General features: G+C 37.3%; 8 protein-coding genes across 11 annotated transcripts; 4 read left to right on the top strand and 4 right to left on the bottom strand.

The window, feature by feature from the left end:
• Positions 1–31,136: 31,136 nt before the first annotated feature.
• LOC145777696 (uncharacterized) lies at positions 31,137–39,671 on the top strand. The gene is made up of 6 exons (XM_082589130.1): positions 31,137–31,189; positions 31,447–31,587; positions 32,104–32,375; positions 32,799–32,861; positions 34,166–34,369; positions 36,339–39,671. Exons 2-6 carry the CDS (start codon positions 31,554–31,556, stop codon positions 36,474–36,476), a joined length of 711 nt encoding a protein of 236 aa, XP_082445256.1. The 5' UTR covers positions 31,137–31,189; positions 31,447–31,553; the 3' UTR covers positions 36,477–39,671.
• An 875-nt stretch (positions 39,672–40,546) lies between these two features.
• Positions 40,547–49,989, bottom strand: LOC145777507 (uncharacterized). Of its 2 annotated transcripts, none has more exons than XM_082588891.1 (5): positions 49,823–49,989; positions 48,393–48,641; positions 43,432–43,647; positions 42,713–42,893; positions 40,547–42,582 (listed from the first exon to the last, which is right to left on the bottom strand). In XM_082588891.1, the coding sequence occupies exons 1-5, from the start codon at positions 49,881–49,883 to the stop codon at positions 42,054–42,056; spliced, it is 1,236 nt and encodes a 411-aa protein (XP_082445017.1). In that variant the 5' UTR covers positions 49,884–49,989; the 3' UTR covers positions 40,547–42,053. The 2 variants fall into 2 exon arrangements, with proteins under 2 accessions (XP_082445017.1, XP_082445018.1); XM_082588892.1 differs by having other exon boundaries at positions 40,547–42,570; positions 49,823–49,986.
• Positions 49,990–63,874: 13,885 nt separating this feature from the next.
• LOC145776735 (proline-rich protein 11-like) lies at positions 63,875–69,853 on the top strand. The gene is made up of 5 exons (XM_082587962.1): positions 63,875–64,144; positions 64,890–64,979; positions 65,478–65,609; positions 65,939–66,064; positions 66,461–69,853. The coding sequence occupies exons 1-5, from the start codon at positions 63,875–63,877 to the stop codon at positions 66,515–66,517; spliced, it is 675 nt and encodes a 224-aa protein (XP_082444088.1). The 3' UTR covers positions 66,518–69,853.
• Positions 69,854–70,946: 1,093 nt separating this feature from the next.
• On the top strand, positions 70,947–76,476 carry LOC145777322 (very-long-chain (3R)-3-hydroxyacyl-CoA dehydratase 2-like). Of its 2 annotated transcripts, none has more exons than XM_082588675.1 (8): positions 70,947–71,085; positions 71,781–71,877; positions 72,308–72,425; positions 73,300–73,407; positions 74,247–74,368; positions 74,585–74,624; positions 74,991–75,129; positions 75,596–76,476. In XM_082588675.1, the coding sequence occupies exons 2-8, from the start codon at positions 71,801–71,803 to the stop codon at positions 75,685–75,687; spliced, it is 696 nt and encodes a 231-aa protein (XP_082444801.1). In that variant the 5' UTR covers positions 70,947–71,085; positions 71,781–71,800; the 3' UTR covers positions 75,688–76,476. The 2 variants fall into 2 exon arrangements, with proteins under 2 accessions (XP_082444801.1, XP_082444803.1); XM_082588677.1 differs by lacking the exon at positions 70,947–71,085 and adding an exon at positions 71,143–71,217.
• A 477-nt stretch (positions 76,477–76,953) lies between these two features.
• LOC145777321 (FAD-dependent oxidoreductase domain-containing protein 2-like) lies at positions 76,954–85,032 on the bottom strand. The gene is made up of 8 exons (XM_082588674.1): positions 84,834–85,032; positions 83,271–83,434; positions 82,668–82,881; positions 81,258–81,518; positions 80,250–80,354; positions 79,806–79,988; positions 78,625–78,806; positions 76,954–78,113 (listed from the first exon to the last, which is right to left on the bottom strand). The coding sequence occupies exons 1-8, from the start codon at positions 85,021–85,023 to the stop codon at positions 77,472–77,474; spliced, it is 1,941 nt and encodes a 646-aa protein (XP_082444800.1). The 5' UTR covers positions 85,024–85,032; the 3' UTR covers positions 76,954–77,471.
• A 2,160-nt stretch (positions 85,033–87,192) lies between these two features.
• Positions 87,193–88,017, bottom strand: LOC145776734 (uncharacterized). The gene has a single exon (XM_082587961.1). It carries the CDS (start codon positions 88,015–88,017, stop codon positions 87,193–87,195), a length of 825 nt encoding a protein of 274 aa, XP_082444087.1.
• A 16,342-nt stretch (positions 88,018–104,359) lies between these two features.
• On the bottom strand, positions 104,360–115,493 carry LOC145777191 (kelch-like protein 5). Its single transcript, XM_082588512.1, has 11 exons — positions 115,382–115,493; positions 114,396–114,560; positions 112,756–112,952; positions 112,377–112,433; positions 111,867–112,022; positions 111,337–111,514; positions 107,941–108,165; positions 107,503–107,665; positions 105,818–106,030; positions 105,342–105,454; positions 104,360–105,072 (listed from the first exon to the last, which is right to left on the bottom strand). The coding sequence occupies exons 1-11, from the start codon at positions 115,476–115,478 to the stop codon at positions 104,951–104,953; spliced, it is 1,686 nt and encodes a 561-aa protein (XP_082444638.1). The 5' UTR covers positions 115,479–115,493; the 3' UTR covers positions 104,360–104,950.
• A 21,107-nt stretch (positions 115,494–136,600) lies between these two features.
• Positions 136,601–142,382, top strand: LOC145777045 (charged multivesicular body protein 5-like). Of its 2 annotated transcripts, XM_082588317.1 has the most exons (7): positions 136,601–136,740; positions 137,254–137,405; positions 138,109–138,274; positions 138,424–138,532; positions 138,606–138,718; positions 139,902–140,025; positions 140,387–142,382. In XM_082588317.1, the coding sequence occupies exons 1-6, from the start codon at positions 136,672–136,674 to the stop codon at positions 140,022–140,024; spliced, it is 732 nt and encodes a 243-aa protein (XP_082444443.1). In that variant the 5' UTR covers positions 136,601–136,671; the 3' UTR covers position 140,025; positions 140,387–142,382. The 2 variants fall into 2 exon arrangements, with proteins under 2 accessions (XP_082444443.1, XP_082444444.1); XM_082588318.1 differs by lacking the exon at positions 139,902–140,025 and having other exon boundaries at positions 140,387–142,378.
• Positions 142,383–144,179: the final 1,797 nt, after the last annotated feature.

Here is a 144,179-nt window from a genome sequence, read left to right as displayed (position 1 = left end):
TTTCAATGATATTTCAACATAAGAAAATGTTCGGTATTGCGTTGTGGCTAAAAATCGCACTTCCGCCTTTTTCCTGTTTCAATGAATTCTCTTTAAACTTTCGAAATTTACTCCAATAACTCTAGAATTAAAACAGTCAAAGTATTTAATGACCTCACAATTGCTTCTAAACAATATCTTTCAATGATATTTCAACATAAGAAAATGTTCGGTATTGCGTTGTGGCTAAAAATCGCACTTCCGCCTTTTTCCTGTTTCAATGAATTCTCTTTAAACTTTCGAAATTTACTCCAATAACTCTAGAATTAAAACAGTCAAAGTATTTAATGACCTCACAATTGCTTCTAAATAATATCTTTCAATGATATTTCAACATAAAAAAATGTTCAGTATTGAGTTGTGGCTAAAAATCGCACTTCCGCCTTTTCCTGTTTAAATAAATTCCTTTCAATTTTCGAAATTTACTCCAATAACTGTGGAATTAAAACAATTAAAATATTTAATAACCTCACAATTGCTTCTAAACAATATCTTTCAATGATATTTCAACATAAGAAAATGTTCGGTATTGCGTTGTGGCTAAAAATCGCACTTCCGCCTTTTTCCTGTTTCAATGAATTCTCTTTAAACTTTCGAAATTTACTCCAATAACTGTAGAATTAAAACAGTCAAAGTAATTGCTTCTAAACAATATCTTTCAATGATATTTCAACATAAGAAAATGTTCGGTATTGCGTTGTAGCCTAGCTAAAAATCGCACTTCCGCCTTTTTCCTGTTTCAATAAATTCTTTTTAAACTTTCGAAATTTACTCCAATAACTCTAGAATTAAAACAGTCAAACTATTTAATGACCTCACAATTGCTTCTAAACAATATCTTTCAATGATATTTCAACATAAGAAAATGTTCGGTATTGCGTTGTGGCTAAAAATCGCACTTCCGCCTTTTTCCTGTTTCAATGAATTCTCTTTAAACTTTCGAAATTTACTCCAATAACTCTAGAATTAAAACAGTCAAAGTATTTAATGACTTCACAATTGCTTCTAAATAATATCTTTCAATGATATTTCAACATAAGAGAATGTTCGGTGTTGAGTTGTGGCTAAAAATCGCACTTCCGCCTTTTCCTGTTTCAATAAATTCCTTTCAATTTTCGAAATTTACTCCAATAACTCTAGAATTAAAAAAACTAAAATATTTAATAACCTCACAATTGCTTCTAAACAATGTCTTTCAATGATATTTCAACAAAAGAAAATGTTCAGTATTGAGTTGTGGCTAAAAATCGCACTTCCGCCTTTTTCCTGTTTAAATAAATTCTCTTTAAACTTTCGAAATTTACTCCAATAACTGTAAAATTAAAACAGTCAAAGTATTTAATGACCTCACAATTGCTTCTAAACAATATCTTTCAATGATATTTCAACATAAGAAAATGTTCGGTATTGCGTTGTGGCTAAAAATCGCACTTCCGCCTTTTTCCTGTTTCAATGAATTCTCTTTAAACTTTCGAAATTACTCCAATAACTCTAGAATTAAAAGAGTCAAAGTATTTAATGACCTCACAATTGCTTCTAAACAATATCTTTCAATGATATTTCAACATAAAAAAATGTTCAGTATTGAGTTGTGGCTAAAAATCGCACTTCCGCCTTTTCCTGTTTCAATAAATTCTCTTTAAACTTTCGAAATTTACTCCAATAACTGTGGAATTAAAACAGTCAAAGTATTTAATGACCTCACAATTGCTTCTAAACAATATCTTTCAATGATATTTCAACATAAAAAAATGTTCAGTATTGAGTTGTGGCTAAAAATCGCACTTCCGCCTTTTCCTGTTTAAATAAATTCCTTTCAATTTTCGAAATTTACTTCCAATAACTGTGGAATTAAAACAATTAAAATATTTAATAACCTCACAATTGCTTCTAAACAATATCTTTCAATGATATTTCAACGTAAGAAAATGTTCGGTATTGAGTTGTGGCTAAAAGTCGCACTTCCGCCTTTTCCTGTTTAAATAAATTCCTTTCAATTTTCGAAATTTACTCCAATAACTCTAGAATTAAAACAGTCAAAGTATTTAATGACCTCACAATTGCTTCTAAACAATATCTTTCAATGATATTTCAACATAAGAAAACGTTCGGTATTGCGTTGTGGCTAAAAATCGCACTTCCGCCTTTTCCTGTTTAAATAAATTCCTTTCAATTTTCGAAATTTACTCCAATAACTCTAGAATTAAAACAATCAAAGTATTTAATGACCTCACAATTGCTTCTAAACAATATCTTTCAATGATATTTCAACATAAGAAAATGTTCGGTATTGCGTTGTGGCTAAAAATCGCACTTCCGCCTTTTTCCTGTTTCAATGAATTCTCTTTAAACTTTCGAAATTTACTCCAATAACTCTAGAATTAAAACAGTCAAAGTATTTAATGGCCTCACAATTGCTTCTAAACAATATCTTTCAATGATATTTCAACATAAGAAAATGTTCGGTATTGCGTTGTGGCTAAAAATCGCACTTCCGCCTTTTTCCTGTTTCAATGAATTCTCTTTAAACTTTCGAAATTTACTCCAATAACTCTAGAATTAAAACAGTCAAAGTATTTAATGACCTCACAATTGCTTCTAAATAATATCTTTCAATGATATTTCAACATAAAAAAATGTTCAGTATTGAGTTGTGGCTAAAAATCGCACTTCCGCCTTTTCCTGTTTAAATAAATTCCTTTCAATTTTCGAAATTTACTCCAATAACTGTGGAATTAAAACAATTAAAATATTTAATAACCTCACAATTGCTTCTAAACAATATCTTTCAATGATATTTCAACATAAGAAAATGTTCGGTATTGCGTTGTGGCTAAAAATCGCACTTCCGCCTTTTTCCTGTTTCAATGAATTCTCTTTAAACTTTCGAAATTTACTCCAATAACTGTAGAATTAAAACAGTCAAAGTAATTGCTTCTAAACAATATCTTTCAATGATATTTCAACATAAGAAAATGTTCGGTATTGCGTTGTAGCCTAGTTAAAAATCGCACTTCCGCCTTTTTCCTGTTTCAATAAATTCTTTTTCAACTTTCGAAATTTACTCCAATAACTCTAGAATTAAAACAGTCAAACTATTTAATGACCTCACAATTGCTTCTAAACAATATCTTTCAATGATATTTCAACATAAGAAAATGTTCGGTATTGCGTTGTGGCTAAAAATCGCACTTCCGCCTTTTTCCTGTTTCAATGAATTCTCTTTAAACTTTCGAAATTTACTCCAATAACTCTAGAATTAAAACAGTCAAAGTATTTAATGACTTCACAATTGCTTCTAAATAATATCTTTCAATGATATTTCAACATAAGAGAATGTTCGGTGTTGAGTTGTGGCTAAAAATCGCACTTCCGCCTTTTCCTGTTCCAATAAATTCCTTTCAATTTTCGAAATTTACTCCAATAACTCTAGAATTAAAAAAACTAAAATATTTAATAACCTCACAATTGCTTCTAAACAATGTCTTTCAATGATATTTCAACAAAAGAAAATGTTCAGTATTGAGTTGTGGCTAAAAATCGCACTTCCGCCTTTTTCCTGTTTAAATAAATTCTCTTTAAACTTTCGAAATTTACTCCAATAACTGTAAAATTAAAACAGTCAAACTATTTAATGACCTCACAATTGCTTCTAAACAATATCTTTCAATGATATTTCAACATAAGAAAATGTTCGGTATTGCGTTGTGGCTAAAAATCGCACTTCCGCCTTTTTCCTGTTTCAATGAATTCTCTTTAAACTTTCGAAATTACTCCAATAACTCTAGAATTAAAACAGTCAAAGTATTTAATGACCTCACAATTGCTTCTAAACAATATCTTTCAATGATATTTCAACATAAAAAAATGTTCAGTATTGAGTTGTGGCTAAAAATCGCACTTCCGCCTTTTTCCTGTTTCAATGAATTCTTTTTAAACTTTCGAAATTTACTCCAATAACTCTAGAATTAAAACAGTCAAAGTATTTATTGACCTCACAATTGCTTCTAAACAATATCTTTCAATGATATTTCAACATAAGAAAATGTTCGGTATTGCGTTGTAGCCTAGCTAAAAATCGCACTTCCGCCTTTTTCCTGTTTCAATAAATTCTCTTTAAACTTTCGAAATTTACTCCAATAACTCTAGAATTAAAACAGTCAAAGTATTTAATGACCTCACAATTGCTTCTAAACAATATCTTTCAATGATATTTCAACATAAGAAAATGTTCGGTATTGCGTTGTGGCTAAAAATCGCACTTCCGCCTTTTTCCTGTTTCAATGAATTCTCTTTAAACTTTCGAAATTTACTCCAATAACTCTAGAATTAAAACAGTCAAAGTATTTAATGACTTCACAATTGCTTCTAAATAATATCTTTTAATGATATTTCAACATAAGAGAATGTTCGGTATTGAGTTGTGGCTAAAAATCGCACTTCCGCCTTTTCCTGTTTCAATAAATTCCTTTCAATTTTCGAAATTTACTCCAATAACTCTAGAATTAAAAAAACTAAATTATTTAATAACCTCACAATTGCTTCTAAACAATGTCTTTCAATGATATTTCAACAAAAGAAAATGTTCAGTATTGAGTTGTGGCTAAAAATCGCACTTCCGCCTTTTACCTGTTTAAATAAATTCTCTTTAAACTTTCGAAATTTACTCCAATAACTGTAAAATTAAAACAGTCAAAGTATTTAATGACCTCACAATTGCTTCTAAACAATATCTTTCAATGATATTTCAACATAAGAAAATGTTCGGTATTGCGTTGTGGCTAAAAATCGCACTTCCGCCTTTTTCCTGTTTCAATGAATTCTCTTTAAACTTTCGAAATTACTCCAATAACTCTAGAATTAAAACAGTCAAAGTATTTAATGACCTCACAATTGCTTCTAAACAATATCTTTCAATGATATTTCAACATAAAAAAATGTTCAGTATTGAGTTGTGGCTAAAAATCGCACTTCCGCCTTTTCCTGTTTAAATAAATTCCTTTCAATTTTCGAAATTTACTCCAATAACTGTGGAATTAAAACAATTAAAATATTTAATAACCTCACAATTGCTTCTAAACAATATCTTTCAATGATATTTCAACAAAAGAAAATGTTCGGTATTGAGTTGTGGCTAAAAATCGCACTTCCGCCTTTTTCCTGTTTAAATAAATTCTCTTTAAACTTTCGAAATTTACTCCAATAACTGTAAAATTAAAACAGTCAAACTATTTAATGACCTCACAATTGCTTCTAAACAATATCTTTCAATGATATTTCAACATAAGAAAATGTTCGGTATTGCGTTGTGGCTAAAAATCGCACTTCCGCCTTTTTCCTGTTTCAATGAATTCTCTTTAAACTTTCGAAATTACTCCAATAACTCTAGAATTAAAACAGTCAAAGTATTTAATGACCTCACAATTGCTTCTAAACAATATCTTTCAATGATATTTCAACATAAAAAAATGTTCAGTATTGAGTTGTGGCTAAAAATCGCACTTCCGCCTTTTTCCTGTTTCAATGAATTCTTTTTAAACTTTCGAAATTTACTCCAATAACTCTAGAATTAAAACAGTCAAAGTATTTATTGACCTCACAATTGCTTCTAAACAATATCTTTCAATGATATTTCAACATAAGAAAATGTTCGGTATTGCGTTGTAGCCTAGCTAAAAATCGCACTTCCGCCTTTTTCCTGTTTCAATAAATTCTCTTTAAACTTTCGAAATTTACTCCAATAACTCTAGAATTAAAACAGTCAAAGTATTTAATGACCTCACAATTGCTTCTAAACAATATCTTTCAATGATATTTCAACATAAGAAAATGTTCGGTATTGCGTTGTGGCTAAAAATCGCACTTCCGCCTTTTTCCTGTTTCAATGAATTCTCTTTAAACTTTCGAAATTTACTCCAATAACTCTAGAATTAAAACAGTCAAAGTATTTAATGACTTCACAATTGCTTCTAAATAATATCTTTTAATGATATTTCAACATAAGAGAATGTTCGGTATTGAGTTGTGGCTAAAAATCGCACTTCCGCCTTTTCCTGTTTCAATAAATTCCTTTCAATTTTCGAAATTTACTCCAATAACTCTAGAATTAAAAAAACTAAATTATTTAATAACCTCACAATTGCTTCTAAACAATGTCTTTCAATGATATTTCAACAAAAGAAAATGTTCAGTATTGAGTTGTGGCTAAAAATCGCACTTCCGCCTTTTACCTGTTTAAATAAATTCTCTTTAAACTTTCGAAATTTACTCCAATAACTGTAAAATTAAAACAGTCAAAGTATTTAATGACCTCACAATTGCTTCTAAACAATATCTTTCAATGATATTTCAACATAAGAAAATGTTCGGTATTGCGTTGTGGCTAAAAATCGCACTTCCGCCTTTTTCCTGTTTCAATGAATTCTCTTTAAACTTTCGAAATTACTCCAATAACTCTAGAATTAAAACAGTCAAAGTATTTAATGACCTCACAATTGCTTCTAAACAATATCTTTCAATGATATTTCAACATAAAAAAATGTTCAGTATTGAGTTGTGGCTAAAAATCGCACTTCCGCCTTTTCCTGTTTAAATAAATTCCTTTCAATTTTCGAAATTTACTCCAATAACTGTGGAATTAAAACAATTAAAATATTTAATAACCTCACAATTGCTTCTAAACAATATCTTTCAATGATATTTCAACAAAAGAAAATGTTCGGTATTGAGTTGTGGCTAAAAATCGCACTTCCGCCTTTTTCCTGTTTCAATGAATTCTCTTTAAACTTTCGAAATTTACTCCAATAACTCTAGAATTAAAACAGTCAAAGTATTTAATGACCTCACAATTGCTTCTAAATAATATCTTTCAATGATATTTCAACATAAAAAAATGTTCAGTATTGAGTTGTGGCTAAAAATCGCACTTCCGCCTTTTTCCTGTTTAAATAAATTCCTTTCAATTTTCGAAATTTACTCCAATAACTCTAGAATTAAAACAATTAAAATATTTAATAACCTCACAATTGCTTCTAAACAATGTCTTTCAATGATATTTCAACAAAAGAAAATGTTCGGTATTGAGTTGTGGCTAAAAATCGCACTTCCGCCTTTTTCCTGTTTCAATAAATTCCTTTAAACTTTCGAAATTTACTCCAATAACTGTAGAATTAAAACAGTCAAAGTATTTAATGACCTCACAATTGCTGGCTGGCGCCGCCCCTGCTTTTTCTACAACTAAAGGAATCATTGTGTCGTCTACTAACGTAATTTCTACGCTTCAATTAATTATCGTAAGCTCACTCACATGTCTCTGTCTAAATCCAAACGCATTGATCAGAACAGTTTGAGTGGTGGTAGCAGTTTACAATTTGTGTGTGAAGTTGAGATGCAATGAAATAAGCTGGCAGTGAAATATTTTATGGTCGGATAAAAATACTTAATATCAAACGAAGTTGGATATGGAAGATAAAGAAAAACACCTCCTCCATCTTGGAAACGCCCCTCTTGCATATGAGCACGCCTTGCAGCTTCTACAAAACCCCACGAACATCTGTCACCTACCTGCTGTTCAACCACCGGGAGGATATGGATATTTTTTTAAAGGTATTTCATTAGCATTAAAAAATGATTTTAAATGTGATCAGTACCGTTTTATTTACGATGGATGTTACAAACACCCAAGCATCAATATCGAAAAAAGATATTATAAAATCAAAAACCCATTAGGAAAAGGCAAGGAAAAGCTGGCACAGTTTCAACGCCATGTTTTCACATTTCGTTCGACCACAGATGAATGTCCACTGTGCTTAATACATTATTTGGGCGATTCAAAATGTCATCAAGATACCAAACACGGAAACTCCAACAAAAAGACGGGGATATATCTTCCAACGCTGAAAGCAGTAGTGGACACCGTCGTTGAACAAACACAGAAAAAAAGTGCCACCCGAGTGTATAATGACATACAGGCCACCATGAGCCAAGCAAAAAATCAAAGTAGAATGGCTGTTGATCGACCACGCAACCTGAAACAATGCGAAAACGTGAAGTATGCTGAATCAATAAAAAGAAAACTGACCAATGACGAAATCTTTAGTGCAATTGAACTTTGTATTCAAACAGACAACTTTGTTAAAAATTTTACGGTTTATCCGAACGTGGTGATTCATATGGCTACAGATGAAATTATTGCAGAAACCAAATCATTGATTTCAATTTCGAACAAGAACAGCGACCTCCGTCAAATGGTATGCTATGACACGACATTTTGTTTGGGAGATTTTTATTTATCAGTGTTAGTTGCAAGAAATGTTTTGTTTGAAGGTGATCCTATTTTTCCAATTGCTTTTTTACTGCACACAAAAAAGTACTTCAAAGATCACAAATTCTTTTTAACGGAAAGCTTCGATCTCGTTGGCTTAAACATGTCTTCCAACGTACCGATTGTAACTGACCGAAGAAAGGGCATAACCAAATGCCTTAAAAAATGTTTTCCAATGCTAACAAACATCTTTTGCACAAATCACATTATTCGAGATGTGGAGAGATGGGTGAAGCAACATGGTGGCAAAAAAGATGACTTAAAGGTTTTGTCCGACGATGTTAGGCAGTTAATAGGTGCGGACTCTCCGGAAATTTTTTTGAAAATTTATACAGTTATTTCCAGCACATGGACAAATGACTTTAAACAATATTTTGCTGCTAATGTGAAAGGTGATATCTTACATCACTCATGCGCTTTCATTACCAAAAAAATTGCTGCTTTCAATGACCATGTGGTGACAAACAATGTAAGTGAATCGATGAATAACATGTTAAAGGCACTTACTGACCATAAAGAACTGCCAATTGATGTTATGATACTAATCATAAAGCAAGTTCAAGATACATGCTGTTACGAGTTCTTGCGTGGTAAAACAGGATTTGGAAACTATCAGCTAAAAAAACAATTTGATCATTTATCTGTATCGAGACAAAACGTTGTTTTGCCAGAGATCACCACTATAGATAACATTATTCACGAAATTTTATCTAATGATTGTCCACAGCCAAAAGGAATCGAAAAAGGAAAGCATTATCGAATGACACAAACAGCTATGGCTCATCTATGCATCAAGCGAGGCCTTGTAGGTTTCTGTGCATCCACATCGTCGTTTTCCGTGGTAAATCCTTACCACGGAAAAGTGCATAGTGTGAAATTGTATCCTCTACCATCAAAATGCAGCTGTCCAAGTACTGGAAAATGTTTTCACGTGATAGCTGTTGAAATGTCGCTGGAGATTCCAAGTGCGGATACTCCTCAGGATTGCGCTCGCTATTCTTTGTCGACAATGTTAAAACAAAATCGAGGCAAAGGTGTGAAATCTGGACGCAAACGTCCAAGACGTTCCGATTTTGACTATACCGTTTCTGCTGCCCCTGACGCTAAATGCCCGGCTAATCGTAAGTCATTGAAAGTTATCAGAAAATCGTCCACTCCAAAAAAGTCAGAAAGTGTCTCAACCAATGATATTTTGAATCTATCCTCCATCGTAGAACACGATGTTGCATCATTTTCCGAAACAAGTGACGAGGAACATGCGGACACAGTCAAACATGCGCCACAAGTCTCAGGATATCCGTGGGACAAAGAACGTGTCACCAAAGTCCCTAAAGAAAGGAGTTCTTTGCCTTTGTTCCAATGTTTAAATAATGAGAAGTGGCTAGTAGACGAAACTATTGATCGAGCCCTAAAAGTCATCCTACAACAGTATACGCAGCAGCCATCTAGTAAGTGTGAAACATTTCTATTGTGTGACAGCTTTTTATTGTCATGCGCTTCGAGAAATATGCATGAACAAATTGCCAGCTTCATTTGCAACAACAAAGCGTTGAATTATGATAATCTTCTTTTAGTTGCCAATCCCGGCTTCCACTGGTTCATCATTGTCGTTAAATATAAAGAAAAGTTAATTGCTTCAATAGACTCTCTGTCAACAGACATTTCTGCATTAAAAGTCATTATGAAACAAACTTTCGACATAGTTCGAGCGAGCTTTGCGGTAGCGGGGAAAAGTACATGTGCAAATGATTGGAAATTGTGTTCTTGCTCTGACGTTTCAAGACAAAACAACTCTTTTGATTGTGGAATTCATCTGATCATAAATGTTTATTGCATTTTAAATAAACTTCCACTGCCAACAAACATTCCATCTACTGCAAGTAGAGACTGGGTAAAAAGTCTTCTTATAGAGCAAGTTAGTGACGTCATTCCTAAATCTAAAGCTTTACGTTGGAAAGCAAAACGAGACGTTGAAAAAATTTGGTACGAGAATTATCAGTTAACAGAAATTGCACAAGAAATGCGCAAAAGTATTTTTGACACACCTAGCAACATTCTGGCTTGGTCATGCTGCGCAGCGGTTCACTGCTGTGGAAATTTGCCAGAAGAAAAACAAGCGTTTTGCGTCACTTGCCGACAGTGGTTCCACGAATCATGTTTGCCAGGAGAAGTATCTTTTACCGGAACCTATTTTGCATGCGCTAATCTACAAAACTGATGTAATACTTTATCTTCTTCATTAGCTATATCAGGGTGGTCCAACCCCTAGCACTCGGGCCGCATGCGGCCCGCGTGAAGCTTTTGTGCGGCCCGCTTACACTTTGTGCATGTCGGAATTATCAGTGCTAATTAAATCCAAGGTTAAAAAGTACACCTACGTTTTATAAATACATTACATTCGCCACAACCCTAAATAAATCGAGCATAATCGGGTCAATAGGTAACTATGAGGGATCAATGTCGGTTTGTGACGACACAAACGTGCGTTGATATTTTGCTTTTGTTGCTAGCACTTTCTCCGTTATGAAGCGATTAAAAAGCGACACACAGAACAGAATGGCTGATGAAACCCTGCAAGCCTGCTTACGTCTGTCGACCACTGAATTTAAACCAGAGATCGACACTACATGCAAAAGCAAAAAACAATAAATTGTTTTGGTTTGCTAATTTGTTGATGTGTTATGTAGGCTATCGTATCTTTTTTACTGGCTGAAAATCACTTTTTGAGTCGCAAGCAGAGATTAAAAAGTGATTTAGGCGTGCAGCAAAACATTAGGTCGATTAGAACAGCAAACTCAGCCCTTTCATTGCAACTGTATTTTGTCAGCGACAAGATTTGTTAATGTGCATAGCCTGCGAACAGTAAGAATGTCGATAAAACAGATCGAAATCTATGGAAAAGAAGTTCAAAATCGCAGCCTAGTTAAGTTTTTATTTAACAACGTTTCTACTTTCAGCAACGCGTTATTTCTCACTATGCGGCCCGTAAAGTTTTTCTCAGACCCTAATGTGGCCCTTCATGTTCGCAGTCTTGGACCACCCTGAGCTATATTGTTCGTTTATAAGAAGTTATTTTTCTTATGATAAACGTAAGCTATGACTTCAAACGTATGACTTCAAAAATTTTTGATTGATGTTGGATATGAAAAAGATTTCGGCCCATGGATATAAATTTAAACGAATCCCTCGAAACGTTATTGTGACACGCTGCCAGGGCCTCTGAGAGGAATTTTCACTAGGGGTACGAAGAGTCATTCCGGGCCCCCTCTCACTCCGGGCCCCTTTGTCTTGGGCAAAAAGTGTGATGTTTGCTTAAGCGTATTGCACAGTGCACACCACACAACATTTTACTGCAGAATTGGACATCTGTGCGCAATAAAACTATTATTTAGTGTTTTGCGCATATCATGTGATCTGTCCCTCGCCAATTTGTGTATCCTGCATTAAATTCGTGTGTCAGTTGTTGATGGTGCTGTTGAGAGATGTTGCTTGTGCATCTTCAATGTAAAATTTTTCAATTCATTTTTTTATTTCTCTCAGATGTAGCTTATAATTATTTTTGAAGACGACACTATGTGGTGTCGAAAACGTTGGATTTAATAGTTTTTTCATGCTTTTTTGTGTGTTTAATGTTAAATCCGTTAACGTTACTGAGTGTGATATATAGGCTATCTGGCACAAGCCAAGCTCTCGATCTAGGCTACCAAAGCTCAAACATAACATCTTGTTAAAACATAATCAAGTTAATCATCTGACCAATCCTTCCTTTCTTCATTAACTTTTGCATTCACCAAATGCCCTTATGTTGAAATATCATTGAAAGATATTGTTTAGAAGCAATTGTGAGGTCAATAAATACTTTGACTGTTTTAATTCTAGAGTTATTGGAGTAAATTTCGAAAGTTTAAAGAGAATTCATTGAAACAGGAAAAAGGCGGAAGTGCGATTTTTAGCCACAACTCAATACCGAACATTTTCTTTTGTTGAAATATCATTGAAAGATATTGTTTAGAAGCAATTGTGAGGTTATTAAATATTTTAATTGTTTTAATTCCACAGTTATTGGAGTAAATTTCGAAAATTGAAAGGAATTTATTTAAACAGGAAAAGGCGGAAGTGCGATTTTTAGCCACAACTCAATACTGAACATTTTTTTATGTTGAAATATCATTGAAAGATATTGTTTAGAAGCAATTGTGAGGTCATTAAATACTTTGACTGTTTTAATTCTAGAGTTATTGGAGTAATTTCGAAAGTTTAAAGAGAATTCATTGAAACAGGAAAAAGGCGGAAGTGCGATTTTTAGCCACAACGCAATACCGAACATTTTCTTATGTTGAAATATCATTGAAAGATATTGTTTAGAAGCAATTGTGAGGTCATTAAATACTTTGACTGTTTTAATTCTACAGTTATTGGAGTAAATTTCGAAAGTTTAAAGAGAATTTATTTAAACAGGAAAAAGGCGGAAGTGCGATTTTTAGCCACAACTCAATACCGAACATTTTCTTTTGTTGAAATATCATTGAAAGACATTGTTTAGAAGCAATTGTGAGGTTATTAAATACTTTGACTGTTTTAATTCTAGAGTTATTGGAGTAAATTTCGAAAGTTTAAAGAGAATTCATTGAAACAGGAAAAAGGCGGAAGTGCGATTTTTAGCCACAACGCAATACCGAACATTTTCTTATGTTGAAATATCATGGAAAGATATTATTTAGAAGCAATTGTGAGGTTATTAAATATTTTAATTGTTTTAATTCCACAGTTATTGGAAAGTATTTCTTATGTTGAAATATCATTGAAAGATATTGTTTGAAAGCAATTTTGAGGTGATTAAATTGTTTGATTCTGGTAATACCATAATTATTATTAAAAGTATGATTTAGAAGCAATTGTGACGTCAATGATAGTTTTGGTTGTTTTAATTGCATTTTGTTTGAAGTTCGGTATTGTTTTCAAATTTGAGCGGAGAGAAAATGCAGAATTACATTTCTTTTCTTTGTGGCAGTTCGATTCAGTTTTTTTTTATACTGTTGACGCAAGCATGCACTAAATGCAATGGGGAAAACACAAATTTGGCATGTGCAGTGTTACAGTGTACAGTACAAAAGAATGGTCGTCATAGCCAGAGAGAAGATATTTTATAAAGTTGAAACGATAGTAAAGTACAAGTAGAGTTAAACAACGATTTTAATTTATTATGACAAAACAACACTTCCAAATGCGTCACATTAGGCAGGCTTTTGAGTAAGCAATAAACTCAACCAAATAAAAATATGTATACAATTATGAAATCTCATATATTTGCTTTTTGTCATAAAGTATATTCACAAAATTGTCATTGAGGACTGCATTTGAAATATTGCACCATCCTTTTTATTTTTTAGAAGCAAAATGCAATTGTTGCAACATTTCATTCTTTCATGATAAAGTTATCGCTATGTTAAACAATATGGACGCCAAGATCGTACTTCCGCCTTTTCTACATCGGCATTAAGTCGATACTTCTGCGGACAATACGCCATTCCACGCCCGGCTTATTTCCGCCTTCCGCATTTCCGCCTTTTAGTGTTGTCCGATTCTTGCATGTCGAGAGCAAGAGTGTTTGAATGGCACAAGCGATTTGTGGAGGGCAGGGAGGATGTGGATGATGATCCCAAATCAGGAAGGCCTTCCACTTCCAAGACAGATGCAAACATCGAAAAGGTTCGTCAGTTGGTTTGCAGTGACCGCCGGCTCACTATTCAAATTATGGCTGGCGAACTTGGACTTGACAAAGAAACAGTCCGAAGCATTTTGGTAGAAAAGTTGGGCATTGACAATGCACCATGACACTGCACTTGCTCACACATCCCTCATGGTGAAGCAATTTTTGGTCTCCAAGCAAATCACCACATTGTACCATCTACCTTACTCTCCATACCTTGCTCCTTGTGATTTTTTTCCGTTTCCTAAATTGAAGGGGATAATAAAGGGAACACGCTTTGAAGGGGTTGATGATATCAAAACTAACGTGATGGCACACATCAAATCCATAGAAAAAAGGGAATTTGAAGAATGCTTCAGGGCATGGTCAAGAAGAATGACAAAGTGCGTGGAAGCCGATGGCAAATATTTTGAAGGTGACTGATTAGATGTCACATTAGAGTTGTACTTCGTATTCAAAGTGAACTTCACTTGCTATGGGTTTTAATAAACTTTAAAATTCACCAGTCTCGTTTCTTTTTAGCCGGACCTCGTAGGTTGCATTGCGTACTAAACCAAGTTTGGTGGCTTGTGACATTTCAAGTTTCTGTTTGCTTAATGCTTAGTCATTACTTTCTCAGTTTCATCATTTGCTGACTTCAGGCACTTGCTCAAATGTTGCTAGCCAAGTTGTTATTTGCTCAGTAGTCACTTGCTCAGTTCACAACTGCTGACTTGTACAAAAATCCATCACGAGTCAAAAATCAGAAATCTTGTTTAATATATTGTTTGTTACAGACAGAGTTACCAGTTTTGTGGGTTTTTTTGCGGAATTGGGCTAGTTTTGTTGTGGAGTTGGGAAAACATTTTAGCAGTCGCAAAAAATGCAGTCAAGGTTTTTTCGTTTGGTTTTGTTATATTTTTTTTCACCATAATTTTGACAATTTTTCGCACAAATTTATCATTATTATCACTTGTGACGATTAGGCTACGTTTCAGTTAGCGTTTCGGCTCAAAAATTTCAAAAACATCTGACAATCTTGTATATGAACTAAACGTTGTATAAAAGTGATTAAGCTACAATGCATGATGTATAATTGTATAATATTATGTTGGATCTATTGGCTACACGTCTGGTTTACTCTAGGCCAGCGGTTCTCAACCAGTGGGCCATGGCTCACTGGTGGGCCATAGAAGCATTTTGAGGTGGGCCACAGACTTATTTAAAAAGTTGAGAGATTTATTGAAACATTTTGTTTTATTTTTGACAGTTTAGTTAATTTTACACTTGTGTGTTTGTTTAGTAGCAATGAATGATGTTGCTGTTTTCAGCTACAAAATGGCAATCATCATTCTTTTTATTGCAACACAAAGTTTTACATCAACTCAGTTTTTACAACACTTTTTGATGTAATAAACTAGTTTGTGGTTACAATTAAGCCATCTTTAAAAGCGGTGGCCTACTTGAGTCCGATTCGGTGAGTTCCCTATTCGGTGAGAGCCTTTTTCGGTGAGAGCCCTATTCGGTGAGTTTTTTTTTTAAATTATTGCGCGCCGTAGCCTAATTATCATTGCCGTTATAGGGTTAGGGGATAGGTTTTGGGGTTGGGGTTTGGTTTTTTTTGGGGGTTTGGGTTTTTGGGGTTTGAGTTAGGGGGTTTGGGATTTTTGGGGTTTTAATTAGGCTACGGTACCCAATAATTTTCAAAAAAAAATTCAAAAAAATCACCGAATAGGGCTCTCACCGAAAAAGGCTTTCACCGAATCGGACTCACCGAATAGTAGCAGACCCCCTTTTAAGTAGTTCAACTTAATAGGTTATGCAGAAGAATTGAGAAATGGGTAGTTCTTTCAGCAAGATACATTCACATAGTGCTGATTTAGTTTGCAATCATGCCTATGAGATGTTATGCAAAATGTCTTTACAAGATTTTGTGCAAATGCATCACACGTCTGAAAATTTTCCTGACGCTCCACAACATTATTCCAGTATGTTTGCCAAATTAAATGGCATGAGGATTACAGGCAAGTTATGACTTATTGTACTTTTGAGAAAACTTGGCAGTTTTGAGAAGCTAGCATATATCTGCTTTTTGCAAGTCTAATTTTACTACAAATGTTTGACTCTTGTTTTTTGAGGCGCTAGTCTATTGCTCTATTATTTGCATTCATGTTCAAATTTATGAAATAATCTACTACTGGTATGTTTTAAAGTTCATATTTTGAATTAGCATACTTTTGCTCTTTCTTACTGTGCAGTATGAATACCAAAAGGTGGAACTTTTAAAATTAATCGGACAATTTACGAAATGTTGTTTGTAAATAGTAGCCTACATGATTGATCGTAAAGCTTTTTTTAATTTAAGCACTTGAGGACAGTAGTCTAACAACTCAGCATTCGACAACTCAGCAATTACATTTCAGCAAATGAGATTTACGTGCTACTGCTCATGTCGGATGTGCTTGGTCATCGCTTGTCAAACTCATTTTGCTGATTTGTGTCATTCCAAGTTATGGCTTGCTTAGTTGCTACTTGCTCAGTTTCATCATTTACCAACTTTAGCAACTTGCTGAAATGTTGCTAGCTCAGTTGTCGTTTGCTCAGTCCACAACTGCTGACTTGTAGGAGACTCCTTGAGGACAGTGGCTATTTTTATTTCGCTTAAAAGCCTACTGGACGTGATTAATTTCAGAGAAAATTTTTATTGTAATTTTTATGAATGGTTTTTCAATTTGATGGTACTGTTGCCAATTTAAAATAATGAATTACTGAAAATTTTGCATATACAGGGTCATCAATATCTAAAGATATAGCTTCAAACAACTGTATTTAACAAATGGTAGACAAATTTTCACTAATAAATATATTATATATATTATTGTATTATATTTGTTATTATTATATATATTTGTTATTTGTATTATATAAATTATATTATATTAAAAAAAATTTTGAAATACTATTGTGAGTGTTAACCTGGTCAAATGGTTTAAGGTTTAGACTTGAAAAAAAAGTATTGATTTATTTTCTTTATTATTGTCAAATAAATAAATATTTAGGAAAAACAAGTTTTACTCAATTTGTCCGCCATTTGCATCGATAACAAGTTTGAGACGCTTTGAAAAGGACTTATAATGAAGTATGTCCGCCCTGTTAGCTCAGTGGTTACATGCTTGACTCAAGATAAAGCAGCGCTGGTTCGACTTTCAGGGTGTGCACTTAACTAGCGCATTTCAAGACTGCTCTCCGTTCAGCTGCACCTGGTGGGTGGAATACTTCTCAACAACATTTCAACAATTGGAAAACTTCAATCTCGGTGATCGGCCCTGCGTTGAAAGCCTTTACAAGTATGCAAAACTACCAAGTATAACCTATCAAGGCTTAGTCAGTTCGAGGATAAAGATTCAAAACCAAAGGTTAACCTAAAATTAATACGAGAAACATACTCATTTTTATCATGTTAATCTTTGAAATGTTTTACAGCTGAACTAACTGATACTGAAATACATTATGGAAACACTGTATATCCTTGCCATTCTATTGTATTGTTATGTCGCTCACATTTTTTTGAAAAAATTATTTCACAATTCAAACCTTTAAAAGTTGCTGGTGAGTAGTAACGAATAATGTATTGATACATTGTACAATGCTGAGATGAAGTGACTAAAGTTAAAGGATTTTTCATTGTTAGACATCATGTTTGTAAGGATGTGCCTACTGTCTATAGGTGTCAATTACGCGCCGGCGGGCTCCTGCGGGTCTGAAGATATGTAGATACTACATTTCTAGATAACACGTTTGTTCGATAGGCTACTACATTTCTAGATATGGTGACGGTGTCTTTTGTTTCAATCTGCAAAGATACATACTTATTCACTCATCATAAGTCAAAGTTTTCTTACTTTATCTCGCTTTTCAATGATCAACTAGGCTACATGTGTAATCTTATGAAGAAATAAGATTTCTACAGTACCATTTCATCATGATGCAACAGCAGAGTATCCATGTTGTCAACGCTTACAAGTATATAGCTGCTTTAGAAATTGTACTGGAGATTTCCTTTAGCAACTTTTTAATTTTTAGATGTCAACTCCTGTAAGTTATATGAAATTGTTATTCCTAAAGAGCAGATGAAGCAAGATGTTTTTGAAGACCTCATGACTTTCATTTACCTTGGTCAAATATCAATAGCAAAAGAGAGGCTGGATGAGTACGTCTGAGTTTAGATTTATCAGTAGTTTTCACAGCTGAGTTTAATTTTCCTTTTCACTGTACATTTTGTTTTTCCTTTCCCTGTTTTTTAGAAATTTGCATTTTGGCTGAATCTGTTGTTTTACCTTGAGCATATCCTACCCCCTCAAGCTTATGAACTTATTTCTGCAATTGCTGTGATTTTTTTTCATTGTATGTACACTAGTACACAAATATTTCCACCACAAATATGTTCAGCTTTTTTATTATATTATTTCACCCTTTCAGTTGGTACTTTAAATAGTATTATGTTTATTTTATGGTACAGGATTATTTTCAAGATTTACTGAAATTTATAGTTAATTCAATATGATATTGATTAAATACTGAAAAGCTTGGGTATTCATCACAACAATTATCGTTTCTAGCACTAGTTGCAACGTTCATCTGATGAAAGTAAAAGCAACAACAAACAGGTTGGTTTATTGTTTCACTGACGTTTCGCGCATCATGACAATGCGCATCCTCAGAGCGAATAACAGTTAACAGTTCATATTAAGTTATTCGCTTTGAGCAGGGGTGTGCAACCTTTATTACAGGAGGGCCATATATAAATATCTGGGTGAAACCGCGGGCCACGCGTTTATTTAACATATGTTTTCTAGTAGTTGCAGGCACAAAAAAGTAGTTTTTTTGTTATTCATGTTAATCTTATGGCATTATTAGAGGTTATCTCCTTGCAGAAATAATAAGTTAAGACACATAAATTTCTAAAGAAAACTGCTATTCAAATTTATTGTCACACCGACTACGAGTTCAGTGAGAAATTTGCAGCTGGTTTCTTTTCCGGACGACTTTTTCCAAATATACTTTAATGGAAGTGCTCGCAATTCGAAGTCCATTTTCCAGGTGTTCACCTGTCAGAACGGATCGATGGGGATATTTTATGACGCCCATTTTAGAAAAAATCTGTTCGCACAAATACGTTTAGCCAAAAAGAGCCATTTTTGAAGTCATGTTTTTTTCAAATCTGGAAAGTCATCTTGGTTGAGATGTTTTCGGTAAAATCAAAAAATTTACGACTTCTTTCCGCAGTTCGTAAAATCGTTGCAACATGCAGCCCTTGCTTAACCAACGCACCTCGGAAAAGTAAAGTGGATCTTTATGTGTCGTGTTGAGATTATCCAGAAACTTTTGAAACTGACGATGGTTGAGCCCTCATGCTCGAATGAAATTACTGCCTTAACAACCGGACTTAAGACGTGTTTGAACTTCAAGGATTTTGCGCACAGGTTTTGCTGGTGAATGATACAATGAAAAATTGCTATGTCATCATCGATTTTTCTCTTCCTCAAGGTAGACTTCAAGAGACCTATGAATCCAATGCCAGTTCCGGACATGGATCGAGCACCATCAGTTGCGATTCCGCATAAGCTGGACAAGTCCAGTTCGAAGTTGTCAAAAGCATCAATTCAGTAAAAATGTCAGCACCAATAAGTTGTCGTGCCTTTCATTGACTGTAGTGACAGAAGCTGTTCCGTTTCGTTCAAGTCTTTGTCCACTCCTTTCACAAATATGGCCAACTGTGCTGTCCTTCTGGTCCGTACTTTCATCGATTGCAAAACTCCATGAAACAAAGTTCTTCACCTTATCCCTGAGAGTGTCACTAATATCACAAGCAAAATCATCGAAAGCCTACGCCTCGCTATCGTCCACCGTGACAGACTTATTTTCTCAAACTCACTCTTCATTTTAGGGCACAGTTCTTCTGCGACATAGATAAGACACTGCTTCACGAAATTACCGTCAGAATACGGTTTCATATTTTGAGCTATTGTCTGTGCCTCTGATCTACTGACGTTCAAAATAATTCAATACAATCGGATGAGCGGTGGCCAGTGGGAGACTTCTAAAATAGTTAACAGAAGGTGCGAAATGTACAATAATCCACTCTTTAATGAATTGTTCGCACGTACCAGACTAAACTAAACTATAAACACGTTTCGCGGGCCGCACAATTTTTCTTCGCGGGCCACATTGGCCCGCGGGCCGTACGTTGCACACCCCTGGTTTTGAGGATGCACATTGTCATGGTGTGCGAAACGTCAGTGAAGCAATTCACCAAACTGTTTGCTGTTACTTTCACTTTCATCAGATGAACGTTGCAACTAGTGCTAGAAACGATGATATTGATTGTTAGTGGTAGAGTAAACTTTCTTCGTTTTAGGTACTTGGCTGCTGCTAAGGAATGGGACCTTCAGTACATACAATCAAGTGAAAAAGTTACTCTTGGCCAATATGCTCACCATTCTCCCACATCCTTTGTTTTTAGACAAATTTTTTCAGATGAGGAATTACTTTCTCCATATATAACTGTCAAAGAAAATTGTTTTGAAGCAAATGTTATGAAAAAGTTAGTTGGAAGTGTTATAGTAATCCTTTAACCTTTTATTTGCTGTTTCTGCTGTATATATATATATATATAAAAAGCAAACATAAGGACTTTCTGATGATCCGTGTAGGCGAAACAGGCTGTTAAGGATTCAGATAGTATAATAATAACTATATATTATAATATTTGATTTAAAGCAAATGTATGTGTTTTACGGTAAATATCAGACATTTTTAATCTAAATTGTATTTTTTGCAGATTGTCAATGTTTTGTCCCCTTCCGAGAACTTCGCATGAAATGAAGGAAGTTATTCCTCCATTCGATATTTTTATTTGTGTTGAAAATGGACTTGGACTTTATAGCCATCGGTAAGATTGATAAAAGAGCTTAAAACGTTAATGCTTTTCTGGCTGCATTGTGATAGCACCTGCTTTGAGAACAGAAGAAAAAACTTTACACATGCATTCTTGAGAGTGCTGCAGTTTTTCAGGATTTCACCTTAAATATCGCTTCACTTCTGTATAGGTAAGGGAAACAAAGTGTTTGTTGCAGAAATTTTGCATCGGCAAGACATGTGTCTTTGCACAATTCAGACTGTATACCAGTATTTATTTACTGATTACTCACAGATTTTTCTATGCAATTTCAGAGCACTACTTGCCAGTTATAGCCACTATTTTTATGCAATGCTTGGCACGTCGAACTTCATCGAGCATTTGAGAGATAAAGTCATGTTAAAAGATACAGAAGTATCTGTGATAATGTAAGTATTAATATAAACAATGAATATATACTATTAATACAACAAAAAGTGCTCAATGCCAAGCAGAGCGAATTACATAAAATATGGTATATATATAAGTTAAAATATAGTTTTAGAGAGTAATAACTATATTTTTTATGTACCGGTAAGTATTAATATATATATATTGAAAACTTTTATGTTTAAGTTTGAATGTCTTTAGTTTTGCACATTTTAGTTTCATATTTGTTTTATCGACGCTGCTGTTGCTCAGGAAATTGGAAGGTGCCATTTTTCTTCAAAAAAAATGTTTTTTATTCCCATTATATAACTTCATTTCTAGGTGTAAGTTCAGTATTCCTGGGTTCCTCAAAAACCACAAGCTTTAACACCTTGTTAGAGTTTTCATAGCTGTAATCATTTAGAACTTACGACTTGCATGTGGAAGAAAAGCTTTTACTTCCCTGGGCTATGGTTCTGTAGCGAGTACCAAAGTATTTGAGTGAGAATCAAGTTAAAATTGCCAATTATATTTATACAGGCAGCACTGTTCGACAACTCAAGTTAACCTGGCGTAGTATTGAGATTAATACAGTAGATTGAATTACATGATTTGTACTTATCCCACGTTCTTGCTGATTATCAGGATATCAAAATCAATTTTGGCTTAAAACGTTCTTGTAAAGTGTAAACTCTTTTTGCTATGTCAAATCGAGCTACGGTAGTGTATTAAAATACAACAATTACACCATTAAATCTTACGCGTGACCATTTATTATTCTCAGATCAGTGATAGAGTTTATATACAGCACGAAAGTTTGTTTTACCGAAGAAACTGCTTACAGCTTAACTGCTACCGTGAACTGGTTGTGCCCAGGATCAGGTCTCTCAATAAAAGCCCAGAAATATTTGGTTTGTAATTTGTACGAAATAGTAGACTTGTCCAAGAGAACATCTTCGCTTTCTAAGTCTTGTAATTCTTTGAGGTCGTACAATTTAACAATGTCCATATATTTGAAAGTTTTTTCTTGTCAAGCATGTTCGAGTTGTTTAGAATTTGACTCAATGTGAGTTATGTTTGGTCACCAATATCTCTCAAAGTTACAGTGATCCAGTTGTACATTTTTTGACTACAAAACATTGTTTTTTCGTCAAACATTTACTTGAAATACCCTTTTGTACGGTATTTGTAAAAATAGTGCAGAAATGTAAAAAAAACAAAGCATATGTAATGTATTATGTATACTGACGTTTGCATGCGCAATCCACTTACAATCAGTGGATCTCTGCAAGCGTCTAGTAGTCTGTCCAAAAGCAACTTAACTTCAAGGGTTTGGAGCATGATCAATGATCATCTTGATATTTTGATTTTATGGCAGCTACAATCTCTGTCGTATAAAAATTGTGTTCGAAATATGATCTTTGCTGAGACTCATTCTTTGGACTGCTTGCACGACGAAGCAGCCAAACTTGCGTATCGGAATCTGTCAGTTGTTGCAAGATCTGACTCTTTTGCTAAGCTAACCTTTGATGAATCGTGCTACTATCTTTCAAATTCCAATCTTTCTGTATTAAATGAAATGGAGGTGAGTTTGGAAATTGCATTTGTGCATAGATTACTGCATGCGAACATTGGTGATTTTATGAGCATGCGCAGATATGGGGCTACCTTTACTATTTTTGTTTTATCACAAATGGTCACCAAACTATCAATCTCCATTCTCCATAAATATTTCATTTTTACTTTTTCTATTGAGTCAGTAACATGCCTAAGTTACAAAAATAGTCCAAGCACAAAGTTGTAAATGGAGTTATCTTTGCGTGTTATTTTGGTTTGGCAAAGTATGAGCTGAGGGGGTGGTAGGTGAAGTCCGTTGACCTCTATTTCGTTTTGGTTGAATCTGACCTCAGGAATAGTCACCATTTTTCAATAACACAGGTTGACTTTAAAAGTGAGAGGAAAGTGATGTACTTTAATTCAGTAATTGATACTTTTTAGTGTCAAAGCTTGCATGACGCCGTTTAGTTGATATTTTGACATAAAAAATAATTTACAGGACTCAATATGTCATAAAATTTTTTGATGCAAAATTTCTGATGGTAAAATTCAGCATCGTTTTGAAAACTAAAAGTCACTTGCATCGCAAAAGTAACAAACCGAACCTGATATTCTGATACACGGTAAATTTACTGTTTTATGAATTATTATGCCGTCTTCTGTTGCAGATATTTTTTGCATACGATTTGTGGGCAAGAGACAGGCATGACGAAGATGTGACGTACAATGCTTTTAAGAAAGTGGTTCGCTTATCTCTCCTCACTACCGCCCAGTTGCGCACAATGGCAGCCTTGTTGTCTGGTAGTCCGAGACACATAAAAAAGCTTTTAAGAGTACCTTGTTCTACTCGCGCACTGAGAGATTGTATGACGGCCCTGAAGTTGTCTATGGAAGCTCCTGTCGAAGTCCGCGCGTCTCTTTGTCAACAATCCTTTAGGAACTCTTTAAAACAGGTTGAAAAGGCATTCGATTTTGTAGGCTATTCTGGTGCGGAATAGCCCGTTTCGGCTAGTCCGATTCGGCTAGTTCCATATTTGGCTACAGTCCAATTCGGCTAGTCCGATTCGGCTAGTTCCCTATTCGGCTACAGTTTTGAATTGTATTTTGTATTTTATTCCACAAAATCGTTTCTTTTGCATTCCGACAAAGAAAAATAAATTGAAATGAAATTTAGCGCAAAATGTTTGAACTATTAAATTGAAATGTTTGCTCACATAAAATCGACATGTATCCTACGTAGAGATGTACCGATATCAATATTTTGACCGATACCGATATCACTTTTTTAGGCCGATACCGGTATTTTGGCCGATACTTTAGTGTTACAAAAAGAAGCAATTTTGGTATTTGCAAGTAATTATATCAAATGCTAAGTTTTACCTTAATAAATAAGGTAAAACTTAAAGCACAAGATCAAAAGTAAAACCACAAGATTTTGTGCTAAAACACAAGCCGTGGCACCACCGCGACTGACACAGTGACAAATTAGTCTAAAACCAAAAAATCCCCTAAATTCAAAATTAGTTGTGTTCAAGTTTGGCGCTTACAATAAATAAATTCCAAAATACGCCACAAAACCAACCAAATTTGGAAATTTATAGAGCAGCAAGGAGAACTTCAAATGGACAACATTAGGTGCCAAAGGGGGCATTATTACGTCATTATGAGTGACAATGGACGGATTTGGAAGTCCTTGGCACTTGAAGATTCAAGAATCCAATCCCAACTCAATGTTGTGTCATAATAGTAGGTTTTAGTAATGAAAGGCCACCGTGATTGAGAACTGGGGTATAAGGGAAGAAACATGATATCATAATTGAGGTTTCTGAAAAATTAATAAAGGGTTTGCGCAAACTCTCCAAATAGGCAATCATAAAATTTTGATAATAAGATGTAAAATGTAAACCAAGTCATTTGTGTAGTCGTACAAAAACTATTCGACAAGTAATATGCAACCTAAGGGCGTTAGGCACTTTAACATACTGATATTCCATTGAACCACGAACCATCAACCAATCAGAAGCTACGCTGTTCATGACGTCATCAAGGTTGCGTTTCTCGGAACAAAGGAAAAATGCAACTTCCCACCACTGCTATTGCTCTTGTTTGTTGTGTAATTACCAAAAAAAGTTTAAAGTAATAATCAACTCTCTGGCTAAATGCTGAAATGGCCACAATTGGACGGACAACCTAACATCTGATGGTTCGGGTTCGTTCAATTGGATATCAGTATGTCAAAGGTTCTACTCCTAAGGGCGCTTGTCGTTTGGTTGAGAAGCTTTTGCCAGGCCAAGACTACTAAGGTAGCAAAAATGTATAATTTTGCATCGTTTTTACGTTGCTAAACGTTTAAAAAAAACATGTAACTTGGTTGTTTTTAGTAAATTGGTTCTATCAGTTTGTGATTTAATTTCCACCTTTTGTTGTAATAAACTCATCAAGCTTAAACAATGTCAGAGTAGGCTAAGTAGGCTGCGCAACAAACTCCCACAGCCACAGTTATCACCACTTGCTGCTGACAAGTCAAACAACATCTATGTCTTTTGATGTTGCCTATTTGCGTTGCATTTTTTTTATTTTTTTATAGTGATACTTGCTCTTCGCTATTTCTGTTACGTTTAGATGATGTCACGTTATTATGCCGATTTGAGATATAATAATTTAATTCATGGCGTTGTATGGATGAAAAACTTTTACAAGTTTTATACTCTGCTGAGAGTAAAAAAGAAACACAAATGATAAATATTGGAGAAATTGAGTCTCCTTACACAACTTAAGAATCGAACAACGCAAAACCGCTGAAACAAAATGATTTGTTTAAGTGAAAGAATCACTCTAAGCAACCAATGTTAAAACTTGCCTGCAAGAAGTCATGGGAGTGTGACGTATCAAAAATTTGAACAGGTTGTTATTTTTCTACATCAATGTGACGTTAGTAACAACTTTAAAAAAATTATATCTTTGCTTCTGTAGAAAATCCGCAGCAAACGCCTTTTTTACGTGTTTAGTATCGGCCAAATTTTGCCGATACCGATACTCAAAAAATGGCCGATATCACCGATACCGATATATCGGTACATCTCTAATCCTACGTCACCGTCTGCATGCAAACTTAGAATATATTAGAATCCTCAACTATTACAAAATTCTAAATCCAACAACGCCTTCTGTTTATTTAGAGAATTTTGTATTTTATTCCACAATATCGTTTCTTTTATAGTTGAAATTATCGAAACTTTAGATGAGTGGGGTTTAGACCTAACCACTGAGATCTTAAATCATATTTATGACACCGGAAACATCCCTAAGTAGTGATATGGTACGTTACATATTCATAACTTTACCAAAGAAAACTGGAGCAACAGAATGCTCACTCCACAGAACAATTAGCCTTGTGAATCATCTAACAAAGATCTTACTCCGAATCATGATGATGAGATTGAGACCAAAACTAAAATTCCAGGTCACGTAACGCCGAAACCCAGGTTTATTCTAAACTGCCACTTAGGTTTTAACTTCATCTTTTTCAGCGTGGTCCAACTGCAGGCCCGCGGGCCACACTTGGCCGCGAGTTCCGTTTTAATGGCCCGCGAACTGATAGTCAGCTTTGCTTTAATCTAGCAATGTCACTTCAATTTTTGTTTCTTTGTTATTGTAATTGACAAAAAAACTTTGCGAATGATCTTTTGTGAAGCATAACAATACCATTTTGTTCAAAAAATTTTCCCATGGGCATGATAGTTAGTACACAGCACCCAAAAGGCGTCGTTGAATTTGGAATTTTGTAATAGTTGAGGATTCTAATATATTCTAAGTTTGCATGCAGACGGTGACGTAGGATACATGTCGATTTTATGTGAGGAGTGAGCAAACATTTCAATTTAATAGTTCAAACATTTTGCGCTAAATTTCATTTCAATTTATTTTTCTTTGTCGCAAGGCAAAAGAAACGATTTTGTGGAATAAAATACAATTCAAAACTGTAGCCGAATAGGGAACTAGCCGAATTGGACTTAGCTGAATCGGACTAGCCGAATAGTAGCAGATCCATTCTGGTGTGGGTCTGGTCACAAGACCAGGCAAGTTTAGTTCCATAGGCAATGTTGCCAAAACGTTTGCTATTCGCAAAAGTACAGAAAATGTGCAGTGGAGAAAGCTATACAGACATGTACCTGCTCCAACTTTTTTATTAATTTAAATAACATTAAACCTAGATTCGTTTAAAACTCTCATATTTTGTCATGATAGTTTTGGAACAAGTGAGAAGGTCTTAGTATTGTAACTGCAGTATGACTATTGACTATATTTAGTTGAGTATGAGTTCAAGTAGTATCAGTATGAATAAATTTGCGCAATTATAACGCATGCAAGTTTAACTTGCTTTTCACTATTTCAAATTTTCTTTATTTTTTTAGTTCGTGTTGTTCAAGAACTACGGTTGGCAATATTCGAAGGATTTGGGTTTTCATGTTTATCAGTAAGATATTAAGTGGCTTTCTTACATATTTTGCGCTTTACAAGGAAATTGTAAAATTATAATGTCGTTGTACATTCTATGGTGATGACTTACTTACAAAGGCCATGCCAACGTGCGAGCTTCAAGTTTGACTGGAGGCCAATCTGTTACCATTGATAGTAATCAAAATCACGATATTTTGAGTAGTAGGCTACAGTAGTTGATACATTTTTTTTGCATATTTTGTGTGATTTTAAGCTATTTTTGCGCTACTGTTACCGTACAGAATGGACTGGATTTTGGCACTTTGTTGGAAGTTTGAAGTACTTCTGGCAATACTATTCACTAAAAAACTGTCATTTTTTTTAACCTAAGACAAAGAGTTTTGTATTGTTTTGAGATGGAAAGGCCTGTGAAAAAAGATCTCTATGGTAGATTCATATTTTTTAACGAGTTTCGTTTGCTGTTATTCTAAGCTGAGCGAAAAAAAAAACTGTTCATCATAGTGCAGAATGTACGTTTTGACTCTAATTTTCATATCTCCTTTCTTTTGTGCAGAATGTATTTCCACAATTGGGTCTCAGACTCTTACCCTAGGACTCATGGGCTAAACCCTTGCTGCTCTTGTAAATATGATTGGAGAGGCAAGTGTTTGTTGTTCATACGTGGTTTTTATATCCATAATTATAACTTTTAAATGTACGACTCCGGCTCCAGTGTTGCCAGGTTTTGGATAGTTGCCAGATATTTTTGAATTTTTGTTTTTTACTTTATTTCACTAAATCAAAATTAAAACGGCATCTTTCACAAAAATCGACAAGAACAAACACTTTTGTCTTGTCGTAAAGTTTTGGAGAGCGTACGGAGAAAAAGAAGCATTATTTTAAATTTATTTAAAAAAATGTATTGCAAACAAAATTTGTATTCATCGTTTTGTATCAAGCCGAAGTCGGCCGTTATTTTAACGACTCTGACTCCGGACAACGACATGGCAATGATAACATTTTTTTGTATTATGTAAACTTTCCTTGATCGTAAACCGTGCACGTAATAGGATTAAATGTAGAGTTTTGTGCCAGTATCATAAATAATTATGTTTGGCAATGCACTGTTTGACGCTTTGCACTGGGCAACAAATTTTCGGCTTTGGTTGTTTTTCGTTGTTATTGTTCCTGCATATTTTTAGGGCGCTGAGTCCGAAAATCACCTTTTTTGTATTAACATCCGTTTTCACGTAATTTGCAAATTCTTCCTTTTTAAATACAAAAAAAAAAATTCTTCATACAACGTAATCTGCATCAAATTAGTTTTGGTAATTGCGGTATTCGTGAAAAAATAACTTGACGATTCAGTTAATTTTGATAAAACTTTAGAAGATTGGCAATTGGCATGGTAACACTTGTAACTCAAACAAAGCAAACATTTCTGTCTGCAGCGCACGCTCACTAAGACATACAACTAAAAAAAATATAGAGGTCTGAACGGCAATTATTTGTAGTTTTGAATTTCATCTCGAATCAAAATTCACACGTAATTCTCACTAGTTCCTCATCCCATCTTTCTTAGTATCAATCTTCTATTACTTGAGTATCTTGGTAAAATGGTTCGCTGTGCTTCTCGCCTTCACCTGCCAGATTTGGCATGAAAAATTTAAGATGTGAATGCGATAAGCATTTTCAGGGTCAAACTGCATCCACGCTTGCAGTGTACTTGTAGTGAGTGTTACTAGATTTTTCATAACTATTCGCTTCATTTCTGTCTAGAAAACCATGTAGGCTTACAGCATTTCTAAATTACTGCCGAGAATTTTTTTAAAGGCAGACATGTTTTGTTCTTTAGAATTCATTGGAGCAAGCATTTTTCTATTTTGTTGTGCTGTGAACATGCCGATACCATTTTTCATTTTTTTCCTGAAACTTTTTGGAAACATTGTTGGATTAAAAACTCTGCTGTTTAATTTCAACACCTTTCCCCAGAACATCTTCACAAGCCCTTGCTTTGTGTTGTGCATCCACAAACGAAAGAAAATTTTCTCTCTAAAGGTTTTTACCAGGAGTTATTTGCTACTCTATAGGCAGAGAAAGCATATTATATACATTATACATCCTTGCTGACTCAAATAAAAACATTATCATCTTGAAATTCTCTCACAACTTCCAGTTGTGTTTGGCGAATTTGATCAATCACATTCTTCATTTCTTACAACTTAGCGCAACACAGTTTTTAAACTTGTAGTTGAATTGTCTATAAACAAATACCATTCGGAAGTAGAGTTGGGATTTCGGGATGCAATTTGAAATCCCGGGATCGGGATTTATTTGGGATTTTTACTCCTTAATCCTGGGATTTTTCGGGATTAGCAAAGTAGGAAAATACACATGCAAGCTACACAAACCACATTTATTTATTGTAATACTGACGCAAAAACATGAGAGCATCGAGAGTATCATCGTTAAGACGATTTCTGATTTGGCTGGCAAAATATCCAAGAGCAATGCACGTTCTGCCTCGACAGATATTAGCTTAACATTTTTCATTGCCGCACATAAGCTGTTCAGGTTTTTTTGCTTGCTTTATATACTATAACAGCATTTCTTTTTGCATTACTCGAACGTCGACACCACAGTTTTGTACTTTTACACTTTTATCTTCTGCTACGAAAGCATGCAGCTCTTGAGCTAAAGTTATTTCAGTGTCATGGCTACTATCTTCTGTAATGGCATCTTTTCATGCTATTCAATAGAGCCTCGATCCAATTCAACAGTTGGGCTTGGAAAATGGGAACAATCTTTGAAGAACGTTTGTGGTCAGGGTGCTAGCGATTTTCAAACGTTTTATTTTATGACCAAGCTGATCCTGCGGTTGATCAATGTAGGGGGGTTTCTTGGGGTACCTAAAAAGGTGAACCAGTTCGACATTCCGACACTCGTCCATTCGAAACATAAAGCTTTTTTTTAAGTCCTTGCGAATTTTCGAATTTAGTTCTTCAAGCTTTGCCACACCGCGGATTTTCTCTTTGAACTTACATCTTCAAAATGTGCCATTCTAAGCTAAATTTTAATTTCTTCTCAGCAAAAAGTTAGGGCAAAAATAGCAGAAACTGTACCAACAGCATAATGGCACAACCGTCTTTCTAAGGCTACGACAGCCATTTACACTAATGCTACGACTGCAGCGAATGCGTAGATTATTGTTTTCCCACAGTTGGTATTATTATCACACTAATGTGGAGTGTTCAAGACAAGCAGCTGATATTGCAAAGCTGCTTTACAACCAAAACGATATAAGCGTCAAGCGATATGGCGCAACATCAGCGTTTGTAGATGTTTTCTGGAAATCTCAAGATTTTAATAAAATTAATCCAGAAATCCGGATCAGAAAAACGGGTTAAAATTCCGGATCGGGATTCCCCGGGGTCCCAACCCTATTCGGAAATGTTGTCCAATTTCATTAAAAACCCAAATATATCTCTCATTGTGATACTCAGCACTCGCACAAAGAACTGTAAAAAATCTGTTCGAAGTGGTGACGTTTTCAACAGCTAGGTAGCCTACTTTGTTCAAAAAGTTCTGGATTTTTTTTTATCGGAATAGGCACGGCTGACTTTGCGTTTGTATTTGGTATAGTTTGGAGCTTTGATCAAATGATAAAACAAGTTTTGCATTTTATAAAATCAATGAATTCGTTGTAAAATGAACCACTTCAAGTATTATACAATCAGCTAAGCAATTCTTTCTGCAGAAGGATTTACTGGCTCTTTTGCTACTGCAGTGTATGACAACTGCATATACTTATCAGGTAATCTTCTTGAGCTTATTTTTTGTAACTACTCATGTAGGCACATTTAGGCTACTTTGTGTATCAACTAAATAGGTTGGTAAATACTTTAGGTTGGACTACGTTCTCGGTGTTTCAGATTATTTCAATTTCTCAATAGAGTATTCTAAAAATAATGTTTTCCAACGAAATTAAAAGATCCACCAAAAAGCTTCTCCCATTTGGCAACAATCCGATAAGAGTAGGGAGGATTAAATTTGTGTTATTTTTTTATTTAGGTGGATACCGCTCTAAACTAACAAACAAAACATTCATATATCATCCGTCTCGGGGTAAATGTTGGAGAAATGGCCCCCCTCTTTTGATCCCTCGCTTCTGTCAAAGCATGGTTGCTATTGAAGAATCGTTATACGTCATAGGTGGCTATAATTTGAATCTAGGATATATTTATTTTTTTTAATACAGCGGCTTTATAAGTTATTTCTTCGACAGGACCACTGTATTTGTGATATTTTTATGTAGATTTTTTACAAAGTTATATTTTTTTATTCTTTTGTGTTTGTAAAAAATCTACATAAAAATATCAGAAATACAGTTATATTTTTTTATTCTTTTGTGTTGTGTAGAAACGGATATAGCCCATGCAATCATAAGTTTTTTTTCTATTGGTCAGACCTTTATTTACTTTGGTTTATGATGATCTTTTCATGAACCAATGGAGGAAATTTGATTAATTTGCGAAAAAAAAATGTAATAAACATTACGTTTACAACCTTAGAGAAAGTGTGTTTCAAACAACCCACTGCGTATTGATAACTCAAAAGTAAAATATAAAAATAGTGATTTAGGCCTGTAGGACATTTGCCTGTGCTATCTGTCTGTATATTTTGAGAATTTTTTTGATAAATTTAGAAATAATATTTTTTGCATCACAGGCGGATTTGATAAGCATGCAAACCTGGTAAAAACCGTGGAACGGTTAGTCTACCCTGAGAGGAAGTGGGTTTTCGAAACGACATTGCTCACCGCTGCTCCCAATACCGCCTGTGTCGGTTTCGGTGGAACTATTTATGTGTTTGCAATGTCATGTCTAAATAGATCTTTATACGCAAGTCTACATCGCTACTGCACGAAGAAACGGACCTGGCTCCAACCTACTAGCCTGGGGTTCAACGTGGTGAAAAAACCAATCATGTTTTCTGAAGCGGTGTGTGATTATATGTCACAGAATTACTAGCCTACTGTTAATAAAACATTTATATTACTTTATGTCTATTGTGATAACATGTGGTACAATGCGATCAAGGAATTATTGCAGGCTTTAATTTTTTGTTTTTATTTGCTGTTCGTACACGCGTCGACGAAGTTGGTCAATTGTACATTTTTTGTTCCACCATGTGAGTAGGTTTTTACTGTTTATCTGCCTGATGGGATCAATAATCACTATATTAAGTCCTTTGATGTGTAGAGTCTTGTAACTCGTGGGATGGCACAAAATACACCGGTCAATGTCATGCTAGTTTGCCTTCAATCGGACATTGTTTTTTTTTTATGGCTCTGATTGAATTGTTCTCAAATCTTTTTTGCATAAGTGCCGTGTTGTTGCTTACTTGTCAACTTGTTTTTTCAGGTAGTTTGCAACGACAAGATATATGTCTTTGCTGAAGAAATCAAATACGGAATGTTTACTACTGTAAGTGTAATGAAATATCGAACAACCATCGTTGGACGGTGTCAGCAACTTACCTTGAATGTTTCTACGTCGCTATAATTGCATGTGTGTGTATTAGTACATGCATAAATATTAGAATGCTTCACCTTTGTTTCACCAGATTTTCAAAATACCTAAAGACTAATGTGGAGTTTTGGTAAAAAACTGGACGCTTAAAATTTTAGCTTATTGTGATGTCATAAATATGTGAGGCACAGCCCTTGGCGTTCCAAACACCTTAATTTTTACGTATTTGAAAAACTACTTATCGTAGAGAGACAAAAACGGTGTCAAAATGCACAAAAGAGACGGTTTTCCGGGACCACTTGTAATAGTCGAAAGACTATGAAAAGGAGAAATTGGGAACAAATTTTTGTTACCAATTTGACAAAAAAATTTAGGGAGCGCTATTAATCAAACGCTGCAACCCAAATTTAAACAACAATTATTTGCGGGAGGCGCCTCCATTCTCAACATTTACTAGATGTATCACGTACCCTGTGGTGCAAATTCTTTTGTAGTTAGCCTATTTGTAGCTTGCCTTTTCCTAATGTAATTTGTTTTCCGTCTGTCTGTATGTTTTCCACACTATTGCTTTTAATCGCTGCGTCTTTCTTGATGTGTATATTCAGTTAGCTAGTTAGGCTGCTTTCAAGAAGTTGAAATTTATTGCATTTTATAAATATGTTCAGATTTCTGATGAGGGCTTAAGTTAACCCGAAAATGTTCGACTGTTAAAACTATTTGTAAATATGTAAAATATATTGTTATAATGCTCGACTCTGTTGGATTGTTGTGTCTTGCCTGTCTTTGGTACAAGAAAGCAACCTCTCTCCCGAAACTATATGTCCAATTTATTTACCCTTCTAACAAGCTTGCTTTTAACAATATTCCCTTAAAATGCAATGAACTAACTTCACTACTCTTAAAATGCCGATATAAAATGTCCTTTCATAAATCAGAACAAAAATCTAGTGCAGTGTGGCGGATAAGCCAAAAGTGGATGTCGATTTGTATCCCATAATCTAAAATTCCTTGTTTCGATATTACGTAGCAAAGTATCGAAAACCGCAGCTTTTGCCTCGCAGATTGATGACATCTTTGCAGACTCCGCTCGCTTGGTTAGCCTTCCAAATACAATGCATGAACGTTTAGTGAACTGGTTGTTACAATGATATTAATTGCGTCACTCATTTAACCGAATGACACAAATGAAAAACATCATAACCACTTAAACGTATTTGCAATGTAAAAAAGCGTTTCAATTGTTTGTTTTTTTTCTCCAGGTTTCAATGTTTGATCCAGTTGCCGAAACATGGCACTCCGACCTGGTTGAACTGCAGAATAGCCATGCCGCTTTTGTACACGACGACCTGCTGTTTACCTGCAAGTTTAGTCCTAATCCAAATTTATCCTTTAACATTGCAGATTTGATGCAAAGTCCTCTGCTCATCGAACCACTCGTTTTGCCAACTTTTGTTGACAAACAGGTAAGAATCGTGAGCCACTTCTCAGCCTTCGAACGATAGTATGTTAAAGTTCTTTTTTTAGTAATTGTCGTAAAGCGTAATCAAGTTGCATTCAACCTATTGTCTCGGCTTGTACCGTAATTTTAGTGTGAGCACAAAGCAGTCATTGACTTTATCCATGACCTAGATCAGGGGTCCGCAAATAGTGGGTCGCGACCCAAATTTGGCTCGCGACCCAAATTTGGGTCGCGAGACCATTCACAGTGGGTCGCAAAACGGTTTAAAATTACCATAAATATAACTTGTATGGCAAAAATAAATACAATCATATAGTGTTTGATGTGCTGAGTTTCGTACAATTTGGTAGGCTACAAGAAAATTTATACTTTCGATTGTAGTACAGTAGTTAAGCCCACGGTTATATGTATAGCCTGGAAGACAGCTTGAGCCAGGGCATGAAAACTCACTCAGCTTATCTCCAGAACTGGCGACTGAAACTTAGCGAAAACAAAACTTTGGCGGCAGCTTTCCACCTATACAATCGGGAAGCTGATCGTGAGCTACATGTTCAGAACAATGGAAAACCTCTGACCTTCTGCCCCGAACCAGAATATCTTGGGGTGACGCTAGACAGATCGTACACATACCGCCACCATTTGGTGTCACTGCGCAAGAAAATGACATTCCACGCTGCACTACTCAAGCGCCTGGCAGGCCACAGCTGGGGGGCGAGGGCTGACGCTTTGCGTAAAGCAGCCTTAGCCCTTGTCTACTTTTTCAGCAGAGTACTGTGCACCTGTTTGGTGCTGCAGTGCACACTGCCATAACATCGGCACTGCCATAAACAGCGCCCTGCACACAGTTACCGGATGCCTGCGTCCCACACCATTGGATAATTTTGCCATTCTCGCTGGCATCCAACCTTCTGAGCTTCGTCGCGAAGAAGCCACTCTGTTTCTTGGCCGACGGGCACTAAAGCCTAACCATCTTCTCCACCACAAGATCTCTGCTTCCACAAACCAGCACCCCAGTCGACTGAAGTTAAGACATCCATTCGTGCCAGCCGCTCAACTTCTTATCAACGCAGCAGATGAACTTCATCTCTGCGGCTACTTGGGCAGACCATAAATGGAATTCTGAAAGGAAGTCAAGTACCACCGGACTTCATTCGTTCATCCCCAACGCCGACACATGCCCCGTCGGCCTGACGCTACAAAGACAAGCATGGGTGCGCCTCAACCGTCTTCGTACGGGCGTCGGGCTTTTCCGGTCAACCATGCGCCATTGTGGAATTGGCCTCTTCCTCCTCCTGTGAATGTGGTGCCGAGGAACAGACCGCAGACCACATCATCAATAACTGTACCATCTTCAAGCCACCTAACGGAGTGGAAGGTCTGCGTGTCATGGATGATGAAACTAAATACTGGCTGCTCTCTAGTAGCCTTCCAGTGTAGTCCGGGAACATCTTGAGTCTGGGCTGGTAAAAGGATAGAGTAGACCCTCGGCCCTAGAGGCTTGCACGACGACGAAGCGCACGGTTAATAGGTCCACCCGCTTATTAAGCCCAATTTGGTCCATTCCGGAATTACTGAAGGTATAGGAGTGGTGGAAAATTGTCTCCCGCAGCCAAAATCGTCCGGTCCCGATGTGGCCTTAATAAGTGGGGACGACCGTATTGGAATTGATATTAATTTGCAAAGTGTTTTGCGCAAAATTATATGCTTCCGAAACGTTTGGGTCGCGAAGACTTCGAACGATTGCTTTTTGGGTCGCACCAAAAAGTATTTGCGGACCCCTGACCTAGATGGCTAGTCAACAAATTGAGCGTTTATGAATGTCATTACCTTTGGAATCATTATCCGTTGTTGGCGCCTCAGTCATTTGAATGAAGGCCCAGCTTTTTTAGCGCCGCTTAAATACTGACAGAAGTAAAGTTTTTATATGAGACAATACAGTATAAGCTGATAGATTGTTGTTTTTGTAATTTCAGTCGTTGATCTACAACCTGCCGATGGTTGAGCTTGTTATGGGTGTTGATTGGCCAAAGGAAATCATACATAAGAAGGAGCAGCAGAAAGGCTACAGACCTGTTTTTTTCCAGCTACACAGTTATTACCCGCAATGGTGATCACCCGGTGATCACCCCCTCACCCCCCCCCCCTGGATAGAACATACAGGCAACAACATACAGTGATCTTCAAACATATCAGCGAAAATAGGCTCCAATAACAGGGAAAAAGAAACCAGGTACCATGAAACAAACGCTTATGGAAATCAGCGAAAAAACGTTCCTATCGTAACTCATGAACAGCGTTCTTTCTAACAATGCAATGAGTTGGTTTTTCATCCTTTTTGTGAGAGTCTATAAAACCGTCTTTCTTCGATTATTAGACAACTGTCACTTGCGGTGCTTATCAGCATGGCAAGAATTGTTGATTAACAACATTTTTGCAGTATTAAGCTAAATATTTTTCAACTGCCCGGAAGCATAATAATTCCACTTTGTACGCGTTTTAATCAACCACTGGGACAGTGCGGCTGGACATCGCATTGGAATAACTTTAAGCGACCCCCACCTAGAACTACAATCTGATTGGTCGGTCGGTGGAATCGTGTGCAGAGCGAAAATATGCTTCCATGAAAGTATTTTTTGCCTTCATGCTCTTTTACTCTTCAAGAAAAGTATTTTTGGTTATGCTTATATGCTGATACCTTCCGCGGGCCGCACATAACAGCGTGGCGGGCCGCCAGTTGGTGACCCCTGCAGTCCTAGTATATATACTGCATAGCCTTATCCGCCCTGTTAGCTCAGTGGTTACGCGCCCGACTCAAACTCAATTGGCGTTGGTTTGGCTCTCAGGGTCTGCGCTTAAGCAACGCATTTCAGGACTGCTCTCCGTTCAGCGGCACCTAGCGGATGGAATAATTCTCTGGCAACAACGCCAACAATAATCGAAAACTCCCAACGATCTCGGTGACCTGGTCTGCGTCAGTAATTTAAAGTTTCTACGAGTATGCAAAACCGCCAGCACCAAGCTCTCAAAGAAGCTTTCCCAGTCCGAGGATAAAGATCACTTAACTATATATTCCAGGGTTATAGGCGAATTCTTCGTAAACAATTCTTCGTAAAGCAATTCTTCGTAAGCAATTCTTCGTAAAACAATTGTTCGTAAACAGTTGTTGGTGAAATGAAATCCGTAAAAGAATTTTTCGTAAAGCATTTCTTCGTATACATCAAATCTCCATTGCATGCACGAATAAATGCTTTGGGAAGAATTGTTTTACAAAGAATTAACTTTACGAAGAATTGTTTTACGAAAAATTGCTTACGAAGAACTGTTTACGAAGAAAACGCCGGACACCATATTCCAGGGATACGTTGTAAACAATGTGCTCAATGCAATAAGCAGAGCTGAAACAATTACAGAACAACTAACGTGGATAAATTGTGCGCTACCTATGGTTTCATGTTCGGTTACAATCATCAAGCGCAACATTGAAAAACATCAGTACTGTTGCACTCGTATCTGTTTTTGTGCGTCGTTACATCACCAAAAGGTACGAACCATCGTCAAGTTGAAAGCTTCTCCCAGCATTGTTCGTGTGGCCTTGCGAATTAATTATCAACATTGTTAGTTTCATAATTATTGATTTTGCGCTGCCAGTCGTATTTAAATTAACTTCTTGTGCATTGTTTTTGTAGCAGAGGCCCAAATTTTTTGCATACGTTTCAAATGTAATCTGAACCACCTCCTGTTCTTGTGTTGACAAATTTTATTCTTTGGTTATTTTATTTTCTTCTGTGTTTACTTGTTCTATGGGCTGTGCTTATGTTGCTTCATATATTTGTTACACTTGCTTGCCACTGTTCTTTTTGTCTAGAAGCACTTTACACATCAATACTCTGTAGCGCTCTGTGTACACTGCATCTTTGTTACAAGATTTTATCGCGTTTTTTAGCCAATTTGCATCTATATCTTGATGCACCTTAAAGCTAATGCTCATGATTCGTAATTTTTGTCAATGGAAACCAAGCTACCAAGAGTCGCCAGACTTTGAAACGTTCTAGAAATGGCAACGACTGCAAGCTTGGATCGCTTGAATGTCAATCAACCGAAACCGCAGAGTTTCACAATGTCTTATTCAATCGTTTTGACGCGACACACACCACCGTCATGACAGCACACTCGTATCGATGCAATTATCTTACAATTTTGTAGAGATGAGGAGATAAGTTTATAGTGGTGGCGAAGGCATGCGTTCTGCAACTGTGTTTCTTCTTTTGATGAATTGCATTGCTCTGAAACTCGTATTGTATTTGTGTAAAATCGGATCTCTTTCCAGCTTACAAATCGGTCTTCTTTACATTGATTCAACGTTTATTCAGGTAGTATCTTTGCAAAAAACACAGCCACGCGCTGTTGAGCGGTGTCGAACCGACGTCCTTTCGAGTGCTGTACCAAGGGCTCTCACCATTTGGCTATGACGCTGACATGGAATTAATCGTCGTCGTCGTGTGAGCGTCTGGGGCCGAGGGTCTATCCTTTTACCACCCCAGAATTAATAAAGATTAAAACACAAGGATGTTTCATGTTTGAGTTTAATATAAAAAGTATTTGTCACAGCTTTTGTTCAAATCGAAATGATTTTTGATGTTTTTGATTTCCCTAATGCGTCAGTTCTCCTAAAAAGCAACAAAATTGTCTAGCACTGATTTTGTTTGGAAGGTTCTGAAACTTTGAAAAACGTAGCTATTCTAGCCTACAAAAAGTACCTTGTGCCATGAGATATTAAAAAGGTTTTGATTCATCGTCTGTCACCGCAAACTAAGCGTTAATGTGTAGCCTTTTGTATTGGAACAAAAACTTCGTAAACCATTTTTTGGAGAGTGCTTTGAAAAACCGTCTAGTTAATGTTTAACATTAAGATGTTTATCAGTTTCTAGATTGTTGTCTACTTTTCGTCACTCGTATTAGCTCATGAAAGAATTTGGTTTCTTGGCACTTCTGCATTGTCATGTTGAATGGGAAGAACTTGGCAACAAAAACAAGCTCGTAAACACTATTTATAGACAAATAAGTATACAGTAAACTTTGTTGCACAGCCGGTATTGTGCCCCTCACTGCGCGTAAATGTGTTTTCGCAAGTTGGTTTGCATCGTCGTTACACTGCATTGAATGTAGTTCCAGTTTGAATAAAATGTTATGTCAAATTCGTGTTTGTCATATCTAATCCCGGTTGTAAACTACAAGGTCTGAATTTCGTTGGCGGTGACCACAACCAACCCTATTTCTATGTGGGCTATATTGAATCTGATGCAAAATACAAATAAATAACCAACTTCGATGGTTTGCTTGGCACAAGGCTTTTGCATCGCTGGAACGACCTAAGTTTTTTTTTATTAAAGATATCTCGCCTCACTTTTAGTCATAGATTTCAAAAGTAGCATGCATTTCGTGCGAAGGTGGTCTTCAATTTCCTACTTAATTTACTTATTTGTTATTTGCATAAATAACCAGAACACGATTTTTATAACATGTGACATGCCATCAAAATAACATCTATCGACTATAGTATTGATAGGGAGTTACACCCAGAAAGATTTTTGCGGCCTGGAATCCTTCCAGGGAAATGGAAGAAGACACGTATTCGTTGAAGTTCCATTGCGTTATACTACGGTTGCATCCACTCCAGTTTGTTTCCGTTTTAGAAACAGTTTCACTTATTTTCAATAATAGGCCTACCAACCAATTTCATTGAAGTTTATTTTTAAAAGTGTCGTGTTTGTGGTCCCGGGCTTTACATTGGTAACCTATCAGGTCCAAATTGTTACAACGCCTTTGTCGAGCGGCATATTTAGCCACAGTTAATTTAGGCTACTACGACATAGGTAGACCGATATTTTCAAGGTCTCTTATCTTTTTTTTAATTATTTCATGTTCAGAAGGTGCACAGCTGAGTAAAGACAGACCAAATTTGTTTTGACCTGAACATGGTCTTTGCCAACCCAACGTACCGCGAGGTGTAGAGAAAAAGACTTCGCCGTCAACAGACAGACAAGCCAAACCCTCAACATGAGAATTAGTTCATGGCCTGTGTAATCAAAATTGGTTGATAATGAAGGTCCCATAGCCTACTTATCTCGTTTTACAAAAAATGTCTCGGCATTTTATAATGAAAGATGCAGTCAAATTTTATTTACTTGACTTTATTTGTGACAATTACAACGAGCACGTTAAAGAGAAATAACTTTATTTTCCAAACAGATTCTATGATAGCACAGCATACAATTAGTTTACTGTACATCACAATTACATATCGCTTAATTCATAAACATAAAGGAAGGCATAAGTACGCTCAATTCAATCTGCTTAGGCAGTAAGAAGAACATTTCAAACTGTTTCAGACCATGAATGAAAAACAAATTGCAAAGCCAAATTCAAGGAGACAAAACACTAAAACAAATTGATAAAGATATATATAGGCTGTTCAAAAATACAAAAAAAAATGATCGTTTTAATAATTCCATGACAGTCAATTTCAATGGAAAAGACAAAGGGGGTCTTATCACGCGAAGTGTTGATGTCTGAGGTAGGATCTCCAGTTATTGAAATGAGAGGCAAAAGCTTATAATTTAATTCATTCTGATATGATGACAAACAATAAGGGAATATTGCTGATGTGTTTTCACAGTGACTCTGGCAACCTCAATAGTAGGCTAAAGGAAACAACCCGCAGGAAAAAACGAAATAAATTAATTTCAAGCGCATTCTACAATCCATTAGGCAGTGGTTCCCAACCTTTTTGACCTTGCGGCACCCTATCAAAGAGATAAATAGTTTGCGGCACCCTGGCAAAACTGGATCAATTTTATGAGGTTTCTGTATTTCAAATAACTGTATGAAATGACACAGAATGAGTTGTACAGTAGCCTATAGTGTGCATAAATAAATGTATTTATTTAAAAGTCAGCGTGAAATTTGGGGACTTCTTGCACAAAGTCCCTTAATATCTGGGGGCACATTCGATAAAGCCACCCGCATTTCTTCCTCGACTGTAAGCAGTCGTTCTCGTTTATTAGTTTTTTAGTCGTTTTTTAGTTGTTCTCGTTGTTCGTTAATACGGAAAATCCACTTTCACATAGGTATGACGTGGAAAACTGCAGCAAGCAAAAGCTTATAATAGCTTTCTTTCCAATGCAAGGATATTCATTTTGAATTTTTATCCAGAACTCGTCGAGAGGCATCTGCTTATGCATAAGCTTAAAATTTCCATTGTTGCGAATGTCAATTAATTCTTCTTTAAGATTCAAAACAATATGAGAGTCCAATAAAAATGGATTTCTTGATTTCTTCGCAAAATAAAATCATGAAACTTGGCAATAATGATGAGTTTCAAACGTTTTTATGGAAAGAACAGCAACTAGTCAAAATATCTTTCACGCTGTTTTTCCTGGGCGAGAAAACAAAGGCATACCGCAGAATATGGGCCGCAGTATTGCAATATCTCAATTATCTCGCGGCACCCTTGAGCATGGAAATTGGCACCCCAGGGTGCCGCGGCACCCCGGTTGGGAACCATTGCATTAGAGTGATATTTGACTTAAGCCGGGAACAAACAGTCCCGTATTTCCAAAACAAACAGCATTTTTCTGTTTATTGAACATACAACAGCTGTTGTTGCTTCAAGTTTTCAATGTAGCCTATCACAAATTGCAGCGAAACAGTTTTTTAATGGTTTTCTTCGATTCAACTCTTAGCGTGCTTGAACCCAAATTATATAGCAAAGGATTCATGCACTCGCTAAGCCTTAGAAACATGTACGAAAGCACGCCAAACCAATAGTCAACCGAATGGCCCTTTTGTGCCTTAGGAGTGGATGTTGACCATTGCAAATAAATGGTCACTGGTATGTAACCAATCGCATACCCAAGAACAATAAAAGACAATTGTAAAAACGCATTATATTCCTTTGTAGTTGACGCAGTACTGCGAAGTGTCCCATGATTTCTTTGATTTCTTAAGCTGTTCGCACCTTCAAGGGCATTGGAGTTAATGTCCACGGTTTCACATATTGTGTTGCATGATGTGACTCTCTCAGCATGCGTGTTGGCAATAGTGTTAGACATGTCATCTGATGCTACATTGCACTTTTTGCTTTTACGGCTAACTGGACTGTCATGATGATATCCTCTTGCGCTGACAAAATAGCGTTTTCTCCACCTATTAATAAAACTAAATTAAGTTAATTTTTAGAATAACTAACTTGGTTTGGTTGTTAGGTTGTTCTTTAACCGAAAAGCTACAGTATAAAAAATAAATAAATAATGTTTAAAATGTATAAAGCTTGTAGGCAAATACGTACTTTAGCGTCTTTCGGATTTCGTATGCTATCAGCACAGAAAAGAGTATGATCAGGAAGTCAGGCACATAGAACAAAAGTGGATTCATGATGGATATGTAAGTGTGGTATTGTGGAATACAGCAGTCTTTGTACTTATCCGCAATAGAACAAGAAGGCCAGCAGCTTCCAACTGATGAATTTGCTAAAAACGTGAGACAACAAGTTTAAAAACGCTATGTTTTCGAGTATATTGTTAAGGAAATCTATAGAGCGGTTCTAGACATCCTTGATATATATGGTTATACTTCTGCCATCAATAACATCAATAGTCCGCCCCAATAGCTCAGTTGGTTAGCGCGTGACTTTGTAAATGAAGACGCTTCAAGATCAAGCGGCGCTGGTTCGACTATCCGGATGTGTGCTTGAGCAACGCATTCTCAGAACTGCTCTCCATTTAGCGACACTTAATGGTTGGAATAATTCTCTGGCAACAACACTTCAACAATCGGAAAACTTTACTCTGCCAATGTCGATAACAGCCCTGCGTCGAAAGCCTCTATGAGTGTGCGAAACTACCAGAAATAAACTATCAAGGTTAAAAATAAAGGGATAAAGAGGATAAAAATTTAAATCCAACCAACCCACTGCAGATCAAACACTTCGTTTGATTTTACAATTTGGTGTCAGAGGTCGTTTTTTAAGACAACATTGATGAAATCTTTCATAAAAACATAATTTACCTCTTTCCTCATCAACTCCCATTAAATAACCAAGTGGCAAAGCAGACACAATTGCCAGCAGCCACAGCATGCAAATATATAGAAGTGTGGCGCGTTTGGATATTTTTGTGACAACGAATGGCCACTTGATGGCAGTAAATCGAAGCAAGGAAAACGAAACTATGTGCAATGATGTGAGATAATCAGTTGCGAAATCTGACACCCAGTAAAATTTACCTGCAAATGCAAAAATTTGTTGTAACTTCCAAAAATCTACTCATTCTCAATAACATTCAAGAGTTCCCTGATAAAAATACATCAAACGTAATTACGTAATTTCAAACACACACCGAAACAAATGTAAATCGCATCATATTTATATTAAGGTGTCTCACGAAACCCACACTAGCTGTTGCCTATGTGCTGCACACGCCTATTTTTTGTTAGTGCCTTCGCAAGCTTCTTGTAGGCTAAGCTCATTAAATAAAAAATATTTGATGCCAGAGTAAGAGTAGCTACCCATAAGTTATGTAGATAACTTTCTCGTTCCGTTTGCTAAGAGACTTTAGCGCATTACACAAAACATTTTTTTAATTGTAAGTTACACTAGCCCATAAGGCCTATAAAAAGGTGAGTCTCATACTTGATCCAAGCATCGGTGGATGAGAAGATAAGGTTCTCATTATACTAGGCCTTCGGCACTAACAAGGGTAGGGTGGCCAGTTCCTTTCTCTTGGCCGCCTTTCTTTCAGCAACTACGCCCACCCAGTTTATTACACCTTGGGTAGAGGTGAGATAGTCCCAAGTTTTCATACTTTGAAAGATTAAACTTTTTGTGATATTTGATAGGAAATAATTACACAACATCGCCCAAAAATACCTTTGATAGGAAAGGATGTTTGTGATGCTTTTAGGGAAGCAAGATAATTTTGTTATTCCTGTAGTCCATTTGTACAGTTCAACTTGGGACCACAAGAATAACAAAATTATCTTGCTTCCCTAAAAGCATCACAAACATCCTCTCCTATCAAAGGTATTTTTGCGCGATGTTGTGTAAACATGTCCTATCAAATATCACAAAAATTTTAATCTTCAAAAATACGAAATGTTTTGATATTGGTACAAATTGACAAGCAAGCTTCTATTGGTTTGTTGAATATTACAGTGTGTCTTAAACCAATAACAGATGGCTGCGGATTTTCTTTTAACAGATAGTAATTTTCTGATAAGATTGGGCCATGCTTTATGGGTTTACATAGCGAATTTATTGATCGCAATCGTATCCTCACAGGAAGAAGAAATTTGGTCATCCTCGCGTATCGATAGGATGAGTCACAGCATCGCTTCATGTATACTGTGGTATAGAAATTACATAAAACCAATTCTGGATTGCATGGACTCTTTTAAAAATCGTCCGTTGAGAATCGAAGGCCTGTTTGCTGTTTCTAATCAAATTTCATGATTTATGCAGATTTTGGTACGTACATAGTTTAAAAATTTACTTTTTAAAAATGAATAAACAGCCATGAAGATGCTGAATATGACCGAAAAAACATTTGTGACGATAAAAAAACGTAAAACAATTAATTGTAAGCAGTAAAATATTTGCATGGTTTGCATGGTGGCTATGCTAGATCATAAATGTAAGATAAACAGCAACAATACACCAATAATATCAACCTTTAATTGACAAAGATTAGCCATACTTTTACCCTAAATTACATTTTTTAATGTTCTTTTGCTTGCACATTGCTTGCATCGCACTTCGTCATTGTTGTTTTGAATCGAAGGAGTATTTGGACTCTCTGGGCTTACAATGTCAGCAGTTTTGAGAGCATTAAAACTCAGCTAGCAAGTCAGATTTGACAAATAGCTTATTCTTTGCTCTCACCAAACAGGGCAGTAAAGTTTCACAGTGTAAATAACCACTTTGCACACTTTCCTCGGTTGTGACAAATTGATATAAAACAGACTTTTAAACACTTTTCTCAACAGACACCAAACAAACTCTTCAAATTTTATGTCTCACAAACAACTTCGCCAAGGAATTTTTCTTAAAGTTTTGAAACGCACATGTTGTCGTCATTATCAGATTAGATGATGTAGCTTAACATTGTTGCCGGGGAAGAGCTCCTCAGGCTCATACAAACACAGCCTACAAGTTTCAACTTTTGTATTCTTGCTGAAAATGCTGAAAACGCCACCCTTCATTCCTCAAGACGCATTTTGTCCATTTATGTAGGCCAGGGGTATGCAAGACTAAATGTGGCCGGCCAGCTTAAACTTTTTGGCCCGCGGAAAGGTCCGGAGTTTTAATAATGTGTGGTCCGCTAGACGATTGTCATTGATGTCTCAAGTTTGCAACGTTTAGTAAACATTTTTTTTGTTTGGCAATCCGACAAGTTCAACCAGTGTGAAATCCTAGTAAAAAGCTTCACCTACATCCCTTGTAGTTGCATCTTTTGATTGAAGTGTAATTCAATTCGCTCGCGCGCAGCGCAAAACTTAAACTACAGTAGGCCTACTACTTTTAAGTCGTCCGCACGCCAAAAAACAGACAAAACATCCGCTGGAATAACCTACTCGCCTGCTGTGTTAAACAAGGAGTGAACAACATCCATCCAATGAGCATACAGTAACGCTGAGATTCTCGCTAACCGCCTTTTAGGCCAGCTAAGCGAGGTCATTCATTGGCAATCATTGCGTGCACGTGCACGCATTTGGCCCAGCAGGGGTGCGCAAACTTGCTGTAGAAGTGTAGGTTAAGAGATAATCTGTTGTCTCGAGTGTTCATATTCATTGAAAACATTTACTTGGTTTATTGAAACATTTACTTGCGTATCATTAATTTTAATTTTGCTTTATCTTTTGCAGCAACAGATAGCACTTACCCAGAAGCAAAATCTGTCATTTTTTACATTGATTCAACGTCTGAACTGCAGACTGCATGAACCTGCAGACGTTGAATTAATGTAAAAATGATGGATTTTGGTGTTTGGGTGGTTTGGGTTAACATTCGCTTGCGCAATGCGCAGTTGGTAAGTACGTTGCAGATGACCGAAAAACAATAAATCGAAATCCACGGATTTTACTGTCTGGGAAGCAACAAGCAGAAATAACAATGCAAAGACATTTATTTTCACACGAGTCAGTTCAATCATATATAGCTAAAAATCGATTTCGATCAGCTAGAAGCTAGATCATCTTCAGCTTGTATTCAAATAGAAATAACAAAAATGCTTTAAAACTGCGAAAACTCTGACTGTTTTATAAGCTCAATTACAATGAAATCGATGTTTTTAGAGGCGGTATAATGCTCCTAAATCAAAAATTACACAGCATTCCTGGGATGGTAGTTTAATTGACTTGAAACACATAATTATACAATAGGCAGTAGCTTCTATAAATTATTTACAGTAGAGCTTTCACTTTAATTTAGGTTTTTAATCAATTTCAGTTTTTCTCCACGTGATGCGACCGATTTCCATTATGTAGGCTACCATAGGCTGGGTGTTTGTTTATTTTAATTCAACCTGTCAAAAATACGGTTATCTGATGCGTAATGTATGTTTTGTTTTATTAATTAGAATTGTGCGTTTACGCTAATTGTACAACAACCATATTGCCAACGCAACATAATCAATATTTGAGAGATAAATTAATGAAAGCTAATCAATAATTTATAAGTAGATATAGGCTATTGCCAATGGAATCATGCAGTAATTTTAGGCTTGTTTTATCTGATAGAAGTTTTGAACAAAAAGTCGGATGTCTGTTAAAATTTAGCTGCTTTGTAGGACCAATAACAATAGTTCACGCACCTTAGAGTTTTTAATGTCTATAAAAGTTGGTTGAGCCCATCCCATAGATTTTGCCACAAAACTATATAAAGTGCAATTGGTGTGCAGACGAAGATGCAGTGCGCCAGATGAACCCCTTCGGTTGTGACACAATTTAATTTGGTGGGGACACAACGTCAAGTTTGTGTCCTGGGTTTTTCCTTTTTATTTCAACGCAGATTTGTCGTTGACCTGCACCAAGAAAGGTTGCTGGTCGCTGAAAAGGCTAATTTGAAACGAAGCAAGTGAAATTGAAGAGAAAGAAAGTCGAAGCAAAGTCGACTTCGCATTTGAAAACTTCTCTGATATCAGATTAATCCAAGCCAGCAAATCTGTCAGTTTACACATTGATCAACTCACTGTCTGCAACTATTAAATCAATTTAATAAAATGACAGTTTGCTTGGCTTGGATGTTGTTTTTAATGGTTTAATTGCGGCAGCCACTGAGAAGCTGGACACATCTTTCAGTATATGTGTGAAGTGATTCCAGATTGAATTAAACAACTGTATGGGCTGCACTCGGCCACCAAAAACAAAATTGCAGAGGGCTAAAACTCTTTAAAATTCCACAAACGTTTTGATCTACAGAGAATGCTCTATTGACCTTCGTTGTAACTATCGGTAGAAATGTTCACACATTTTTGAGTTGATTCACTGGTGTAAGATAAACATAAAGCCCAAGATTTTGCCTACCGCATGATGTAACGTGTGTGGTTTATTACGACAATCGCTATTTTGTCACAAAAATCGTAACTTGGACACCGGAAAATAAGATTCACAAAACTACAGGCAATTTCCTTATCTTCTGCGCTTATGATGCAATCAGACGTTTGTTCAACAAATATTTGTTGTTTGTAAAATTGATTGACGTCATAATCTCGTTGTTTACGCCGTCCTGTCATAACGACCATAATTAACCGCATGTCCTTTTTTTGTGACCTGGATCACCCTTGTCTGACTCTTTTTTTCCCTTTTTCTACGTTAATTTAACTTAGTATAGCATTGCCAATTCATTTTTTTTGTTTTACCTGCAAAAAGTTGAATTTGTTTTGACATAATTATAACACAACTTTTTTTGGAAATATAACGAAAAAAACTTGTAAAAGTACAGTATAGTAGCAGAAAAATGTTAGTCTACTTACAAGCAAATTCTCCCCACATCCACAAATTGAAGCCCCAAGTTCTTCGGTATGTCCAAAGAGGAGAACACACCAATGCCGAAAACGTATCAGACATACACAGGCTAAAAATGAAGAAGTTCGCCTTGGTATGTAGTGACTTATTCTTTGCGATCACAAACGCCGTGAGAAGACTTCCCGTTGAGCCGACGACCAAAAATATTGAATTGATCACGGTTATAATTATATTTGACTCGAAGGTAGGAAGTTCACCTATAAACAAGAGGGTATTACATTACAGAAACATGTGACGAAGTACTGCAGCTGACGACAATAAAAGGTCCAACCAAGATTTCATTGATAACACATAGCCTTGGTTTAAAAGTAACTGTTGCTTGATATTTTTGTAATGGAAGAGTTTTGCCAAGGCAACAGTAATCTGCTGTCCAAAATTTACTTTACTTATTTTAAATACGTATTGCAATAACTTAATAGTTACTATAATTTAAACAAATAAAGCAATTATAAAATAATAAATACATTTGCCGTTATTGCCATAATATGATAAAGAAAAGTACATACAGCAATGCAATGCGCTATGCGACTATACAGTACTAGATATGATTCCAAAAGTATAGTTTTATTACGCAACTTATCCAGTTTTGAACTGTTCAAGTTTGGTCTTTTTCGTACAAAAATTGAAACAAAAATTTAAAGCCAAAACTGAGTTGTAAAGCACAACTAAATTAGGGAAATAATAGTGTTATTGCGCGACTTGGATAAAATAACACGTAATTGCGTAATTCTTGACTCCACAGAGCTACGGTTCCAACGAAGAGAAATGGCATCAGATTTGGAAGCAGCTTTAAGCTGATTCAACAATTTTAATAAGTTAAATTGTTTGTTTAAAATACTTTTTATTTCTACTAAAACATTTTCCCAATGCAGAACGGATTTTTTAACTGAACATCAATTGCAGTAGCCTCAGGACTCATTGCAATGCTAATAAGTTATTATATAGCAAACATTTTTTGCAAGTGTAGATTCGCTTATATAAAGCTAAGGAGAACAAGAAATATCTCTCGACCTTTGTTTAGATTTAAGTAATATCACATTTTGGTGTTTTTAGAAATCGATACAAAGTTAGTACTGGTAGGCTACTATTTAGAATTACACTGTCGTTTATTCCAACGCCGGATACAAACAGACAAGATAATAACTCATGCATTTTTCGTACAAATAAGAAGGTTATTTGTACTAAGTTACAGTATTTCAAACGCAGCTAAGCTGTGATTTAATTTTTGACAATGCTCAATTGATCTGCATAATTGTTAATAATTACTAAATTACTAATAATAACATAATTATCAAACAAAATGTAAAAAAGTTTCATTATGTTTGTTACAATAAAACATCAAAATTGTAAACTTCTGTTCATGCAACATATAGCCTACCCGTTGTCTCGCTCATTGTTTCATTCAGAACGAACCCTGTCATATCAGAATGATGGTCCATGGTTTCAAAAATAATACTTCACAATGCTTTTGCCAGCTCTTTACGAGACCGATCGACTAAATGGTTTAGCCTTGTTTTCTCAAAACTTCTTGTGATAGCTATTTTACACCTGTCACACCAGAATAAACCGCTTTGTCCAGCGCCAATTCTATATAAGGCTTTTCACGAAAACAATTTGTGAATGCGTAGCCTACGTGACATATTTAATATCAATCCGCACAGGCCCTTAGTCAGCAATTTTGTTTGTACACTATATTGATTCAACGGCAAAATCTCGTTGTGTTTTTACCAAGAAGCAACGATTACCTAGTTCAAAGTATCCACTGTCAGCTTTAGCTTTCTTTTCAAATAATCTTTTTATTTACTCAAGTAGGTCACATTTCTGCATATTGAGTTACATTCTACGATGTAAAGTTAAACGCTGTAAACGCGGTATTAAACCGGCAAACTTTTGCCTTTATTGCACAGCGTAATCATAACATCTTTCCAAAATAACTCAGCTTTTAACAATTTTAACAAATTTAACTCAGCATTTAACAATTGTGTTTCAAATATCGCTTATCCAAAATTGACACTCCGCCCCTTTGCTCAGTGATTAGGTCCCTGACTTTGTTCACGAAGAAATCTCAAGATCAAGCGGCGCTGATTCAGCTTTCGAAGTGTGCGCTTGAACAACGCAGTTCAGGAGTGCACTCCGTTCAGTAGGCTAAATGGAATATTTCACAAACAACAACGCTTTAGCAACAAGCGATACTTTACTTTGTCAATCTGGGTAGCCGGTCCTGCGTCAGAGGCCGGGACGATGTTCAAAACCACTGCAAGTAGGCCATGCAAAACGCCAGGAATCCTATCAATGACTTTGTCAATCCAAAGATAAAGATTCAAACCAACCAAGTAAATCATTGGCCTAGTTTTTTTAAACGTTTTCAGTTTTTTATAAAGACGAATTTAAAACTCAAAGCTTCTTATCCAAAGGATGAGTAGAAGCAGGTCGAGAAAAGATATTGGAAGACACCTGAGCTTCAACAAACCAAAAAGTCGACATCGACATCCTGAAAGTTCAAATCTAAATAAGCAAAAGCTGAGTTTGCTTGGTGACTTACCCCTTAAGTAGGCTGTCAATTCTGATGGCTCTGTGCAGGTTTGTGAAAATTGGAGGAAAATGGTAGCCATTGCAACTGTCGATATGCTGACGACATTAAATAATATGAGATGTTGAACAGTCTCATTCAATTTTCTGCTGACGACATTGTTGGTCGGTGGAAGTGTAGCGGAACAAGAACTTTTGAAATGCGACAAGTTAAATAGTGAAGAATATCGTTTGTAATTACATCCAACAAAAACAAAAGGGGTAACCATAAATAAAAAAAGATGAAATTTGTCCAAACTTATACATTGGTGAAAATGCTTTTGAAAATGTAAGTAGTTTCTTCTATCTGGGCGTGTCATAACAGACATCTACGATGACAGCACAGAAATTAGAAGGCGAATTGCTATGGTAAAAACAGCAGTGACAGCACTTAAAAGTTACAACGGTGTGGAAACATGGGTCAATCGGTAAAAACACAAAATTAAGATTGATGCGAACTCTCGTATTCCCAATTGCCACCTATAGATGTGAAATTTCGACATGCAATAAACGTGACATTAAAAGATAAAAAGTTTTGAAATGTGGTGTTACAAGAGAAACTATTACGCATCAGCTGGATGGACAAAAAATCAAATTCATTTGCCACTCAACAAAAGAGGATAACTGGAGTCCAATTAACAAAGTCAACCTCAAAAAGTTATGGTGTAATATTTCAAACACATAGCAAGAAGCAATTCGTTGAAAAATTTTATGTTGACTATGGGATGGTACCAAAGGTGGGCAGAAGCGCGCTACTTTTGTAGCGCCGCTTTTTTTAATAAAAGTAGCGGTAGCGGCGCTACTTTTTAGTTGGAGTAGCGGTTGCAGTAGCCGCGCTATTTTTTTCCAAAGTAGCGGTAGCGGGAGAGGCGCTACTTTTTTTAGTCGCACTCTCGCTACCCGTTTCTTTTTACGTTATGGCATCATGTCTTCATCCCTCCTTCAAGACGTCGTGGCTACAATTTCTGCACTACGTTTCCATGGATGATGCTGACGCACAGCGAGAAAAAGTCAAGACAGATGTAATTCGACTGTTGCGGGAGACATCACGCCAGGTTGATACCGAGAAAAGTGACACCAACACCAGTCACGACTCCGAGGATGAATTTTTTGATGTGTTGGTGCCATCCCGTGAAACGTCGGTGCAGAAGGAAGCAGCAATTGTGGACGCCTTTTTTCAGACAGGAGCAAGTCCTTGAGCTTTTCGAATACCGAGTTAAAACATCTGTTCACTAAATACAACACCCCCATTCCATCCAGTGCTGTGGTGGAGAGACTTTTCTCTGTTGAAAAAAGTAGTGCGCTACTTTTGTAAATTAGTAGCGGGTAGCGGTAGCTCACGCTATTTTGGTCCAAGTAGCAGTAGCGGGTAACGCGCTACTTTAAAAGTAGCGGGTAACGCGCTACTTTAAAAGTAGCGGGTGCCCACCTCTGGATGGTACAAGGCAAACGAACAAAAGGACGACGAAAAAATAAATATTTTGACGATACCGTACCAAGGAAATTAGGCTACGGGAACGAAAAGCATGCCGGAAGTAGCCTACTACTAAAAACAAAAGACAGAACAAAATGGAGAGAGACCACAACGTTTTGAAGGAGGGATGAAGACATGATGCCATAACGTAAAAAGAAACGGGTAGCGAGAGTGCGACTAAAAAAAGTAGCGCCTCTCCCGCCACCGCTACTTTGGAAAAAATAGCGCCGCTACTCCAACTAAAAAGGGGTGACCATGGTGACCAAAAGTATCGCGCTTCTGCCCACCTCTGATACAGCTGATCAAACATGATCAATTTGTTGAAAAAAATTGATCCCTATTTATGGGGAGGATTAATCCCTTAACCTAGAATGGTGTTAATCATCTCTAATAGGCTACTCTTTCCATGGGTAGCAGCATCGCCGTTTTGGGCCCACTCAATTTTAGTATGTCAAGCGTTTTTTGGTTGCTTGAAAAGGAAAAAGATGAAAAATCTTCTACATAAGCTTATATCTTAGGCTTCATCATATCATGAACTTTTGCTTTGTTGTGTCAATTTGTTATGACTTTAGGCCAGGCGCGGATCTAGGAATTTTTTTCGGGGGGGGGGGGGGCAGAAAATTTGAAAATCAACTAAAAAGAAAGAAAAAGATAAAACAGATATGAACAATGATACTACGACATATACGATATACAGTAGACTTGGACAACTAAAATTTTTGTAATCTTTCGAAATTAGATTAGAATTATAATTAGAGTAATTTAAGCTTTTACAAATTTGACTTGGATTAGAATTAGAGCTACCCAAGTTTTCAAAAGTTAGAGTAGAACTTAAACTAGATTAGAATTAGTTGGCACATATTTTTTTTAGTTGGATAAAAACGCCAATGTGGCAACTCGGGATCAAAGTGTCATTCCACCATCACAGCGCCAAAACCACTTAGGCTACGTCATAATATAGGCTACATTGTACGTCAGTGAATTGATCGAATTTTTCATGACTTTGCTGCTCAAGGAATGGAATGACACTTTGATCTTGATCGTTTTATTGCATTTTCTTTGTATAATGTTCTTCTTCGTCGTATGAGCTGTTCTTCCGGACTATATGTTTGGGCATGATGTCATCAGCCACTCGACAGTCTCGTCATCCAGGGCCTTCAGTCCAAGCGTTCCATGTGGTGGTTGATGGATTGGGCAGTCATGGACGATATGATCTACTGTCTGGTCTGTGGCGCCACACTCGCATCCCGGTGAGGGAGCCAGGCCCCATCTGCACATGTCTGAACGAAAGCGACCGACGCCGGTTCGTAGGCGGTTAAGCCGGACCCACGCAAGTCTTGCGAGGGACATTCCCGGAGGGTGGGGATCGACGTCGGGTAGGAAATCACGGAGTCGGGAGGTGTTGTTTTGCCACTCCATGTTCCATGTGTAGTTCGTCCAGTGTGCCGCACTTATCCGAGATCTTCAACGTTGTTCAGAAGCTGTCGTGCAGCGGGCACAAATGGGCGTCTTGATTTCAGTCGCTGCTGTCCTCCAGGTAGGCGCTGGAGTGTACTGTGGAGGAGGTGGCCGGGGTCCAGCGCGCGACGAGCAAGGGAAATCATGGCTCCTTTACGGCGAAGCTCAGCAGGTTGGATGCCTGCAAGGATGGGAAGGCAGTCCGTTGGAGTGGGACGCAGGCATCCAGTCACAGTGCGTAGTGCGTCATTGATGGCGGTGTCAATGTGGCGGGTGTGAGAGCTGCGGCACCACACTGGTGCGCAGTACTCGGCGGTAGAATGGACGAGGGCCAAGGTAGCTGTGCGAAGGGTTTTCGCATCAGCTCCCCAGTCGGAACCAGCCAGCCGCCTCAAAAGTGCAACGCGCGCAGATAGTTTTTTGCGCAGTGACTCCAGGTGTCGTCGGTACGTGAGTGACCTGTCCAGGGTTACGCCGAGGTAGGTGGGTTCGGCGCAGTAGGGGAGGTGTTCGTCATCGGTGGTAATGTTGATCTCACGTTTTGCTTCCTTGTTGTTTAGATGGAAGGCCGCCGACACTGTCTTTGCCTTGCTGAGCTGTAGCTTCCATTTCTGGAGATATGTTGATATAGTTGACATGTCCTGGCTTAGGTTCCTCTCCATTGACTGCCAATCTCCGGCTGGATGCAGAAGAGCCAGATCGTCTGCGTACGCATACTTCCTGGAGACGGTGTCAGGCAGGTCATAGATGTAAGGGTTAAAGAGGAGGGGAGCCACGACAGAGCCCTGTGGGACGGCGTTCCTGAGTCGACGTAGTCTACTTTGTCGGCCGCTACCGGTGGAAAGGGTAAAGCTGCGGTTTTGCACAAGTTCCATAATCATATGGACCATGTGCCTGTCAGGAAGGAGACGGAGTAGTTTGCAGGTAAGGCCGCTGTGCCATACAGTGTCGTAGGCAGCCGTGAGATCGACAAACACGGCGCCAGCCTTCTTTTTTGCCGAGAAGCTGTCCTCGATGTCTTGGGTCATCAGAGTAACCTGGTCTACGGTTGATCTTCTGTGGCGAAAGCCGGCTTGTTCCCGAGGGAGCTGAGGGTCTATTATCGGTTCGACACGGGCGTAGATAAGTCTCTCGAGTATCTTGAAGGGGATACAGAGCAGAGAGATGGGGCGGTAGCTCTTCGGATCCCCTGGGGGCTTCTTCGGCTTTGGGACTGCAACCACTAGGGCTCTTCTCCAGATTCTTGGGATGCGCAGGTGACGCAAGCAGCAGGAAAGGAAGTCTTTTAACCAGGACCTCATAGAGGGGGCAGCTTGGAGTATTAGTTCCGGGCATAGGTGGTCAAGGCCCGGGGATTTGCCTGGCTTTAGGTGCTGGAGGGCGGAGGCAAATTCTTCTGGGGTAAACTCACCAGAGATGTTGCCCTCGGCAGATGTTGGGACCTTCCAGAGGTCCGTCATTTCCTTGAGGACGGACTTGTCTGATTCACGCTCTCTCGTTCTGTGCACTCCATTTTTCACAAGTTGTGAGGCGATGGCATTTGCTAAAATGGGGCATTGGCGACGAGAGGCACGTGATCTGCCAGTGAGGTTGTTGAGTGTACTCCATGCTGTGCGGCTGGAGTGCGTGAAGTCGATTGAGTCTATGGCTTCTGTCCAGCGCTTCTTCCTCTTTGAATCCAATCTTGCCAGAAGGGCTGTTGCTGAGTTGGTGGTGGCGGTGCCCTGGGGGGAACGGAGGAAGTCGCGGTAGAGCCTGTCGCACTCCACATCCCAGCAAGGTATGTAGTTTTTCCGTCGACCTCGCGGGATGGAGTCTTTTGCCGCAGATGAGGGCTTGATGCTTGGTGGCCAGGTGCTCGATGATGTTGAGCTTGCTGGCCGTGATGCCCTCGGTGTTCAGCTGCAGTACGGTGGGTCGTCGATACTTTTCGACAGTGCGAGCACTGCCGTGCCCTGAAAAGGGCATTTCCCTATCCACCCTGCGCTGAACAGTCTCATTAGCTCTTGTTTGACAAGCTTCGTTTCGCATACGTATTTTGTATAATTTCGTATGTTACTGACGGTGGGGACCACGTGAAGGTGCTTGTCTTCCTCCCCTGTATAATGTTGATAAGAGCGCACATGGGCGCCGATCGCTCTGTAAAATTGGTGGGGACATTTACTAGGAAAGGTAGAAAGGGGCGACGAGCGAAGCGTGCTAGAAAGATTGGGGGTATGTTCTGAGAAACAAACAAATACAGTAGGTACAAGTCTAATGCGATGTAGCCTATACTGTATTCAGGGGTGGCCAACTGCTCGTCGAATGGGATCGAGTAAAAAATTTCTTATTTACTAGCGATCGACCGGTAATGAAGTCACTGAGCAATTTTTGTGACACCATAAGATGTGTGGGAAGAAAGTGTGTATGAGTATGACTGACAGGCATTCTGTTTTCATACTTAAAAAAATCCTGATCGAATTTTGTCTGAGTTGATCGACAGTATTTCTCACTTTGATTGAAAAATGTGCTTTTTAGGAATCTTGTAACTTCAACACAAAACCCGACGCGATCGACCAATTGAGACTTGGCGATCGACCGGTCGATCGCGATCGACGTGTTGGCCACACCTGCTGTATTTGGTTGGTTGGTTTTGAATCTTTATCCTCGAACTGACAAAGCCTTGATTGGTTATTCCTGGTAGTTTCGCATACTTGTAGAATGTAGAGGCTCTTGACACAGCGCCAGTTAACGAGATTGGCAAAGTGAAGTTTTCCGATTGTTGAAGTGTTGTTGCCGAGGAATTATTCCATTCACTAGGTGCCGCGGAATGGAGAGCAGTCATGAAAATGCGTTGCTCAAGAGCACACCACGAGAGTCGAACTTGAGCAGGGCGCGTAACAACTGAGCTTGTCGGCGGACAAATATATTTTAATTGTCAGTGTCAGCATTGGACAGCAGACGTCCAAACACTCGGCAACGAGTCTCCGGCAAATTAAAAACGAAGTTCTCGGAGAGACCATGGTTGTTGATCGAATTGAAAACTGTGTTGTGCACATGGCAGACCTGCATGGTTTAGCCGTTTCTGTGTGATGGTAGATCGTAACCAAGTTTTGACAAGTCGCAAAGTTGAAAATGACCATTCAGTTGAACACACGAGCTGGCTGGTGAAATGAGCAAAAGTCGCACAAAAAGTTCCACTTGCGGAAACATTTGTCGAACGGCAGATGAAAGAACTCAGGATAATCGTCTACCACATGTGATCGTAGCTTTCCACTAAAGGGAGATTTTTGTAGAATTCAGAAATATTGTAGTGCTCAAGATTGGTTGACTTGAAATAGTCAGTAAGATTTTGCTGCGCGCTGTGAACGACTGCAAAATACTCTGACCGATATTTCGTTTCAGGTGTTTGAAGTTGAGGAGGTTGACCATGGCCATGTCCATGCTGGAGACGATTTGGGACCTTTTTGGGACGTGACAGGTTCAATAACTCAAGCCTTTCAACATTTACAAAGACACGATAAAATTTTTCTTCACTGCGTAGATGGCGGAGTTTAGCACTACAAAGTTCAGCACCTTTAAGCATGCCAGCCACAATCACCGTGCAACCTTGCAAGGCTTTTGTTAAAACGATCCAGACACCGAATGCAGACACTGCCGCTAATAACCTAATCACACTCGAACCACAAGAAAAAGATTTCAAAAGCCAACTAGTAGCTGTCACTACATTTAAGTGAAATTGACTCACGGCTACTTCCAAGACTTCCAATACTGACTTATAATTATCAAGCACTGCTTTTACAGCAGCTGCACGTGTGTGCCATCTTGTTGGGACTAATTGGTTTCAGTTTTGATGCCGCCTGAGGCAAAGACTCTTCAGAATAAAGATTCAGGTAGGCTACAGATGCTTGAATTTCAAAGAAACCCATTACGTTATAAAAAATAATTTAAAAAGATGGTGGGGACATGTAAAAAGATGGTGGGGACATGTCCCCACTGTCCTATAGGGATCGGCGCCCATGAGAGCGCAGTATCCTTCCATGTGCCAAAAAATACTGTTAGACAAACCGAAATTTTTAGCAAAATTGGAGATTGGATAAGAACTAGGCTACAACTGGAGCAAAAAGTTTTTACTGAATTAGAATTACCGACATTTCGCTCTAATTCATCGAATTAGACAACTAGAATTATCCAGTTGTCCAAGTCTGACACGATATGCTACAAAATAGACAGTAAAACAGCCATTTTCATCAGTTGTGAATGTTTAAAAAATAACTTCAGCTTGAATAAAAATTGGTATGCATGCAAAGTAAACTTGAAATCTGGTTTAAAACCCTGTAAGCTATGCAATGTCCAATTTGGACATTTGTATGTTTGCAGGCATATACTGTAGCTTATGGTAATTGATTAAAATTATAATGAAGACTAAAAACTATAGCCTAATACAGCCATTCAAGATTTCAGATTGTTTCAACTGAAGTCATTTCAACAAATGTTGCTATTAAAATGTATTTGAAGTTGTATGAAAAAATAACTGAATCTGATCGATGGATAATTTCAACCATAATAATAACAAAAAATTATTCCCCCCCCCGGGATAAGTTAAGTCCGCCGAGAGATTAATATCAGCTGTTTAGAAGCATAGCAAACCACTTGATGCGGAAACATGCAATTTCAACAATTCCTCACAAAATTTCAGGAAGGGCCCGGGCCCCTTGGCCCCCCATAAATCCGCGCCTGCTTTAGGCCTACTACTTCAAAACTATAAAATCCAAAAATTCATAGCCTGAGGATAAATGCTGGATATAGACAGCCAGCAGGATTGACAAGGGTTGTCGAGAGAAAGGGCTGCTTTCGGACGAAGTAATTTGAAGAGCGGAAATTGTTTGATTTGGTCTTTATCCTGGGACCGAGAAAGCTTTCTTTGGGAGCTAAATCCTTGAAGTTTGCATACTTTTAGAGGCCTTGAACCACTGACGCAGACCCGGTCACCGAGATTGACAGAGTGAAGTTTCAGCTTTTTGCTGAAGTGTTGTTGTTGGGAAATTATTCCATCTATTTGGTGCCGCTGAATGGAGAGCAGTCTTGTAATGCTTGCTCAAGCGCACACCCCGAGAGCCAAACCAGTGTTGCTTGATTATGAGTCGTGCGCGTAATCGCTGAGCTAACAGGGCGGATATGGCTCTGAAACTAAAACTAACTCGGCAACGCAGAATTTTTTGTAGTTAACTTGTTATTCTGAAACAATACGCTTTAGCTCGAAAAATTTAACCTTATAGCGTTTTGCCCATTAGCCTAAACCTTTTCCTCCTGTAGCCTATTCCTGCTGTGATACGGCAAAAATAGGTAGGCCTACGGTAAGCTATGGAAACATCATTTGAACCACACTGAGATCTATCGTAGTGCTTTTGCATTCGTCCCAGTAAAAGACAACCTATCTTAAGCCAGTGGCGTAGCTAGGGGAGGGGCGGACCGCCCCGGGCGGCACGTCTGGGGGCGGCACTTTCAGACTACGATTTTTGATTTGGATTATAATCTGATAAAAAAACGCATTTCATTTTCACATTTTTTTTCTTAAAGGGGCGCAAAATCTGAATCCGCCCCGGCGGCACATTCCGGCCCATTCCCTAGCTACGCCACTGTGAAGCACTCTTTTTTTGAGTCTTCTCCTTTGACTTGAGGCTACTTTCTGATGCTTAAGTTACTTTGTTTTCAATGCTTTGTCTATCTATGGTTCAACAAAGCGAACTCTTTTCCAAAGCTTTAATTAATTAAGAGTGCCTTAATTATCTTAAAAATACAGGATAGCCTAAGAGGGATGTCAAAAAAAATCCATAGTAAACGAAGCAAGTCCATCAGGTTTGAACCACGTTTTGAATTAATATGCAGACAAAATACTAACAAATACAGACAAAATACTAACAAAATACCTTCGTGTTTTTTAGTTATGAAAAGTCTCAATTCGCAGTAGGCCTACTTCTAGTGCCAAGTATGCAAAATGTAGAGATGTCTACTTTTCAAACTTATTAACAAATATTTTTATATATCAGTCCAAATTGTGTTTAAAAAGCAGCAGCAGATGACACGTAACAGGTGATACAGCATGATTTGTGCCATCAGTGAAAGATAAAATTGGATTGTAGATTTGTAGTAAATAAAAAATGCCCCTTTACCAGAAAGATTACCTTTCGAAAAGGGGTTGACATTGACAAGCAAAAGGCATAGACATCTTATAATAAGATGTCTGTGGCAAAAGGTTAATTTTTTTATTATGTGCGTTCAACCATGACAAAAGTGGTGCCCCGGGAAATTTAATTTTTTAATTGCATTGCATAACGCATTTAGCGTAGATAAAAACAGAAGGTATGTCGCGTCGGTAGGATTAGGCTACAATTAATAACCAGAGATTTAAAAATGTGCGATGTTGAAGGAATACATTTACCAGACTGAATTCAAGTTTCAAAAAAATGATTAGTTAGGCTACCATACTATGGGAACTATGGCCTCTGAGCTTATGGTTTTCTTGCAACATTTGAACCTGATGACATGTGCTCAATTAAATATTTTTGTGAACCATAAGTGTGTCCTTGTACTATAGTCTGCTATGTACTTAGCACTGACAATAAAACGAAATGGCAAAATTAAAAAGTTAAAATATTGGGTGCGTATTTGCGACTATCAATGTAATTGCGTCCATTTTACAAATTTATAAATATTTTGCTATTGAAAATAATTTGACAAAAAAAAATTGAACAGTTTGTTTATCAATAACGTTATCACAACTTAGATAAGTTTTGTTTTTTATACTAACTACTGTAGGCCCATATAACTTGTTTTTTGGTTTTCAAATTGCGTTTTTAGAAAAATTATAATTTTTATAAAATACAAAATGACATCCTGACTTTCAAGCGACATTAACATAAATATGTTAACAAGTTACAACTGATTATGTATGCGTTATTAAGGGAACTGCACAGTATGTATATTATTCCGCTAAAATGCGTTTTGGAATTAAAATTGCAAGTTCTACAAAATGTGCTGACATTGTAATTTGAATACATACAGTACAGCATTACAGCAATACCACCATGTTATTACATGCTTAAGAGTATGAAAATATCTTTCTAATAAAAAATAGTAATTGTTCAAGTTAACAAACTTGATTTTCAGAGGTCCTTAAAAAAATGGTTGCAAATTTCCAGCAGGCTATCACACATTAATTTGCAGTTTTTACTTTAACTATGTTTTCCTTCTTTTGCTGCTTCCTGTCTGTTGTGGATGTGGAATCTAGATTGTTATGTTGCTATTTTATTCGCATTGTTTATATTTGTATTGTATACTATTCTCGCAACAGACAAAATAAAAGGTTTCTCTCTCTCCCCCCTCTATTACAAATGATCACGAGCTGTTACTCTGGAATGATTCACTTCCAACTAACATTTCTAAACAAAATTACAAAGAAAAAGTCACACTTTATTTTGTGGTAGCTCATAAAATTTAAGGGGAAAATTTTAAAATGTTTGCTGAAACTTTGATAGTTCGATCAGCAACTTCGGGTTTGTTCTATTTTTTCTCTTGACTTTTCAGGGGATGAAATTGGGGGACGGAGTGTTCAGGGGATGAAATTGGTTGCATCCACAAAAATTCACCTAGAAAAACTTTTAACTTGCACCACAATTGAAAAATTTGAATTTATATTATAATTGAACTTTGTTATTCACAATTTAAAAACATAGACAAGAAGTTTTATTTATAAACTGTAGAATGAAATGACAATTATGATTTGTGATAATTGTGGCAACATAAAATATAACTGACAGATGGTCCAAAAGACAGGTGGAAGCAGTAAAAAAGCACAATATGCAAATGAGCTGCTTAGAATTTAAATCAAGTTTGCAGAAAATATGTTTTCAAGTTGTGCCAAACTGAGGCTTAATAGATTAGTAAGATTACTCACAGACTCTATCAACGTGCCACATACCACGTTACCACATATGTCAACATAAAAAAAATAAACTACTAGGTAATTAAACCTGCTTCTCTTCGTTGTTAAAGAACTGGAAAAGACATGCTTCCTGCTTAAGTGATGAGGGGATTATAGCCTCATTGTATATCTTAATTAACTATAATGGCCACTGCTAAATTTCCTGTATTATGAAAATCCGTGCAATGATTGTGACACAGTATATTGGCCAGACTGAACGCAGCATAAATTCATGGTTTAAAGAATACCACTGAGTTGTCAAAATATGAAAGATAAAAAGTCGGCTCTCTGTTCGCACAAGCTAAGAAGATCACAATATTAACTGGTCAGAAACAAAATTTTAAGAAAATGAAACAAATTACTACAAACACACCATGGCAGAAAGTTGCTTCATCAGCATTATGTCAAAACAATGCTATGTACTCAACCAGAACGATGAAAATCTGCCCAAAGCTTATTGATTTTTATTATCTTTATGCGCCAACTTCATGTTTAATGTTGAAGGTTTTACGTTATCCATAGTGGAAAGCTGCTGCTCATACATCTTTTTGTTAACCTTTAAAATTATGTGTGTTTCACTCTTTTTCTCTTACTTTAAATAGCACTGCAGTATACAACTTCATAAATTTTATTTTGTATGTTATTCACTCTGAGAATTTGCATTTTCTTTGCTTTCACTTTCATCAGATGTACGTTGCAACTAGTGCTAGAAATAATGTTTAAAGTGTTCAATTTTGCAATTGAATGCTCTTTATCATTTATGATACCCTAATTAATGAGTTTATTGTATTTTACTTTTAACTTTAGACAATATAAAACAGGATGTAGTTGTTTTTAAACATATTTTTATGGTTCAGTTAAACATTTAATGTATATAAGCGATTACCGTACATTTGTGACACTGTCCACTAGCTCATTCTTCATAATTTTTTTTATATACTTAAACTAGACTAGATACTGTTGGGAACTGCTGATTTTAGTTTGTTTCTTCTAGAAAAGGAAGTGGGATGACACAACAGAAAAGGCGCCCTTTTTCCAACCATGCAGTTCTGGTACAATTCTTTACTTAAGGTTCTTGTTGAAAAGCACCTCTCACCTCTACCCAGGGTGCAATAAATATAATGGGTGTAGTTGCTGAAAAAAAAGCAGCTTAGAGAAGGAACTGCACACCCTACTCTTGTTAAGTGTCGAAGGTTTAGTAAAAAGTCTTTTATCTTCTGATCCATGGTGCTTGGGTGGAGTATGGGAACTACTTTCACCTTCTAGCAAACTTATCTACTATATTTAGGAAAATTTGCTCTGACTAATTTAGTTGTTTTGTCAGGTTTAAGCATAGCAGGTGCTCACAATTTAATTTGTTTTTGTAATTTTATGATTATTCCATAACCCATGCTAATAGTTTTAATTGTAATAGGCTGTACCGGTGTCCGGTAGCATTGTATTTACTAAATTTCAAAGTTGAATATAATATTGAATTCAAATGTACAAAGCAAGAAAGCGATTTCCAAAGTTCAAATCAAAGAAAGCATCAAAACATAGGCAAGTGATTACATGTATTATTAGGCTTTTTTATTTCACTGTGTCACAGTACACTAGTATTAACATTTATTAGTCACTAGTCAGCATTGATAAATTGTATTCTTTATGGTCAAACTTACTTAAAATAAGGGTTAAAGTAGTGCTTCTCTGTTGATTTAATATCATTGTTAAAAATTATTGCATCAATGAAATGAAATTATACCAGCACTTAGCAGCTGTGCTTCTTACATTTGTACCCTGTCAGTTATTTTGTACGGTTGTTAAAAAAAATTTCTTTGGTGTTTTGATCTACCTGTCTCTAAAATTTAGGTTTGATTTGATTAATATATTTCAGAAAAACAAGATGCCATCCAGCTGATGAACAAACAGAGCAAGTGGAAAAGAAAAATTTATTTGTTAGATTTTATTTGTTTTTATTCCAAGCTTTCATGTCCTTTCTGAAGGCACCAAGCAGTAAAAGTGTCAAACTTGAAGACGATGGATTGCAATATTTACTGAAGCGTTTAGATTTTTTAGAAAACAAAGTTGCCAAGCTTTCATCCCAAGTTAAAAAACTTGAAGCTCGTCAACCTTCAAAAGATCATTCTCTCTTTGTGACACAAAGTTCCATCCATTTGAATTCCAGTCACCCTGTGGCGCCACCACCGCCGCCGCCACCTCCACCACCTGTTCCCCCTACATTTGCTTCAGCAACACAGGTGTTACAAACTATTATTTATTTAATGTGTTATGTAACATGTTTTTAAACTTGAACCCATGGTAAGCTACCACAGTACCACAGGCGTCAAATTCTTAATGTTTGGCGGGAAATTTCCTGACGTCATAATTCCTGGAGAGTAGCGTTGTACAGGAAAATTGGTGGAGAGGCGTAAAAGCGTATTACATTATATAACTCTAATCATTCTAATGTCATCAAAATTCAAACGACTGGTTATTATTCGATCACCCATGGAAGTTTGAAAACTTTTGAACACAAGAAACTAAAATATTTATCAATTATTGTTTTTTTTCTGCTATTTGTTCCTACTTTCATCATATCAACCAGTCATGCCACTGCTTGGAGATGGCATTCACGTACGTTCATTTTCACACCATTCTGTCTTTCGCTGTTCTCATCTAGGTGATTCTGTCAATCTTTTCTTCAATGTCATCAGGCCATCTTTATTTCGGTATCCCTGTAGTTCTTTATGCATATTTTGGTGTCCATTCTGTGGTTATTTTGGTTCGTCTGTTGTCTGTCAGTCTTGTCACGTGTTCCACCCATTACCACGTTACTTCACTAAATTACAATACTGTATTTTTTCCACATATCTCTCACTGCCAGTTTTTTGGGATGAGTTAATTTAAGGTACTTGTCTGTGACTTTAATAGACCTCAAGCCTTGGCATACAATGTTGTCGTTTTGGCTTTTAAAGAGAACATTATTCATCTGTATTTTTTTAGATGCATGTTAACAACAAAACGTCATTAAGTATGAAAGATCTATTGGGTGTAAAACTTAAAAAGCGAGATCTTGCCTCAGAGAACAACAAGGTATGTAATGAACCGCTATGCGACCGCAAGTTTACTTTTTTGTGAAATAATACTTTAATCCTTTTTATAGCCTGATTCTATCTATATTTTTATCAATGAATCAACTATGTGGTGCTGTTGTGATCAATTCTTTGTTTAACTTTTTAAACGTCCACGATTGCAAACAAGGTAGCCGGTTCTACATAACTTGTGAGTGATCAGCACTGCATGAACTTTTCAAATGTGATACAACGCCATTTTTTGCTTTTCTTTTCCTCTCCTTTGTGTAACGCCAAATCAGTGTTTTTTGTTTACCCCTATAACCCAACATGGCGGTTCTGACAAGGTCATGTTATTAGCGCTTTCAGGTTTAACCAACTAACTAAAAGCCCTTGCTATCGTCCTCAATTGTCGATTTTGAAATCGCTACCGATATTTTTATTTTCTCAAACTAACGTGGGTGGCATGTCAATAAAAACCGGCCTCTAGACGACCATTGAATTTAATTTGTTGTTTTAGAATCATCCTCAGGCACAGATGATTACTTTGAAAGATCTTCAGAATATAAAACTGAAATCAGGACGGTCAAATGCGAAACAGAAGAGTGACATGAATCAGAATTATGCTTCACCAAAAGTGATGACTTTGAAGGTGCGGGTGAGCTTGCACGAGATGAATTCGTTGCTACGTCACTTTCACATTATTGATTGTAAATTTTGAAACGCATTGTTCTATGTTGGGTGTTTTCGCTTCAAATGAGACTTCTACACTCCATATCAACCCCTCTGAAAAGATGTGTAAACGGCAAAGCGAAAAAAATGTGTTTCCATTTCTTTTCCGTATGCGTATATTTGCCTCAAATAGCATCTTTTCATTATTTGAGAGTGATTATCAGTAAGAAAGTCACCAATTTCCCGTCGCTATGAATTGCTCATTGCACCAGTGATTTCTTTGCATGATTGTTTCCGATCGTTTGACAGACGTTACGTAAGACAAACCTGGTACGAAGCCCTGGTGGCACCCCGATGGTGAAACGAGATGTGGAGCACACGACGGCAGATGGGATCACGCCTGCTTTTACAAAAGCACTTCGAAATAAATTCAAGGTGAGCAGGTTTAATTCGGGTGCGTGTATCGGGCAAGCTCATATCAAAGCTTTTCTAAAACTGCAATGGCAACCATAAACCACGGTAATGGATTGGCAGTTTGTGAAGATTTGATTCTTAAGATTTGCTCTCAAACCTTTTTATGTACGTATTTCATGGGTTTGTGCGTACCATTACTGAATCACTTCACCTCTTCTGTATCAAATTTCTTAACTGTTTATATCAAGAAACACACAAAAATTGCTTTGATGAAATTTCGCTTCGTTTTAACAACAGTAAAAATTACGCTTTACTCAAAATTGATAAATCGATTTTCGTAGGCTACATCTTTCTATACCCAGGTTATGTTAAACAGACGTGCAAAGATTAATGTTTTAAATTAAGTTGTCCTTGCAGTCTCTACAGAGCTCACCTAACCAGTCAGAATCAAGCCCTGGACGTTGGCGCTGCTGAAGCGAAAACTGAGAAGAAGTCCTCTACCCGAGTGAAAACACCAGTGTACAGCTTTCGGTGCTGCAACTTGAGGAGACAACAGCGAAGACATTCCAGTGCATAGAGCTGCCTTTTGTTCAGTCAGTATTCACTGCTCCAATTATCTTAAACTTGCTTGTAAATAGCCCTGTGCCTCTTTGTATTGCTGCTTTGTTTTTACTGATCTTTTAGTCTCGTCCGAAGCATTAACAGGAAAGCAGTATACTAATCTTTTCTTTGGTGGAATGTCTTATATGCGACAGCTGTGTATAGTTTAGAAAGTTTTTTATGCTATTTCTGTTTTGATAGTAACTAACCGTTGCCAATGGAATGAATGAGAATGCAGATGAAGCATCAATCATAGCATTTGTTGTTCAAACTATCTTCTGTAAAAACGAATTTATTGTTATTTTTAACGACGTGTGCATTACTTTTGTCTTAGATTTTTTGTTTTTATGCTTAACTTTCCGCAAATTCCATCGTGTCTGTCTTTAGTAGCAAACGATGATTCATCTGTGAAAACCATTGTAACTCGATGGAAACCCTAGTCACGATAACTTTACTTGTTCATCTCCGGCTAACTTAGCTGCCATCTACTTTCCTGCAGTAGCATTGACACGGAGATACTATTAGACTCAGGTCCGGCATGATCTTAGGAACCCTGGAGTTTGAAGACACCATAATCTTTGGATTTAGTGTGTTTTTCTAGGAAGTGTTTGTATTCAGGGCCCCAAATTTTCATTGGTGCCGGGCCCGGATCCCCTGCTTAACAGTGCTGCTTTCATGTAACATAGCCAGGGCTGTGGAGTCGGATTCCTCGATTTATATACGATTTCTCGGGTAAACTCTAGTCTAAAGCATGACCAACGACCTTAGAATTGACAAGAAAAAAAAAGCATGAGTTGTGAGGAAAAAAGTGTGGGATTCCAAAAGGTCAACCGTTGCACAATTAAAAAGGAAGAAAGATTTATGCATGAGCTGTAAAAAAAATGCGGGTTTTGAAAATGGGAAATTGAAATTTCCTAATTGTATGGTCATGCACTAAAGTTTACCGACAGACTTTAGCGTCAGGGGTGCCAATTTTTTTTTAATTTTTGTTTCTCATTTTTAGAAAATTTAATTTCACTTCAGTTGCGATCGATATTAAAACAACGACTGTCACAAAAACTGACAAGAACAAACACTTCCATTTTCTGGTGAAGTGTTAAAGCGCAATACAGAAAACAAAAAACAATGTTTTGAAAAAAGATTACAAACAGAAATGTTATTGTTTTTCGTTTTTTATCAAGTTGTAGTTGGCCTTTGTTCTCCTACTCCGGACATGCCAAAATCCTTCCGACTTCACAGTCCTGCCTAAATAGCCGCCTTTAGAGAAGTTTAATTTTGCTGATAAAAACTCAGCCTGCAATTCTACATACGGTAGTTTATTCAAATGTAAAAAAAATCTGTTGCAATTAGTTGTCCAATGCGAAACTTATTTGGCCAGTCCGGCATATTAATTATAATCTTGAAGGAATTACAGTAGCCCTATCGTCCGTCTTTGTAGTTTTTACATGGTAGTTTACCCCAATATTGCATTTATTGCTGTGCTGATTTGCCGCGAGATTTTTTTAGAACTTCAGAAACATGATCTTGAAAATGGTAGTTAAAATTATTTTTCACCATCGTAAATTTAAAAAGTGCAGCTTTTCAGTAGGAACTCGGAATGTTTTGCATTTCTTCAATGATTTATTATCGATGCTTGACTGATTGTCCATGCGATTCACACACAAGTTGACACAATTCTTCAAGCAGCAACCTTAACCGTGAACACCAATCTTATGATTCTAAGTTATTATTACCGTAGCCTACTATTTATTTGCATCAGACACAAAATCCATAGAATTCAAATTTTTGACAATCATCACACAAAATAACCTATGAGACTAACACACCATGCAGGCTACATCAAACAACATAGGCTACAAAATACTGTTGTAGTGAATATAAAATGTAGAATCGGAATAGTAATCAGAAGTCATAACATTGCGCAAAAGTGGATTACTAGGTCTTTTGCAGCGTTCTACAAATGCATAACTTTGCATTTTTTTTCTAAATAGAGCATCAAAAGTAAAAACCTCGTTCTGGACTTGATATACTCTAGCACTATCGTATCTCTACAATTTGTGAATAATTCTGTAGCTTGCGAGTCGTTGTGTGTAAGCAGCTTGTATGCGATTTAAAGTACGGTACGTTACCAGTAGTCTACAAGTTTTATAATTACACCATGCCTGAGAACCATACATTGGCATACAATATGATTGGTAGGCTACATTACATTTTTAACTTCTGAAGAGCTATTTTCAAACTTAAATCTAAGCTGAGTGGCAGCAACATCGAGATCGCACTTGCCTTTAAATGTCAGCGTCATTTGATGGCATCATTCCAGTATTCCTAAATATTTCACTTGTCTATCAAATTTAATTTGTGTGTATTGTACAGCCGCATGCATGTAGTAGACGTCAAAACTTTAAATTTGCGACATTAATGAACCAAACCTACTGTTTTGTTACCGTACAGTTGAAAATAATGTCATGTCTGGAAGCATAGGATTCACAGACATCAATGAGTTTTTGGGTACCGGTAGCCTACCTGGAGTAAATGCACACAAGTCATCTGCAAACATTAAGTGATTCAAGTGAGATGAAGCAGTAGCCTATTACATCCGCTTAAATCCCCTGCCTGCCTTCGGCTACCGTACTGCATTATGGTGACAAGGACAATAATTATTATCGACAAACAAATACGAAGTTATATAGACTAAAGTATATAAAAATGTATCGAATTTATTGCAGTTCAGTGTAGTTCATACGAAGATTAGATATCTGCAGAGATGTAGGCTACGTATACCCCGCATAGCCTACTTGCGGCGTAGACTTTTTGTTTGGGCTAACGCTTGCGGCCACATTTTTTTGGATAGTTTGCGCTTGAGGCTACGCCGTAAAGTTTTCGCGGTTTTTTAGTGCATGCTTTTTAATGTATTTTTTTCTCTACAACACGCCAATACCTTCCAGCGCTGCAGTTGAAAGAATGTTTTCAATGGGCAAAGACATATTGGAATAAGTTATAACACAGCAAAATGTCAGATGAACACTTTCAGATGCTTGTGCTTCTTCGTGGAAATTCAAAATAAAACTTGTTTGTTTCGAGTGGTTTATACCTTGTGAATGTTTGGCACCTAGCAAACAAAATTAGTTTACGCTAGTGTATGCGCTGACGTTGACGCCGCCAACTTTTTTTACAAGTTGCGTTGACGCATATGGCATGAACTTCTAAATAGTAGCACCTGGACTGGACACGCAGTGGCCAACATGAGGCCAAACAGTTGGTACAACAGGGTTAGTTACTTGGCTGTTGGCCAACTGTTGTACCAACTGTTTGGCCTCATGTTGGCCACTGCGTGTCATATGGCGTATGTTTTTGCGAACGTTTGCGTTTATGCTGACGGCGTCAATATTTTTTGTATGCGCGTACATCACTGGATATCTGCTTGAAGCGAAGTGTTAGGCAAGTGGTGATATTACACTTGACTTCCAACCTTAGGCTACTTTGAATACACCTGGATCAGACCATTCCAAAATTTTGTGAAACAGATATTGAATTCCTGTGATTGTTAGTAACGAAACGACAGTTTTCCAGACACTCTGCCTGTGTTCGATCAGAATGTACATAAGTTTCCTTTTCGGAAGCATATGTGTCTCATTAACTGTTATATGATTGAGTCGATGAGCATCGGAGAACGTAATCCTTGCAAGCTCTGTAAAGTTTGCCAAAGCAGAGAAACTGAAGTATGTTTCAACTGGTAGCTACTTACTAATGTGCAGGTTTGCTGTAGCTTGTGGTTTCCATGGGTGTTGCAAAAATTGTCTAAACAAATATGTCAATAAATAGCGACGTTTTCAAAACATTTTTATTTTTTGCCAAAGAGCGGTTTGAAATGAGGCTGCTTGGATGTTTCCGATATCCAGTTTCAAGGAGAAACTGAAAGGTTTCAAATACCAACGCATATTAGCCAGACAACGGTCTCTTTAAGAAGATAATTTCTTCTTAAAATAATCTTTTAGAGTCAGATAATGAACACGAGACAACAAATAATATGCTGAAAAAATAGCAGTAAAAAGCATTTCACAAATTTAGTGATAAAATGACTATTTCTTGGCCAACACATGTGATAAAAATTTTGGTAACTCTGCAGCAAAGGTTGCTCTTGACTTTGAGGGAAAAACCTAGAACTTCACACAACTCAGGCGAAAGAGAAATTGAAAAAAGAAAACTAATCGGGAAAAAATGATGGTTTGCGAAAATGAGAGAACTTGTATACTTGGGACTGGTATATAAGTCCCCCCCCCCCACTCCCCTTGGTAACTCATGACAAAAACAGGACTCATTGAACATGGCTCTTTCGCCTTAGTTGTGTGATGTTCTAGGCGTTACCGACTTTGAGAGCTTGTGCAGTGAAGTGATGCCGTTGGAGTAGAGATAGAGAATCTGCATTAAATCTTATTAAAAAGGTACCGTAAGACAATCGTGTCTTGTAGAAAAATGAATCTCTGAGAAATAATTAAACTTTCGGTATAGTTCAAGCCTGAGACTATACCTAGACTACCATCCATAGCTAGAATTAGGGTAAACATGGACTACTGGTACGTATGTCTCCTTAAAGTTTGCCAACTAAGATTAACTAGGAATTCAAAAACTTAAAACAATTAAACTTTGTCACTCACAATTGAAAAAATAATCTTTCTTTAAAAAGCATAGATGGAAGGAGTACCGTATAGATTTTATGGTTCTTCTTTGTCGTATGAGCTTTCTTCTGGACTATATGTTTGGGCATGAGGTCGTCAGCCACTCGACAGTCTCATCCAGGCCTTCAGTCCAAGCGCTCCATGTGGTGGTTGATGGATTGGGCTGTCATGGTCTACTGTCTGGTCTGTGGCACCACACTTATAGTTGTTGCCCACTGTAACAAATTAAAGAGTACCGTATGATTAAAAATGTGGTGCAAAAGACAGCTCTGAAAACAAGAAAAATCATAATAAACAAATGAGCTGCTTAGAATTTAAATCAAGTTTGCAAAAAAAATGCTTCTGACTTGTGTTGAACCAAGGTCCCATGCAACTTTGCATGCAGGCTTGTAATTGTAAACCAATTTATTGCATGTACTATTTTACTTGTAAACAGTAAGTGTATTGTTGGTATGATGCAGGGCAGGCTAAAATATACACGATGGTTGAAGGAAAAAGGAAACAAAACTCTTTAGTACAAGCTTGGTTAATAGTCTATAATGTTGCCTTGAGCACTGGGTAAGTAAATATATTGTTACATGTTACAATATCATATATTCTCTGGATTGCTGTTAATTGCTATGATAGACTTTATTATTAATATTAATGTATAGCATTAAAAGTTAAGTTCAATTTATACAGTGTTGCTAATGTAGTAGTTTGTGTGTCTAGTACTTTACTTATAGAGTCTCATTGTGGATGCATTGCACATCACTGAATAATGAAACAAAACACCTGTACTGTAGCAATAACAAAACAGCTTCTCTGGCAGTTTATGCTGATTTTTTCAAATGTTTATTGTTTAAACTCAGATAGTTTTGACAAAAATTATTTTATCAGTGCTATTCTTCTGCACTGTGCATTTTTCAGCTACTCTACATGTACATACTAATTCAAATATAGTCTTTGGTTATAATGATTGCTAAAAATTCCTTTTTGTTTTGTTAAGGTGGTTTATTATTGGGGTGGGAATTGTTAACCATTATTTAAAGCATGAAACGTACAAAGGACTGTATAGACAAGTAGAAAAGCAGTTGTTGTTCTTTCAATCACTGGCTGTCTTAGAGGTAAAATATACTTATTTTACATCTCATTATAATATGTCATATACTGTACCATTTTGCCACAACATCCTGCTTCTCAACTGTTAAATTTCATACTTAGCTCTGATTTTTTACTGATATTGAGCACTGAGTCTTGCTGCAGATAGTGCAGGGGTGACGAACCTTTTTGTGGTCGCGGGCCACTTTGTCAATTACACATGAGTTATCGCCTCGGGCCACACAACTTTTTAATCGTGACGTCATAGATTGGAATCGACCAAAAATACAAGGTGAAGTTGTTGAATAGTGTTTTCACAACTTTACCTTATAGTTTCCTATTTTCTAACTTTAAACCCTGAAAGTTAGTGTTTAGTGCAAGAAAATAGCAAAGGAAAGGTGTACCAGTGAAGGCATAAAACAGCTTTGAGATGTTTTTTGTCTTTAATGCATGAGCGATTGTCAAATTGTTTTGTGGGCCGCACAAAATTCTTTGACGGGCCGCATGCGGCCCGCGAGCCACAGGTTTGTCACCTCTGATTTAGTGTATTAATAAATGTTTTTTATTGTTGTTTGTTAACATGATATGTTTATTATAGAATGTATCATATACTTTATCATATAAATGCCATTATTTTTTATTTTCAAACTGTTCACGTTTATCAATCTGGTGTACTTTTGACGGGTCTGCTACTATTCGGTGAGTCCAATTCGATGAGTTCCTAACCTCTAACCCCTAACCCTAAAACGGCAATGATAATTAGGCTACGGTACCCGATAATTTAAAAAAAAGTTGGAAAAATCCTCCGTTAAGGGATCGGACTCACCGAATCGGACTCACCGAAACGGGTCATTCCGACTTTTGACGTACCTACTCTAGTAAACCTTCATTTGTTTCCAGATAGTTCATTCCATTTTAGGAATGGTTCGTTCTAACGTCATGGTCACCACAATGCAAGTGTTTTCAAGAGTTGGGATTCTTTGGGGTGTTCTTCAACCTATCACTGAGGTAAAAAAAGTTTAAAATGCTTCATCAAAACTTACTCTAAAATACACTCCACAGATTTATTACAGAGTCTATTATATTTTGAAATAACAATGTCCTTTATTTTAAAAATAATTTTGACTTTCAAAATGTGTTTAAATGTGCAATTTTCCATGCAATTTTTAATGTTTATAATAGTCCAAAGACAGTTTTGTCCATCCTTTCATTAAGCTGATTCATTTATATTCATGTCATCCAGTAGTGCAGTATTTTGTATGTTGTTTAGTCTTGTGTCATTAGTTTTACATCTTTATTATGTTTCTGTATCATGCTTGATGCAGCTCTGTTTGATGTCAACAAACCTTTCTTAAAGTCATTTGTGTGAACTAACAGAATGCCAGAACTCAAATTAGCCATTGCTTTCAACACTTCGCATTAACTTAGCTTTCAAGTACCAGAAGAATGACAAAAAGTTTGAGATTATCTGATGTACCGTATTGTAAGATGTTTCATATTTTCACCATTTTCGACTTCAAAACTCCTGGTGTCTCATTTAGTGAGTAAACATTATTTTAACACCCAATATGACCTCCTTATAATGTGGGGCATGGTCATTGAACTTTTGAATTCCAAAATTGTGACGTATGGTACTATATTTTTCAAAACCATTTATTATTATGAGAGTGGAAAATTAGTGCCAAAATGCATGTAATTGACGATTCCACTAAATATTTCCCCAAAACTTTTTGACAGCTACAAAGCAATTGATTTTGTGTGAGGTGGGCTTATGCACTTTAGTTTTGGTATTTAAATGCTATTGAAATGTTTCTTACTATGCAAAAATTCATATCCATTTCTTGTAGGTCCAAGACAAACCTGGCTTTACCATGCTTTTAGTGGCATGGACAATCACTGAAATTATTCGCTATCTGTTTTACACATTCCAACTGATGGGGTTTAGCCCCCGCATTCTGTTGTGGTTACGGTAAGCGGCTGGTTATTTTCATTGAGTTTTATTTTAAGACTATAGGTGGCATTTTTGGTATATAATTGACTGGTTGATAAACAAAAATTGCGGTTTTAATTTAAGAGTACAAAATATTTGTATGGTCATGGAAGGTTCCATACGTGTCATGTCTATTCAAAAGAAACTTGTTTCTTTTCAAGTTGTTTGCATTATCTGTGCTCCTTTATTTTACAGATACACTTTGTTTATTTTCCTCTATCCACTTGGAGTATCGGTAAGATTGCTTTTGAATTTTACAAGATCTGATTATGTTGCTTGTTTCAGATTCATCTTCACTTTTATGCTTTCACTAATGACTGACAAAATTGTCTTATGATAAACAACTAGATGGTGTTAGGGTACCAAAAAAATGTCTTCACTACGAGTAACAGGACAAAGCTTTACCTTTCGAGCCTGTGGGCAAAAATTCTCATGCTAGCCGTACATTTCGTAAATTGCCATTTGTATAATTATATATACAATTTATTTTATCAACACAGCTCAAATTCATTCAGTTGCGCATATTTTTCCATCAACTTTGATTCACCGAACCATACCTGACCATGCCTTCTCAATTATAAATGCAACTTGCACGTTTCAGGGAGAGTTGCTGACTATCTACTACAGTTTGCAACCAGTTAGAAAAAGTGATCTTTTCTCCATACACCTTCCCAACGCTCTCAACTTTGCCTTTGATTATCACACTGTTCTCATTGGATTGTTTCCACTCTACATGATAGGTGAGTGTGCAGCATTTATGTTTTTATGCTTGCAAGTAACATCATTTGGACAACACGAGCTTTATATAACTAATGCATAGTTGAGCCCATTGTATTGAAATCTAACGATTACTGTTATGTAGTAGCAGTAGTGGAACGCTGCGACATTATTAAGTTTAGCTGTTGCTTTGTCGTGGTTTGATGGTTTTTCTTAAAAGAAGCATAAAAAGCCATGTTTGTAGATAATCTTCTATTGAAGCGAAAATAAATCTTATTATAGTCTCCAGAGGGTCAAGTCAGGAAAATTCATCAGCGATTTCTTGCTCGTTGTGACCGTTTTGTGGTGCCGGCCTCGCTCAAGTGAAAATTAATAATTAACTGATTTTTCACCGCTCAAGGTTCATGCTCCGTCCGTTTTGATGAATAATAATAACTGGTCAGCAAGTCCACATTCACTTCGCCGCGCTAACAATCGAGTTACTTTCAGGTTTCCCACAGCTCTACTTCCACATGTTCGCCCAACGGAAGAAGCAGTTGGGCTACGGAAGCAGCTCAGCACCTTCAAAGAAGCTTCAATAAGCGTTAATGATAACATTGTGATTGGCTTTCATTTTACGCCTCATTTTCAGTAACGAATGCTATTTAATTCCTTTAGTCAATTGAAGTAAACTTCTATGCAACGAAAAAATTTGAAAGGTGCTGCTGCCGTTATTAATTTGCGATTTCCAGGTCTTAGCATGAAATCAACGTGAAATCCGTCGAATGTTTTCAACGGTAGCTATTGCTCACAGTTCGTTCTTACTTTAAAGCAGGGCTTCCAACTTTCTCAAAGGCCACGTCCGGCTTGCAGGTGGCTTCGCTGGCCTCAGATAGCGATGTGAAAATTCGAATCCCAATATAAATCCACGCTTTGAGGCAACCACGATTGTTCCGTACTTAATTCCACTACGGTAGAATTCGTCTGTTCGCCTTATTCGTCACATTTTTATCGGTCCCGGAAGAAGTCATTATAGGTTTGCCTGTTTGCATAATTTATCAATTCGCCTTATTTGTCACTTTTTTCTCATCCCCTTGAGGTGACGAATTAGGCGAATTCTAATGTATGATGCAGTAACTGTGGGTCACTGTGCAGTGTGCAAGCCATTGCGGCCATTTGTTGCCAACAGGTTGGATACTCTTGCTTTAAAGAAATTGAAAAATGGCTGATGCTTTATCATACACGTACGCCCCACTACCTGTCGATTCCTTCACCTACCGAGTTATATCTTGTAGTTTTCATGGATGTTGCACTGGTTGCGTGTGCAACACGAACTGTATTGGCGTTTTGGCTTACCGAATACATGTTTTGTTTGAAACATGATGACATAATGTATAAAAAGTTTGCTCTTTTTAGCCTACCGTCTTTGCAGGTGACCAGGCAAAAATATCCATCCCAGAGATGGAGGCTCACCGTGCCTATCATCAAGTAGTCTACTTAGGCCTACTGGTGTTAAAAATGCATAGGCCTGTGAGCAGCCTAAGAAATCTACTTTTTCGTAAGCGAATGTTGACCTATTAACTTTTCAAAAACTTCTACCAAGCGAAACTAATGTCGGTATGCGTGTGATGACGCAAAAAAGATAAAGAGCGAATGGACTTTTCTGACATCTCATTGCAAGCCAGCTGCTGTGCCGGGGCTTTATGCTTTGGTTTTCATGAAGATTATATCAACGCATCGTTTGGGACAATAAGTTGTGGGCCTACCAGAGTTGTCAGCCTGTCGTGAAACGCAGTCTACCACTGTTAGAATTTTTCAGCGTTGTGAATTGACAGTTAACTTGCACTTTATAGCGAAGTATTTTTCATGGTTATGCGTTCTTTTTATTATATCTAAAACACAAGCAAGCCAAGTAAAGAAAATATGTTGTAAATAGAAACGATATTTGTTTTCGGTTGCACCCAAACGTAAAGAATGTTGACAAAATCTCAGCATAAACAACGCAATAAAAACATTTAAACAAGATCTTGACACAAACATTCATACAACATCAACTGGCGACTTATTTGATCAACACGATGCACATATCCAGCTTAAAGGTCAGCTTCCTTAAAATGGATAGACTAATGGCAAACTAAAAATCTATAAAACATGATCGTTCATAAATAAAAAAATGTCTCCGTTTGGCACAGAAATAACTTGCAGATACTCAGGTCAGTCAGGTGAGCTAAAAAATTGCTCTTTTCACATCGCTAGATATTAATAGCTGAAAAGTTTTACAAAATAACTTTTTGCTCTAAAATAAGTAAAAAAACATTTACCTTAAAACTAGTTTTTACTGCTTTCAAAAAACGGTAGAATCAATCTTGTAATTGCAATAAGCTGTTCAAATATATTCTACCTTGAACTCTAGAAAAGGTGACAAGTAAGATTCCATTTTGATTAAAGAAGAATAAAGTCTATCCGTTACCGCGACTTGTTTTGAGGAACTGGAGGTCTTAACGTGCTTGCAACTTAAGGGCAGTTTGTTTGCTGTAAGGTGAAGTGCCATGCACTGTTCGGCAGTAAAATGACGAAGATCTTGTGCGACATTTTTCTCTAAAAATCGCCGAAGCAAAAGAAAATGAGATTGCGGGGCGTCAAATTTGGTAGTAAAGTCTTCAACGATGTGATGTATGTTGTCAGGAACGGGAAGAATCCATTTCTGCGGCCTGGACAAGTAGTTGAAGTCTGAGAATAACCTGTCATAATGATACAAAACTGGATGTAAGAAGTTTGACTCGTGTGCCTCATTCGTTTCTCCCGTGGCACGATCTTCTACAAACGGATCTTTTCCTGGGCCGGAAAAGTTTTTACCATACTCCAAAGCAATGACCATTACAGCTCCAGTTACATGGTGCCCGGTAGTCTTTGGAAGTTTACTGAGCAACGCGCATGGAAACGCTTCTAAATACGTTGCTGCTGTCTTGTCGCTGTTGTATATCACAACATCACAAAGAATGCCGAACATTTGATAAATGTCTGAAGCCTGTAAAACAAGTTCAGTGATTTATTCGCATTTATTACTTTGGCTATTTTGTTAAGAGTTTATCAAAATTAGTCCTTTTGTTGAACGAGCAAGTAGCTTATCTGCAGTAGGCCTAGAGGCCCTAGACTATTGTGACTAAACTCTTATTGCCTAATAGCCAGTGCTCGAGAAGGAACGGTGGTGTGGCGAAAAAGGCGTTTGCTTCTGATCATGCAACCCTGATAGGACCGCCAACTTTAACTTTTCGTTGAAAACTCACCACTACTCAGAATCTATTAAAGCAGATGGGGCAATTTCTGAAAAACTGGCACCCTGAGAAAAGGCCGAGTACAATGAGATACTTATCTTCTAGTCATTCCCCAAGGCTGAGCAATTGAATACGGTTTTTTGCTTAGGCTAGTGTTTGATTTAAACTTTTCCGAATTTCAACATCGGCTGAAGTAGGCTAGTTTAAATAGGCTAATAAATAGCCTACCTACAATTAGCAAAGTAACAATTTGTGTCCTACTACCTCATTAATCCGTTTAATCACATGTGGTCCGAGATCTAACAAGCTCTCGAAGTGAACGGCTGGCCATTTAATCTGATGATTTTTCCACTCCAATATTCGATGGAGAGTTCTAACCGTATACCTGTAACCATGAATAAAAGCTCCGGCAGATTTTCGGAAATCCAAAGAGTGCGTATTCGCTCCTACAAAACAACAAGAACAGTTTATAACAAAATAAAACTTTAAAAATAATCTAACATGCTGTAATTGAAAAGTTCAAGCTAAAACATTAATAGCAGGTAAAACAGAAAATCTTTAAGCTTGCAGAAAAAAAACTGATTAATGACAATAATAATGAACATAATAAACCGTCTTCCCCTATAGAGTAGTTAATTAAGTGCTCGACTTCCCGAAGGAAGAAGCCGCGTGACTTCTGGAACGAAGAAGCTTCAATATCAAGCGGTGTTGATTCGACTCTCGGGGTGTGCGCTTGAGCAACGCACGTCAAGGACTGCTCTCCATTCAGCGGCATCTAATGGATGGAATAACAACACTTCAACAATCGGAAACTTCACTCTGTCGATCTCGGTGACCGGCCTGTGTCAGTGATTCAAAGCCTCTTACAAGTATGCGAAACTGCCAGGATTAAGCTCTGCAAGAAGCTTTCTCAGTCCGAGGATAAAGATTCAATCAATCAAGTGGAACTGTTCAGCTCGGTATGCGCTCGAGCAAGACGATTTTTAAAATTGCTTTTCATTCAGCTCAACCTAGTGGATAAAATAATTCACAGACAAGCAGAAACTTAACTCTATCAGTCTCTGTGATCGGGCCTGCGTAAGTAGTTCAAAGCCTTCTACAAGTATGCTAAACTTCCAGGATAAGCTCTCCAAGAAGCTTTCTCAAACCAAGGGCAAAGATTCGCACAGTTAATACAGTTTGCAAAAACATCTCACAATGATTGTACCGCAGTCATGTTGTTGGCCTAAATGTTATGTTACGCAAGGTCATAAAATCACAGCCAGAGATTTACTGAAAAATGTTATGATACATTGCCATTAAATTGTTGATTTAAAGTTAAGATTTATTGCGATTGGGAACTTTCACAGATTTACATAAAGCGTTTAACTTTGACAAATCTGTCTGAGTAATCTTCTTTATTAATTTGTTTTGGCGTAAGTTATTATACATTGTAAATAGCATACCAGCAAAGTAAAGATTCGGAATAGCAATAGCTTCATATGAGTATTTTATACGGGGATATTTCTTCTTTTTTCCATTGCAACGCCGAACTTTCATGCTTGTGTGAAAAATAGAGTCATCGTAGAGAAAGCCAAGACATCTTATTATCCTGTCATAACCATCCCTTGCCGCATCATTGTCAATTTCTTAAAGAAACAAAAGAAATGGATTACTGAATGCGTTTATTAGTATGAACGTTGTTTTTACATGTGCTACTTAAAGAAAGGTGAAATTCACGTCACTGCAGCACTTTAGGTTGAGTGTGGTATTTCCCTCTCAGTTTACAGTGGAAACTTTACACTGTAGGCCCACTTTTAATTTGTTTGGCAACCTTAAAATTATGATTTGTAACCCCGTTTGGGATTGTGTTGTGACCTATAGTTTGGGAAGCCCTGAGTTACACTAACCGAATGTTCCATTTCCTCCTGGTGTGAAGTCGACATCTGCATCATGCGCAAGATAATATCGTCCGTTTAGCTGACTTTTTTGAACGAACACACTCTGTACCGATCCTGTGTGCATATTAAGCGCATGTTAATCGATATAGGCTACACAAGATTTACAATTTAGTTTGGATTGTCAAGGCAGAACAGATGAGTTGATACGGAAAATTAGCAGGCTATAATAAGTGTTGTGAAGTTTTTACTTTTCTTTTACCAATCCAGTAGCTGGTACACCATGTCTACATTGATTCAACGCCAGTAGGCGTTGGTCTTGATCACAAATATAAATATTGCAGCTTTGACATTCTCAACATTTGCTTCTTAATTTTCGAGCCGAAATCATCGCACAATTTAAAAATACTTATGCAAGTTACTGTTAAACGATGAAGTTTGAAAATTCCCGTTGTTGGTGGGTGTGGTATAGCTTCTTTTCGGGCATTTTTACTCGTGCTTTTCTGTAAAACTTTTTTTGTGTGATCACTGATCAACTTCCTGCATTAACGAGGTCTATTACCGCTGTTATTACCCAGCCAACCTTACACCATTGTTAAAGAGAATGAAAAAAAACAAAAAAACAGTTTTTGTTATCTAAATATTGTTGGCGATTTTGGTTTCAAACACTCTTGATAAATAGCTTGAACTGTTTTCGCAAAATTGAACTTTTCTTGCTAGCCTGTCAGACTTTGTATTGCCAAAAGTCGTAACATACCTTCCAGAAAAGCTCGTTACTTAACGTTAAGTAGACGAGCTAAAATTGCCACAGCACGATCAGACTCGCAACCTTTGTAATTTGAATAAGGTACCGTAGCTTAACAGCGCCAAACCGGCAGTTTTCTTACAAAGTTGTTAATATTAACAAAAAACTGAGGTGGCCAGACATATCTCGCCCCCACTTTTGCTCTGTACGAAAGATGTTGCTTCCAAGGTAGCTACCAAATGAAGCAACAAGTGGTAAGTGGTAACAGAACATACCTTCGAATAATCCGTCTAAGGATTTCAGTTGGTAAGTGTCCAGCAAACCGACATTGATCGCTCGAATATCTCCCACGTAATGTGTCGCCCATGCCAGTTTAACTCGTGATCTTCCCATCATGTGGATTGAATTTGTTGCTGGCAAAAGGTGTTGTGCAACTTCGAACGCTGCGTTCCCTCGTCCAAATATCAAAATATTCTGACCTTCGTACTCTTTTAGGTCAAGAGAAAGATCTTCATATCCCTGGACGTACTCAGAGCCTGTAAGTGTATTTGATATCCTAATGAAAATACTTTTATTTTTCACACTGTGTTGTCAATTGCTAAGGCACTTCACGACGCTTGATGTCTGTTCATGCAATGCATTGGATTCCGACACAATGCAAAATTATATCATTTATTGGCCCTTGTAGAATTGTTGAATGCAAATGGTTTAATGCAAAAAGTGCCGCTGAGTAAAGCACAGTCTGAAGGTCTCGTTTTGTTGACGTTTGTGTATAGTCTGAGTCAGTGACGTAGACACGACTCACTGGCCCTGGGGGAAGTTTGCCCACAAATAAATGATTTTTGACACTTTGCCACAGTAATTCCTAACCCTGGAATCCGCAAAACTTTTAAAAAGGTTAGTGTGTGTACTGTGTAGTGTACTTCTTTTAGGTAAAAATACAAAATGTAAGCATTAACTTTGGTAGATGTAGTAGAAATTTTGCAAACGTTTACTCAAAGTCACTTTTAGAAATTCAAAGGTCAGGAGGTTGTTTGTGACTACAAAAAGATAGAGAACCACTGCTCTATTTTTATAAAGTTATACTAACAAGTAAAATAAGAAGATTCAACAATACGTTTTCGACTGGAGTGTATGCTATTCTTGGTGCTCAATTGAAGCTTACTAGTTTACAAATTTTGTATGAGATAGAATGCGTTTTGTGTTCGATAGACCTTCAATACTAATTAATAAATCATGAGCTTTTTTGTTGAAAACGAAAATGGAAGTTTTAAGCTTATATTGCGCACTGAAGCGAAAGAATAGCTTTGAGCATTTACCTTTGAAACGTTGTACCTCATTGAATGGAATGAACAAGCAGTTAAGGCTAGATCTCGATCAGCAAATAAGCCTATTTACATTGATGTATAACGTCTGTACACGTTGAAGAGATGTAAAAAGTAGGCTACTACTTTGATCAGTTTGTTGACTGGGATTGGTCTATTTAACAATCACAAAAAATGTATAATTAAAATATTAGCCGATTATTTATCACTATGCAGCACGTGAAGGCAATAAACCGCATAAAAACGTAATTCGATCACATCGGGACTGGCTGTAATGCGGAAATTAGGGTGCTGCTTAATGCTTATGAAAAGTCAGACAAAAGATTATTTTAAAAATTAGTTGTTACAACCATAGCTTACCGTAAAAAGAAGGAATATTTGGTTGGGCTAATCCAGTGGCTACGATAACATATCGGCAAGTGTAAATATTCTTTTGTGCATCATCCATTTCAAATAATTCGTCGTCTCGCTTCAGAAGGTTACTAATGGTGGTGTTATAACGGATCTTCAAATCATGTTTTCTGGCAAAATCTCCGAGGTATTCCACGAGAGTGTCAGCAGGTGGAAAAAACTCCTAAATATAGACCGAGGTAAATTTACTTTTGACAAGTGTTAAAAAATTGACACCTTTATTCAACCATGTTGCCAGCTGCCTCTTCTAGCAACATTAGCACCCTGACCTGGTCGCAACTGATCGTACGCCCCAATAAAAAAAATAAAAATAAAAATACTGAACTTTCAGATGTATTTTTTGTTGTCCACCTTCAAAGCGATAAATCATACTTGCTATAATAACAGCGTCCAAGCTTCAAACATTTCATAAAGCGTACAAGAAAGCAAGAAAGCGCGTTTCTATTCTTGATATAAAGTATGTTTTATGGAAAGTAGAATCAATCTCATCGCATAGAAACGGATATGCCGATTTACCTGGAATTGTAAAAGCAAGAAATTTAACTTACTTACCTTTGAATACTTTGTCATAAGAAGAGTCTCATCGTGGCTTAACAAAGAATTCCAATCGTGTCTCATATTGAATTCTTTGTTTGTTTTTCCGGTAAACCTTTTATTAATGCTGATTAGAGTCCGGTGAATAGGGTATTTTTTATAAAATGTTCCAGCTCCAGAACCTAAGCAATACATTTGTGGTTGAACATAAGCAGTAGGTAACACTTGCATCAGCACTTTTCTTTAATTTTTCCCTCAAAAACAAACAAAGTAAGCTATCTCAGGATATTGCAAAGGACTATTCGGGATCAAGGCGCAAAGAGAAATACAGCAACCTTGTCACCAAGATGAGCTTGGCTGTTTGGCATTTACCGTTTGCACTGCTCAGCAAATAAATTCTGTCTATGCCATAATGCTTAAAAATGTCAGGAAATGGTTCACTAGCAGAACATGAAAGTTTACTAGAACACCGCTGAACTTATAAAACTACTACAGATACCGAAATTGTTCCTTTTTAGTTTTGTTATTTGAATTAAAACGGTGTTGCTGAAGTCCTTGCGATAGAACTCTTTCAATTTGATATTGGCAGAAAAAGGTTAGACAATGGTCGTTTAACGAATAATCTAGTTGTCATTATCCTTGTGCTGTAATTTTATATGATAGTTCAGCGTGGTCCAACTTCTTTTCATCGCGGGCCAAAAACTTTTTTTTTTATCTTGCGGGCCAATGTTTTTAAATAGGGATTCATGGGCTTATTGCTGGCAAATTATACATAGCCTATGACATATAGTTACTAGGCTACTTTCTAAAACTTCTACAGCTTGTTTCACCCTAAAAGGGGGATCACCTTTAGCTTTATCAACTTTAAACTTTAATTTTAGACAATAGCGTTGGTATCCACGAGAATCGTAGTTGTGGCCATGCGAAGGCCAGTGTAAAGAGTCTCGTTTCCAAGTTGATTTCGATTTTTGGTTTTAATATTGTTCATTGCCGAAAACGTACATTCGCAAGTCGCAAATGTATGTAGGCTACTTCCGAACATCGAGTGGCCTACGGGTTCAGAACAGCATCTTTTAAAACGGGAAAATTCTCCTTTGACACTAACTTGCAAAAGCTTGTAGGATTTTCCATTTTTGACAGCAAAAACTGATCGTACTGAAGTTCACATAATTGGAGTTGAAGCTCTGGGGGCTGTGTACTAACTCTCATGCCCATGGGAAAAATTGTTGAACAAAGTGGTATTGTTATGCATCCACAAAGTTTTTTTGTCTATTACACAAGCAAAGAAACAAAAATTGATGTGATATTGCTAGATTAAAGCAAAGCTGACTATCAGTTCGAGGGCCAAAAAACGGGCCTGCAGTTGGACCACGCTGTGGTAGATCATTGATATCTTATCATAAATTGCATAAAGTCGAAGAAATTCATGCGGATCATAAACATTTAAATTGTAAAAGCTACAAATCTTTTCATAGCACTTTATGAAACCCGATGAAAGGAAAACCTGACTATTAAGTCGTTCATCATATCAGCAACTTGCAAATGTCTTTATAACGCTATAGAGGCTACAGAAAGGCTAACCTTTTTCAAAAACAATGTAATCTCTTCCGGACATCTCTAAAAAATATCCCATTTGTAAGCCACCAGGTCCGGCTCCAATCACACAATATTCGTGGAACTGCGTTGTTTTTGTGACGTCTTCCTGTTCAGCAAAGCTGCCCGCAAACCAGAACAGGACAGCAAAGTAAAATCTTACAAAAAAGCCAGACATTACGTCTATTTTGACATACCTTGATGCATGGTTATCGTAAGTTAAAGCGGTGGCATAAGATCAGAATAAGCCTACGCTAGTTTTTGCACAACTTCTTTTATAATTATGCTCTTACTGTAGCAATGAATGAATAACTTTATTCAGTATTGGGCAGACTTGGACAACTAGATATTTTAGTTGTGTAATTCGATAAATTAGAGCGAAATGTCGGTAATTCTAATCTAATTCAGTAAAAACTTGTTTGCTCTAATTGTAGTTCTTATCCAATCTCCAGTTTTGTTAAAAATTTTAGTTTGTCCAACAGTATTTTTTGGCAAACGGTAGGATACTGCGCTCTTATCAACGTTATACAAAGAAATGCAATAAAACGATCAAGATCAAAGTGACATTCCATTCCTTGAGCAGCAAAGTCATGAAAAAATCGATTAATTCATCAATTCACTGACGTTACAATGTATATTATGACGTAAGTGGTTTTGGCGCTGTGATGGTGGAATGACACTTTGATCCCGAGTTCGAGTTGCCACATTGGCGCTTTTATCCAACTAAAAAAAGATATGTGACAACTGCGTCCAACTAATTCTATCTAGTTTAAATTCTACTCTAATTTGTGAAAACTTGGGTAGCTCTAATTCTAATCCTAGTCTAATTTGTAAAAGCTTAAATTGCTCTAAATAATTCTGATCTAATTTCGAAAGACTACAAACATTCTAGTTGTCCAAGCCTGGACTACTGGGTAAGTGAGTAGACTAACCAAAATTTCCATAAACATATATCGTCGAAGTTTAGCTAGTGATCTTAATTTATGTAAAGTTAAATTGTGAAATTAAAAAGAGTGTTTTTTAAGACGTTGTTGTAGTCACTAAACGTTTGAAATTGACACCTTATCATTTTTTCTTTCTGTAGGCTAAAGCTTATTTTAGGCTATGTAATTATAAAGTATTTATGCAATGTTTGGAAACTAATCTTTTATGTCCGGTTTTCTTTCTCCATCCTATTATTATTATTATGACTGCTCATCCACATCAATATTGGAACTGGCAAATTCAATTCACAACACTTTTCATTAGGCTGTCATTTATTACTACATGTGTGCTTCTCTCTGTTTTTGTTTTATTTTTTGCTATTTGTTTTTTTGGGTTTTGTGGCCGTGCTAACTACTGATATATAGCCTACTACCATTAGCGTATTTAGGGGGGAGGATAAAGGGCGATGGCCCCCCCCTAATGATCGAGTAAAATAAATACAAATTTTGCGAAAAGAAAAAGTTATGATGCAATGATGAATGTTAGAAGCTGCGCAACTATGTTGCAAGACCTAAGGGGCGAATAGGCTTTTTCACCAACTTTTTGGCAAGGCTTGCTCAGTTTTTGGCGAAGAAATCCGAATGCCCCGGAGCACACCTAGACAACAACATCGACCTAACGTTCCAGCTGAAACTGCGGAAATCTATTTCAAACGAACAGTTTTTCTTCCTTTTCTTGAAAATTGCATGGCACAAATTCACGAGAGATTCAATGAGCACTGCTCGCAAGCTTTTAAAGTCTGCACATTTCTGCCTTCTTTGATTCATGAAGATGAGGACTGCCCGATCGACGAGATTTTCGACTTCTATCATGAAATGCTGGATGTTGAACCAAGCAATTGCTTTGCAGCTACTATTGAATTGCGAAGATGGAGAGCGATTTGGCTTGCAGTTTCAGTGGATAAAGGACCTGCGACTCTTATGGATGCTTGTCAAGCTGCTGAACAACTCAACACTTATCCGATTATCCATAAATTACTTCGAATCTTTGCTACGCTTCCAGTTACAACTGCCTCCAACCAGGGCCGGATTAAGACGAAACTGGGCCTGATGCTGCAGCGCAAAAACAGGCCTATTTTTTCTAGGCATTGGTACATATGCATTCGACACTCTGACTCCACCGTACACGCGTAATCAGACCGACCAAAGAGCCTTTATTGCTTTCGACGCAGTCAGCCAAATTTTAATGAACATGAACAATAATAACGACGTGTTATCGTAAAAACTCGAGAGTAACATCAGGCTATGTAACACCAACACAATTCAATACCAATATTGCCTGAAAAGCGGAGTTAATGAAGAAAAGGCTAATCCAGATCAACTTAACGTTGGCATATTGTCAATGCTGCGCTAGTGCTGCTTACTTATACTACTGTTTTTCGAGCCTTAGCAAGCGCGAAATCTTCGATCATGTCAGTGCAGTCAAGGCTGCTCAGCACCTCATGTTCAATGCTCATAAGCGCCAGCATGTTTAGCCTTTCCTCCCTCATCGAGGACCGCAGCTCTCCTTTGACTATTCCTAGTTTTGAGAAGCTCCGCTCGCCGGAGGCATTAGACACCATCAAGCACAGATAGATGCGCAAAGCAATCTCGACGTTTGGAAATGTTTGAGAAAGGTTCAACGACGACAAAAGCTTGTACATGGTAAGCTCTGCTGACTCGTTCACACTCACCGATTTCTGGGTGCGCATAAATGCAGCAAACTGTATGAGCTCAGCCACCAGCGTGTCTTCCAAGTCATCTGGATACGAGGAAACGAGATTTTGAGCTTTATTCTCGATCTGCTTTATGCTCAATGACGTTAGCTCCGAAAGAAATCCGAATGTTGTAGATATATCCTCATATGCCTTCATTCGCTTTTCCAGTTCAGCTAACAGTCTGTCGATCATGACCAGATATATATAGGTTTTGAATGTTTCCTTAGGGGTGAGGTTTTCTTCGTTTGCAGCTCCTTCATCAGGCATTCGCTTTCGCTTACGGCCTCGACGTTCTTCAGCCTTGTATTCGCCGTGAGGAACCTTTTCGATCGCCATCTGCTCATACACGTCAAATCTGTCCCGTGCAAATTGAATCGTGTCGACCAGTGATGCCAATAAACTAGTTGCCGTATTCAGACTGACTGTAGGGTCTTGGAGGCTAATGCTCGTACTGTTGAGACGGCATAGGATATCGTTCCAGGCAGTCGCCATAACTGCTGTCTCAAGTTCGTCGGTCGGACTACAAATTTCATAATAAGAATTATTTGTGGGTTAATTAAGCAAAGGAAAACTGTTCAGCGTCCGGAAAATTCACGTCTGTTTTCGTCTGGGCCTATTTCAGGAATGGGCCTAATGCTGCAGCATCAATAGCATCCACCTTAATCCTGCACTGCCTCCAACGAGCGATGTTTCAGTTCACTAAAGCACCAGAAAAATTATTACCGCACAACCATGGCCGAGCCACGTTTGGATGGTCTAGCTCAGATGTAGGCTACTTGTATTTAAACAAGGATATTGTACTCGACTATGATGCAGTCATTGATATATTTGCCAAGCGCAGCCATCGCATTAAACTGTAAATTGTGATTGCGAATCGCCGAGAATGTTCAAAAGGTATTCGAGGTCGAAAGGACTAACTTATTGTTTATGTTTTGAAGTGTTTAAATATCTTTTGTTGGTTTATTGATTGGAACAGTAACTTACTTGTGCGGATTCGCTCTTGATTTTGGAACCCCTCCTCCCTATTTGACGGTATTATGACGGTTTCAGCTAACCCCCTCTCCCCGTTGTGACACATCATGACATTTTGGTATACCGCCCCCACCCCGCCTATTTAAAGGATGAAACAAGTCTAATTTTAACCTAAGTAGAAAAAAATTGAACCAATTAACAGCCATTTTCACCAAATTTGAGCTTTCTATGCACTACCGTTGAGAGTTGAGACTATCCCGTGTGTGCTACCCCCAGACCCCCATTGGCCTCCAGCCGCTGACTGACACAATGTTTTGGCCTCCCCCTAACAAACTTTCTAAATACGCCACTGCCTACTACATAATTTTTCATTCAGGCACGTTTTAAACCTTTTAAGGTTTTGCCACCTTTTCCCGTTCGTTAACGTGCTGGTAGGTTTATATCGATTTTTGTAGTTAGTATCTTTTTCGTCCCGGACGCGTTAATGACGAAAAATAAAATGATTGATTGAATGATTGAATCTACACCGTATTTCTATTGCACGCTGAAAATCGCATCTACTTTTTTCGACATTGACCTCTGTATACTGCATAGTTTTTCATGCGTCGAAAATCGCGAGTAGCCACTCTCTGAAAGTATCGCAATTGATGCAGCTCTAGAAGTTGTAGATAATGATGCTCCAGTTTATAGTTATTGCAATTTTTGTCAAACAATGCCATGTGATAGAAACAATCTATTCCAAGGGTGCCGGTGTGCAACCTGCGGCCCGTAAAGCCATGTGGCCTATGTAACATGCGCCACAAATAATCTGACGAGTAGTTTTATGGCTCATTCAAATGAAACATAATAATTCAGTAAATTTGTCAAGTTTTTTAAATTCACTACCATAATTCTGTTTGTTGGGTCGCGCTCATTTTGAAATATTGCTTCAGTTTCAGCCTTGCAACAGAGTTGCCAGATCCAATACTAAAAAAACAAGCCAAATCAACTTCAAAAATTAAGCAATAACTTATAGGTTAAACATTAGCCAAATATTTTCCTGTACAATTGGTTTAATTCTTGACGTAAGTGAGCTGTAATAAATAAAGAAAAAGACAAAAAATGTGTAGGCCTTAGGCCTAATACTGTAGGTTACTACTGCATTAAGCCTACAGCATAGGCTGCAAAATATCCTTTACATATGAACTTTCTTATTAACAATAATCTTTTTTTTTACCATCAGCAAAGTAACCTCACTTTCTAACTAAAACACCAGGGATAATTTTACAAGATTGTTAAGACAAACACTTCACTTCAATAAATAGTTCTAAGTCCTCTGCAGAGTTTACATCAGTTGATACGGAAGTCTCATCAATCATCATGTGATACGCAAAGTCAGATTTAGATACGCCAAACGCAAATTCTTAAGCCAATGAACTTTAAAAAAAGATTTATCAAATTTGGCTTCAAGAAGCCAATCTGGCAATCTTGCCTTGCAATTCAATTTTCCTTTTACTTTCCTCGAGAGTCGAGACCTCGACTTGTTTCTTTTTATTGCCCACCTTTTATAAAATGTTCTCTTTATTATGACGTAATTTACACTGGTTTAGTTTTGGTGTTTCCTTTATTCTGTCATACAAGAACAATCATTACGTTGAACTTTCGCAGCCTACTCTGCCATGTTAAGCTTTGAACTTATAGTAGAGTGAATTAATTACCAATTAATTTTATTAATCATTTTATTTTTCGTCATTAACTCGCCCAGGACGAAAAAGATGCTACTAGCTACAATAGTCAAAATACTTCGCCAAGTATCAATTAAATAAAAATTGGGTGGCCACTGGTTATATTGATTGTTTCGACCACCAAATGGATCGCGGAAAGATTGCGTGTCTTGTATGATTAAACAAAAGACTGGCTGTACTCTAACAGCCTTTTGGTGTTTGTCCCGAAACATTGCCAAACTGGGGTGGTGAAAAAATACTCTTGTTCTTAGAGTTTCAAACAAAGATGAGATAACTTTGTTACCAAAATGATGTCTGGCAAGCTGGTGTAACCTAACTGTAAGCTACAAAAGAGTCGTCTCTGAGGAACTGCACCTTGCAATAGGGTAATTTTAAATCTTTCGGTTGGCCTTTCCCACAATCAGCTTACATGTATTCTACCAGCAGAAAGCAAATTCATTCCGCGCTTGACGGATTATTTCAGAAATACAGAAATCTGCAAGCTTTCTAACAGAGATTAGGCCTAAGCTAGGTTACCTGTAAATTGTCAACTTTAGATTGTTCAATCAATCAGAGTTTGAACTGCGAATTTTGACTACCGGTAGGCTATGTGTTAAATGTTAATGCTGGACTCAAACTTGAGTTTTAAAAAGTCATAGTCTATTTACTGCAGTTACTTCCTTGTTTGTTGAAATAACAGAACATAATCAACTGTCTACTCAGATAGCTAATAGTTTTTACGTCATTCTAAGCTAAACCGCGCTGTCTGTAGGCTAAGCGTGATTCCTTTGCTTCCTGTTCCCAAATAAAAAAATGTGTTTACTCAAGGACTGTAAGAAGCCCACGTCTTACTACGTGCAACGTCGTATTACGGCAACGCTATTGTTGGGCGTAAGGCTGCATGCTCATTGTCTCAAAAACTGTTGAAATTGCCATACACCGGTCGGCTTTATCTTTCTCACTGTAGGAAAAGGAAATCGACCTAGATCCGAATTTTAGTAATTTTGTTAAATCAAATTCACCCAGGTAGGCTCATGGCCTTAAATTAACGACTAGGTTACTTTTAACAACATGGATTTAACAACTCAAGCTAGGCACTGGTTGTAAATAGCCAAAGTGCTTTTAATACAGCAGCTTAGGTTGTAAAAAAAAGTCTTATCAAAGTCGTTTGTGTTTTGCTGCGGACTAAACTTATTAACTACCAGTTTAGATTTTTAAAATACGGCAATGTGGAGAAAAGGATTTCTCATCAATTTCTAAACTCAGGTGACAGGAACTTCCTTATTCTTTAGCAATATGCATTAGAGATAAAAGAATAGGCTCTGTCGAATTCTGAAGACGCCAAACGAGCATTTGTCGACGAATGCATTCTTCGACTATCAGTGCAGAGCGAGCTTTTCCTTCCTCATTCTATTGTTTTCCTGAGGATAAAAATCTAACTATTTTTATACTTGCTTTCGTCAAAGTTTCGTCAATAATGGCATATTAATGCGCTAATGCCAGATTAATATATTTTCATTTTTTCAACAATATTTCATTAAGGTTCAAATTTTTTTTCCTTTGAATATCTTTCAAGTTGAGAAATTTTGTTTGGTTTTGCTGTAAGCCAGAGGTTCTCAATCTGGAATTTGCAAACACCCAGAGATTCACGGGAAATTTTCGAGGGTACTTAATGTAAAATAAGACTTACGCGTCTACTTGTTTCATACCACTTGTGGATTGAGAAACTTATTTGCAACAAACAGCAGGCACAGCCTTCACAGTAAAGTCCTGAAATAAATACAGATGATGCCCATAAAGTGCTGGTTACATCCGTGATCCTGCTAAATAAAGTTATTGAATTTTTAAATCATATGTTAATAACTACTTTTTGCATCATCATTTTTATCACTTTATTTGGTGTCAGATTACTGGGATGGGTGTCGATTGTGTTATAACTTGGGAGTAGGCTACTTAATGGAAAAAGTGTGAGAACCCCTGCTGTAAGTAGTAAGTTACAACGATTGAAGTGGCGTATGCAGAGATGGGCGTGATCTTGAATACCATAAGTGATCTTGAATATCGTGACCTTGATCTTCCAGATCGCTTTTATTTTGGTGATCTTGATCCAAGATCACCTTTTTTTGTTATCCTGATCTTGAAGAACAATCAGATTAAGATCACTTTAAAATGGAAATTTGCTCACTAGAGGCATAGGCAGATAATTGATAGCAACTTGATAGAATTGAATTGCACAATTCAAAAACAATAACTTACATAAAATAAAAAGATAGGAGCTACTGTATATAAATTCGAACGTTTTTGGCAAAACTTTTTGCCCTCGTCAGCAAAACAACTTAATTCATCTAAACTAAACAAAACAACAGATATTCGTAAAATGTTAATAATAAATGACTGAAATTACAATCTGCACTGAGCTACGTATAAGCACAACTGAAGAACCACAAAAAGCGTTAACATTCTGTTATAAACTATGCGGGAGTGTGGTCACAAGACAAGATAGCGAGCGGTAACAACGTTAAGGCAATTAAGGAAAACCACTAAGCAGATGTAATTTAGTAACTTACAACTCATACCGTACGCCACGGTAACATAGATTTAATTTTGGCGATTTCATTCATATAGTGGTATTTGTCTGAGCAGATAGAACGAGCACGATTGCAAACCTAAAACTAACCTAAATTTCCATTTCATAAGACACACTGTGTTGAAATTTAATAACAATCCAGTGTTACTTGATTTTCGCCAAACCTATGTAGCCTATTAAAAGTACTTTTGTTGATCTTTAGTTCAACATCCAAGAATGATATTGTTTCTCTAGCTTTTTGCATTGTGAATTTTATGTTAAGAATATAGTAGGCTACATTTATATTTCAGCACGAATCCAGGCCCTGTACGAATCTTCATCATTAAAAATAGCAAAAATACCATCTACATTCCTAAGATAAAGTTCCAGATGGAAATCTTTAGACTCTTCAAGAATTTTTGTTTCAATATGTTCTAGGAAAATATTAGCAATGGTAGAACCTAATGGAGAGTTGGAGACCCCATTGCTACGCCATCGATTTATTTATAAAAAGTTTTTATACAAAAACATGCTTTGTGTGGCTAAAGTGAGGAATTTAATGAAAATTTCTTTTTTGATGGGAGGATGATTAGGTCGGGAATCCGAAAAAAATGCAATTAGAGATGATATTGATGGTTTCAGTCAATTAACGGTACATTTGTAAACAAGAAGACACATTAAAACTTACCATCAATTGATTTTTGTGGCAAGGGAAGTTATTCACATTTTCTAAAAAATTGTTGGTAGAGTCGAACATATGGCCTACTTATTAGGAATAGGCCTATAAGGCTGAATAGAGTCCAAAAATTTTGCTAATCGGTATTCAGGTGTACCAATCATTGACACAACTATGGCCTATCAGGGTTTCTATCTTTATGGACTTTTACAAGACCATACAGTTTCCTGGGTTGCTTCCGGATGGAATAAGTTTTTTACACATGTCTTTATCAAATCCTTTCAAATACGTGCGGACATAATAATTATGCGATAGACTTTTCTTTTTTGAAGGGTTACATTTTTTTGTAATTTACAAAATATTTTACTTTTTAGGGGTTATATAAGAAGAGTGAAGTTGGTTTTAAAGTAATTTAGGTTTTTAGTTGAAAGCAAGCCAGCAGTAAAGCGTAAAAAAATTGTCAAATTGGCAATTGACCCTTCTAATGTTGAAAGAACAATGGAGTTGCGCGTCCCGTAATGTACCGTCCCTAGACTCACCTTTATCTTTGTCCGCCCCCTTAGCTCAGTGGTTACGCACCCGGCACTGATTCGACTCTCGGGGTGTGCGCTTGAGCAAGGTATTCAGGACTGCTCTCCATTCGTCGACACCTAAAAAATGGAATAATTCCCCGGCAACAACACTTCAACAATCGGAAAACTTCTCTCTGCCAATCTCGTTAACCGGCCCTGCGTCAAGAGCCTCCACAGTCCACAAGTAGGCCTATGCGAAACTACCAGGAATAACTTATCAAGGCTTTGTCAGTCCGAAGATAAAGATTCAAAAACCAAATCATATGTATACGTGAATACGTTATACTGTTCCACAGGTTCCTAAACAAAATGTCCCATTGGTGCCTGAACCTCACTATTGCCTCTCAGTCCAAATCTTGAAAAAAAAAAAAAAAAAACTTTGCGGTTTGTGCTTAATGGAGGTACAAGTTACAACTTATAAGGACGTATAATTCAATCTAAAAAGTACTTCCCACAAAGTTATTGTTAAATCAAAAATACAAAGGATATCTGACTTCTGTTTAGCCTACTTCAACAAGTGAAAAAACTCTTTTTGATGTCATTCTTGAACTACAAAAAGTTTTGCCATCAAACTACGCTATACGACATTAACGAGTATCTCGGTTCCACACACAAAACATCAGTCATTTTAGTTCACCACGGTTCTACTAAATGGTAGTGTCCCACTGGTCACCGCACTTCCCGTATTTTTTTACGGAGAAAAGTCTTTCCACCGCAGTAGGCTACTGAAAGCAATGTTCGAAAATCCTGCGTCAATATCTTTAAAGTGGATTGATCTTTGATTGCCTTGTTTTAACAACAAAGGCAATACATTTTGTTCATACAAATAGGCCTAGGTAGTGCATTAGGCCTACTCGACAAGAAATTTAATAGCTGCTTCCGAAATTTGTTGACATCCACAGAAATCCAAATTTTATCAAACGAAACGTTGTCGAATTTTATCGATAGAGTTCTTTTAGGCTACTTTATGGGCCTGCACAGTGATGTACGCGCATACAAAAAATATTGACGCCGTCAGCGTAAACGCAAACGTTCGAAAAACCATAGCCTACGCCGTATGCGTCAACGTAACTTGTAAAAAAAGTTGACGGCGTCAGCGCATGCACTAGCGCAGGGGTCACAAAACTTTTTTCTCTGAGGGCCGGATTGCTGCGAGATTAACAGCTGCGGGCCAGATGCAAATTGCGAAAAGATGTACAACTATTTAGAGTCTTCATTGACTTGAATTGAGCACAATAAATAACAAAGTCAGCGGTGGAATAGCAAAGCTGTAATGAAAATCGAAAGGTTGCTGGAAAAGTTATCCCCTGCTGTGATACACTACAGGGCATCGTGCTCTTGAAAAAACATTACATCTTTCCAAATTTGGCCTGGGCTGTTCCCATTTGTGGTGGCCTAATGATAAAAACAGAACACCAACATGTAGGCTGCTTGGTAGAAAAATGTACAAATTATTTCTGCAGCACGTGGCGGGCCGGATGAAATCAGTTCGCGGGCCGGTTTCGGCCCGCGGGCCGTAGTTTGGTGACCTCTGCACTAGCGTAAACTAATTTTGTTTGCTAGGTGCCAAACATTCATACGGTATAAACCACTCGAAACAAACAAGTTTTATTTTGAATTTCCACGAAGATACACAAGCATCTTAAAGTGTTCATCTTACTTTTTGCTGTGTTTTGGTTCCAATATGTCTTTGCCCATTGAAAACATTCTTTCAACTGCAGCGCTGGAAGGTATTGGCGTGCTGTAGCGAAAAAAATACATTAAAAAGTATGCGTTGACGCTATGCGCTAAAAAACCGCGAAAACTTTACGGCGTAGCCTCAAGAGCAAACTATCCAAAAAAATGTGGCTGCAAGCGTTAGCGTAAACCAAAATTTACGCCGCAAGTATGCGGCGTTGAATTTGCGGCGTATACGTACATCTTTGGGCCTACAGTAATGCAAGAAACTGCTCCCAACAGGTAAGGATTGGCTACAGCCTACCTTGCCTTGACATTTCAGCATAAGGCTCATTGGGCACAAATGATTTTAGAGTCTAATTGCACAGTGTTTAATGTGTTTAAAATGTCTGTTCCGATTGATAAGTACTCAACTGTGCCAATAAAGAAATGCCACATGCAAGCGACAACGATAGTTTAAAGTGCCTCTGACAGGAAAATAAATTTGCTAAATTTACCTAAGATACCAAAGAGATAACACTAACAAACTTCCCTGACCAGCAAATAGTAAAAAATATCAACAGGCTAATAAGTTACACGCTTGCAAACTTTCGTTCACTTTCGGCGAATCTGGCACTCATTCAATTGCGAAAATAAAAACGGCAACCTCGCTGTGACGTCACCGTGGGTGGGAAGGATACATTCTTTCTCTGTGGTGAGTTGGTAAGGTATGGTACGACTGCTCCAAAACGTCAATGTGTGGGGCTGTATTGGTCTAAAGCATGTGCAAAATGAGAATTACCGAAAGGAAAAAGTCAACTTATTATTACTATCAGGTTTAGATCAAATAGATTGAGTTTATTTTTATCAAACAGCATCTCAATTCAATTGAAATTGCAGTTTTTCTAAACTCTTGTAGGGCTACAATTTAGATAATTTTTTATTTGTCCTAATCTGGCTATAGCCATTTGCAGTGTAACAGCAGTATCTCACAGACAGTACACTTAATTTATGGTTGAGGTAGGCCTAATGCCTGGAAATTGCTGTTTATGTGACAGAGTCAGTGACAAAGACGTGTGCTATATTTTCATGCTTTCAAACAAAACAAGGTGCTGAGAAGAAAATAGTCAAAGTTTTCTTCAAGTGTTCGAAAGTGGGATGGACCATACAAAACTAGTCGTATATGTTCACTTCACTGGAGATGATTTTGTTAACACCACCAACCCGATTTGGATCTTCTCAGCAATGAGTGGCGTGCTGGGAACTGTAGGTTTTGCGTTTGCCACAAGTGAATGTGTATGTTGCCATGAAGTGCCATAGACGAAAGAACTTTTGAAGAAAGACTCATCTAGCTGTGTTACCAATTTGACCGATTTTGAGGCACACTTACATCCCGCAGTTCTGAGGACTTTTTTTTATGAGGAGCCGGAAGAACTCGAGAAAAAAAAATAAACCGAAAGGAGAAAACGGAGACCTATCAAAAGAGTAAGGATGCTACATTAGGCTAAAAATACCCTAAACGCTAAAGAATGCACACTAAACGAAGTGATTTTATTTCCTTGCAGGTAGTATCGGTAATTAGTCGCTTACAAGCATGTATTGGAGTGGATACTACAAGGTGGTGCTCTCGGAAGCAACAATCGGATTGTGCTGCCGTCATGCATTGTTTGGCGAATCCGAAACAATTTTCAAGTCCAGATGGCCGTTACACCGGATTTCAATGGCCAACTGAAGGCACATTATGAGGGAGAGAGAGAGCATTTTTATTTATTTATAAATAGTGATGAATGATGATGAATTAAATATGAATGATGATTCGTACGATTTCTTCATTTTTCACTTCAAGTATATTTTAGGTTTTGTAGGAACGTATCCAGTACAGTTTTATTAAACTGCAAAAAACAATAAATCTTTGAAAAAAGCAACCGCTTGTACCAACTCCGACCAAACTGTGATCCACCAATTGCATTTAGAATGCATTTGTTTCATCCGTCGCTAACAACGCCCACCCACGATGACGTAATACCACCAAAGTCGTCCCAGAGCAGTGAAATATGGAGTTTCGCCTGTGGTGGCGCTGCGGAACTGTCGTTTTGTATAAATTTTGCCCTAACTAGTCGAGCTTCGAGGTTAAGATTAAAAAGTTCGCTAAGCATAATTTTGCGCTAGAAAATGCTTAGAAAATTTACTATACTTGGGTCCAACCTGTCAGGGGCACTTTAACTTTTAAAGTGAGCTCTAAAAAAATTCACTTCATGGCAGCTTTTCATATTTTAAGTTGACAAAACAAAGAGCACAACTTCATATCACGTCTGAACTACGGTTTATGACGATTTTTGAAGCCTTCAACTACCAAACTGACCAGTTCGCCTTTCGATGAGGATTCCTTTTAAGAAAAATGTTCCGATTAATGCTACCCCTTACGGCACACTCTGCCGTGACACATCGTTTGTGGAACACAAGCACAAGTTACACAAGATGTTTGGTGGAGTTCATGTTTGGCTTCAAATATATTGAAGACAGATACAAAAAGAGCACAGATAGACATTAGATTAAAAGTAATACTGTACAAAATTGACCTAACAACAGCAATAATAAAACGGAGCGTGAATGTGACCGCACAACAATGGCTCCCAAGCAATCAATAAGCACGAATGATGTCGGCAAGAAAATCGACGAAATTGCAGAAACACCTATTGGAAACACCAACATCATCGGCAAACAATACGGTTTATTTTGAATAAACATTGTTTCACATGTAAGCAAAGAATGTTACTGTATTGTTACTGTCATGTTACTGTATTGACATACGTAGAGTAACTGTTTCTAGCAAAAAAACAATTTCTGTATACCACGACAGTTTGCTGAGTTGTTCTAATTGCCGACTGGTCACATTCTGTGATGCTTTGCAATTGCAAAGCATTACCATCGGTCATCAAAATCAATCCAATGAATTTCATTCGTTTCAAATGCAAATGTCATATCATTGCGCAAGCCAATGCAATCTCTATAACGTTTCCACGTATCTGTCCTGCACTGATGGTGCTATCAAAACAGCAGAAGAAATTACATTCAGCACAACCTTCGAATCAAAGTATTGATAAAAAAATAACGTAGGGGAGACCGGGGAGAAATTTGGGACAAGGGACGGTTGTTACAACCTTTATAAAAACCAAAATAAACTGAGTTAAACCGCTTGATTTAAGTCAAAATGTTCATTGCGTCATATCGCACAATCTGAGAAAAAACAGGAAGGTGTGCTCTTCAAAAAGTTGTGAGGTTGAGAAAATTGTTTTGAAGTGTTATTTGAAAAAGTTAAGACCTTCTTTAAAAGTGTATTCTTCAGCTTCATGAGGAGCTATTTTAAACTTTATAGTTGTTTTCAGCATAGTTAGTGATGCTAGTTTTTGTATCAAACAACTTTTCAAATGAAACTACTGTTGATTAACTGTTAGAGATGCAACTATTACCAACACCTCTCTGGGGTGAAATGTTACTGGGTGTAACAAATCACCCCGATCATACTTCATCAAGTGAAATGTAAAACCGTTTACTTTTTCAGTGTTGTTTAGTTAATCTCCACACATTTAGTTACAAAAAATGCCTAGAAGTTATGAAAGGAAGACCAATCAAGGTATTATGCCTCTTTCAACGTACAAGGATGCAGCAAAGAGAGTAATGGATCATGGGGAATCTCTTCGAAAAGTAGCTTCTGATTTCATGTAAGTACAATTTGGTAAAACATTTTGTTATATACTGTAGTCACAAAGAAGGCTAATTGTTTTAAGATGGCCTGGACCTACCTATGGCAAAGGTCATTATTTGAAATCATCTTTATGGTGGCAGGAAATTTTAATTTAATCATGTTAGAATATAATCTGCTTTTTAAAAAAACTGACAGAATTTGTAGTGCCTTTCTGGTTGAGACTGCGCTGTGTTTTTCAGATAAACTTCATGACACTTCAAAGATTCTGCAAAAAAGTGGGCGAAGGTGACAAACTGGAAGTTGGCTATAAATCAACTGGTTTACTTTTTACATTGCAACAAGAGAAGCTGCTTGGAGATTATATTTTACCAGCATCAAAAATATATTTTGGGTTGTCGCCACATTCTATTCGGAAACTAGCTTATGAATTTGCTGTTGCAAACAACATCAAACACCCAACTTCATGGGAAACAAACAAGACTGCTGGTCCTGACTGGTTTAATGGGTTTTTGCAAAGAAATAAAAATCTTTCCATTAGAAAACCAGAGGCCACCAGCCTTTCCAAAGCTACAAATTTCAATCGCATCAACGTTTTTCTATTTGATAACTTGGAAGAAGTTTTGGATATACACAAGTTTCTAGCTTTTGATGTGTAGTCTACAATATTGATGAAACAGGTGTCACTACAGTGCAGCGTCCAGATTGTATTGTCGCAAAAAAGGGCACAAAGCAAGTAGGGGCCATTACATCTGGTGAAAGAGGAAAACTGGAAACTGTCGCACTTAGTCCAGAGGCAACCTGATTCCACCTTTTCTCGAGTTCGATTTCATGACCACTTTCTGGCTCATGCTCCTGTAGACAGCAGGTACTGCCAATCTCAGTAGCTGGATGCAGTCTGAGGATTTTTTGATGTTCATGAAGCATTTTGTTGGTATCACAAAGTGTTATCCAAGTTCCCCAGTTCTGATTATTTTAGATCAGCGTGGTCCAACTACAGGCCCGCGGGCCGCGGATAAAAATTTTGCGGCCCGCGAGCTTTCACAGTATTGATTTAATTTGTATTTATGTTACAGAAAATAATTTCAATTAGAACAAGTATAGCATTTGGATAAAGTGTCAAAAATTTAATTCAAAGTTATAGACAGCAGGGCCTATACTGTTTCAACCTATCAGGTCTCGTCAGTACAACAGGGCTTCTTAAAAGCTGATATGTACCTAGTGTTCCGGACGTTTTTGTTTCCTTTAAATATTCCACAGTTTTCATGTTATGTATCTTTTAAATTGGATACTGGCTATTGCGTTATTTATTTATTATGTTGTGAAAGATATTAAGAATTTATCTTGTGAATTTGAGAATAGATTTAAAGATTTTGACAGATTAAAACCTAATCTCCATTTGTATAACAATCCTATGGATGTCAATGTGGAAACACAGCTACCAGAACTTCAGCTCGAACTCCGCGAGCTTCAGTGCAACCAATTCTTACTGTCAAGGAAAAGTGAAACCTCAGAGTGCTTCTGGAAATTAGTCAGCAAGGATAGATTTCCCAAACTGAAAAATTTTGCATTAAAAATGGACTCAATGTTTGGAAGCACATACAGTACATGTGTGAGAGTACATTTTCTAGAATGAAGCAAGTCAAGTCTAGAAACAGAAATCGAATGATAGACGAAACAATGGAAGATAGTCTCCGACTTGCTACCACTAACATTGAAATTGATGTAGAAACGATAGTATCAGAGAAACCTCGACCACAGGCATCTCTCAGATAGAGATTTACAATAAATTTCTATTTGCTATTGTTTAACAATTTCGATAGCGCACTCACTATCATTTTATTGGAAATGGCCCGCAAGTTGTCACGTTTTTGTAAAGTGGCCCGCAAGTCAAAAGTAGTTGGACCACGCTGTTTTAGATAACCACCTACCTCATCTTACGACTGATTTGATCAATTACTGTCGAGAAAACGGTGTTGTGCTTCTAACTTTACCACCACATTGTTCGCATAAAATGCAACCTCTCAATAGAATCGTTTTTGGACCATTCAAAAAATATGTTAATTCAGCATCCGATGACTGGATGAAGAATCATAAAGGTTAACACATGACCCACTATGACATACCGCATATTGTGAAATTAGCACTACCTTCTGCTGCTACACCTGCCAATATTCATAAAGGTTTTTCAGTGTGTGGCATTTCCCATTTAACAGCAACATCTTTACCGATGATGATTACATGGCAAGCTATGTCAGTGTCACAGACCGAGATTGTTTGCAAAATGAACAACCGCCAACTTCCACTGCTGGCACCTCATCACCTTCTGTACCGATTCCAGCAGATAATTCACCAATTTCTGCAGATGTCCTCCTCTATTTGCCAACTTTATCTACCGAATTGTTGGTGGAAGAAGAAAGGTTGCCTGAAGGAGTTGCTAGGTCTTCTCGAATGACACTTCCCTTCCCCAAAGCTCAACCCCGCATACAAAAACAAAGCTCTAGCAAGCGTCGATCAGCTGTGGTTACATGTACCCCTGAAAAGAAAAAGCTTGAGGAGGCACAAGCTGGATCTAAAATAAAAACAGTTAGCAAAAGAAAGGCCAGAAAGAACATTTTGAAGCCAAAAAGTATCTCTGCAAACCAAGAATGGTTTTGCATAGTATGCAGTGACAAGTATTCAAATTTTCTTTCAAGAGAAGTTTGAGTACAATGTGGCACCTGTAAAGGATGGGCGCATGAAGCCTGCAGGCGCTGAGACCAAATACACCTGTGACAACTGCAAGGATTAACACTTAACAGTGATGTTAAATCACTAGTTTATGTGTTTGTTGTGCTGTGCTAATTTTGCTAGTGAGTTCTGTATTTACTACTTGGTTGTTCTTTCCAATATTACATCACAAATTCACCTATGTACTTGCAATCATATTGATATGTGATTTGGACTTAATTTGAATGCAACGAAAACCTTCTGTCAAAGGAAATAACTCTAGTATGCACAATCAAAAATACAGAATACAACGGTCTCACAAGTAAATAGTTTCAACTTTCTGGGTTCTATAGTCACTTCGAATGGTCGATGCTGGAGCGATATAAAATCAAGAATTGCAAAATCCAAACAAGCTTTCATCAAAACGGCCAAAATACTGAACACTAGAACAAGAACTTTACATGTGTACATTTGGGCAATTCTGCTATATGGCTGTGAATCCTGGACTGTATGCCAGCGGATAGAAAAGAATATCAACAGTGCTGAAATTTGGTTCATTCGAAGAATGATCAATGGGAATTAACTGGATGGATAAGATCACTAACGAAGAAGTGTGGAGACGATCTGGGTGCACCCCTGGCGTCCTCATCGCAACTATCAAAAAAGGCAAATGACATTTATCGGGCATGTCTACCGCAAACGCGGAATTGAACACTCAGCAATGATGAGGCGACTTCCTGGTCAAAGGCACCGGGGGCATCCACGTTTGGAAATTTTTAAAAATGTTTTAACATGGACAAACCAAAATTTTGAAAACATAGTAAGAACTATGGACAATCGATCGTTGTGGAGACTCACGGTAACCGACGCCTTATTCAGGCATGGCCGATGATGATGTGAATTAGAGGAAAAAACAATTGATTTCACCATGAACGGGATAGTTATTCTGATGTAACATTTCACCCTGGCAGTGTAACAAATCACCCCTACACTGGGGTGACATGTTACAACAGAAATGCAGTCATAAAATAAAAAAATATGATATTGTAAGTATGCGGTAAAATTGATTTGAAGATAGCATTATTATACCAAGACCTTAGCCCTTTTATCACGAAAAAATGAGCAACTTAGCTGCAGTAGATAAAAAGTTATACTGGTTTTGTTAAAAATTGTAACTCTCCACGGTCTCCCTTATAAACATATCTCAACATTACAAAAGTTTATATTCGATGAGAAAAGATGAGAAAATTAGAAGTATAGCATAAGTAAATTTACAAGTTTTGGACAAATAGTATGTCATTCACTTTTTTAAACTGGGGTGTCCTGACTCCCTATTAAGGCCAGCGTGGGCACATTTTTATCGCCAATGAATATTGAATAAGTCAAAAATTGCACGAACTGTCAATTGAATATTTATGATGTGAATCGCCATTCGCCAAACATACAAGTGGGCTTTGCACCTTTAAACGAGTCAACTATATCACACCGCATTTCATCTGGGAACAGTGTAGATACGTGTCTCGTTTTATTTTTTGATTTTTTTTCCTGTTAAAAGTTACATTATCATATTAGACCAGCCTTCTTACTTTCTTTTCGGGTTAAACACAGCAATAGCCTACCAACTGAAAACGGTGTAACACGTTGCGGTTTTCTTTTTATTTGTTATTTATGTACAGTCTGCGAATAAATATCTGCTGACCTCACTCCATGAAAGGTAAATTTTGTTATGCCCTTTCACGAGTGCTTCTTTAATTACGACGCGTTCGTCTGACGATGGCCTTCAGTAAAAAAGTTTTGGACACCCCTGCTTTAAAATATAAAACTTAAAATTTTAACCACTTGAGATTTCTATAAATGTTGAATTTATGATAAAATACGTGAATTATGCACGTAACGCTAGACAACACTACCACTTGATATAGAATAATATAACTGTATAACTAAACCAAATATAGATAGTAATAACTAAAACTATATTTGATTTAATTCGCTCTGATTTGCTTTTTTGCTTAGCATTGAGCACTCTTTGTAGTATTAATAATTTTCATTGTTTTAACTGTATAAGTATATTATACACAGTAATATCAAGTGGAAGTGTTGTCTTATACAGTGATAAAAAAATCATTGACAAGACACACTGAAAACGATTGAAAGTACAAGCTATCTATTATATCCAAGCTATATTAACATTTTCAGAACACTCATTTCCACAAAGGTTCGAGAAGGACAGCTGGAAAGAAAAGTATTGAGGAATAAGAAACCGTTGTCAATACCGTTGATGCCAGGAATGCGCTTTTGACTGCAATAGAAATGATGCTTTCCGCAAAGGCTCGACCACTGCAAGAGCGCATCCATGGTGCCCAAAGTGGATAGAAAGAAAAAAATCACTACGAATATCCCGAGTGCTTGATACAAAGAACAAATCGTAAACATAGTAACACTAAGAAGATGACCATCGGTTAAACACAAATCGTTGAATCTATCAAACAATAACCTTTCGTTGGACTATATTCATCGCAATGTGACTTTTCATTCAAAAATCGGATCACAATGATGCTTCAGCTTGTTCGACAAGCATTAAAACCGTAAAGGGACTGTTCAAACTTTCGATAGAAAAATAACCTTTAAAAACTGCAGGATATAATAACGTGGTTAAAACATTGCATAAACAATCAACCGCACCTCACGTTTGTCTCCAATTCAACGCACGCAAGTCACTTGTAACAAAAAATTGGTCAACTGGAAGAGTCTAATTTATAAAGCGTGAGGTGAGTGCTGAAAACAATGCTCGTTAGCTAAGAATGCCGTCAACGTTTTCTGCTATTCGGTGGGCGTGTAGACTGCTCGGCTGTCTGTCGCTATTCCACATCACAGAAAGTTGTCGATGCGGACGACAACTGTACCTGCCCTTCCTGTATTGAGCGGTGCCACATCTGTCCATTGATTAGTTTCAGGATCATACGATTCGCAGGTTGACAAATACGATTGGCCTGGAACAAACCGGATTTAACCAGATTAGTTTCTACATAAGGTTCTAGACTTCAAATTACAACGCACTGTCTGCAGGTATGAACCACAGTACTAGATTTGGTATCTGGATCATCCAACTGGTCGACCCTGATTTTTCGGGATGAAGACCAGGCTTCTTTGAAGCAAAATGAAGGATGATGATCATTTGACAAAATAGAACAGCAATTAGAAAAAAAACAAAAACAGTCCTACTTGGAACAACCAAAACCTGGCGCAACAAACAACTCACCATCGTAGCCCCCGCACGCATAAAGCCTTCCTCCCAAGACACATATGCCAACTGCATCACGTGGTACGCTCATTGAGGTTACTATGGTCCACTGGTCGGTTTTCGGGTCAAATCTGTAACGAAAGAACAGAAGCTTTTGTCGTTGATTCTATCTTTTGTTGGACTGTACGATTTCTTGGGCATATCTCATCCACTGATGAAGCACTTGTACCGAATTAATCAAGCCAAGTGGTAATTTTAATAACAAAAACATTTGACAAAAAAACTTTGCATTTTACTGTAATATACCAATGCTGACGTGTTCACTTCAAACAGACGGAAGAAAGATATTTTTGATAGGATTTGCACAGCCTACAATTCTAGTCGCTGTTTGTTTCATGTCCCAACACAACACGAGGGTGTTTCCAAACGGAGTACTGTATTTCTTTGCAGAACATCGATAGAAAAAGCTTCAAATACAAAGAAATCATTCCAACCTTTCTACACTTTCCGACAACTTGGACATTTGGTTGCTCGCCGGTGCATCGTGACCTCCGATCGCATAAAGGTGGGCACCGCAAACCCCCACTCCAACGCCCCCTCTGCGCTTAGACATTGGGGCACAGTTGCTCCATTTATTGGTGTGTGGGTCGAAACACTCAACCGAGCGAAGACAAGAACTTCCATCTCTGCCGCCAACCGCATATAACCTGAAGTTCGTATAAATGGTCAGATTTAACCAAGCTCATAGCTATTTCGTATTTCTATTGCTTAGATCACAACTTGTGAATAACGCAATTTTGCCTTCTTTTTACTAGGACTGTGGAGTCGAGGCAAAAATATGCAACTCCGAATCCTCGATTTATATCTGGCCGAATCCGACTTATTGTTGCCAGTTTTTTTTTTAATTTATGGATTAAAAGAGCAATCATCAGCTTTATGAAACGTAAGACATGAAAAGTGTGGTGTTGTAAAAAATGAGTATTGGTCTTATTTATCATATTGAAAGCAGATTAAAATAGCAAACAAAAATTTTATTAAGTGAATAAAAAAATAACAGTTAACCTCTCAAGTACATGTAGCTCCACACAGAGTGAAATTTACATGCCTTTTGACTCTTTTTTATTTCTTTAAAAGTATTATTGACTCAAAAAGAATGTCTAAAAAGACATTACGAAAAGTAACTACGGACAAAGGCCAGTGTTTCGATCTTCCGATCTCTTCAGCGTAGTAAAGTGAAAGTAGAAAGTTGTCTTGAAGCGTTGGTTGAGATGATGATTTGAAACTTGAGTGATTGTTGTGAGACAATGAGACTGGATTTAAGTTTTAACTTTGGACCTCAGCGAAACGTAGTGTTACAGCCTATTAGAAGGTGTGATTTTTTTAAGAGAATTTGTGCTAAGAAATGGCAGGAATTTGTTAAAAATAAAAACTAGAAAAAAAGACAAGAATTTGCAACTGAGCTAGGACAAAACAATCATCTGAGATGGATCTAAAATACAAGAAATTAGATTCTAGCGGCACATATAAGTAATAAAATTCAAAGAACGTAGTTCTTTGAATTTTATAAAACGTAGTTACTTTTCGTAATGTCTTTTTAGACATTCTTTTTGAGTCAATAATACTTTTAAAGAAATAAAAAAGAGTCAAAAGGCATGTAAATTTCACTCTGTGTGGAGCTACATGTACTTGAGAGGTTAACTGTTATTTTTTTGTTCACTTGTTGATTCATTCATATCAGTTTGTATCCTCTGGGGATCCTTCTCTTGTATCATGGGCCAATCCTATAGATGTTTGCTGGTACACCCTTCATTTTCTTTAAAAATTTTATTGTTTGTCGTGTTGTATCAAACCGGAATCGGTCTTTTTTTAACGACTCCGGACGGGCCAAAATCTATCCGACTCCACAGCAGCTCTGCATTCTACACTGATTCGACAGCTTATTTAATAGTTAAAGTGCCGCATCCCAATCGGTAGGCATGGATTCGATATCCCGTAGGGCCACACCACTTTTTAAACACGGCACTAGGTGCTGAGAGTAACGCATATTTGCAATGGATACAGCATTATATACAAAAACACACATTATTGTTACTGTATTTCTAAATTAAAAAATGTCTCATCACAACACAATGTGATAAAAATTTGGGCTTTGAAGTTAGATGACGGAAAAATATCTTACTTGTCTAAGAGTACTGCAACCCCAACAGTGCTTCTTGACACTGACATAGGAGCGACATAGTTCCAGGACCGCGCCTGTGGGTCCCACCGCTCAACAGTGTTGAGATAGCTCCATCCATCATGTCCTCCCACAGCATACATAGGTCCATTAAGCACGGCAACACCTTCAGAAAAAGCGTTAAAACAAGATATTAGATGCAAAGACACTTTGTCACTGATAAGTAACAATTTTAGAATGCTGCTTTTGCGCTAAGTAGTGCGGAATGCAGACTGAGATTACTATGAAAACGTTTCTTTGTACCATTTCGTAACTGCTGAAACTCAAACAGTCTGTTTCCACGGCTAAAGAATCAATATTTGATAGAATTAAATCAATATTGAACTTCTCACTTTGCTTGAGGCTAAACGATGTATGAATTACATTACTATGGCCACTCACCTAATCCATGCCTATGAGTGGCAACCGGAGGCATAGCGCTCCAGGTTTTGGTTTTTGAATTGAAGCACTCGACGGAATTCAAAGTCTTCAAACCGTCCCTTCCACCGACAACGAACAATCTGTCATCGAGGACAGCGACCCCGAACTGCAGACGTCGCCCGGTCATGTGTGTGAAGACAGTCCAGCGGTCCAGCCGCCGCTCGTAGCGCTCAATGCTTATCGCACCTGATCACGTGATATAAGCATGTTGACTTGCGAACAAATAAGGTTTGTCACAATGCATACAAACAGTGACGCAAATGCGTTGTCGCGACTATAAAAGTTACGTTTCAACACAAAAGACCTGAATATATTTACCACAGCTGATATGAGACAAAAAACTTATTATTTTCAAGCGTTTTTGATAACTACCAGTACTTCAAAGTGACATATGAGATACCCCAAACGCAGAGGTGAGTTGCACAAGAATTCAAGTTCTCCAAAGCTGTGCTGAACTTGAAATACGGTAAAGCATTCACACACTCGTCTGTATATACCCAATACCACAAATCGTGTTTAGCTTAAGGATGCCAAACGATAAGAACAACAGCTTGTGTGATGAGACAGTATGCAACATGTTTGTTTGAGAATTGTTGCCGCGGTTACAAATCAACAACTGATTGTACCACGTGACCAGTGACGTAAAATTGAAAACAAGATGAGCAGCTTGAAACGACATGCAAAAACAAAAAGTCAATATCGGTGTTGCCAGCTACTTTTTGTTAAAAATTTAGGTTCCTTCATCTTCAAAATTTAAGTTGAAATTATCTTTTCTGACAATTCAATATGGACATGTCATATCGCATATATTGTTTGACGTATGTGTGTACTGTGTAGTGTCAAAATTTAAAACGGTTGAAAATGGCGCCATTGCATGTTAAACTAAAAGACCAATATGGATAGATAAAATATTTAATCAACTTCTCCTCGTCTTGTTTATAGGTTGCTTTGACATACCAAGAACAAAGACCCCACTGCCTAAACGAAATCGCCTTTCAGTTTCATTGACTCAAAATATTATTTTGAATTGATGAGTCATCGCATTTTAAATTTCGCCAATCCCAAACATAAAAACAAGTTACCAATAACAGAAAGGGCGGATAAAATAATGGTGAAATAATAAATTTTAACGACCTTATGGCATTCTAAAAAATCTGTTACTTAGAAGTCGTTTATAACATTGATAATGTACCAACCAACAAAATAAGTTCTTTTTCATTGAATCAACATTTAGACTTATTAAAAAGGACAGATTCTGCTAGCTGGAGTGTGTAAGGGTTCAGTAAACGTTATCATGTCACCGCTATCAATATGCGTACCGGTAATGTATTTATAGTTTCTTTTATATACTGTATAGTGCAACGGTGTTCAACCTGCGGCCGTACGGCCGCCTGCGGCCGTCGATGAATAATTATGCGGCCGTTAAGACGTAATTTAATAAGCATGTGTTGGCGGCCGTGTCCTGTAAGTTGTTGAAAGAAAAAAATATTTCATTAAAAAAATGAAATGTATTTTAAATATTATACAGGGATATCTAGAACCACTGGATACCCTTGTAATTATATATAATATTTCAAATTTTAGAGCTTGAAAAAATTTTCATCATAAGTTTTTGTAGGCTAGGCTATATTGTTAAAATCGTTTTGAGGCAAAACTTTTTCCTCAACCCAATTTCATTGTAACGGTAGACTACATTGCATTAAAAAGAAAAAGAACAGTAGGTTAGTTAACAAAAGGGTATTCAATTCCAAATGTGAGTTAGATTATTTCATGATCGAGACGGCAGTGCATACTGCATAGGCTACTATGATGTGTCTAATATGCAGCCAAGTAGTTAAAACTTTTAAAAGAAATAATGCAAAGCAGCATTTTTGTCGTCATATGTCACACAATTACGCAAAATTAGAAGGCGAGTCGAGGAAAATCTGTGTTGAAATTTGAAGAAAAGTGTGCGACGGGAGACATCTTGCATGTCCACTTTCATTCAATTGAACAATAATCGCTGCGAAGCTTCTTATGGAGTCGCATATCATCTTGGTGTACCGTAGCGGGAAAGCCTTATTCGGATAGATAACTCGTTAAGCGATGTCTCATAGACGTTGTTAAGTGCATTCATCCTGGTCAGGAAACTGACCTTGTTTTCAAGAGAAAACTCCTGTTCTTTTCGGAAGCACTTACGTGTGCGAGTGTGATTTTTCACAAATGAAGTACCTGAAACATGAGTACCGAACGCAATTGTTGGACGGAAACCTGGAGTCTCAACAAAGACTGATGGTATCTCGCGAGGTTCCCAACTTTGCAAGTTTATCTGCTCTTATGCAAAATCAAGGCAGTCACTAGTTGCAATGTCACAGACGGAATAAATTCATTTCAAAAAGCGTTTGATATTTCATGGCACTATTAGGTATAAGTATGATAAGTTTAGTACATATTGAGTAAATTCTTCTCTTAGATAACGCAAATTTAAAAAAAAATCATTTAAATCTCACTAGCGGCCGTACTTTATAGAATTAATCTGAATGCGGCCGGCTATAGCCAAAAGGTTGTGCACCCCTGGTATAGTGTATACAAAGAAATGATGATACTAGGATACTGAGGATAGCTTCTACATTAAGTAAGCGGAGGACTAAATCCATTCTTGTGATTTTGACACAAAATTTTGTAAGAATTATATCGCACAATGCACCTATTCTCAGTCAAACCGTGCTGGAAAAGTTTTTTCTTTCGGTATTTTGTTTATTTTAAATGACAGTCGCAAGACGCTGAAACAGCAAAGAGACTACAAGGCAAACAGTTGGGACTGTTGGCTAATTGGCTTGTGATGACAGGGTGTTACACATTCCTAGAAAGCAGGCTTCTTTGCGTAATGAATGATAACAAAAAAACATGCAAACACTCACAAAAACGAGAAGCTTACTTACATGAAAACCCAGCTATGCCCAAGCGATTAAAAAAAATTATATGTAAAAAAAATGAATTGGCCAAAAATTAAGTAAAAAGCAACTAAAGCATTTAAAACAAGAGATGGCCCACAACAACGCTGGGAAAATCATTAGCAGTAATACTATTACTGAAATAATTGAATTAATCAAAAATTTTAAGTCAATACCATGCTATTGCTTCAAGTTAAATTGTGGTTCGTGTATTTCTTGAGATTTGCTTGTAATTCATCATTATCATTTGATAATCTTTTATCAACACATCATTTCACTGCTGGCAGATGGCCTTCGTAGATGTCTATCAAGTTTGTTGCTGCAGTCTTCATCGATACCACCTGACATTGCGCAGTTCTTATTCGAAATTTACCAATCTGTTAGCAAGTGCGTGACCACAATGCTGCACGACATGTTTCATCACCTTTGGAATTGTCCATCCCTCCTATAGCGTAGAGGCATCCCATGGTGGAATTTCTAGGAGGACGCAGTGACGGACGACGAGCGGGCAACATGTGATGGATCATTGCAGCTATCACTTGGTGTTCACATGATAGGTTTTCGCGAACGAATGGGTGTGATTGAACAACATCAGCAAGAAACTTGAAATCATAAATATTTCACATATTTTCAGATTACGGGAATGAGAAGATAAGGTTCTTACACTAAGCTTTTGGCACTAACGAGAGGGAGGTGGCAGTCCCTTTCTCTCGGCCGCCTTTCCGTCAGCAACACCGCTTACCCAATTCATTAAACCCTGAGTTGAAGTGAGCGGTGCTTATTAACAACCTTCTTAAGCCGAGTGTCGCCAGGTTTGCACTATTGGAAAGTCAACACCTTATTAGCTGCGCCCAAATCGCAAGGAACCCTTTATAAAATATAAAACGCGGTTTTGGAACGCATGTGATGATTTACTACGCTTTTAGAAGGTAAGCAATAAAGGTGGCATGGTACCTCTTTGGACATATGTGTGAGGCGGATATGAGAGAGGAGCTGTGGCATGGTTTCCTTGCGTTCATTTTCACGATATTTTACCCACAATAACATCGCTTCAAACATTGTGGTTTCGCAAGGTACATTCACATCATCGCTGGCCAGCAGTTTGCAGACCTGTGAAGTTTAGTAAGCGCCTTAAAATTAGAAATGTCAACACTACGACTCAATGCTCTTTAATCTTTATGTCTCATTCAACTAAATATCGAGAACCTGTAGTGTATATATGAAGTTTCTGAACAGGATGAAAATAATACGGTATTATAAAGAGACTTTACATGGTTTCCAAACATCACCAGTACTAGCAGGTAATATGAAATCACACATCTTAATCTTTGCAATTCAAACTCTTTTAATTATCGTTGCTCTTTGTCATTTTTTTCTGTCACTGTTTACTTGGATTCGATTACGTACAATCTATATTGCACATATATTTATGACACAGAAAACAGACTGAAATGAAAAACTCACTTCATCAAGTGGAAGTAGAAGAAACTCTTGATTCTTTATCACACTGGTAAAATGTTCCTAAAAATGGTACAAAAAAAGGTAACAAAGTTGAAGATACTCTTACTGTGCAACTCACACGGAAAACTATAGTCGTTATTCATGTTTCGCCAATATTATAACTCAGATAGAAAGGCTACTTCATTGAAGCATCAACACAATAACACTTGAAACTAAGCAACAACAATCCATTCATCACGTTTGCCTTTTCTAAAATGTTTTCTTTTTTTAACGTAATAAATGGTCTGTTTCTGCTTGCTTTTGCGTTTTAATGATCATACATGTAGCAGTAAAATCTAAACACTGATTGAAATTAATAAACAACAAATTGAAATTTATTCACCATTGTATGGTCATGAGCAGCTGTGAACAATTTATGACAACTCTGAATATCAGCAAATGAACGGATTCCAAGACAATTAGAAGGATGGAGCTGCTTTGTAAGAAAGTTGCACCCAGACTCCAAAACCGATTGCAACTGTAGCATATTAGATGCTGATATCATTTTTTCCACATTTTCTTCAGTGATTTCAAGATTGCCTGTTATAGAACAAATGAATTGACATATAATTAAGTTTCATCAGTCTTAGTTATGCTCTTGAAAGAGTAGAAAGGTAAGGAATGAGTTGACATTGTTGTATAGTCACACATTCAAGTTCACCACTGAAAAAACTTACACCACTTATAACTACAGTATATGCTTTCAATCATTCAGTCGATGAAATTGTAAACTGTTTGCATTCTTCTAGTTTAAATTCTACTAGCATGCAGCTCACAACATACAGTTATTTCATTTCCTATTCTCTATCAAGTCTTATATACAAGCTTATCAACTTCTAAATTTTCAAAAATAACACGTAGTCGTAGGTAACCAAAATATCTAGGCTACCATGCGAGTAAATGGCTAAATAAAATCTACAATATAGGCTATATACAATGAAGCAATAAAAACAGCAGCACTGATTGAATATCTTTAGGAGATTTTATATGAAAAAAAGTTTTATGTTTACCATTTCCTAATACACATAGTCACAAGTAGCAATTTTTGCTTGTCATGTGCATTGTGCAAGTGTCACAATGTGATGCGTCCACAAAGTGTATGACTAGTAACTTCTAGCTGTTGCTTTCACAAAATCAACTTCTTGGTGGTACTGCATTTAAGCTGTCTTTTAATTCTTCAGTCTGCTCATTAGCTCAGTGGTTAACCACCCAACTCAAAATCATGTGGCGCTGGTTCGGCTGTCGGGGTGTGCGCTTGAGCAACGCATTTTAGGACTTCTTTTCACTCAGCGGCATCTAGTGGGTGGAATAATTTTCTGGCAATAACACTTCAACAATCAGAAACTTCATTTTGTCAATCCGAGGATAAAGAATCAAAACCAACCAATAAACTTTTGGACTTGCAAGAAACTATGGCAATGCTTACAACACCACACACATACCTTTACAAACAATGAGACTCTGCGGGTCTGCTACTATTCGGAGAGTCCAATTCGGCTAGTCCGATTCGGCGAGTGCCCTATTCGGCAAGAGCCCTTTTCGGCGAGAGCCCTTTTCGGCGAGTTTCTTATTTGGCGATTTTTTGAATTTTTTTTTAAATTATCGGGTACAGTAGCCTAATTATCATTGTCGCTTTTACATCGTTTTAACATCGCTAAACGTTAAAATAAGACCCAACCCCCAACCTCTAACCCCAACCCCTAAAACGGCAATGATAATTAGGCTGCGGTACCCGATAATTAAAAAAAAATTCAAAAAATTGCCGAAAAGGGCTCTCGCCGAATAGGGCACTCGCCGAATCGGCCTAGCCGAATAGGGCACTCGCCGAATCGGCCTAGCCGAATTGGACTCGCCAAATTGGACTTGCCAAAACGGGCCATTCCGGAGACTCTGCAGTGTCAGTCATGAACTAAAAGGTAGCATTTGACGTGCTAACCTAAAAAAAATAATTGAACGTATTTTTGTACAGTTGCGGATTCTCACCTGTGTACATGTAACTGATCAAGCTTTCTAGAATGTCAGCATCAATATTGTGAATGACGATTTCTTCTTGAACTGCTTCCCTCACATCATGGGTAAACATGGCTCGAAAATACTCAGAGACTGAGGATAAAACTAAACGATGTGCCCTGATGCATTTAGTTCCAGCTAAAAACAAATATATGTGTAAAAAATGAGAACCTGAAATGAAGTGATCAATAACACATTAGCACAACCAGTACGGTAGATATACTGTAGCATATTCTTCAAATATCAAGTCCGGTATAAATTTATAGACTAGCTGTAAATTTAACTTTAACCCTTTTTATTGTGTGAACCTTCTTTGCCATTCCAGGGGTCGAGGAGCTCTGCCACTCTTGGGCAGTAGAGGTAACTTGGTTTAGATGTTTGGGCAGGTGTCGAGCAGCCACTGAATAGATTCGTCATCCAGTTCAGGCACACCATTTGACACATGGCAAATGGCCCAGTTGCAGATGGTGTGGTCTGCGGTTTGTTCCTCCTTGCCACACTCACAGATTGCGGTTTGAGCCATTCTCCATGTGTGCGTATTAAAGCAGAATATGTCGACACCAGTGCATTGGCGGTTGAGTTGCAGCCAGACCTTCTTTGGCAAAAGCATTCCGGTTGGATGAGGGCTGGTGTCGGAGATAAAACTTTGGAGTCTTGAGCAGTTCTTTTTCCACTAGCTTGAGCATTTCTTTTTCCAGCTCCATTGGTGGTATTTTCTCATGCAATGTTTAATTACTTTTTCTTTCATAGGCTTGAAAAGGACTAAATGTATAGTTGAAAACGGTCGCTTTATTTTATTTTTGTGTTACAATGTTAAATTTTGTTTATTGTTGCTGAGCTATGTTTGGTTGTTTATGGTTGAAAAAAAGAACCTCTTTAACCAGTTATAGTTAGAAACTAGTCCATTATGTTATACAAATTTCGTTTAAACATAAATTCCAGCTTATAGTTTTACCTACCAACAAGCTTAACATCACACAATTGTTGATGCACTAAATGTTCTTGCATCTTTTTCATTGTAGTTGAAGCATGGCCACTGTTTCCGTTGAAATCCATTAAAGAAACACTAAACTAGGGCTACCATTATGATAAAGTTCATTGACAACAATGCAAGCCTCTTCTGCATAACAGAAAAAACTTCATTATAATTTTTTGACAATATATAATATATATAGCTTAGACTACTGTGTTTATTTGAATATAAGTCACACCCTAACTGAGGCCTGTTAAAATGGCGTAAACATTTGGAAATTATTCTTGTATAAGTCGCACACCAACCTTGTGCGCGTGAACATTTGGTACAAAGTTCAATAGTCTCAAAAAACATATGAAGTGTTTATGAACCCATTCCTTAGAAAATGCAATCATGATTGAAACACACATCAGTTGTCATAACCCAAAAATAAAATATCGCTGTATTTAGCATATATATATATTTTTTTTCTATATTACAATTGACATCGCTTTGCAATGCCATATTATATCACAATGGTCATTACTCTTGTTAAATGCAACTCTATTGTGTAGTTTGCTGTGAAATTTATTAAACAGTGCGGTGGGATTCTGGGATCTGATTTGTGTTTTGTTTGACTTTTGGGAGCTGATGTACAAGTCTCTGCCCTTGTAAAAAATACTATGACATCATAGACAGAAATCGATCAAACATATAAGGTAAAACTAATTTACATTTGCCTTACCGGTACTGTTCACCAGGGTTGTTGGTATTCTACCCGACCCAAAAAAACCCGGGTGGGTTTTTTTAATAAAACCCACTTAAAAAAAAACCAAAAAAACCATAAAAAAAACCCAGAGCATCATATTTGTCCAGTTTTTATTGGAAAATTAAAAAAATTTACAAAAACACAACAAGGCACTTACAACAAACTTTAAATTAGGACTTAAGGATGTGATTGTGAAGTAATTTCCAAGAATAAACTGAAAGCTTAGTGGATATTGCACAGTACACAAAAATCAAGTAGCCTAATGTCACTTTGTGTATAGGTAAAGGTGAGTCCCATACTTGAATCCAAGCATCGGGGGATGAGAAGATAAGGTTCTCATTATACTAAGCCATCGGCACTAACGAGAGTAGGGTGGCCGGTTCCTTTCTCTCGGCCGCCTTTACTTCAGCAATTACGCCCACCCAATTTATTATACCCTGGGTAGAGGTGAGCGGTGTTTGTCAACAACCAGCATAAGCCGGGAGTCGAACCAGGATTGCGTGATTGGAAAGCGAGCGCCTTACACGCTGCGCCATCCCACCGTGTATACTACACTAAAACTCATTTATGCAAGAAGGCCTTATAGTTAAATTGGTGAAAGTACTACTCTACTGTAGTCTGTATATATGATGTGAAATGCAATTTAGGAGGCTATTTACCAATTACAGATTCTGGATTCTAACGCATGGCTGTTTCAGAGCATTTGCCTAATTGGCCACGCAATTGCTCATCCATTACTATATATAATATATATATAAATGATAAAAAATATTTAAACATGATGGCATAAATGCTCCTTGCCTTCAAATCTAAACAAATGATGCAATAATGTGATTTCTACCACGGTAGCATCAACTTGGTATAGAAATCAGTGGATGATGCAACATCCAACTTGATCTTGAAACTAATGGATGATGCAACATTCAAGCAACAACAGCCCTAGTGCATTATTTTATTGAGTTATGCAAGCATGTACTGTGAGTGAAAGGCACTTCACTCGTAAAAAGTAGTTTTGAGGTGAAATGAGCATGAATCTACTTTTTTTGCATCTTTTTTAAAAAAACCCAATAAAACCCGGGTTTTTTTAAAAAAACCCGGGTTTTTCTCAACCCTGCTGTTCACACACTTTAACTCACGTGTTTTGATCGATTCCTGTCTATGACATCATGGCATTTTTACCAGGAGGGAGACTTACACCAGCTCCCAAAAATCAAACAAAACACACATCAGATCCCAGAATCCTACCGCACTGCAAGATGAATTTCACAAAAAAACTACACAATAGAGTTGCATTTAACAAGAGTAACAAACAACCAGATATGTTTGATATTGCTTTTTGAATGCATTTAATTACTAAAGGACCATACAGTGGTACCGCATGCCAGGGGTCCCAAGTACTGTAGCATTTTTTGCCCAGAATTATTGTTAAATCTACATAAGAAGTATTGGAATTTTATTTTGTGGCGAGTATTATGATAATGAATTATTTAAACCATTAAAATTAGCACTGAAGCAATCAAGTAAAAGTCCACTTTTCTATTTGTGTTGAATTGATTCCGCATACGGTACTTTACAAAAAACATTTTCTGCTTCTCTTGCCGACTCTTGGTTAATGGTAGAGAGCACAACAAATTTAACAACCAACAATCTAAAAATATTACAAACAATGCTCTTACCTGAGTTTGGCACTGGCATGACAAGCTATGAATGAATTAAAGTCTGGTTCACTAAAGACTAAACTACCGGTAATTCAGTAAAGTAACAAAACCCTTTCCATTGGGCTATATCGGAGCTACAGCTACCGCAAAATGACTTGAGACCTACCTTATTTTTAAAGAAAAACACAGGTTTATTTGTAATAACGCTTTTATTAAAAATAGTCACTTTTGTTAATATTTTGTCATATTGCCCTTGTTTTTGATAACCATTTGCAAGCGTTTGGGCATAGAGTCGCTTAAATTTCTAAAATAATCCGGTGTCATTTCCAGACACCACACTTTTTTCAGCTCTTCTTTAAGAGTATCCAGGTTAGGAGTTTTTTTTTTCGGCCATTGTTCTCTTCATTTTGTGCCAGCAATTTTTGATGGGATTTAAATCCGGGCAGTTGCCAGGCCATTCAAGAACATTTATTTGTTGGTGTTCAAGGAAGTTGTTACTTTTTTAGATTTGTGGCAGGGTGCACTATCATGCATGAACACCTCAGAGCCATGAATGTGGAAGAAATTGAGCATATGCTTCTCCAAAACTTGCATATAGAGATCAGCGTTCATTTTTGTGTTTTTTGGAAGAAAGTGCAGGCCTCCCCTTCCCTTCTCTCCAGAAAAACTTCCCCACACCATGACTGACTGTGGGTGTTAACAGTCGGAACCGTATATCGAGGATCAAAATGATCAGATGACCTTGGACGCCGAACCGTAGTAGACCCCATCTTAAAGACCTGGAAGTTGTTCTCATCAGAGAACATTACTTTTCTCCATTGCTCAGTGGTCCAATGGGCATATTTCTTGGCAAATGCTAGCTGTTGTTTTTTCATCCGCTCATTGATAAGAGGCTTTTTGACAGCTTTACGGCTCGGAAGATCCAAGTCCTTTTGGAGGCGGTGCTGAACTTCCTCTGAATTCTCATCACTACTTTATTCTAATAAAATGCCCAAAGCAATTCTACAGTAACATTGTCTTGCTAATAGCCCATTGTGTACGTATTATACGTAGGTACATCATAATTGATTTGAGTGAAACAATTGCCTTTTATGCAATACACAATGGTTTAATACTTATTGCAATTAAAAACGTGTGAAAATGATCGAGGTCTCAAGTCATTTTGCGGTAGCTGTACTTAACCGGCGGACCGCGGTCCGAATCCGGACCTTCTGGGTGTTGATGGTTGACCTTGAGCTTTTGGCAGAATAACCTCATTGCCACGTTTCAGAGCTTCTTTAAAAAGATTTCTACTGGGAGGAAGCAATTTTTACTTTGATTATCTTAGTTGCTTGGAGACTTTGACGTTTAGACTGACCAATAGTTTCGTGGTTGCGTGTGAAAATTCTGCAACAAAGAAGCTTCAAGATCAAGCTGCGCTGGTTCAACTCTCGGGGTATGCGCTTAAGCAACGCACGTTAAGCACTGCTCTCCATTCAGCGGCATCTAATGGATGGAATAACTCCCCGGCAACAAGACAACAATCGGAAACTTCACTCTGTCGATCTCGGTAACAGGGCCTGCGTCAGCGATTCAAAGCCTATACTCTACAAGGAATGCCACCGATGTCGTCCCCTGGACATGTCGTCCCCCCGATGTCGTCCCCTGCCGATGTCGTCCCACGTCGATGTCGTCCCTGTTGCCAGATGTTCAACTTTTTTTGTCCATTTAAATGTAGGTAAAAATTATGGTTTTTCGAAACGAACTTATTCAAATCGAAACGAAATTTTTGCTACCTTTTTCTTTTGTTGGTTTTGTTCCTGTACTCTATTGTTAAATTTATCATTACTGTTTTACTCGTTACAATATTGTTCAACTTATCATCACTTATACAAAGAAAAATAAAACTGAATTGACAACAAAAAAAATCTTTCTTGCCCTGTTCTGATTCCTCATGAACTTCGCATTGCTTAAATTCATGTTCTTGCAATCAACACTGTGGCGTAGCTAAGGGGGGGGGGACAGATCGCCCCGGGCGGCACGTCTGGGGGTGGCACTTTAAGACTACGATTTTTGATTTTGATTATAATCTGATAAAAAAACGCATTTCATTTTCACATACTTTTTCTTGAAGGGGTGGCAAAATCTGAATCCGCCCCGGGCGGCACATTTCCAAGCTACGCCACTGAATCAACACTCAATTTCTTTTCATGAACATTTATTTTCACATCGCTAACGTAGCCCACTGCAAATTGGTTCGTTGGTTTTGAATCTTTATCCTCGGACTGACAAAGCCTTGATTGGTTATTCCTGGTACCGTAGTTACGCGTACTTGCAGTGGCTCTTGACGCAGGGCCGGTCACCGAGATTGGCAGAGTGAAGTTTTCCGATTGTTGATGTGTTGTTAACGAGAAATTATTCCATTCACTAGGGCCCGCTGAATGGAGAGCAGTCCTGAAATGCGTTGCTCAAGCGTACATCCCGAGCGTCGAGCTTGCGCCGCGTGATCTTGAGCCGGCGCATAACTGAGCTAACGGGGCGGACAATAAATAAACGCAATAAATGGCGAAAGTAAACATATCTAACCTACGACAAAAAACACAGAAACAGCTAGCAAAAACATTAACTATGACATGCAACAAGTGTGGTCCTACGTTATCTGGTAATGTAGATTAGAGATGTGCTCAACTGTTACTTTTTAATAAGTAGCCTACTTTGAAAATCTGAACTGCTAGGCCTACTTTGAAAGCTAAAACCATGAAAACAGAAAAAGCTAGGCTAGAGTAAACCTCAGTTAGCGTGTGACTAAAAAAAACAATTGTGTAAACCAGGGTGGTCCAAGACTGCAAACATGAAGGGCCACATTAGGGTCTGAGAAAAACTCCACGGGCCGCATAGTGAGAAATGATAACGCGTTGTTGAAAGTAGAAACGTTGTTAAATAAAAGCTTAACTAGGTTGCGATTTTGAAATTATTTTCTATAGATTTCGTTCTGTTTTAGCTATATTCTTACTGTTAGGCTTGACTGGGCTATTTTATGTCTTGATTATCATTCAAAGCATTACTTTTTTGCATTTGGCCTATTGCATGATAGCGAATCCAAGCAAAGAACATAGCGCTTCTGCTTAACAATAATGTTAAAAAAAGGTGCCACGTTACTGCACTGCATCGATGGTTCGCATTTGTTTTCTATATAGTCTATAATGCTTTCTATATAGTCCGCCTTGTTCGCAAGTCAACATAGGCCTAGGACTAGCCTACTTAGAAAACAAAGCTAACTGTTGTAAGCGGACAGGTATTAGCTTGAAATTTATGCTATAGGCTAGGTCAAGATATAAACACATAATGACTGCAAACTAATTTTAGAATTTGCTCTTCTTCATTTCTGTGATGGTAATTTTCCATTGATAACGTATTTTCAGACACACAATTAAACGGAAGTGAACAGAATTACAAGCCACATTTTTACGACTTCGTTCCCCTAGAGGCCGTAGCACTGCAGTGGTGTAGCTTACCTAGGGTATGGCAGGCATGGCTCGAGCCTTGGGCGCAAAAATCGGTTGGTAAAAAATAAAATTTGTGAGTTATACTTTCTTCAAAATCTAATTTGCGCCCAACAAACATCAAAAAAGGTCACTCTTTACTGTAGCCATTGTCAAACAATGGACGTTGAAAAAGCAACATTGTTGAAAAAGCAAAGGACGTTGAAAAAGCAAAAAGCAACTCCTGGCTCACTTTACGTTCAGTCAGCAACAATTGGAATCAATCAATCAATGGTTTATTTGTCAGTAACAGGAACATAGTAGGCTACAGTAGGCCTACATGTTGGAAATATGCAAGTAATATACACAATGCAAAAGTTACACAAGTTTCCATACCGACAGGGAGACAACGAGACGACCTAGTCATTTGCCACCCTACGGAAATGAAGATTTTGCCATTTAAAAATTGGAAGTTTAGTAAACTCGCTAAGCAGCGATTAGTTGAAGCTTAGAAGTAGCTCCAGTACTTACTTATTCATTTTTATAAGAATTTATAAATCCAATCTGTTGTATGACTTCAATTTGTCCTGACCAGAGCACTCAGTCTGTTCTAGGAAGAAATTAGCATTGAAGTATTATTGAGCCTATAAGCATCATTATGTGAAATTTTGAGACCAAGAATTATGCTAGGTATGATTTCTTTTACGTGCTGTGCTGGCACTGCCTAGCACTAAGCAGTCTGAAGTTTTGAGGTTCATTGACAACTTCACAAGCTGTGCTTTATAAATATACGGTACCGTACTTTTACCTAACTTCCTCAAGTTGTCAAACGGATAAAATGAACGCAATTCTTAGTAGCTAGTAGCCTACACACCAATGTTGGGATTGATTCGCTATCAGTTTCTTCAATCTCTAGTTAGCATAGGCTATAACCCAATGGTTACAAAACCCGCCGACATGCCAACAAATGTCAGCGACAAATTAAATTAATTAATATTAGTTTTTGAAAAAATCTGCCGGACTTGGGTCGTTTTATTTTTATCCACAGTTATCAGACAAAAATACCCCTATCTACAGGTCGGTCACCGCCGGTTGCATCAACACAGTGCTCTATTGCAGGGGTCCGCAAATACTTTTTGGTGCGACCCAAAAAGCAATCGTTCGAAGTCATCGCGACCCAAACGTTTCGGAAGCATACAATTTTGCGCAAAACACTTTGCAAATTAATATCAATTCCAATACGGTCGTCCCCACTTATTAAGGCCACATCGGGACCGGACGATTTTGGCTGCGGGAGACAATTTTCTACCACTCCTATACCTTCAGTAAATCCGGAACGGACCAAATTGGGCTTAATAAGCGGGTGGACCTATTAACCGTGCGCTTCGTCGTCGTGCAAGCCTCTGGGGCCGAGGGTCTACTCAATCCTTTTACCAGCCCAGACTCAAGATGTTGCCGGACTACACTGGAAGGCTACTAGAGAGCAGCCAGTATTTAGTTTCATCATCCATGACACGCAGACCTTCCACTCCGTTAGGTGGCTTGAAGATGGTACAGTTATTGATGATGTGGTCTGCAGTCTGTTCCTCGGCACCACATTCACAGGAGGAGGAAGAGGCCAATTCCCCAATGGCGCATGGTTGACCGGAAAAGCCCGACGCCCGTACGAAGACGGTTGAGGCGCACCCATGCTTGTCTTTGTAGTGTCAGGCCGATGGGGCATGTGTCGGCGTTGGGGATGAACGAATGAAGTCCGGTGGTACTTGACTTCCATTCAGAACTCCATTTATAGTCCGCCCAAGTAGCCGCAGAGATGAAGTTCATCTGCTGCGTTGATCAGAAGTTGAGCGGCTGGCACGAATGGTTGTCTTGACTTCAGTCGACTGGGGTGCTGGTTTGGGGAAGCAGAGATCTTGTACGGTAGTGGAGAAGATGGTTAGGCTTTAGTGCCCGTCGGCCAAGAAACAGAGTGGCTTCTTCGTGACAAAGCTCAGAAGGTTGGATGCCAGCGAGAATGGCAAAATTATCCAATGGTGTGGGACGCAGGCATCCGGTAACTGTGCGCAGGGCGCTGTTTATGGCAGTGCCGATGTTATGACAGTGTGCACTGCAGCACCAAACAGGTGCACAGTACTCTGCTGAAGAGTAGACAAGGGCTAAGGCTGCTATACGCAAAGTGTCAGCCCTCGCCCCCCAGCTGTGGCCTGCCAGGCGCTTGAGTAGTGCAGCGTGGGATGTCATTTTCTTGCGCAGTGACACCAAATGGTGGCGGTATGTGTACGATCTGTCTAGTGTCACCCCAAGATATTCTGGTTCGGGGCAGAAGGTCAGAGGTTTTCCATTGTTCTGAACATGTAGCTCACGATCAGCTTCCCGATTGTGTAGGTGGAAAGCTGCCGCCAAAGTTTTGTTTTCGCTAAGTTTCAGTCGCCAGTTCTGGAGATAAGCTGAGAAAGTTTTTATGCCCTGGCTCAAGGTGTCTTCCAGGCTATATATATAACCGTGGGCTTAACTACTGTACTACAATTGAAAGCATAAATTTTATTGTAGCCTACCAAATTGTACGAAACTCAGCACATCAAAGACTATATGATTGTATTTATTTTTGCCATACAAGTTATATTTATGGTAATTTTAAACCGTTTTGCGACCCACTGTGAATGGTCTCGCGACCCAAATTTGGGTCGCGACCCACTATTTGCGGACCCCTGCTCTATTGAGATGAATTTTTAATTAAGTTGGCTAGGCCTACGTAAAGAACTACGAAAACATTTTGCGTATGCCTAGGCTATATATTGTAATTATCGACCAAGGATTTTTTTAATTTAACTTTTACTTGCCCTTTGAGACTCTGAAACAAACCAATACAAAGAAAAAGGAAAGTGGGGCTGAAGGGCGAAAGAGACGAGACTTGCAAGCAGCAGAAGCTGAAAAGTCAAGCAGACAAGCTTATGTCCGATTGATTTTGTCCAATAATTCACTTGGTAGTTGGCTACAGTAGACTATACACACACAGCGTCAGATGAAAAAGTAATAAGCCGCGTTGGCTAGTTTTTATATTAGAAATAACTTGGAAAGGCGCAATAGCGCAGCATTCTATCAAATTGATTAGCTCTGCAGAGAGAACAAAATTTGCATGACGAAACAATCTCTCGTGACTGCCTTTGAACATTATAAAACGGCAATAATACATTGATTTATTTTCTTCACGATTTGTTCATAAAATACTTGTATGCAATATTTAACTTAAATTGTTAAAAAGGGCGCACATTTAAACTTTGCCATGGGCGCCATTTTGCATAGATCCGCCACTCGTAGCAGTGGGCTACCGTGTCCGTAGGTTATGTTATTTTAAAGAAATAATAATAAATAAACAAACTGTTTACTCGTCAGCAACAAAATAATTAACCCTGGCTAGCGGACATTTGAAAAAAAATTAGCCTAGAAATTAATTTTTATTTTTGAAATTAAAATAATTTGTTTGTTCATCTGAACAAAAAAAAAATTGTTTGTTCATCAACTAATCCCACAAGTTGTACCAAACTGAAAGAATAACGTGAGCATTGACGCTCGAGCTGAAATGCAACAGCCCGCCGCATTTTGAAGTCTGTTCGGCAGCGTGATTCATGATCACTCACTGGAGACGACATGGGCATTGACGCTCGAGCTGAAATCCAACAGCGCGCCGCATCTGAAGCTTTTTTTTGCCGGCGTAAATTATTGCGCGTCCCGATGTATGAGGGTACGACATCGGGGGTACGACATCGGCAGGGGACGACATCGTCGCCACCCCTCTACAAGTATGCGAAACTGCAAGGATTAAGCTATGTAAGAAGCTTTCCCAGTCCGAGGATAAAGATTCAATCAATCAGTCACCGGACCGCTAAAATATTCAACTTGTCAAACTGGACTTTTGTTAAAATTAGTTGAGTACCATAACCCTCGGCTATATTGATAACTGCTCATTCAAATCAATAGTGAAATTGACAAATTCAATTAACAACTCTTTCTATAAGACTGTATTGTTTAATACTGCATAATATGCAGTGCATGTGTGCTTCTCTTTGTTTTTTGTGGTTGTGGCTGTGCTAGCTACAAGTACAGACATGTTGCATTACAATTACATGAACTACTGTTCAGGCAGGTAGTATTGACTCGATTTTCTCTTGTTTATGACTTCCTTGTTAGTTTCTATTTCGTTTTACTATTTTCGCAACGTACCGTAAGTTATCAATTCATGAAGATAAAAAAGCACTAGCAACACTACTATTATTATTATAGATGTCACCGTACCAACTTATTACAACTGCTGAGATCTGACATCAGAAAAGCTGGCCTGGGATCCCTGCTCAGCACACCACATCTCCATCGATTGCAAAACATCGCAAAGGACAAAACAGAATGGAGATCCTATCAACCTTGTTGAAAGACTGATCGAAGCCAGCGGATGCTAAACGATTTGGCTACACTGGCCAGTGCTTCCACTTTTACAAAGCTAGATTACCACTTGTATTACCACATTTGTCCTCAGATTACCACATTTTTTACTGTGATTTTTTTACCCGATCTTAACCGTACTTCGACTTACTTTTACATTAACACAGTGGCTATTTTTACCCACTTGTTGCCATAGTTACTATCAGGTGTTGTCAGAGTTAGGATTAAAGTTAGTAAGGGTTAAGGTAAGACTTAGGAATAAGGTTAGGGTTTTGATCTTTACCCAGAACTAAAGATTTTTCTAAAATGCAAGTTTTTGTTTTCAACAGCTTTAAACTTTTCGCAAATTACGACAAAATTCCTTATCCGGCAACGCTATTATTTGGTTATATTTACACTATATAGTGTAAAATAAGGCCTAAAACAACTACTTAGTTTATTAACAGAACGTCCGAAATAAGAAAGCAAAGTACCAGTAGCTAAGCCAGGAATTTTGAAAGGGGGGGTTTTGGCGGCCGCCGGGTTTCGCCTGCCGGCCTCTTCGCCAAAGGCGACACCCAGCGGCGTGGGGTCTGGGGGGCCTCCCCCAGAAATTTTTGAAAAATTACTTTAAATTTGGTGCATTCTGAGAGAATTTTCAACAACACTGTGGGTATAAATATTCCTGTAAAATGGTGCTGTCTGGTGGCATAGCAAAAGAATCAGATCACGTTTTCTTGGGCATTTTTCGGTAATAAAGCTAAGTCTCTATGTTTTCTTGTTGCTAACTCCTGGCTGAGATATTTGAATGTTTACTATTCGAAAAACTCGCTCTTTTAATGCATTTCGTTTAAAATTAGGCAAACTTTGTTTTAGAGACATAGAGACTGAAAGCATCATTCTCAATATCGTGACGTCACACGCGTGCCAAAGGGGGGGTTGTAACCCCCCCCCCCTTGGCTACGCCACTGCAAAGTACTGTACTTGACACCGCAGCTAGAATCTGAAAGACATATTGACGATGAATATGATCACATGGTCACCCTACCTTCAAAGTCAAAAGCCAGGACGCATTCCAAAATCAAACCGAAAACAGCGGAACATGCTAGTCACATGCTATTATAAGTAGTTTTTTGCATATCTGTTCGATTTTGGAGGACAACAGTTTTAATGCTCTTATTTATTGATAGTATTTTATGTCAAATTTTTAAAATTTATAATTTCCACATTTTGGCAACATTTCCACGCAAAATTTCCATATTACCACATTTTTACCACAAATTTTTCATTACCACAAGCATGATGAAAATTCCACAATTGTGGTAATTACCACAAAAGTGGAAGCGCTGACACTGGCGGCGGAGACAGTTACAAATTACAATAATAATAATAATTATTATTATAAAAAAAGACAAATCCTGATTTTTTTGTTATACCAGCGTTGCCAGATTTCTTTGAGTTTTATAGAGAGAGAGAAAGAGAGAAACCTTTTATTTTGTCTGTTGCGAGAAAAGTATACGGTACAAAATATAGACAATGCAAATAAAATAGCACCATAACTAGAATCTACAACAGACAGGAAGCAGCAAAAGGCTATATTAGTCATCGAGTCAGCTGCTTCCCGTGTTTTTAATGTGACAAATGTCAAACATCGGCATTACGTTGAAACCAAGATATGCGTTAAAACAGGATAAGCTTAAGTTCCGTAAAAAATGAAAACAAAAAGTTGTTTACTGCTGCGACAGTCAAGTGAATTCCTGTGGTTTTATTCAAATATCAAAAAAACCATGCCCTACAAAAGTAGTAAGTTATGAGAAAAAAAAAAAACTATGCATAAACAACAACTTCTAACTGCTAGCATAAAAGACGAAGCAGGAACACTAAAAGTAGGCCTAATCATAGTGTAGCGATCCATTATTTCATCATATAAATTCCCTTTCTTTAACTAAAATGAACCATCTCAAACCATGCGTAATTTCCTAAAGAATTGTAATTTTCCATTTAATCTGCTCCCGAAGTCAATAAGAAAAAGGGAACTGATGATTATAAAATGGTTTGTTCGTCCTTTGACGAGAGCTCTATCAAATCGGACCAACTCATATCAAACCAGCTCTATCAAATCGGACCAGCTCATATCAAACCAGCTCAGTTAGACCAGTTCAGCTCTCAGAAAAACATTAAATTGATGGTTTAGTTAAAAATGTAATGATTTGTAATAATGTTTTCCTGTTCTGTAATTTCACTATTCTGTAATGTTTAAATTCAATTTGTGTTATAGACCTACAATATTATACGAACACCTTCTGATAACTTAAAATTATAATTCGAATAACAATTGTGTGGAAATCAGTTCATGGAGTCAGACAGCCAGTTACCTAATAAATTAACATTTTAAACCATCGCTTAATATTCTCACGCGTAAAATAGGTATAACCACAATAGTATATAACTTTAAACCTTAACAAAATCAGTCAGTTTATAGGCCGACTTGAATACAATTAATAAGATGACAGCCGTTAATAAATAGTAGCCTACTTAGCACCAGTTCGTGAGTAGTAGGCCTAGGTCTACGTAGTATCAACAATGTTCAATCCGAAAAATTTGCGATATCACTCGTCAATGTTGTGGCAATAAAAACAGTCACAGACAAAGTTTTTTCATATAATAAATTTTAAGTTTTTTTGTGAAAGTTTTTATACTCGTAGCCCCTACTACTTTTGAAGGTAAATCATTCCATATTTTTGGGCCTAAGAATGTCAAACTGCCTTGGCCTTTTCTTGAGCTGACACTACGTAAGTGAAAGTTATTTTTTTGAGAAGCTCTCGTGCCATGGCAATGTACTTCAGTAATTTCCTTAAAGTAAGGTTCAAAGTAGCTTGGCAATAGCATATTTTTAAGTTTAAAGACAAATTTAGAAATTTCTATTTGATACAAGTTAGTGATGGGAATTGCTCTTCTGTTGCTAAAGGTTATTGTGCGAATGATTCGATTTTGCATTGTCGAAATTTTCTTGAGCAGTTTTTGTGTGCTTGAACCCCAACATAAAATGCCATATTGTATTATTGATCGTGCAAGAGCATAGTACAGTGTTAACATGCTTTGTTTGTTTGTGTAGTTTCTAATTTTATAAAATATTCCAGATATTATATTTTAACTTAATTCATTTGTTTTAATACCACCGTTTTAAACTGAAATTAAATGATTGAAGTTTGTTTGAATAAAAAGTATAGTACTGTACATCAATTACAGATAGGCTAATACTCACTATCACCTTAGGTCTACATGTTATTGCGCTCAATTGTATCTTTGTTTTTTTTCTACAAGTCGTGCGGTCACGCTGAACCGGTTTCCTTTATTTTTTATCTTGCGGTCTTCTGTGACATTACTGTACAATTCATTTTTTAACTTGCCTATGAAGACTCAAAGTAAAAAGTTCAGGAAACTTGTAATTTCTTTAATTTCTTTTCAATTTTATTTTTAATTGTTGGCGCGGACACGTAGTGAACGGCAAACTAACAAAAGGGAAACTCGAAAAATAACTAAAACGTAATTTACCGATGCTTGACATTTGTCACATTAAGAACAGGGAAGCAGCTGACTCAATGACTGATATAGTCTTTTGCTGCTTCCTGTCTGTTGTGGTACCTAGATGGCTATGGTGCTATTCTATTCATGTTTTGTATAATTGTACCTTGCTATTGTTGCAACAGACAAAATAAAAGTTTTCTCTATCTCTCTATCTCTCTCTCAGTGCAAGAGCCAACAGCCAAAATGGGTGGCTTCTCGTGCCCCATCCTGTGAGGAACATTTACACTCAAGCAGATGCCAAACGAAACTTGTCAACCAAGAGCCTCCACCTGGACAGAACAGCTGCGAGGGGCAATGGACAAGTTCAGACGCCCCACCATTCTGCAGATCAGCATAGAAGACTACACAACAAGCAAGATCAAAGTTATGGAGCAGGTTGCACATAACAACCGGGCACTCGCCATTATCCTCCAAGAGACACACTGCACTTCTGCAGATAGCCTAGCAACTAGCTATTTCCATCTACAGGGACAAACCCTGACTTGGCCTTTGCGAGTGTCGACAGCTCTTTTCCAGATAAACATGAGCTTGAGAAGTTCCCGCGGTCGTAGGGTACCGCGGTCGTAATAGTCAAGTGACAAGCATGTCATGTTCTGTCATTAAACGGGCCCTTCCATCTTTTTTCTTTGTCTTCTGTAAAAATCTCTTTCAGTTTCAAGCCTTGCCTCAGGCCGGAAAAATAGATAAAGGCAAATTTGACTGATTAGTGCAATAATTAAACGGGAACGTTTTTATAGCAGCAGTGTCTGAGTGGTTAGCGCGTTGGTTTTGCAGTCGAGAGCCTGCATGTTCGACTCCAGCCACCCGCACTTGCTGTTGTTTCTCTGGGCAAGAAACTTTACGATAGGCTAATTGCCTCTACCCAGTGGACCACCCAGGGCGGCACTTTCAGACTGCAATTTTTGATTTTGATTATAATCTGATAAAAAAATGCATTTCATTTTCACATGCTTTTTCTTGAAAGGGCGGCAACATCTGAATCCGCCCCGAGAAGCACATTCCCTAGCTACGCCACTGAAATAGGCCTAATAGCAGGGTTGAGAAAAACCCAGGTTTTTTTAAAAAAGCCCAACCCGCCCGGGTTTTTTTAAAAAAACCCGGGTTTTTTTGGGTTTTATTGGGTTTTTTTAAAAAAGATGCAAAAAAAGTAGATTCATGCTCATTTCACCTCAAAACTACTTTTTACGAGTGAAGTGCCTTTCACTCACAGTACATGCTTGCATAACTCAATAAAATAATGCACTAGGGCTGTTGTTGCTTGAATGTTGCATCATCCATTAGTTTCAAGATCAAGTTGGATGTTGCATCATCCACTGATTTCTATACCAAGTTGATGCTACCGTGGTAGAAATCACATTATTGCATCATTTGTTTAGATTTGAAGGCAAGGAGCATTTATGCCATCATGTTTAAATATTTTTTATCATTTATATATATATTATATATAGTAATGGATGAGCAATTGCGTGGCCAATTAGGCAAATGCTCTGAAACAGCCATGCGTTAGAATCCAGAATCTGTAATTGGTAAATAGCCTCCTAAATTGCATTTCACATCATATATACAGACTACAGTAGAGTAGTACTTTCACCAATTTAACTATAAGGCCTTCTTGCATAAATGAGTTTTAGTGTAGTATACACAAAGTGACATTAGGCTACTTGATTTTTGTGTACTGTGCAATATCCACTACGCTTTCAGTTTATTCTTGGAAATTACTTCACAATCACATCCTTAAGTCCTAATTTAAAGTTTGTTGTAAGTGCCTTGTTGTGTTTTTGTAAATTTTTTTAATTTTCCAATAAAAACTGGACAAATATGATGCTCTGGGTTTTTTTTATGTTTTTTTTTGGGTTTTTTTAAGTGGGTTTTATTGAAAAAACCCACCCGGTTTTTTTTGGGTCGGGTAGAATACCTCACAGAATACCTCAATATCCCTCACTGATGCTATAAAAGATGATTCAACTCTTATTGGCAATACCAAAAACACGCTGCTATATATACCATCATGCTTCTTATGCTTTTACATGTGCAAGAAATTAATTTATAAAACAAAGCTTTTTTAACTATTTTATCTTGATAATGAGCTGCCATATTGTGTATTTGTTTTGCAATCTATAGGCTACTTAATATCGTTGCTGCGAACACTTTATTTCTGTATAAAATCTGTAAATAATCCATGTTTTGATAGTCCATTACCTAATTACAATATGTGTGTGTTAGTTTGTTTTTGTGATGTTGTTAGGTTCAGTCGTGTTCTCGTTGCTTTAAGAATTGGCGCTTCAATTGTTTCAGCAACGAGGAGGCGACTGATTCTTAACTAATTCATCTAGGCTACTTGTTTTACAGTAGGCTATCAGGTTTGGTGGCCGTGCTTAACTATACTTATCGATGCAAATACCGCAATATTAGATCTTTTTATGCACGTCTTAAACCATTAAGGTTTTGCCACCTTTTCCTTTTGTTGGTTTTGTTACTGTATTTCTTTTTTACAATATCATTTCTTTTTGCGTTCTGACAAAGAAAAATAAATTGAATTGAATTGAATTGAAAAAAAAAACCCTGCCTAATAGTGATTGCTGGTTATTCTTTAGTTCTTTGTGTTTTTAGATTCATTGTTTTCAGTTAAAATTAGATTTTGAATTTACAATAAATATTTTTCCATGGATTTTTCCAAGAAACGTAAAGTTGAAAAAGGAGTGTTGCGAATTTAACAAAGATTGAATGCTCAGATGTTTTTTGGTTAGGCTTAGCCTATACTGTAGTACAATTTTATACCATAACGGTACTCTTTCTTGCCGTTTTTCATTTATTTTGCCTTATTAGTTGTTAGTCTTTTCCATCAATTCTTTAAAGTAGCAAGAGTGAAACGTTTTTCATTCTTTTGCACCTTCATCATTTGATTTTTTGTGCTGTTTGCTTTCAGCTTAACTAAAGAGGATCTAGCTGCCAGCTGACAGAAATAAATTTTTAGCTGTTTGTGACTCAAGAAATTGAGTAAGTTATTAATAAGGATGCTTTAAAACAATTACCCATGCAAATAACAATAAAACAAGTAACCATAAAGTAACTAATCCATAAAATCCAAAATTAATGGTTGTCTATGCACAGCAACATTTTCGAGATAGGCTATATTGATTGATTGATTGTTTGAATCTTTATCCTCGGACTTGGAAAGCTTCTTGCAGAGCTGAATCCTGGCAGTTTCGCATAGCCTGTTTGGAGAGGTTTGTTTGGTTTTGAATCCTTATTCTCGGACTGACAAAGCCTTGATACGTTATTTCTGGTAGTTTCGCATACTTGTTTAATGTAGAGGCTTTTGACGCAGGGCCGGTTACCGAGATTGACAGAATAAAATTTCCGACTGTGACACTGTGTAAGTGTTGTTGCCATGAATTATTCCACCCTTTTGGTGCCGCTGAATGGAGAGCAGTCCTAAGAATACGTTGCTCAAGCGCACACCTCAAGAGTCGAATCAGCGCCGCTTGATCTTGAAGCTTCGTCGTCCGCGAAATCATGCGCGAACCAACTGAGCTATCCGGGCGGACTAGGGTTTAAATCACTGACGCAAACCCGGTTGCAAAATATTTTTCCACAAACTTTTTGCTACTTCGCATAGAGTTTGTATTACGGGTAATACAGTTTGAATGTAACATTTTTCGTTGGCGTGTTTGGTTCAGTGGTTTAATCTTTTGCCTTATGTTCGTGAGGACAACGGTTCGACGCCTATCGAAGTCAATTTTTTTGTTTAAATTAATTTTTGCGTTGCACAAAAGCTTTTCAAAAAAAGTAGGGTTAGGGTTAATGGGTTTAGGGTTAATTCTTAATCAATTCGGAAAATCTTATTTTTTGAGTGACCAGAATCAATTTCTTTTCTCAACTTTTTCAAACTTAACTAGACTAGGTGTGTCTCCAGGCTTCGTTATTTTTCAAGTTCAATGTTTAGATTTGGACCTGAGGGCGAAAATTGGCTGCTGACTTTGAAAAATTGGTAAAAACAGTTACGCGCGCCTGGCGGTAACCAGTAATGGCTACACTTACAGAAATATGCAAATGAGACAAAAACTTCTTGGAAAAAATTTCGCGGCCCGGTCACCAAGATTGACAGAGTGAAGTTTCCGATTGTTGAAGTCTTGTTGCCAGGAATTATTCCATCCATCGGATGCCGCTGAATGGAGAGCAGTCCTTAACGTGCGTTGCTCAAGCACACATCCCGAAAGTCGAACCAGCGCCGCTTGATCTTGAAGCTTCTTCATTCCAGAAGTCACGTGCTAATCAACTAAGCTATATGGTCTGTAAAAGCGTAGTAAAAACGATTATTCACATCTAACCATTTACTAGCATCATTAACTACAGAGCGTGAGCCTGCACACAAAAAATGTAAAAATGGCTGCCAAGTATCAAATAGGTTTAGGTTATTTATAGATTAAAAGTAAGCACATGCGAGAACACTCGAAAACACCTGCCCCTGCATCTTTCTTGCAGCCAAATTTAAATATTCTGACGTCACCACGAGTCACGTGAATTTTAACAACACTCAACAGTCAACACAAGAGAGAACCGAATGAAAACAAACATGTGATGTTTAAGGTTGGTTTTGAATCTTAATTTTGGGACTATAACAAGCTTTCTGAGTAGTGGGTCCGATGCTGTGTCTTCGTTCTTTCTTGTAATATAGGTATGGATAAAATGTGCTAAATTCCGGATTTCACAGAAACCTCACTAATGTAATTTTGGAGTTATTCTAGTAGTAGAGATTAAGTTTCACATTTTTTTTGCAAGCAAAAGTAATGTTTTAAGAGAATTTAGCCAGTCAGTGATTGGATACAGGCTAACATATTTATGTTACTGGTAATAAAAACTCTTTCTTGAAGGTTGAGTGCACCGAATCCGGATGCAACCTAGTTCGTACCCTGAGAAGATCGAATAAAAAAAGCCCAAGTTGCTGATTGCAGTTTCCCGTAACGAACAAAAACTCTTAGGATCATTACTGGAAATTTTAAAATGTTTGCGGAAACTGCGGAAAAACAATTCTATTTTTTTCTCGATCTTTTCAGTTTGTTTGTTTGCGGAAACTCTGATCAGCGACTTTGGCTTTTTTTTAACTTTTTTCTCTCGATTGTTTCCTAACCCTAACCCTTTTTTAAATGTTTGCGGAAACTGCAATCAGCAACTTCGGCAAACTCTTAGGATCATTACCAGAAATTTTAAAATGTTTGTGGAAACTGCGGAAAAACGGAAACTGCGATCAGCGACTTCGGCTTTGTTCTATTTTTTTTCTCGATCTTTTCAATTTGTTTGTTTGCGGAAACTCCAATCATTGACTTCGGCTATTTTTAATTTTTCCTTCTCAATCTTTTTCTAACCCGACCCTAAACCCTAACCCTTTTAAAATGTTTGCTGAAACTGCGATCAGCGAATTCAGCAAACTCTTAGGATCATTACCAGAAATTTTAAAATGTTTGCGGAAAAACAGAAACTCCGATCAGCGACTCTGGCTTTGTTCTATTTTTTTCTCTCTATCTTTTTAGGGGGGGGAATTTTAAAGTGTTTGCTTAAACTGCGATCAGCGACTTCGGCTTTTTTAAATTTTTTTTCTCGATCTTTTCAGGGTACGAACTGAGGGTACAAACTGTTCAGGGTACGAACTAGGTTGCACCCACCGAATCCAGTGACTGGTGGCCATTCAAAATTTGCATTTGATTACCTATTATAATACCGGTAGCTTATCAATACATGTTAGCTTAGGGAAGATGTATGGGATTGCTCACTAAAAATAAAGGTGAACAACTGAAGGGCGATAACAATATTACAATGTTTGATGTTGTAATGTTATTGAGGTTTGCTGCCAAATACTGCCAAGGCCTGCATCACTGATTCAAAGCCTCTACACAAGTATGCGAAACTGCCAGGATGAAACTAGCTACAAAAAACTTTTCCAGTCCGAGGATAAAGATTCACTTAATCAAAATGTGTATCGCTAGAATAAATGTATGGAAGTTTGTAATGCCGTGACATGTTTGTTTGTAATTATTTAACTCATGAATAAATTCTCTAGGTAGTATTGACTCGTTTTTCTTGGTGTTTCTTCTCTTGTTTATGACTTCTTTGTTGATATTCTATTTCTTTTTTTGCTACGTAAGTTATCATGAAGGTGAAAAAGCACTGCTGTGCTTGCAACACCATTATTATTATTATGACAATGCAATGATAGACTGCCAGGGTTAAGGTTTGAGTTTTACTCTCTGTTATGGACCTTAAAAAAAAATCTCTAAATACAAGTTTACAAGTATTTGTCGTCAATAGCTTTGAAGTTTTCTAGATGATTAGTAGATGCCACTGAATGGAGAGCAGTCTTTAACGTGCGTTGCTCAAGCACACACCTCGAGAGTCGAACCAGCGCCGCTTGATCTTGAAGCTTCTTCCTTCCAGAAGTCACGCGCTAACCAACTGAGCTATCGGGGCAGATACAAACAAAATCAATTCGTATCACTCATTTTCCAGATGTTTTGATACAATTATCCGATTGATGAGTTTAATCAATTTGTTCAAGAAGAAAGGTTTATATATATATATTGTATTGATTATTATTTAACAAAAAAGAAAAAAAAATATTGTTTTTGTCCGTATTTGCAACCATTTGTTTTCAAGGATCTGTGAAAATCGTATTTTGTGATTGCTATTTCAATTCTAAAATACTTCCTAATACCACTGTCATTTCGGCAGGATAATTCTGCGCGATCCACTTTATAAAACAGTTCATAAAAAGTGCGTGGTGAATAATGTGATGATAGCAACAACATGCAGGTCCTGATAAAAGCACTTCTCATTGAAATATTTATTTTTATGCTGTTCGAAAGTCAGGATGCCATTTTGATTTTTAAAAACGTCATTTCAAAGCCAAAAAACAAGTCAAATAGGTAGCGTAAAAGATAGAATTTACACAAGTTGTGATAACATTATTAATAAATTTACTGTTAATTTTTTTTCTCTTAATATAATTTCAATTGCAAAATATTTACAAATTTGTGAAGTGTACACAATTACGTTGGTGGTCACAAATACGCACATCGACCTTATGTTGCATTGAATTGTATAATTGTGTTCTGCTGAATAGATTTGTGTACTTGGTCAGCTGACTTGTGCATTTGGCGCACATAAGCAAGTTATGATATGTGGCATTTATTAATCAAGTAGCTTAATGGGTATAATTATAAGCAGTATCGTAAGCATCTATTGCTGAACTGTTACCTTTTATATTATATAATTATAATATATACTTCTAGACTATTTTTTAATAGTTTCTATCCATTCTGACTTATTTCAACAGTCGATAGTCATTTTAGCAGATCTGTTATTTCTATAAACCTACTTCACTTCATATTCGTAAAACAGCACCATTGTGATGGATCGAATATTTGGAAAATCTAAACCCAAGGCTCCGCCTCCCACACTAACAGACTGTATATCAAGTGTAAGGGCTAGGTTTGGTACTACTACTAATAAGATTTTATGATAAAATTTATTTTCGAAAAAAAACACAGATAAATAGTTCTACATCAGCTGTATCATGTAATTTTTATTTATGTTAGAAGTGAAAGTTTATATTTGTAAAATCATTGGTACCGGTACAGTTAATATTTATTAGTATGGGCAATATTTTTGACTGTGCTCACAGGAACTACCATTTTTAGTGACCATGACTGTTACATCTTCTGGTACGGTATGATATTTCTTAAAAGGCTTTGAATCAGAAGCTAGTAATTTCACATGCTACACACAATTATTGTGTCATGCAACGTTTGAAAGAACATCAGTTTGACCACTGTATTAGAGCACATAGCTGTACCCCAACATAATTCCTAATTGCATGCCAAATTAATAGAAGCACATGACTTTTTAGTAGTTTGTTGTTGCATCTGCAATTGCATTGTACTATATGTTGTCACAATGGGTGCAAAATAAAACACAACTGTTATGTTATTAGGTTGATGATCGAACAGACTCTATTGAAAAGAAGATTGCAAAATTAGATGCAGATCTTTTAAAATACAAAAATCAAATGAAAAAGATGCGCAATGGGCCAGCGAAAAATGCTGTAAAGCAGAAAGCAATGATGGTTCTTCGTCAAAAAAAAAGGTAAAGTTGATGATTGATGATCGTGGATTATATGTTGAAAATATGTAGTATCAAAGAGTGATGCAGAATTAGGCTACATGCGATCACCAGCCCTGTAAGTCTTGTTTGCAATTTCAGATGTTTATTTTAACAAAGTCTTAATCCGAAGTGCTAATTTACATCGGCTGGCTATATTGTCGTTTTATATCGACTCAATGTTGTTGGACATTGAATCGTTGTTAAAAAGGAGAACTAGATTAGGTGATCCGAGGGCATAACCGAATAAATGGCCAGGTTTTATGAAAGGCGGTATGCAGTTGAAACAATTTACTGAGCTGCGAGCAGTTGAAACAATTTCGTGTCGTCAGATGGTCTTGCAATACCGTATAAACAATTAGGCCTAGATTGTTTCAAGGCCTGGATTGTTTTAAGGCCTGGATTGTTTCTTGATTGAATATACTGCACAGTATTGCTTATTAGATTTTTATTTAAAATAAGCCATTCCTTGTGCACACTGCACAGTGAAAAGCAACTTGTCTGCATGTGATTCACAGGTAATTGTATTGATCGATGACTGGATTTGGTAACTGGGATTCTTATAATTGGAAATGAACTGGAAAATTCTGTTCCAAGAAATTTTGATGTGATGAGCGGTTGCTTATATGAACCTCGGACACATTTGACCAAATTTCACTGCATTTCTGATGACTTTGTTATTTTGAAGATATGAATCTCAAAGAGATGGCATGATGCAACAGAGCTTCAACATGGAACAGACAAATTATTCTTTACAAACAATCAAAGATACACAAAGCACAGTTGCAGCCATGAAGACTGGTCTCAAGCAAATGAAAAAAGAACACAAGAAAATTGACCTCAACCAGATCGAAGTATTTTATTTTGTTGATTTGGTTTGTGTGACTAGTCGTTGTTTGTAAACTTCAAAGTAAATCTTTGTTCAACCGTATCCTAACTTTGGGGCTTGATAATCGTTTTCCTTTGTAAATGGCTCCATATCTCATGTCATGTTATCATGCAGGACTTGCAAGATGACATGGAAGATATGCTTGACATGGCAGATGAAGTACAAGATGCCCTGGGAAGAAGTTATGGGATGCCAGAGCTTGATGAGGGTGACTTAGAAGCAGGTTTGTGCGTTTATTCAAATCAAATTGAATCAATGTAAAAAAAATTATTCTAGCTGAATACTTTCACTTCCAGAGCTGGATGCATTGGGCGATGATATGTTTGAAGATTCCTATTTGGAGGATACTGTAGCAGCTCCTAATGCACCTTCTGATGCGATTGGAGGAGAGTCATTGCCTGCCAACCAGGTATGTTTGTTGAAGCTATTACTGTACTACTTAGCTTGTTTGATTTTTTAACTTGTTAATTAAAAATTAAACTCCAGAGTTTTGTACATATTCCAATTCGCACACTTTACAAACGTGTATAGAATAAAGCGTTTGTTATGCTTTTCAGAGGTGGGCATCCGCTAATATAAACATAGCGCGCTACCCGCTACCAATCGATAAAAGTAACGTGCGCTACCGCTACATTTGTCTTTTTGCGTTTGAGGCCGCCGCAGGTCACGTTGTTAAATCTAGGCACAACGGCCAATGGATTGTGTGTTAGCTTAAACTGACACAGGAAGCACTTTGTGAAGTCAAAATGGCCTTGAAAACGAATGGTATCATTCGTTTACGCTGTTATTTCAATGTCGTTATAGAAGACACGTTCTTGGTGAAATTTATTTTTACGCATCTTTCAAAAACATGAGCCCATCGAAATGCGAGTCGTTGTCCTGCCCGATTTGGCTTCAGCACGTCTTTTTCAACGGAGAAAACTATCACCATCGCAGTACTGGAAAGAACGGCGTTTTGTATTTAATATAGAGACGTTATAAATCGGCAATAGGAAAGCTCAAGGACTTGCTTCTGTAGTAAAAAAGATCTCTATAATTGACTTTTCTTTCAGCACCGAGTACCGACGTTTAAAGCCATGGCACCAGCACAGTCAACACCAACCACTTCTTCCTCGGAGTCGTGATTGGCGTTGGTGTCTCTCTTGTCGGTATCAACGTGGCTTGATGTTTCCTGCAATAGTCAAAAGATTTCTGCTTTAACTTTTTCACGCATTGTTTCCATTAAAAATCTCCAATAACGAGTCTTCTGTTCACTTTTTATTATAAAGTAGCGGAAGTGCGACTCAAAGAAATGTAGCGCCTTGAAAAATTGAAAAACTACATTAAAAAAACTAACTAACGCTACATTGAAAAAAATAACGCCGCTACTCCAACAAAAATATAGCGATGCTACCGCCACAAAAAAGTGGCGGTGCTACTGCCCACCTCTGAATTATCTGTATGCATCAATATGTAATTATAATTCAGTGGGTTTGTCTTAATTGAGTAGTTTTCTGATAGTTAGTTGAGCTGAAGTTGCTAGTACGTGTTAAAGTTTTAACATATATATATTTTATTTCTTTGTTTTGTTGGCCTTTGATCAATGTGTATAGCCATTAGTGTGGAATTCTGCAATGAGCAGCGTACTGTTCATAAGAGAAATCAAAGGCTATAGTGGAAGGAGCGTCACCCCACAATCGAAGGCCAGTCTCCGCATCAGCCTACTAGCACAGTGATGTCAGGGAGTGGCTGTTTGACTTGAGGACCTAGCAAGAGCACTTCCCAGCTTCCCGTTGCTATGACACTAATATTATGCATCTCATTTGTTTGTGTATATAGTTTATATTATATATAGTTTAACTTTTTTCCAGTTGTGTTTGCATTTAATAGTATGTTTATAGTAAGTATATAACGTTCGCGTTTTGTCGCTTCTATCTTTTTCTCGACCTTTGCTATGTTGACGTGTATTGTTTTTTTGATATGATGGTCAGAAATAAAAAACAACTGAACTGAACCGTTTACTCCCGGCAACCAATAAATTTATACCATACTATGACTATATATATTATAGAATACTAATGCTATTTTAAACCTTCAGGAAGGAGTTGCTGTTGATGAATTTGGACTTCCTCGACTTCCAGCGTGATATCCAATCTTTTCAAACACACCTCTTCGCTAAAAATTAATGCTTTCACGTTTCCGTAATGACATGATGGCCAGGCAATACAGGCATATTTTTGTTTATTTGTTGTTTTGTCTGTTTCACATCAAGCAAGCTTTACTGATTTTTGAAGAAAGGATTTGTCGGTTTTATGGAGCCAGCTACACTTCGTGCTTTCGTGAACGCATTTAATAAAATAACTGCCTTGGATGACTACGCTGTAAGAGGAGTTTAACATCGATTACATAACTACCAGTTTCACTTCTTTAAAAACTTTAATCTTTATTGTGGTATATACAATATGTGTGATTGTATACGGCCTCTACATGCCACGTGTAATTGTATTGCATCAAATAGATTCGTTATGTAGAATCATCGATGCATAATATCTGTACTGTTTTTACCTTGATTGGCCACTGCGCAATTGTATTAAGTTTTTGCTTTCTTGCCCGTGTGAAGGGCTTTCAATGAAAACTTCCTTGTTTCAGGTCATCTTTTTGACCGTCGAAAGCTTTGCTTGAGTAAGATAAATGTCGCACATCAACAAAATGTGCAAAAAGAAAGCTTTTAAAAAGTGTTTTGTTTCAATAAGTGTTATGTTTGTTTACTATTCATTTTATATTTGTACTTGCTCAACGTATCACAAATAACATTGCGATAATGGATTACGTTGGGGTGTTAGTGACACCGAGTGGTAGATTTCGGCCTTCTCACACAACCCATACAGTAAAATTAGTCGTTTTTACATTGATTCAACATCTGCGGACGTTAAATTAATGTAAAAAAACGACTGATTTGCTATCTGGGGATTTGTAACACGAGTTTTCTGGTTGTGACGTACATGCATCAGATCTTTGGTCTTTTTTCTAAGCTTTATTGTGGTGTGTTGGATCATTATGCAGTACTGCAGCATCGTTAAATAGATCGTTTTTTGAAAATATTGCTCAGAATCCCATCTTTTAAAATGAGATGACGCCGTTTATGTTGGTCTATTTTAAAACATTTTAAAGAAAATACGAAGCCTGGTAGTTGCGGTCTTAGGATTGCAGACTGGCGTGATTCCTGTTTTTTGAACAACTTTTCACTTGAAATAGCCTAGCCTACCATTGATTCCGTGGTCATTCTTTACCTCGTAATGCTTGCAAGCTCCGCAGACAATCTTTCATACCAAAGTAGTATTCCAATAAAACCTTATTGCTAAAATATAAACTCAACTTCTGCATGCGATAACTTTTATTGCAAAATGTCTTCAGCATTATTTTATTCTGCCGTGATGGCGGTATTGGTACAATATACGTCTCCAGACGCTAAACAATGTAAAAAGGAAAAGTTGTGCCGACTGCGTTAAAGTATAAGCCCACTTAAAGGTAGTCTTGCATCACACTCCACAGATTCATTGTTTGAAGATTTGTTGTAGACTTTCACGACGTTTAATCCACTGTGGAAATATTAATCTATGATTAATTGACTGTTAAAAGCTAAAATTGATTTAAATCCGTGATTAAATACCAGATTTATCATTAGCATGCCAAAATGTCTGCTTCTATTCCACTCTCAAGAGACAATCGTCTTTGCTCGAAGACGAAATTGTTGTTAGCTGCAGTAGCCTATTTTACTGATTTGAAAATAAAATTCATCAAGTTTAGCGGACCTGTCAAAACAGAAACTTGACCTGCTTACGGCTTAAATCAATATATTGTTTTTTGAAAATAACCTGCAACCTGCCAATTGAATTACATACCATCGTAAAGTTTCAAATGAAATTCGACTTACCAGGCAGAACACATGAAAGCTCATTTGATGGAAACCAGCAGCAACCCATCTCTTGACAAGCTATTTCTGTTGCACCTCCACATTCTACTCGGTTTAGACTTGCATCACAATTGGGTTTGCTTTTTTCCTGCAATGTATGGTTGATTTTTCATAAGGGCCTATCTGCATGTAGCCTATTTTTCTGTCTATCATATGGTTACTAGAGTGTTGGACACCATTTTGGGCACCGCAAATGTGAAAGCTTAATTATTGTAACATGCGGTTTAAAATATTTGGTGCCTGATAGCTTCCTAATACCAGCCCATTTTTAGGGCTGGTATCGGACTTCGTAAACCTGCCACTGTTAGGTTGGTCAAAAATTCACATACTTTGCTGTTTTTGTAAGTCTTTTGATTTGAGAGCTTTTCACGTCTGGTAGTGTCTGCTACTCGAAGACTGACGAAGTCACTTAGCTGTTCTGTGAATGTAGTTTTAAGATCACTGTTACGTTTAGCTTGCAATTTTTCCAAGAACCAAATTTATTTTCATCTAAAGCAAGAACAACTTGAAATAGTGTAGTGTTCAAACTCTCATGGAATTAATCGTTTTTTGACCACTAAACAGGGATTTGCAAAACAGTCAGCCCCGCTTAATAGAACCATCTGCTTAGTGCTTATTTTGACCATTGTTTGATGGTTCCAAATCCATTTTTCTGCACAATTTTCTCCCCTTAATAATTGGACGACTACTCCGCTTAAACGGACCAAAATTCGCCTCACGAAAGTCTACAGGCCAAGTTTAACATTTTTGCTTCATATGTAAAGTGGGGTACGACGTTACATATATAAAAACTTACAGCGGCTTTGCGACGTTGCCTAACATGCATCGTATCACGTGAGCAAAAAATCAAACGATGCATAGTTGCAGTCTTCACCATCCTATAACGCTTGAGCTTATTTAAGTTGATGACAAAATTTTTTTGTCTCCGTATGAAATAGCTCTGTAATAACTTTTCCCTGAAGTTTAACAACTTACCCCACTATTGAAAAAAAGTTAAAAACCACTCGTTGATTTTAATTTTAGTTTACAAACAAAGTATTCAATGTTCTGAAAAACACCCATCAACAAACGATACACTAAAGCTCTGAGGCCCAACAGGCAAAATTTTTGAAATCGAAGGTAACCTATAGTTTGACCAGCAGATGGAAAACAAACAAAAATTAACTTTTTGCCCGTTTTACCCTACATATGTTTAACTTTAGGACAATGAGTCGATGTTATGTTGCTGTGTTCTCGAAAAACTATTTTAAAGTAAAAGCAATAGAAAAATAACGCATGTCATCAGATTAAATGTCATCTAACGCAATTCGATTACAGTTTCTGATATAATACTGAATGTCGACCTGTGTAGCAGAATAAATGCAGGCTATGTTTTAGCACCTAAATGAAAATGGCTAGGCTACTAAAATTCCCATAAATCGAAAACTAGAAAAAAAACAGTAATAAGTTATTAAATTTTTTCTTTTTCACTTTATAAAGTGAAAAACCAGCCTTCGTCAACTTCAAAGAGGGTGTTAGCTGACATTAGTGCCGTGGGCTAGCAATTAGTTTACTTTTGTCAATTAGGCCTACTAAAAATGAAGCAAAATTCGTGAAAAAAATAGTTTTTCCAGCTAATAGCTCCTTTTGGCTTGTCTCTCGGAGTGGTCCAATTAAGCGGGTTGATAAAAGCTTTGTCGTTTAATGCCTTGAGTATAGGCTAGGCCTACGTTGGAATTGAAGTTGCTTAGGCGACAAGTTTATCATTAAATCAGTTTCTTTTTTGTTGGGATAACATTTTGCTTTATTTTGACATCATTGTAAAATTTGTTTCCTGTTAAGGCTATGTTTGTTTTAACGTGATTTCTTTTTGACTTACCCTTAAGTACAGACTCAGGCATTGTTTCACGCACCGAAGATGTAGGTGCAACCCGTTGTT

The sequence above is a fragment of the Aplidium turbinatum genome, chromosome 9 (genome assembly GCF_918807975.1).
Source record: "Aplidium turbinatum chromosome 9, kaAplTurb1.1, whole genome shotgun sequence".
NCBI lineage: Eukaryota > Metazoa > Chordata > Ascidiacea > Aplousobranchia > Polyclinidae > Aplidium > Aplidium turbinatum.
This window is presented reverse-complemented; position numbering and strand designations above follow the sequence as displayed.

Bases quoted from the DNA above. Each gene is read 5' to 3' on its own strand.
- LOC145777191 (XM_082588512.1), bottom strand. From the start codon at position 115,478: ATGGATTTCAACGGAAACAGTGGCCATGCTTCAACTACAATGAAAAAG. The intron at 114,561-115,381 runs GTAGGTAAAACT...ATTTGTTTTTAG, and splicing joins GTGTGATGTTAAGCTTGTTG to CTGGAACTAAATGCATCAGG. The intron at 106,031-107,502 runs GTAAGATATTTT...TACGAACTTCAG, and splicing joins GTTGCAGTACTCTTAGACAA to GTTATATGCGGTTGGCGGCA.
- LOC145777321 (XM_082588674.1), bottom strand. From the start codon at position 85,023: ATGTCTGGCTTTTTTGTAAGATTTTACTTTGCTGTCCTGTTCTGGTTT. The intron at 82,882-83,270 runs GTAAGTAAGTTA...GTCTATATTTAG, and splicing joins TTATGACAAAGTATTCAAAG to GAGTTTTTTCCACCTGCTGA. The intron at 78,807-79,805 runs GTATGCTATTTA...GTTGTTTTGTAG, and splicing joins TCCGAATCTTTACTTTGCTG to GAGCGAATACGCACTCTTTG.
- LOC145776735 (XM_082587962.1), top strand. From the start codon at position 63,875: ATGTCCTTTCTGAAGGCACCAAGCAGTAAAAGTGTCAAACTTGAAGAC. The intron at 64,145-64,889 runs GTGTTACAAACT...GTATTTTTTTAG, and splicing joins CATTTGCTTCAGCAACACAG to ATGCATGTTAACAACAAAAC. The intron at 66,065-66,460 runs GTGAGCAGGTTT...TTGTCCTTGCAG, and splicing joins CACTTCGAAATAAATTCAAG to TCTCTACAGAGCTCACCTAA.
- LOC145777507 (XM_082588891.1), bottom strand. From the start codon at position 49,883: ATGGACCATCATTCTGATATGACAGGGTTCGTTCTGAATGAAACAATG. The intron at 43,648-48,392 runs GTAAGTAGACTA...TTGCATTTGCAG, and splicing joins GATGTGGGGAGAATTTGCTT to GTAAATTTTACTGGGTGTCA. The intron at 42,583-42,712 runs GTACGTATTTGC...AACTTAATTTAG, and splicing joins GAAATCCGAAAGACGCTAAA to TTTTATTAATAGGTGGAGAA.
- LOC145776734 (XM_082587961.1), bottom strand. From the start codon at position 88,017: ATGGCGACTGCCTGGAACGATATCCTATGCCGTCTCAACAGTACGAGC.
- LOC145777045 (XM_082588317.1), top strand. From the start codon at position 136,672: ATGGATCGAATATTTGGAAAATCTAAACCCAAGGCTCCGCCTCCCACA. The intron at 136,741-137,253 runs GTAAGGGCTAGG...TTATGTTATTAG, and splicing joins TAACAGACTGTATATCAAGT to GTTGATGATCGAACAGACTC. The intron at 137,406-138,108 runs GTAAAGTTGATG...GTTATTTTGAAG, and splicing joins GTTCTTCGTCAAAAAAAAAG to ATATGAATCTCAAAGAGATG.
- LOC145777696 (XM_082589130.1), top strand. From the start codon at position 31,554: ATGGTTGCTATTGAAGAATCGTTATACGTCATAG. The intron at 31,588-32,103 runs GTGGCTATAATT...TTTGCATCACAG, and splicing joins AGAATCGTTATACGTCATAG to GCGGATTTGATAAGCATGCA. The intron at 32,376-32,798 runs GTGTGTGATTAT...TTGTTTTTTCAG, and splicing joins CAATCATGTTTTCTGAAGCG to GTAGTTTGCAACGACAAGAT.
- LOC145777322 (XM_082588675.1), top strand. From the start codon at position 71,801: ATGGTTGAAGGAAAAAGGAAACAAAACTCTTTAGTACAAGCTTGGTTA. The intron at 73,408-74,246 runs GTAAAAAAAGTT...CATTTCTTGTAG, and splicing joins TTCTTCAACCTATCACTGAG to GTCCAAGACAAACCTGGCTT. The intron at 74,625-74,990 runs GTAAGATTGCTT...TGCACGTTTCAG, and splicing joins TCTATCCACTTGGAGTATCG to GGAGAGTTGCTGACTATCTA.